At 48.0% G+C, this 144,179-nt stretch overlaps 1 protein-coding gene across 1 annotated transcript; it reads left to right on the forward strand.

Moving 5' to 3' along the window:
* The first annotated feature begins 12,779 nt into the window (after positions 1–12,779).
* AP1S1 (adaptor related protein complex 1 subunit sigma 1) lies at positions 12,780–76,359 on the forward strand. The gene is made up of 5 exons (XM_075343175.1): positions 12,780–12,935; positions 47,822–48,000; positions 56,256–56,364; positions 58,345–58,482; positions 75,747–76,359. Exons 1-5 carry the CDS (start codon positions 12,933–12,935, stop codon positions 75,792–75,794), a joined length of 477 nt encoding a protein of 158 aa, XP_075199290.1. The 5' UTR covers positions 12,780–12,932; the 3' UTR covers positions 75,795–76,359.
* Positions 76,360–144,179: the final 67,820 nt, after the last annotated feature.

Raw genomic sequence — 144,179 nt, forward strand, 5'->3', positions numbered from 1 at the left:
GTGGAAGAATATGAAATGAAGTCCATCAACAAGTCAAAAGGTGACGTCCAGGCAAAATATCGGAGTCAGCAAGTCGGCTCATCACAAGGTCTATCAGTTCTGGCAACAAACCCGGCAGTGGAGGCGGCTCGTCTGCTTCATAATAGTGAGATCACAGACGCTCATGAAGCACCGAGCCACGCGCATTACAGAAGTCTGAAATGGTGGCCCTGTGAAGCCCCGCTAGTATGTGTCGGTGCAGTACCTTCAGGGACTCCACGTGGATGGAACAGTCTGGTCACAGGTAGGGAACCTTCTTTTAGGATTGTCGTGACGCCACTCTCAGTATTGCGGTCAGCGGGGACCGCCACTGCAGATTAAGGGATGCCTGGGGCTGATGGTGGGTGCAGTCAGTATATTAGCCCCCTGAGAGTGAGGCAAGCCCCAGGCCCCGGTGTATGTGTGTGGGACCACAGGTCGCAGAATGACTCAAACACAGTCCAAGAAGTCTTTCAACGTGTTTACTCACTGTTTGGAGGTCACGGTGAGATGCCCGGGCGACACTGTGATAACCAGGTTGAACCAGGAATTCCAGGAGGCCGTTCTGAGGGTAGCTGTCCACTCGCCTTCCTTGCACTCTTTCTGTTTTAGGAGGATCCTTTGCTTGAAGCGTGGTAGGACCCCTCCAGGGAAGCTGTTACCACCCTGCTCCCCTCTCTCTGGCTCGTCTGCCGGCAGCGTGGCCTTGGTGGGATGGCTTCTGGCCCTGTCCCCTTATGGGCCTGGTGATTGCTGCTTGGCTCAAGCTCTGTGTAGTCGTGGTGAGGGCATGAAGTACCCCCCCCACCTGTAGGTTAAGCAGCTCTGGATGATCTGCTGCCTGTACTGGGGATCTAGTTCCCCTTGTGTGCTCGGATACCGGGATCTCCGTACTCAGCCACCCTTCTCTCTCTGGATGGTTTTCAGGCCGACCCACGGTACTCCTTTCTCCCCCGCTTTCAGCTACTGCACTCCTCAGGACCTGTCTCACACTCTAGGGCTCCTCTGCCCTGCTTCCTCACACTTCAACTTCTTCCTCCAGACTCCCCTCTTCCTCTCTCTCTCTGCCCTGCTTCCTAGCAACCAGCCCCTGAACACACCCCCAGCTGGGAATTGAAAGTTAACCTCTTCTGGCTACCCAAGGGTCCCCTCTGGTAATGTGGGAGGCCTGGTCACTATATGTTTGTGTGTGCACCTCATCCTGGCCTTTGGAGATTACCTGGAAGCATTGCTCCCGCATGGGTGCAATACTCTGTGGTGCCTGACCGGGTCAGGGGCGCCACAGCCCAAAAAAAGGTGACGACGTCTCGACTGTAATATTATCATAACAAGCATCTGCTCGAGTCTGCAAAAGGTGCGAAAAGTGGAAGATTGGAATCGAGTGATTTGGAGCGATGACACACATGAAAGTCAATAGACAGCTCTGATCGGGCAAAGATCCAGGAAGGCAAAAGATAAAAAGGGGCTAATGGATCAGAAATTGAAGTAACTGTCCAGTTTGGTGGAGGAAGCCTGATGATTTGGGGTTGTTTCACAGTCAGAGGCATTGGATAATTTACCAGGATCAATGGTCTTAGTGCTGAGGTGTATGTGAGTGCCCTACAAGACAAGTTACTTCATACACTGGAGTACTATGGGTATGAAAAGGTCAACATAGTGTCCAGCAGGAAAACATCCCGAAGCATACGGCGACATTGGAGAAGAAATGGTTCAATGACCATGATATAGAGGAGCTGGATTGTCCCCAGAGTCCCTAGACCTCAACCTAATCCAACACTTGTGGATAGAGGTGAAGAAAAGCTGTATACATCCCGAAGTAAGCGACCAGTATACACAAACATTGGGAATGTGTAGAATAGACCTGACCAGTATACACCAACATTGGGAACATGGAAAAGAGACCTGACCAGTATTCCCCAACACTGGGAACGTGGAGAAGAGACCTGACCAGTATACACCAACATTGGGATCGTGGAGAAGAGACCCGACCAGTATACACGAACACTGGGAACGTGGAGAACAGACCTGAACAGTATACACCAACACTGGAAATATGGAGAAGAGACCTGACCAGAATACACCAACACTGGGAACGTGGAGAAGAGACTTGACCAGTATACACCAACACTGGGAACGTGGAGAAGAGACCTGACCAGTATACACCAACACTGGAAATATGGAGAAGAGACCTGACCAGAATACACCAACACTGGGAACGTGGAGAAGAGACTTGACCAGTATACACCAACACTGGGAACGTGGAGAAGAGACCCGACCAGTAAACACCAACACTGGGAATGTGGAGAAGAGACCTGACCAGTATACACGAACACTGGGAACATGGAGAAGAGACCTGACCAGTATACACTAACATTGGGAACGTAGAGAAGAGACATGACCAGTATACACGAACACTGGTAATGTGGAGAAGAGACCTGACCAGTATACACGAACACTGGGAACGTGGAGAAGAGACCCGACCAGTAAACACCAACACTGGGAATGTGGAGAAGAGAGCTGACCAGTATACACCAACACTGGGAACGGGGAGAAGAGACTTGACCAGTATACACCAACACTGGGAACATGGAGAACAGACCTGACCAGTATACACCAACACTGGGAACGTGGAGAACAGACCTGACCAGAATACACCAACACTGGGAACGTGCAGAAGAGACCTGACCAGTATACATCAACACTGGGAACAAGAAGATGAGACCTGACCCAGTATACACCAACACTGGGAACGTGCAGAAGAGACCTGACCAGTATGCATCAACACTGGGAACGTGGAGAAGAGACCTGACCAGGATACACCAACACTGGGAAAGTGGAGAAGAGACCTGACCAGTATACACCAACACTGGGAACGTGGAGAAGAGACCTGACCAGTATACATCAACACTGGGAATGTGGAGAACAGACCTGACCAGTATACACCAACACTGGAAATATGGAGAAGAGACCTGACCAGTATACACTAACACTGGGAACGTGGAGAAGAGACCTGACCAGTATACACTAACACTGGGAATGTAGAGAAGAGATCTGACCAGTATACACCAACACTGGGAACGTGGAGAAGAGACCTGATCAGTATACACCAACATTGGGATCGTGGAGAAGAGACCCGACCAGTATACACCAACACTGGGAACGTGGAGAACAGACCTGAACAGTATACACCAACACTGGAAATATGGAGAAGAGACCTGACCAGAATACACCAACACTGGGAACGTGGAGAAGAGACCTGACCAGTATACACCAACACTGGGAACGTGGAGAAGAGACCCGACCAGTATACACCAACACTGGGAACGTGGAGAAGAGACCCGACCAGTAAACACCAACACTGGGAATGTGGAGAAGAGACCTGACCAGTATACACCAACACTGGGAACATGGAGAAGAGACCTGACCAGTATACACTAACATTGGGAACGTAGAGAAGAGACCTGACCAGTATAAACGAACACTGGGAACGTAGAGAAGAGACCTGACCAGTATTCACTAAAACTGGGAACGTAGAGAAGAGACCTGACCAGTATACACCAACACTGGGAACGTGGTGAAGAGACCTGACCAGTATACACTAACACTGGGAACGTGGAGAAGAGACCCGACCAGTATACACCAACACTGGGAACGTGGAGAAGAGACCTGACCAGTATACACCAACATTGGGAACGTGGAGAAGAGACCTGACCAGTATACACCAACACTGGGAACATGAGAAGAGACCTGACCAGTGTACACCAACACTAGGAAAGTGTAGAAGAGACCTGACCAGTATACACCAATACTGGGAACGTGGAGAAGAGACCTGACCAGTATACACCAACATTAGGAACGTGGAGAAGAGACCAGACCAGTATACACCAACACTGGGAATGTGGAGAAGAGACCTGATGTTAGGACCAGGAGGACGGGTAGGCCCAGGAGGTGGATCCACTGGACTGAGCACCCCACCGAGGGAAAGGTGCCCGGTAGCCGGAGCACTACGGTTAGCAGGACAGTCCGTTCAGAGGAGTGGAGTGAAGAAGTCCCTGGGACCACAGAGTCTCTGAAGGTAGTCCGGGTGACGGGGCTCAGGTTCGGAGGCCGGGATGATGTCAGGCAGAGTCCGGAACCAGCTGAGCGAGGAGGTCGGTCACCACACGGATCCAGGGATCGGAGAGGGTAGGGACTGACGAGATGGCGGACAGTCACCGTTCGGAGTTCTGGAACCATCAGGACCGGTTGGCGAGACAGGAGCGGCTCTACAAGAGAGATAGGTGAGTACAGAACAAGGCACAGGGGGACCTGACTCCTAGCTTACTAAACACGAAGAACAGGCCCCGCTCACTTGGAAGGGAACCCCCTATATACCCTGTACTTGAGTCTTCAATATCCTGTTGGAGGACGCTGGCCCTTTAAGAGAGGGTCAATGACCGTGTGCGCGCCCTAACGCGCATGCGCGAGGCCCGGGTGCCAGAAGCCAGAGCAGGAAGCGGTGCACAGGAGTCAGGAGTGCCGGGCTGGCTCAGCGTCGCAGACGGGCGCCGGGAGCGGGGACCGGGTCGCCTGGAGGACGCAGATGAAGGAGCATGGAGGCTGTGGAGCGGGGGACCGGGGAGCGGGACACGGGAGCCGGGGAGCGGGACATGGGCACCGGGGAGCGAGGCGCAGGCACCGGGGAGCGAGGCGCGGGCACCGGGAAGCGTGGCACGGGCACCGGGGAGCGAGGCACGGGGAGCGTGGCACGGGCACCGGGGAGCGTGGCACGGGCACCGGGGAGCGTGACAGTACCCCCTCCCCCACGCCCCCCTCCCCGCAACCGGGACAGGAAGGCACGTATCAGGGGAGTACCCACATTCTCCCGGGGTTCCCTGGACCTATCCTCGGGACCATACCCTGCCCAGTCCACCAGGAAGAACTGCCGGCCCCGCATGGTCTTCATTGCCACGATATCCCTTACCGCATAGATGTCATCGTCAGCAATAGGAGGAGGAGCAGAACTGGCATCAGCGGAGAAGGGACCAAGGACAACCGGCTTGAGCAGGGAGACGTGGAAGGAGTTGGGTATCCTCATCGTGGCCGGGAGCTGCAGCTTGTAGGAGACCTCATTGATCTTGCCGATGACTTTAAACGGCCCGATGTAGCGAGGACCCAGCTTGTACGATGGTAGCTTCAATCGGACATATTTGGAAGCAAGCCAGACCAGATCTCCTGGAGAGAAACACGGAGGATCCAGACGCCTCTTGTCCGCGTGTCTCTTCATACGCAGGGAAGCGCGTCCAAGGGACGCCTCGACAGAGTTCCAAATTGTTGAGAAGTCACGGACTACGGTATCAGCAGCAGGGACATCCGAGGTAGAGGATACAGGCAATGGGACGGAAGGCTGAAGTCCGTAAACGACATGGAAGGGAGAGCTGGAGAAGGACTCACTGACGTGATGGTTATGGGAGAATTCAGCCCAAGGAAGGAGTGTGGACCAATCGTTGTGATGGATGTTAACGTAGTGGCGCAAGAAGGAGGTCAGGATCTGATTGACTCGTTCCACTTGGCCATTCGACTGAGGGTGGTAGGCCAAAGAAAAGTCCAGAGTCACTCCCAGATGTTTGCAGAGAGCCCTCCAGAAGCGCGAGGTGAACTGAGTTCCTCTGTCGGACACAATGTGTGAGGAAAAACCATGCAATCGGAAGATGTGCTGTATGTAGGCGTCAGCGAGCTCCTGGGCAGAGGGCAGTCCAGCCATAGGGACGAAATGAGCCATCTTGGAGAAACGATCCACCACGACCCATATGACCGTGTGTCCGGAGGACAAGGGCAAGTCTGTAATAAAGTCCATTGCAATGTGTTGCCACGGAACGGAGGGAATTGGCAGAGGCAGAAGACGACCATATGGCAGGTGTTTGGGCGTCTTGTTCCGGGCACAGGAGGAGCAGGCTGAGACAAAAGACGCGACGTCCGTGCGAAGGGATGGCCACCAATAGTGCCGGACAATCGTACTCCATGTTCTCTTCTGACCAGCATGGCCGGCTATTTTCGAGGCATGGCCCCAGTGCAAGACTTTTTGTCTGTCGGTTTCGGAGACATAGGTCTTCACGGGCGGTATCTGGGCCAGAGTGACAGGAGCCACCGGAATGACTTTACTTGGGTAGATGATGAGCTGGGATGTCTCCTCCTCCTGTTCTATGGGCACGAATGACCTGGACAAGGCATCTGCGCGTACATTCTTATCCGCGGACCGAAAATGGAGTTGAAAATCGAACCTGGCAAAGAACAAGGACCACCTGGCTTGTCGTGGGTTCAGTCGCTGAGCAGACCGCAGGTATTCCAGGTTCTTGTGGTCCGTGTAAATAATCACGGGGTACACTGCTCCCTCCAGAAGGTAGCGCCATTCCTCCAGAGCCAGTATGACTGCTAATAGCTCTCGGTCACGGATGGTGTAGTTGCGTTCAGGCGCCGAGAAGCTCTTGGACAAGAATCCGCAAGTGACCATCTTCCCGGTGGAGGACTTCTGCATGAGCACTGCCCCGGCCCCAGAGGAGGAGGCATCCACCTCCAAGGTAAACTGTCGGTTTAACTCCGGACGGTGGAGCACAGGGGAGGAAGCAAATGCCCGCTTCAGGGAGCCAAACGCGGCGTCGGCCGCAGGTGACCAGTCCTTTGGATTAGCCCCCTTCTTGGTCAAGGCGGAGAGAGGTGCAGTCAGAGCAGAGAAGTGAGGGATGAACTGACGGTAATAGTTCGCAAAGCCAAGGAAACGTTGAATCGCCTTCAGTCCGGAAGGAGGGGGCCAGTTGAGAATGGAAGAGACCTTCTCCGGGTCCATCTGCAGGCCGGTATCGGAGATTACGTAACCCAGGAAGGGAAGAGAAGACTGCTCAAAGACACACTTCTCGTATTTGGCGTACAGGCGATTCTCTCTAAGCCTTTGTAGTCCCTGCTGCACGTTCTCTCTGTGGGTCTGGAGGTCCGGAGAGAAGACCAGGATGTCATCCAAATATACCACCACACAGACGTAGAGAAGGTCCCGGAACACATCGTTCACTAGTTCTTGAAAGACTGCCGGTGCGTTACACAGGCCAAAGGGCATCACACAATACTCGTAGTGCCCATCGCGAGTGTTAAATGCGGTCTTCCATTCGTCCCCAGAGCGGATGCGGACCAGGTTGTAGGCACCACGAAGATCCAACTTGGTAAACACACGAGCTCCTCTAAGCCGATCAAACAATTCGGTGATGAGCGGCAGGGGGTATTTATTCTTTAGTGATTTGGTTCAATCCCCAGTAGTCAATGCAGGGGCGCAGGTCGCCCTCTTTCTTCTTAACGAAGAAGAAGCCTGCTCCAGCAGGAGAGGAGGATCTCCGGATGAATCCCCTTGCCAGGTTCTCAGTGATGTAAGCAGACATGGCCCTTGTTTCAGAAGGGGACAAAGGATATATCCGTCCTCGAGGTGGTGTGGTTCCTGGGAGTAGGTTGATGGCACAGTTGTAAGGACGATGTGGCGGCAGTACCTCTGACTCTTTTTTATCAAAAACGTCCGCGAAGGACCAATAGGCCGAAGGCAGTCCTGGTAGGGACTCCGAGACCGAAGGTCGTCGGATGGGCTGTATGGACTTCAGGCAGTTCTCGTGGCAAGAGGAGCCCCATCGGGTAATTTCACCAGCACGCCAGCTGACCGACGGTTCGTGTGTCCGTAACCAGGGGAGTCCCAGCAGGATTTGATGAGACATGTGCGGGAGGACGTAGAGAGTGATTTTCTCGGTGTGCAGGGCATCGATACGTAGTACTACAGGCTTGGTGATCCACGAGATGGTGTCAGAGAGGGGTCTCCTGTCTACAGAGGCAATCACGAGGGGTTTGTCGAGTGGAGTAACAGGCACCTGGTACTTGTCCACCGTAGCCTGCTGGATGAAATTGCCTGCTGCCCCGGAATCGAGGTACGCCTCTGCCGTGAACCACGTCTCTCCCGCTGTCACTTGAACAGTCCACGTAACCGGGTCTGAGAGAGTCCCAGTACCTAGGGTGGCCTCTCCTACCAACCCTAGGCTTTGGAGTTTCCCGGCCTCTCTGGACAGGAACGTAGCAGGTGTGTGCACTCTCCGCAGTAGAAGCAAAGGCCCTTGGCGAGCCGTTCTGCTCAGCGTTGTTTGGACTGCCGCAAACGGTCAATCTGCATGGGCTCGTGGACAGAGACGCCAGACGACGCCGACTGAGGTACGGCGGGCTTCTACGGAGGAGAGGAATGCCGTATCGGATGTCTCTCGCGGGACACCTCTTTGGATCATTCCTGAAAACGGAGGTCCACGCGGGTGGCTAGTGTGATCAGGGCATCCAGGGTGGAAGGAACATCGCGGCCGGCCAGCTCGTCCTTTATACGACCGGAGAGTCCTTCCCAGAAGGCGGCGGTTAGGGCCTCATTGTTCCACCCTAATTCTGAGGCCAAGGTGCGGAAGCGGATGGCATATTGACCCACCGTCAAGGTCCCCTGACGTAGCCTGAGGAGTGATGAGGCGGACGCGGCGGCACGTCCAGGTTCGTCAAAGGTGGTTCGAAACACCTGCAGGAATTCCTGGATGTTAGTAGTTACAGGGTCCTCCTTCTCCCACAAGGGGTTCATCCAGGCCAGTGCCTCACCCTCTAGATGGGACATCACAAACGCCACCTTGGCTTGGTCGGAGGCAAACAGATGCGGAAGCAGCTTAAAGTGGAGGGAGCACTGATTCAAGAATCCTCTGCAGGTCTTAGGATCTCCGGCATACCGGGGTGGAGAGGCCAAGCGGAGTTTAGAGGCTTCCAAGGAAGCTGCCACAGGAGCTGTGGACGTGGACTGTGATGCCAGGGACGTGGCTGTTGCTTGCAGCGTATTCAGGCGGGTGTCCACTGAGGTTATAAAGGCTAGCATGCGGGATTGGGTCTCACGTTGTCGTCCGAGTTCCTGCTGCAATCCGGCAAGCTGGGACGCTAGTGCTTCGGCGGGATCCATGGCCTGTTCTTGCTGTTAGGACCAGGAGGACGGGTAGGCCCAGGAGGTGGATCCACTTGTCTGAGCACCCCACCGAGGGCAAGGTGCCCGGTAGCCGGAGCACTACAGTTAGCAGGACAGTCCGTTCAGAGGAGTGGAGTGAAGAAGTCCCTGGGACCACGGAGTCTCTGAAGGTAGTCCGGGTGACGGGGCTCAGGTTCGGAGGCCGGGATGATGTCAGGCAGAGTACAGAACCAGCTGAGCGAGGAGGTCGGTCACCACACGGATCCAGGGATCGGAGAGGGTAGGGACTGACGAGATGGCGGACAGTCACCGTTCGGAGTTCTGGAACCGTCAGGACCGGTTGGCGAGACAGGAGCGGCTCTACAAGAGAGATAGGTGAGTACGGGACAAGGCACAGGGGGACCTGACTCCTAGCTTAGCAAACACGAAGAACAGGTCCCGCCCACTTGGAAGGGAACCCCCTATATACCCTGTACTTGAGTCTTCAATATCCTGTTGGAGGACGCTGGCCCTTTAAGAGAGGGTCAATGACCGCGCGCGCCCTAACGCGCATGCGCGAGGCCCGGGTGCCAGAAGCCAGAGCAGGAAGCGGTGCACAGGAGGCAGGAGTGCCGGGCTGGCTCAGCATCGTAGACGGGCGCCGGGAGCGGGGACCGGGTCGCCTGGAGGACGCAGGTGAAGGAGCATGAAGGCTGTGGAGCGGGGGACCGGGGAGTGGGACACGGGAGCCGGGGAGCAGGACACGGGCACCGGGGAGCGAGGCGCGGGCACCGGGGAGCGAGGCGCGGACACCGGGAAGCGTGGCACGGGCACCAGGAAGCGAGGCACGGGCACCGGGGAGAGTGGCACGGGCACCGGGGAGCGAGACACCTGACCAGTATACACCAACACTGGGAAGATGGAGAAGAGACCTGACCAGTATACACCAACACTGGGAACGTGGAGAAGAGACCTGACCAGTATACACCAACACTGGGAACGTGGAGAAGAGACCTGACCAGTATACACCAACACTGGGAACATGGAGAAGAGTCCTGACCAGTATACACCAACACTGGGAGCGTGGAGAAGAGACCTGACCAGTATACAACACTGGGAACATGGAGAAGAGACCTGACCAGTATATACCAACACTGGGAACATGGAGAAGAGACCCGACCAGTATACACCAACACTGGGAACATGAAGAAGTGACCTGACCAGTGATGTACATCAACACTGGGAATATGGAGAAGAGACCCGACCAGTATACACCAACACTGGGAACATGGAGAAGAGACCTGACCAGTATACACCAACACTGGGAACATGGAGAAGAGACCTGACCAATATACACCAACACTGGGAACATGAAGAAGTGACCTGACCAGTGATGTACATCAACACTGGGAATATGGAGAAGAGACCCGACCAGTATACACCAACACTGGGAACATGGAGAAGAGACCTGACCAGTATACACCAACACTGGGAACATGGAGAAGAGACCTGACCAATATACACCAACACTGGGAACATGAAGAAGTGACCTGACCAGTATACATCAACACTGGGAATATGGAGAAGAGACCCGACCAGTATACACCAACACTGGGAACATGGAGAAGAGACCTGACCAGTATACACCAACACTGGGAACATGGAGAAGAGTCCTGACCAGTATACACCAACACTGGGAGCATGGAGAAGAGACCTGACCAGTATACAACACTGGGAACATGGAGAAGAGACCTGACCAGTATACACCAACACTGGGAACATGGAGAAGAGACCTGACCAATATACACCAACACTGGGAACATGAAGAAGTGACCTGACCAGTATACATCAACACTGGGAATATGGAGAAGAGACCCGACCAGTATACACCAACACTGGGAACATGGAGAAGAGACCTGACCAGTATATACCAACACTGGGAACATGGAGAAGAGACCTGACCAATATACACCAACACTGGGAACATGGAGAAGAGACCTGACCAGTATACACCAACACTGGGAACATGGAGAAGAGACCTGACCAATATACACCAACACTGGGAACATGGAGAAGAGACCTGACCAATATACACCAACACTGGGAACATGAAGAAGTGACCTGACCAGTATACACCAACACTGGGAACATGAAGAAGTGACCTGACCAATATACACCAACACTGGGAACATGGAGAAGAGACCTGACCAATATACACCAACACTGGGAACATGGAGAAGAGACCCGACCAGTATACACCAACACTGGGAACGTGTAGAAGAGACCTGGGATCAGATTTTGGTGGAGACATGCTTCAATCCCAGAAGGATTCAGGCAGTGCTGAAAGCCAAACGGGGATTTACAAAACACTATCAAAATAATAATATGTAGATTTTTAGGAGCAAAACGGTAACAATGCAGTGACATGACAGGAATCTGCATAACTAATCACATGCTAAATACAGTAGCTGCAACTCACATTTCTGTATGAGAAGCCAAGATGAGTGTGTATAAAAGGGAGGTTGTCTCACGCTCAAAGCTGCAGTGTATGATGAGATATGGAGCCTGAAAGTCAAAAGCTCAAAACATTGTTACCCTTTTGCTCATCAGTGTACATATACTTACATTTTTACTGGGGCCTTGCACCTGCCATCACTTGTACAATACACTGCAAGACTGAAAAAGGATGGGCTTCATTGGTGTACAGACATGGCAGGGTCCCAGCTGCCGTGACAACCCATTGCCAATCATGTTGAGGAATAGTCAAAAGGGCCCCATTCCACACTTTCAACCTCCTAAATGCAGCGTTCATGATTGGCTGCAGCATCTGAGTGGTTACATTGCTGCGGTTAGAGCTACTTCTGACCATGGCCGGTGCCGGCTGCATAATGTAGCTTATTGTAAGCTCACAGAGTGGCCCCCTAATCACTAAGGACCCTTATTCTTGCCTGGGTTTGCCAGGTGCTGGTGGAAGCCCCCACACATGCATCTAGCAGGACTGTGGAGGTCAGGCACTATTGTCATGGGAACTTTTCTGCCTTTATAAATATGGTCTGAAAAATCTCCGCAATCATGACCGAGAAGTACGGCAAAGCCTGAATCTCAAGGGACAAAATCATACAGCCCAAATTGTCCCCCGTTCTCTAATTTTAGGGCCAATAGATGTGAATGGAGGCGTATATACGAAGAAATGCTGCAAAACACAACGTGAACGAAGCATTAGACCCCAGGCTTTGCCGTACGGCCTGTGACAGAGTCCCAAGTGACCTCCTCCAGAACATAGCACTGAAATACCTGACAAAACTAGTGAAATAATCAACCCCATAGGTAAAGCCTCAAAAAAGGACGGTCTTACAGCAAATCGCAGTGTGTGTGACAATTTTGGGGGGAAGTTTTGGGGAATGCGGCTGAAATAGTCAAATTTTGGCAAAATCTAATAAATGAAGCGCTGATTTCAGCCCTGCGTCCCTGTCACAGGTAGGCCAGGACAGTGTGACCTTCACCGCAATCCGTGACAATTTCTTCTAGATTTCACTGAGGTTTTATCTGAGTCACCGTGGATTATGAGCCAGAGAAAACATCAAGAAAAAGCAACTTTTCCCACCAAGAAAATGGCGCCGCCGGGCTATGACACACTTTCACAAATAACTCCGCCCACAGTGTGTCAGGCGACAGATCCATTGTGTTGCTATAGCAACTAAAGTGTCAGTACAGACTGCGCTGCTAGGCGAGCTCGAACCTCGGGAGCTTCCGTAACTTGTCTGCACATGCGCACTGGCGAATTCTGAAGCCGCGCATGCGCGTTGGTACTTACAGGCTTCCCCTCCCTCCGGGGTGAGGCCGGGGGGAGGAGGCACCGGGTCCGGACACACTGAACCACGACAGGCCGGGGACCGAGGCCTGAGAAGAGGCCTTAGCACGGGGAGAGGCGGTCCACAGAACAGGCAGCAAGATGGTGAGAGCGAGGGGAAGGGGTCGGGCCGGGTGCTGCGCCGCCATTACTCAGGTGTGTGACGGGAGGGGCGCAGGTGACAGGTGTGAGCGGCAGTGCTGAGGTGGCGGCTTCCTGGGAGGAAATGGTCACCTGTGCTGTCATGTACACCGGCATGGGGAGTCACATGACCTCTCCAACATGTGTGCACCATACGGCGGATTATGGAGGGACCCCTGAGCCGAGCGATGACCCCAATAATAATGCGGTCCACGGAGCGGAGCGAGAACCCCGATAATAACGCGGACTCTAGAGCCGAGCCAGGACCCCAATAATAACGCGGACCCCGGAGCCGAGCGAGGACCCCAATAATAATGCCGACCCCGGAGCCGAGCGAGGACCCCAATAATAATGCTGACCCTGGAGCCGAGCGAGGACCCCAATAATAATGCCGACCCCAGAGCCGAGCGAGGACCCCGATAATAATGCGGACCCTGGAGTCGAGCGAGGACCCCAATAATAATGCGGACCCCGGAGCCGAGCGAGGACCCCAATAATAATGCGGACCCCGGACCCCAATAATAATGCGAACCCCGGAGCCGAGCGAGGACCCAATTAATAATGCGGACTCCGGAGCCGAGCGATGACCCCAATAATAATGCGGTCCACGGAGCGGAGCGAGAACCCCGATAATAATGCGGACTCTAGAGCCGAGCCAGGACCCCAATAATAACGCGGACCCCGGAGCCGAGCGAGGACCCAATTAATAATGCGGACCCCGGAGCCGAGCGATGACCCCAATAATAATGCGGTCCACGGAGCGGAGCGAGAACCCCGATAATAATGCGGATTCTAGAGCCGAGCCAGGACCCCAATAATAACGCCGACCCCGGAGCCGAGCGAGGACCCCAATAATAATGCCGACCCCGGAGCCGAGCGAGGACCCCAATAATAATGCCGACCCCGGAGCCGAGCGAGGACCCCAATAATAATGCCGACCCCGGAGCCGAGCGAGGACCCCAATAATAATGCCGACCCCAGAGCCGAGCGAGGACCCCGATAATAATGCGGACCCTGGAGTCGAGCGAGGACCCCAATAATAATGAGGACCCCGGAGCCGAGCGAGGACCCCAATAATAATGCGGACCCCGGACCCCAATAATAATGCGAACCCCGGAGCCGAGCGAGGACCCAATTAATAATGCGGACCCCGGAGCGGAGCGATGACCCCAATAATAATGCGGTCCACGGAGCGGAGCGAGAACCCCAATAATAATGCCGACCCTGGAGCCGAGCGAGGACCCCAATAATAATGCCGACCCCAGAGCCGAGCGAGGACCCCGATAATAATGCGGACCCTGGAGTCGAGCGAGGACCCCAATAATAATGCGGACCCCGGAGCCGAGCGAGGGCCCCAATAATAATGCGGACCCCGGACCCCAATAATAATGCGAACCCCGGAGCCCAGCGAGGACCCAATTAATAATGCGGACCCCGGAGCCGAGTGAGGACCCAATTAATAATGCGGACCCCGGAGCCGAGCGAGGACCCCAATAATAATGCGGACCCCGGAGCCGAGCGAGGACCCCAATAATAATGCCGACCCCGGAGCCGAGCGAGGACCCCAATAATAATGCCGACCCCAGAGCCGAGCGAGGACCCCAATAATAATGCCGACCCTAGAGCCGAGCGAGGACCCCAATAATAATGCCGACCCCGGAGTCGAGCGAGGACCCCAATAATAATGCCGACCCCGGACCCGAATAATAATGCAAACCCCGGACCCGAGCGAGGACCCAATTAATAATGCGGACCCCGGAGCCGAGCGAAGACCCCAATAATAATGCCGACACCGGAGCTGACCAGTTCCTAATGATAACGCAGACCGCAGAACTGAGCCCTAACCCCAATAATAAAGCGGACCCCAAAATAACGCTGACCCTAGGACTGAGCGTGGATTGCAATAATAATACAGACCCCGGAGTTGCGAACGGACCCCAATAATAACAGACCTCAGAGCTGAGCTCGGACCCCAAAATAACGCTGACCCCAGAACTGAGTGCGGACCCCAATAACAACGCTAACCCCAGAACTGAAGTGTGGACCCCCCCTCAATAACAAAGCTTACCGCGGAGCCGAACGTGCATCCCAATAATAATGCTGACCCCAAAGCTGAGCGCAGACTCCAGAACTGAGAGCAGTTTCTAATAATAATGTTGTCCCCAGAGCCGAGCGCGGACCCCCAATAATAATGCGGACCCCGAAGCTGAGCACGGATCCCAATAAAAACTAATAACAGACCTCAGAGCCGAGCTCTGACCCCAATAATAATTCTGGCCCCTGAAATGAGTTGACCCCAGAAACTAAGCCCATAAGCCCTGTAACTCAGCGCGGACCTCCATAATACAGTCTATACCCTGTAACTCAGCACAGACCCCCATAATACAGTCTAGACGCTATAACTCTGCGTGGACCCCCATAATACAGTCTAGACCCTATAATTCAGCACGGACCCCATAATACAGTCTAGACCCTATAACTCTGCGTGGACCCCCATAATACAGTCTAGACCCTATAGCTCAGCACGGACCCCATAATACAGTCTAGACCCTATAACTCTGCGTGGACCCCCATAGTACAGTCTAGACCCTATAACTCTGCGTGGACCCCCATAATACAGTCTAAACCCTATAACTCTGCGTGGACCCCCATAATAGTCTAGACCCTGTAACTCTGCGTGGACCCCATAATACAGTCTAGACCCTATAACTCAGCACGGACCCCAATAATACACTCTAGACCCTGTAACTTGGTGTGGACCCCCATAATACAGTCTAGACCCTGTAACTCTACGTGGACCCCCATAATACAGTCTAGACCCTGTAACTTGGTGTGGACCCGCATAATACAGTCTAGACCCTGTAACTCAGCACAGACCCCAATAATATAGTTCAGACTCTATAACTCAGTGCGGACCCCCATAATACAGTGCAGACCCCATAATGAGGTGCACTCTTTATCCCCCTACACTGTGCACAATTATTAGGCAATGTGCACCTTTGATGAATAATTCTATTGCCTAACCCTATAGGTGTGACCGGACCCTGGATATGTAATGCTGTGGGGTCTGGCTCAGACGCCTGACGCTCTCATATGAGTGGTGTGAGCAGATAACACTTGTGCCTCTGATAGTCTATGGGGGCCACTCGCACTCCGTGATGTTTTGCGGACCGTTTAGTCGTCAGGAAATCATGGAGATGTGTTTGATTTTGATCCTAATGTTGGCGGTGCGATTCTAGGGGTCAGTGAAAAAATTGGACCACGCTCAGGTGACATCCGAGTGCAGTCACATTTCTCGGAATGGTCAGAAACGAGAAGGGACAACCTCCACATACGAGAAAACTGACAGCTCCAGGACCACACTATGATCAAAGTCTGGTCCAAAAAGTTGGCCCTTATTGACGCGTTTTTTGTGAAAAATAGTGATGAGCTGACTGGATTGTAAAGTCCGACCCCTGCGGGTTCAAAGGCACCGGAGTGCTGGGCCCGGGATGGGATTCTCAGGGAATTCTGGGTATTGTTCCGGATCAGGTACTTGAGAAACTAATAATAAAGTAAAAATAATAAAGCGAGCGCACTGTACTTACCTAGTCTCCGGCGTGGCTGTAACTGCTCCCGTTCTTCTTCCGGGGCCGCTCATTAACCTCATGCATATTCACTGCTTCCCCACCGACCGGCGTCTGTGATTGGTTGCAGTCAGACAGCGCCCCCAAACTGTGACAGACTGTCTGAAACTTCCAATCACAGACCCGGTGTGCGGGCATATAGCGTACAGTAAAATAAAACAATGGTTATAGGGTCCCCCCATTTTATGATTCCCAGCACAGATAAAGCATACGGCTACGGGGTGCAGCCCCCAGCTGTGTGCTTATCTCGGCTGTGTATCAAAATAGGAGGCTTTTTTTTTTGTTGTTAAAATTATTATTTAAGTATATAATTGAAAAAAAAAAAGGTGTGTTTCCCACAATATTGATATGCAGCCAAGATAAAGCCCGACAGCTGGGGGTTGCAATTCTCAGGCTGGGGAGACCCATGCTTATTTGGGCACCCCAGCCTAAAAATAGCAGCCTTCAGCCACACAGGATTGCTGCATCCATTAGATGCGACAATCCCAGTACTTTACGCGGCTCTTCCCAATGCCCAGATGTTTTGGCAATTGGGGTAATAAGGGGTTAATGTCAGCCCACAGCTTCCACTAAGCCCTAGATTAGGAATGGGAGGCGTCTATGAGACCCCCCCACATCACTATTAAGTAAGGGAAAAGAAATAAACACCAACACCAAAACAATTCTTTATTTGAAATAAAATACAAAAAGCACCACTTTCATCACTTTAACCCCAAAAACACCCCTACAGGTCCGGCGTAATCCACACGAGGTCCCATGATGATTCCAGCTCTGCTACATCTGAATTCACACAGAGGGGCCCAATAACCATGGGTCTCCCCAGCCTGAGAATACCAGCCCCCAGCTGGCTGGCTTTATCTTGGCTAAGTATCAAAACTTGGGGGGACCACGCTAGGTTTTATTTATGTGAGCTTATTTATTTTTTTATTAATGTTAATGTGCGATATAACACCTTGTACCTCTGTGTCTTGTTCAGTGAAGATCGGCTTCAGCCTCCTACCTCAGCTGTGTATCCTGTGTCTTTTTTAGTGGTAGTCGGGCCCATTCTCCCCACCTCGGCCGTATCTCTGAGCACTTAACGCCTTGTACTACTTTGTCTTGCTCAGTGGTCATCTGGTTCAGCCTGCTCATCTCAGCTGTGTATCCTGTGTCTTGCTCAGTGGTGGTCAGGTTCAGTCTCCCAACCTCAGCAATGTCTTTAATCACTGAACACCTTGTACTTCTGTGTGTTGCTCAGTGGTGGTTGATCTCCAGCTCCTCTACTCAGCCGTGTCTCTTAGCACTGAACACCTTGTACTCCTCTGTCTTGCTCAGTGATAATCAGGTTCAGCCTCCTAACCTTGGTCGTGTATCCTGTATCTTGCTCAGTGGTGTTCGGGTTCAGCCTCGCCACATCGCCTGTGTCTCTGAGCAGTGAACACCTTGTACTTCTGCGTCTTACTCAGTGATGGTCAGGTTTAGGCTAGTTTCACACTTGCGTTGGGTTGAATCCGCTGGGTCCGTTGCTGCGTCGTTTTGACGCATCCGTTATTTTTGTGGTGTCAGCGGGTCCGTTATTTCACAGGAATCCATTAGCTGATTACTGTGAAATAACGGACCGTTGCATCCATTTGGCGTCCGTTAGGTGTCCGTCTAACGGAATCCGTCGGCTCTGTTTTATTTTTTTCATTTTTTTTTCATTCTGGGCATGCTCAGTAGAAATTAGCGGAATCCAGCAGCGGATTCCGTTGTTAAGCACTTAGCAACGTAATCCGCTATCATAGGGAACCATTATAAATTTTAACGGAACCAACGGAATCCGTTGGTTGGCGTCATTTTGACGCCAGCATTTAACGTTAAATTCTGCGTTGCTTCCGCTCGGCGGAAGCAACGGAGCATCGGCCAACGGAAGCAACGCAGGTACTTTTGGTACAATCCGTCATCAATGCAAGTCTATGGGAAACAACGGAATCCGTTAACGGATTCCACTGTTTCCCAAGACAGCGGATTGCGCCAAAAAAAAAACAACGCAAGTGTGAAAGTACCCTTAATCTCCTCACCTTGGCTGTCTGACTACTGAACACCATAAACTTCTGTGTCTTGCTCAGTGGTGGTCAGGCTTAGCCTCCTCAGGTCGGTCATGTCTCTGAGCACTGAACACATTGTACTTGTGTCTTGCTCAGTGGTGGTTGGATTCAGCCTCCTCACCTCGGCCATGTATCCTGTGTATTGCTCAGTGGTGGTCAGGCTTAGCCTCCTTACCTTGGTTCTGTCTCTGAGCACTGAACACCTTGTACTCCAAGGTCTTCCTCAGTGGTCGGATTCAGCCTCCTCACCTCGGCCATGTATCCTGTGTCTTGCTCAGTGGTGGTCGGATTCAACCTCCTCACTTCGGCCATGTATCCTGTGTCTTGCTCAGTGGTGGTCGGATTCAACCTCCTCACTTCGGCCATGTATCCTGTGTCTTGCTCAGTGGTGGTCGGATTCAGCCTCCTCACTTCGGCCATGTATCCTGTGTCTTGCTCAGTGGTGGTCGGATTCAGCCTTCTCACCTCGGCCATGTATCCTGTGTCTTGCTCAGTGGTGGTCGGATTCAGCCTCCTCACCTCGGCCATGTATCCTGTGTCTTGCTCAGTGGTGGTCGGATTCAGCCTTCTCACCTCGGCCATGTATCCTGTGTCTTGCACAGTGGTGGTCGGATTCAGCCTTCTCACCTCGGCCATGTATCCTGTCTTTCTCAGTGGTTACGTTCAGCCTCCTCACCTCAGCCATGTATCCTGTGTCTTGCTCAGTGGTGGTCGGGTTCAGCCTCCTCACCTCGGCCATGTATCCTGTCTTTCTCAGTGGTTAGGTTCAGCCTCCTCACCTCAGCCATGTATCCTGTGTCTTGCTCAGTGGTGGTCGAGTTCAGCCTCCTCACCTCAGCTGTGTCTCTGAGCACTGAACACCTTGTACGTCTGTGTCTTGCTCAGTGGTGGTCGGGTTCAGCCTCCTCACCTCGGCTGTGTCTCTGAGCACTGAACACTGTGTACTTCTGAGGCTTGCTCAGTGGTGGTCGGGTTGATCCTCTTTACCGCTTTTTCCAGCGGTTTCAGAGCGTTGCGTGCACATACACTACAGAGCTGCGGGTTTCCGGCCCTTCCTCGTTGGGTAAGGCAGCCTTGGCTCCTCAGTAGACTATCACAATATCTCAGCACATCTTTCCCTTCAATACGGCTCAGCCCTACTTATGGCATAGATGGGTGCAAGCTATTGTTCTCTGTTGTCAGCTTCTCTTTAGCTTTACTTTAAGTGTACCTTTAACCACTTAGGGATTGTGGCCGACAAACTCATCAAAATGTCCTGCAAAAAATAAAACATTTCTTAAATTAGATTGACCAGCAGGGGACTTTGAATGAGGTATGTGTAGTACTGAGGATCATCCAGCAGAGGGCTATGAATGAGGTGTGTGTAGTACTGAGGATCATCCAGCAGAGGGCAATGAATGAGGTGTGTGCAGTACTGAGGATCATCCAGCAGAGGGCAATGAATGAGGTGTGTGCAGTACTGAGGATCATCCAGCAGGGGGCTATGAATGAGGTGTGTGCAGTACTGAGGATCATCCAGCAGAGGGCTATGAATGAGGTGTGTGTAGTACTGAGGATCATCCAGCAGGGGGCTATGAATGAGGTGTGTGCAGTACTGAGGATCATCCAGCAGGGGGCTATGAATGAGGTGTGTGCAGTACTGAGGATCATCCAGCAGGGGACTATGAATGAGGTGTGTGCAGTACTGAGGATCATCCAGCAGGGGGCTATGAATGAGGTGTGTGCAGTACTGAGGATTATCCAGCAGAGGGCTATGAATGAGGTGTGTGCAGTACTGAAGATCATCCAGCAGAGGGCTATGAATGAGGTGTGTGCAGTACTGAGGATCATCCAGCAGGGGGCTATGAATGAGGTGTGTGCAGTACTGAGGATCATCCAGCAGGGGGCTATGAATGAGGTGTGTGCAGTACTGTGCATCATCCAGCAGAGGGCTATGAATGAGGTGTGTGCAGTACTGAGGATCATCCAGCAGGGGGCTATGAATGAGGTGTGTGCAGTACTGTGCATCATCCAGCAGGGGGCTATGAATGAGGTGTGTGCAGTACTGAGGATCATCCAGCAGGGGACTATGAATGAGGTGTGTGCAGTACTGAGGATCATCCAGCAGGGGGCTATGAATGAGGTGTGTGCAGTACTGAGGATCATCCAGCAGAGGGCTATGAATGAGGTGTGTGCAGTACTGAGGATCATCCAGCAGGGGGCTATGAATGAGGCGTGTGCAGTACTGAGGATCATCCAGCAGGGGGCTATGAATGAGGTGTGTGCAGTACTGAGGATCATCCAGCAGGGGGCTATGAATGAGGTGTGTGCAGTACTGAGGATCATCCAGCAGAGGGCTATGAATGAGGTGTGTGCAGTACTGAGGATCATCCAGCAGGGGGCTATGAATGAGGCGTGTGCAGTACTGAGGATCATCCAGCAGAGAGCTATGAATGAGGTGTGTGCAGTACTGAGGATCATCCAGCAGGGGGCTATGAATGAGGTGTGTGTAGTACTGCGGATCATCCAGCAGGGGGCTATGAATGAGGTGTGTGCAGTACTGAGGATCATCCAGCAGAGGGCTATGAATGAGGTGTGTGCAGTACTGAGGATCATCCAGCAGGGGGCTATGAATGAGGTGTGTGTAGTACTGTGGATCATCCAGCAGAGGGCTATGAATGAGGTGTGTGTAGTACTGTGGATCATCCAGCAGAGGGCTATGAATGAGGTGTGTGTAGTATTGTGGATCATCCAGCAGAGGGCTATGAATGAGGTGTGTGCAGTACTGAGGATCATCCAGCAGGGGGCTATGAATGAGGTGTGTGCAGTACTGAGGATCATCCAGCAGGGGGCTATGAATGAGGTGTGTGCAGTACTGAGGATCATCCAGCAGGGGGCTATGAATGAGGTGTGTGCAGTACTGAAGATCATCCAGCAGGGGGCTATGAATGAGGTGTGTGCAGTACTGAAGATCATCCAGCAGGGGGCTATGAATGAGGTGTGTGCAGTACTGAAGATCATCCAGCAGAGGGCTATGAATGAGGTGTGTGCAGTACTGAGGATCATCCAGCAGAGGGCTATGAATGAGGTGTGTGCAGTACTGAGGATCATCCAGCAGGGGGCTATGAATGAGGTGTTGTGCAGTACTGAGGATCATCCAGCAGAGGGCTATGAATGAGGTGTGTGCAGTACTGAGGATCATCCAGCAGGGGGCTATGAATGAGGTGTGTGCAGTACTGAGGATCATCCAGCAGAGGGCTATGAATGAGGTGTGTGCAGTACTGAGGATCATCCAGCAGGGGGCTATGAATGAGGTATGTGTAGTACTGAGGATCATCCAGCAGAGGGCTATGAATGAGGTGTGTGTAGTACTGAGGATCATCCAGCAGAGGGCAATGAATGAGGTGTGTGCAGTACTGAGGATCATCCAGCAGGGGGCTATGAATGAGGTGTGTGCAGTACTGAGGATCATCCAGCAGAGGGCTATGAATGAGGTGTGTGTAGTACTGAGGATCATCCAGCAGGGGGCTATGAATGAGGTGTGTGCAGTACTGAGGATCATCCAGCAGGGGGCTATGAATGAGGTGTGTGCAGTACTGAGGATCATCCAGCAGGGGACTATGAATGAGGTGTGTGCAGTACTGAGGATCATCCAGCAGGGGGCTATGAATGAGGTGTGTGCAGTACTGAGGATTATCCAGCAGAGGGCTATGAATGAGGTGTGTGCAGTACTGAAGATCATCCAGCAGAGGGCTATGAATGAGGTGTGTGCAGTACTGAGGATCATCCAGCAGAGGGCTATGAATGAGGTGTGTGCAGTACTGAGGATCATCCAGCAGAGGGCTATGAATGAGGTGTGTGCAGTACTGAAGATCATCCAGCAGAGGGCTATGAATGAGGTGTGTGCAGTACTGAGGATCATCCAGCAGGGGGCTATGAATGAGGTGTGTGCAGTACTGAGGATCATCCAGCAGGGGGCTATGAATGAGGTGTGTGTAGTACTGAGGATCATCCAGCAGGGGGCTATGAATGAGGTGTGTGTAGTACTGAGGATCATCCAGCAGGGGGCTATGAATGAGGTGTGTGCAGTACTGAAGATCATCCAGCAGGGGGCTATGAATGAGGTGTGTGCAGTACTGAGGATCATCCAGCAGGGGGTTATGAATGAGGTGTGTGCAGTACTGAGGATCATCCAGCAGAGGACTATGAATGAGGTGTGTGCAGTACTGAGGATCATCCAGCAGAGGGCTATGAATGAGGTGTGTGCAGTACTGAGGATCATCCAGCAGGGGGCTATGAATGAGGTGTGTGCAGTACTGAGGATCATCCAGCAGGGGGCTATGAATGAGGTGTGTGCAGTACTGAGGATCATCCAGCAGGGGGCTATGAATGAGGTGTTGTGCAGTACTGAGGATCATCCAGTAGGGGGCTATGAATGAGGTGTGTGCAGTACTGAGGATCATCCAGCAGAGGGCTATGAATGAGGTGTGTGCAGTACTGAGGATCATCCAGCAGGGGGCTATGAATGAGGTGTGTGTAGTACTGTGGATCATCCAGCAGAGGGCTATGAATGAGGTGTGTGCAGTACTGAGGATCATCCAGCAGGGGGCTATGAATGAGGTGTGTGCAGTACTGAGGATCATCCAGCAGAGGGCTATGAATGAGGTGTGTGCAGTACTGAGGATCATCCAGCAGAGGACTTTGAATGAGGTGTGTGCAGTACTGAGGATCATCCAGCAGGGGTCTATGAATGAGGTGTTGTGCAGTACTGAGGATCATCCAGCAGAGGGCTATGAATGAGGTGTGTGCAGTACTGAAGATCATCCAGCAGGGGGCTATGAATGAGGTGTGTGCAGTACTGAAGATCATCCAGCAGGGGGCTATGAATGAGGTGTGTGCAGTACTGAGAGTCATCCAGCAGGGGGCTATGAATGAGGTGTGTGCAGTACTGAGGATCATCCAGCAGGGGGCTATGAATGAGGTGTGTGCAGTACTGAGGATCATCCAGCAGAGGGCTATGAATGAGGTGTTGTGCAGTACTGAGGATCATCCAGCAGGGGGCTATGAATGAGGTGTGTGCAGTACTGAGGATCATCCAGCAGAGGGCTATGAATGAGGTGTGTGCAGTACTGAGGATCATCCAGCAGGGGGCAATGAATGAGGTGTGTGCAGTACTGAGGATCATCCAGCAGGGGGCTATGAATGAGGTGTGTGCAGTACTGAGGATCATCCAGCAGGGGGCTATGAATGAGGTGTGTGCAGTACTGAGGATCATCCAGCAGGGGGCTATGAATGAGGTGTGTGTAGTACTGAGGATCATCCAGCAGAGGGCTATGAATGAGGTGTGTGCAGTACTGAGGATCATCCAGCAGGGGGCTATGAATGAGGTGTTGTGCAGTACTGAGGATCATCCAGCAGGGGGCTATGAATGAGGTGTTGTGCAGTACTGAGGATCATCCAGCAGAGGGCTATGAATGAGGTGTGTGCAGTACTGAGGATCATCCAGCAGAGGGCTATGAATGAGGTGTGTGCAGTACTGAGGATCATCCAGCAGGGGGCTATGAATGAGGTGTTGTGCAGTACTGAGGATCATCCAGCAGAGGGCTATGAATGAGGTGTGTGCAGTACTGAGGATCATCCAGCAGGGGGCTATGAATGAGGTGTGTGCAGTACTGAGGATCATCCAGCAGGGGGCTATGAATGAGGTGTGTGTAGTACTGAGGATCATCCAGCAGGGGGCTATGAATGAGGTGTTGTGCAGTACTGAGGATCATCCAGCAGGGGGCTATGAATGAGGTGTTGTGCAGTACTGAGGATCATCCAGCAGAGGGCTATGAATGAGGTGTGTGCAGTACTGAGGATCATCCAGCAGAGGGCTATGAATGAGGTGTGTGCAGTACTGAGGATCATCCAGCAGGGGGCTATGAATGAGGTGTGTGCAGTACTGAGGATCATCCAGCAGAGGGCTATGAATGAGGTGTGTGCAGTACTGAGGATCATCCAGCAGAGGGCTATGAATGAGGTGTGTGCAGTACTGAGGATCATCCAGCAGGGGGCTATGAATGAGGTGTGTGCAGTACTGAGGATCATCCAGCAGGGGGCTATGAATGAGGTGTGTGCAGTACTGAGGATCATCCAGCAGAGGGCTATGAATGAGGTGTGTGCAGTACTGAGGATCATCCAGCAGAGGGCTATGAATGAGGTGTGTGCAGTACTGAGGATCATCCAGCAGAGGGCTATGAATGAGGTGTGTGCAGTACTGAAGATCATCCAGCAGGGGGCTATGAATGAGGTGTGTGCAGTACTGAGGATCATCCAGCAGGGGGCTATGAATGAGGTGTGTGCAGTACTGAGGATCATCCAGCAGGGGGCTATGAATGAGGTGTGTGTAGTACTGAGGATCATCCAGCAGGGGGCTATGAATGAGGTGTGTGTAGTACTGAGGATCATCCAGCAGGGGGCTATGAATGAGGTGTGTGCAGTACTGAAGATCATCCAGCAGGGGGCTATGAATGAGGTGTGTGCAGTACTGAGGATCATCCAGCAGGGGGTTATGAATGAGGTGTGTGCAGTACTGAGGATCATCCAGCAGAGGACTATGAATGAGGTGTGTGCAGTACTGAGGATCATCCAGCAGAGGGCTATGAATGAGGTGTGTGCAGTACTGAGGATCATCCAGCAGGGGGCTATGAATGAGGTGTGTGCAGTACTGAGGATCATCCAGCAGAGGGCTATGAATGAGGTGTGTGCAGTACTGAAGATCATCCAGCAGGGGGCTATGAATGAGGTGTGTGCAGTACTGAGGATCATCCAGCAGGGGTCTATGAATGAGGTGTTGTGCAGTACTGAGGATCATCCAGCAGAGGGCTATGAATGAGGTGTGTGCAGTACTGAGGATCATCCAGCAGGGGGCTATGAATGAGGTGTGTGCAGTACTGAAGATCATCCAGCAGAGGGCTATGAATGAGGTGTGTGCAGTACTGAGGATCATCCAGCAGAGGGCTATGAATGAGGTGTGTGCAGTACTGAGGATCATCCAGCAGAAGGCTATGAATGAGGTGTGTGCAGTACTGAGGATCATCCAGCAGGGGGCTATGAATGAGGTGTGTGCAGTACTGAGGATCATCCAGCAGGGGGCTATGAATGAGGTGTGTGCAGTACTGAGGATCATCCAGCAGGGGGCTATGAATGAGGTGTGTGTAGTACTGAGGATCATCCAGCAGGGGGCTATGAATGAGGTGTGTGCAGTACTGAGGATCATCCAGCAGAGGGCTATGAATGAGGTGTGTGCAGTACTGAGGATCATCCAGCAGGGGGCTATGAATGAGGTGTGTGCAGTACTGAGGATCATCCAGCAGGGGGCTATGAATGAGGTGTGTGTAGTACTGAGGATCATCCAGCAGGGGGCTATGAATGAGGTGTGTGCAGTACTGAGGATCATCCAGCAGAGGGCTATGAATGAGGTGTGTGTAGTACTGAGGATCATCCAGCAGGGGGCAATGAATGAGGTGTGTGTAGTACTGAGGATCATCCAGCAGAGGGCAATGAATGAGGTGTGTGCAGTACTGAGGATCATCCAGCAGAGGGCTATGAATGAGGTGTGTGCAGTACTGAGGATCATCCAGCAGAGGACTATGAATGAGGTGTGTGCAGTACTGAGGATCATCCAGCAGAGGGCTATGAATGAGGTGTGTGCAGTACTGAGAATCCTCCAGCAGAGGGTTATGAATGAGGTGTGTGCAGTACTGAGGATCATCCAGCAGGGGGCTATGAATGAGGTGTGTGCAGTACTGAGGATCATCCAGCAGGGGGCAATGAATGAGGTGTGTGTAGTACTGAGGATCATCCAGCAGAGGGCTATGAATGAGGTGTGTGTAGTACTGAGGATCATCCAGCAGAGGGCTATGAATGAGGTGTGTGCAGTACTGAGGATCATCCAGCAGGGGGCTATGAATGAGGTGTGTGCAGTACTGAGGATCATCCAGCAGGGGGCAATGAATGAGGTGTGTGTAGTACTGAGGATCATCCAGCAGAGGGCAATGAATGAGGTGTGTGCAGTACTGAGGATCATCCAGCAGAGGGCTATGAATGAGGTGTGTGCAGTACTGAGGATCATCCAGCAGAGGACTATGAATGAGGTGTGTGCAGTACTGAGGATCATCCAGCAGAGGGCAATGAATGAGGTGTGTGCAGTACTGAGGATCATCCAGCAGAGGGCTATGAATGAGGTGTGTGCAGTACTGAGGATCATCCAGCAGAGGGCTATGAATGAGGTGTGTGCAGTACTGAGAATCCTCCAGCAGAGGGTTATGAATGAGGTGTGTGCAGTACTGAGGATCATCCAGCAGGGGGCTATGAATGAGGTGTGTGCAGTACTGAGGATCATCCAGCAGGGGGCTATGAATGAGGTGTGTGCAGTACTGAGGATCATCCAGCAGGGGGCTATGAATGAGGTGTGTGCAGTACTGAGAATCATCCAGCAGAGGGTTATGAATGAGGTGTGTGCAGTACTGAGGATCATCCAGCAGGGGGCTATGAATGAGGTGTGTGCAGTACTGAGAATCATCCAGCAGAGGGCTATGAATGAGGTGTGTGCAGTACTGAGGATCATCCAGCAGGGGGCTATGAATGAGGTGTGTGCAGTACTGAAGATCATCCAGCAGAGGGCTATGAATGAGGTGTGTGCAGTACTGAGGATCATCCAGCAGGGGGATATGAATGAGGTGTGTGCAGTACTGAGGATCATCCAGCAGGGGGCTATGAATGAGGTGTGTGTAGTACTGAGGATCATCCAGCAGGGGGCTATGAATGAGGTGTTGTGCAGTACTGAGGATCATCCAGCAGGGGGCTATGAATGAGGTGTTGTGCAGTACTGAGGATCATCCAGCAGAGGGCTATGAATGAGGTGTGTGCAGTACTGAGGATCATCCAGCAGAGGGCTATGAATGAGGTGTGTGCAGTACTGAGGATCATCCAGCAGGGGGCTATGAATGAGGTGTGTGCAGTACTGAGGATCATCCAGCAGAGGGCTATGAATGAGGTGTGTGCAGTACTGAGGATCATCCAGCAGAGGGCTATGAATGAGGTGTGTGCAGTACTGAGGATCATCCAGCAGGGGGCTATGAATGAGGTGTGTGCAGTACTGAGGATCATCCAGCAGGGGGCTATGAATGAGGTGTGTGCAGTACTGAGGATCATCCAGCAGAGGGCTATGAATGAGGTGTGTGCAGTACTGAGGATCATCCAGCAGAGGGCTATGAATGAGGTGTGTGCAGTACTGAAGATCATCCAGCAGGGGGCTATGAATGAGGTGTGTGCAGTACTGAGGATCATCCAGCAGGGGGCTATGAATGAGGTGTGTGCAGTACTGAGGATCATCCAGCAGGGGGCTATGAATGAGGTGTGTGTAGTACTGAGGATCATCCAGCAGGGGGCTATGAATGAGGTGTGTGTAGTACTGAGGATCATCCAGCAGGGGGCTATGAATGAGGTGTGTGCAGTACTGAAGATCATCCAGCAGGGGGCTATGAATGAGGTGTGTGCAGTACTGAGGATCATCCAGCAGGGGGTTATGAATGAGGTGTGTGCAGTACTGAGGATCATCCAGCAGAGGACTATGAATGAGGTGTGTGCAGTACTGAGGATCATCCAGCAGAGGGCTATGAATGAGGTGTGTGCAGTACTGAGGATCATCCAGCAGGGGGCTATGAATGAGGTGTGTGCAGTACTGAGGATCATCCAGCAGAGGGCTATGAATGAGGTGTGTGCAGTACTGAAGATCATCCAGCAGAGGACTTTGAATGAGGTGTGTGCAGTACTGAGGATCATCCAGCAGAGGGCTATGAATGAGGTGTGTGCAGTACTGAGGATCATCCAGCAGAGGGCTATGAATGAGGTGTGTGCAGTACTGAGGATCATCCAGCAGGGGGCTATGAATGAGGTGTGTGCAGTACTGAGGATCATCCAGCAGAGGGCTATGAATGAGGTGTGTGCAGTACTGAAGATCATCCAGCAGAGGACTTTGAATGAGGTGTGTGCAGTACTGAGGATCATCCAGCAGGGGTCTATGAATGAGGTGTTGTGCAGTACTGAGGATCATCCAGCAGAGGGCTATGAATGAGGTGTGTGCAGTACTGAGGATCATCCAGCAGGGGGCTATGAATGAGGTGTGTGCAGTACTGAAGATCATCCAGCAGAGGGCTATGAATGAGGTGTGTGCAGTACTGAGAGTCATCCAGCAGAGGGCTATGAATGGAGGTGTGTGCAGTACTGAGGATCATCCAGCAGAGGGCTATGAATGAGGTGTGTGCAGTACTGAGGATCATCCAGCAGAAGGCTATGAATGAGGTGTGTGCAGTACTGAGGATCATCCAGCAGGGGGATATGAATGAGGTGTGTGCAGTACTGAGGATCATCCAGCAGGGGGCTATGAATGAGGTGTGTGCAGTACTGAGGATCATCCAGCAGGGGGCTATGAATGAGGTGTGTGTAGTACTGAGGATCATCCAGCAGGGGGCTATGAATGAGGTGTGTGCAGTACTGAGGATCATCCAGCAGAGGGCTATGAATGAGGTGTGTGCAGTACTGAGGATCATCCAGCAGGGGGCTATGAATGAGGTGTGTGCAGTACTGAGGATCATCCAGCAGGGGGCTATGAATGAGGTGTGTGTAGTACTGAGGATCATCCAGCAGGGGGCTATGAATGAGGTGTGTGCAGTACTGAGGATCATCCAGCAGAGGGCTATGAATGAGGTGTGTGTAGTACTGAGGATCATCCAGCAGGGGGCAATGAATGAGGTGTGTGTAGTACTGAGGATCATCCAGCAGAGGGCAATGAATGAGGTGTGTGCAGTACTGAGGATCATCCAGCAGAGGGCTATGAATGAGGTGTGTGCAGTACTGAGGATCATCCAGCAGAGGACTATGAATGAGGTGTGTGCAGTACTGAGGATCATCCAGCAGGGGGCTATGAATGAGGTGTGTGCAGTACTGAGAATCCTCCAGCAGAGGGTTATGAATGAGGTGTGTGCAGTACTGAGGATCATCCAGCAGGGGGCAATGAATGAGGTGTGTGTAGTACTGAGGATCATCCAGCAGAGGGCTATGAATGAGGTGTGTGTAGTACTGAGGATCATCCAGCAGAGGGCAATGAATGAGGTGTGTGCAGTACTGAGGATCATCCAGCAGAGGGCTATGAATGAGGTGTGTGCAGTACTGAGGATCATCCAGCAGAGGACTATGAATGAGGTGTGTGCAGTACTGAGGATCATCCAGCAGAGGGCTATGAATGAGGTGTGTGCAGTACTGAGAATCCTCCAGCAGAGGGTTATGAATGAGGTGTGTGCAGTACTGAGGATCATCCAGCAGGGGGCAATGAATGAGGTGTGTGTAGTACTGAGGATCATCCAGCAGGGGGCAATGAATGAGGTGTGTGTAGTACTGAGGATCATCCAGCAGAGGGCAATGAATGAGGTGTGTGCAGTACTGAGGATCATCCAGCAGAGGGCTATGAATGAGGTGTGTGCAGTACTGAGGATCATCCAGCAGAGGACTATGAATGAGGTGTGTGCAGTACTGAGGATCATCCAGCAGAGGGCTATGAATGAGGTGTGTGCAGTACTGAGAATCCTCCAGCAGAGGGCTATGAATGAGGTGTGTGCAGTACTGAGAATCCTCCAGCAGAGGGTTATGAATGAGGTGTGTGCAGTACTGAGGATCATCCAGCAGGGGGCTATGAATGAGGTGTGTGCAGTACTGAGGATCATCCAGCAGGGGGCTATGAATGAGGTGTGTGCAGTACTGAGGATCATCCAGCAGGGGGCTATGAATGAGGTGTGTGCAGTACTGAGAATCATCCAGCAGAGGGTTATGAATGAGGTGTGTGCAGTACTGAGGATCATCCAGCAGGGGGCTATGAATGAGGTGTGTGCAGTACTGAGAATCATCCAGCAGAGGGCTATGAATGAGGTGTGTGCAGTACTGAGGATCATCCAGCAGGGGGCTATGAATGAGGTGTGTGCAGTACTGAAGATCATCCAGCAGAGGGCTATGAATGAGGTGTGTGCAGTACTGAGGATCATCCAGCAGGGGGATATGAATGAGGTGTGTGCAGTACTGAGGATCATCCAGCAGGGGGCTATGAATGAGGTGTGTGTAGTACTGAGGATCATCCAGCAGGGGGCTATGAATGAGGTGTGTGCAGTACTGAGGATCATCCAGCAGAGGGCTATGAATGAGGTGTGTGCAGTACTGAGGATCATCCAGCAGGGGGCTATGAATGAGGTGTGTGCAGTACTGAGGATCATCCAGCAGGGGGCTATGAATGAGGTGTGTGCAGTACTGAGGATCATCCAGCAGAGGGCTATGAATGAGGTGTGTGCAGTACTGAGGATCATCCAGCAGAGGGCTATGAATGAGGTGTGTGTAGTACTGAGGATCATCCAGCAGGGGGCTATGAATGAGGTGTGTGCAGTACTGAGGATCATCCAGCAGGGGGCTATGAATGAGGTGTGTGCAGTACTGAGGATCATCCAGCAGGGGGCTATGAATGAGGTGTGTGCAGTACTGAGGATCATCCAGCAGGGGGCTATGAATGAGGTGTGTGTAGTACTGAGGATCATCCAGCAGGGGGCTATGAATGAGGTGTGTGTAGTACTGAGGATCATCCAGCAGAGGGCAATGAATGAGGTGTGTGCAGTACTGAGGATCATCCAGCAGAGGGCTATGAATGAGGTGTGTGTAGTACTGAGGATCATTCAGCAGGGGGCAATGAATGAGGTGTGTGTAGTACTGAGGATCATCCAGCAGAGGGCAATGAATGAGGTGTGTGCAGTACTGAGGATCATCCAGCAGAGGGCTATGAATGAGGTGTGTGCAGTACTGAGGATCATCCAGCAGAGGACTATGAATGAGGTGTGTGCAGTACTGAGGATCCTCCAGCAGAGGGTTATGAATGAGGTGTGTGCAGTACTGAGGATCATCCAGCAGAGGGCTATGAATGAGGTGTGTGCAGTACTGAGAATCCTCCAGCAGAGGGTTATGAATGAGGTGTGTGCAGTACTGAGGATCATCCAGCAGAGGGCTATGAATGAGGTGTGTGCAGTACTGAGAATCCTCCAGCAGAGGGTTATGAATGAGGTGTGTGCAGTACTGAGGATCATCCAGCAGAGGACTATGAATGAGGTGTGTGCAGTACTGAGGATCATCCAGCAGAGGGCTATGAATGAGGTGTGTGCAGTACTGAGAATCCTCCAGCAGAGGGTTATGAATGAGGTGTGTGCAGTACTGAGGATCATCCAGCAGGGGGCTATGAATGAGGTGTGTGCAGTACTGAGGATCATCCAGCAGAGGGCTATGAATGAGGTGTGTGCAGTACTGAGGATCATCCAGCAGGGGGCTATGAATGAGATGTGTGCAGTACTGAGGATCATCCAGCAGAGGGCTATGAATGAGGTGTGTGCAGTACTGAGGATCATCCAGCAGAGGGCTATGAATGAGGTGTGTGCAGTACTGAGGATCATCCAGCAGGGGGCTATGAATGAGGTGTGTGCAGTACTGAGGATCATCCAGCAGAGGGCTATGAATGAGGTGTGTGCAGTACTGAGGATCATCCAGCAGAGGGCTATGAATGAGGTGTGTGCAGTACTGTGCATCATCCAGCAGAGGGCTATGAATGAGGTGTGTGCAGTACTGAGGATCATCCAGCAGAGGGCTATGAATGAGGTGTGTGCAGTACTGAGGATCATCCAGCAGAGGGCTATGAATGAGGTGTGTGCAGTACTGAGGATCATCCAGCAGGGGGCTATGAATGAGGTGTGTGCAGTACTGAGGATCATCCAGCAGGGGGATATGAATGAGGTGTGTGCAGTACTGTGCATCATCCAGCAGAGGGGTATGAATGAGGTGTGTGCAGTACTGAGGATCATCCAGCAGAGGGATATGAATGAGGTGTGTGCAGTACTGAGGATCATCCAGCAGAGGGCTATGAATGAGGTGTGTGCAGTACTGAGGATCATCCAGCAGAGGGCTATGAATGAGGTGTGTGTAGTACTGAGGATCATCCAGCAGGGGGCTATGAATGAGGTGTGTGCAGTACTGAGGATCATCCAGCAGGGGGCTATGAATGAGGTGTGTGTAGTACTGAGGATCATCCAGCAGGGGGCTATGAATGAGGTGTGTGCAGTACTGAGGATCATCCAGCAGAGGGCTATGAATGAGGTGTGTGCAGTACTGAGGATCATCCAGCAGGGGGCTATGAATGAGGTGTGTGCAGTACTGAGGATCATCCAGCAGAGGGCTATGAATGAGGTGTGTGCAGTACTGAGGATCATCCAGCAGGGGGCTATGAATGAGGTGTGTGTAGTACTGAGGATCATCCAGCAGGGGGCTATGAATGAGGTGTGTGCAGTACTGAGGATCATCCAGCAGGGGGATATGAATGAGGTGTGTGCAGTACTGAGGATCATCCAGCAGGGGGTTATGAATGAGGTGTGTGCAGTACTGAGGATCATCCAGCAGGGGGCTATGAATGAGGTGTGTGCAGTACTGAGGATCATCCAGCAGAGGGCTATGAATGAGGTGTGTGCAGTACTGAGGATTATCCAGCAGGGGGCTATGAATGAGGTGTGTGCAGTACTGAGGATCATCCAGCAGGGGGCTATGAATGAGGTGTGTGCAGTACTGAGGATCATCCAGCAGGGGGCTATGAATGAGGTGTGTGCAGTACTGAGGATCATCCAGCAGGGGACTATGAATGAGGTGTGTGCAGTACTGAGAATCATCCAGCAGAGGGCTATGAATGAGGTGTGTGCAGTACTGAGGATCATCCAGCAGAGGGCAATGAATGAGGTGTGTGCAGTACTGAGGATCATCCAGCAGAGGGCTATGAATGAGGTGTGTGTAGTACTGAGGATCATCCAGCAGAGGGCTATGAATGAGGTGTGTGCAGTACTGAGGATCATCCAGCAGGGGGCTATGAATGAGGTGTGTGCAGTACTGAGGATCATCCAGCAGAGGGCTATGAATGAGGTGTGTGCAGTACTGAGGATCATCCAGCAGAGGGCTATGAATGAGGTGTGTGCAGTACTGAGGATCATCCAGCAGGGGGCTATGAATGAGGTGTGTGCAGTACTGAGAATCATCCAGCAGAGGGCTATGAATGAGGTGTGTGCAGTACTGAGGATCATCCAGCAGGGGGCTATGAATGAGGTGTGTGCAGTACTGAGGATCATCCAGCAGGGGACTATGAATGAGGTGTGTGCAGTACTGAGAATCATCCAGCAGAGGGTTATGAATGAGGTGTGTGCAGTACTGAGGATCATCCAGCAGGGGGCTATGAATGAGGTGTGTGTAGTACTGAGGATCATCCAGCAGAGGGCTATGAATGAGGTGTGTGCAGTACTGAGGATCATCCAGCAGAGGGCTATGAATGAGGTGTGTGCAGTACTGAGGATCATCCAGCAGGGGGCTATGAATGAGGTGTGTGCAGTACTGCGGATCATCCAGCAGGGGGCTATGAAAGAGGTGTGTGTAGTACTGAGGATCATCCAGCAGAGGGCTATGAATGAGGTGTGTGTAGTACTGAGGATCATGCAGCAGGGGGCTATGAATGAGGTGTGTGCAGTACTGAGGATCATCCAGCAGGGGGCTATGAATGAGGTGTGTGCAGTACTGCGGATCATCCAGCAGGGGGCTATGAAAGAGGTGTGTGCAGTACTGAGTATCATCCAGCAGAGGGCTATGAATGAGGTGTGTGCAGTACTGAGGATCATCCAGCAGGGGGCTATGAAAGAGGTGTGTGCAGTACTGAGTATCATCCAGCAGGGGGCTATGAATGAGGTGTTGTGCAGTACTGAGGATCATCCAGCAGGGGGCTATGAATGAGGTGTTGTGCAGTACTGAGAATCATCCAGCAGGGGGCTATGAATGAGGTGTGTGCAGTACTGAGGATCATCCAGCAGAGGGCTATGAATGAGGTGTGTGCAGTACTGAGGATCATCCAGCAGAGGGCTATGAATGAGGTGTGTGCAGTACTGAGGATCATCCAGCAGAGGGCTATGAATGAGGTGTGTGCAGTACTGAGGATCATCCAGCAGGGGACTATGAATGAGGTGTGTGCAGTACTGAGAATCATCCAGCAGAGGGCTATGAATGAGGTGTGTGCAGTACTGAGGATCATCCAGCAGAGGGCTATGAATGAGGTGTTGTGCAGTACTGAGGATCATCCAGCAGAGGGCTATGAATGAGGTGTGTGCAGTACTGAGGATCATCCAGCAGAGGGCTATGAATGAGGTGTGTGCAGTACTGAGGATCATCCAGCAGGGGACTATGAATGAGGTGTGTGCAGTACTGAGAATCATCCAGCAGAGGGCTATGAATGAGGTGTGTGCAGTACTGAGGATCATCCAGCAGAGGGCTATGAATGAGGTGTGTGTAGTACTGAGGATCATCCAGCAGGGGGCTATGAATGAGGTGTGTGCAGTACTGAGGATCATCCAGCAGGGGGCTATGAATGAGGTGTGTGCAGTACTGAGGATCATCCACCAGGGGGCTATGAATGAGGTGTGTGCAGTACTGAGGATCATCCAGCAGGGGGCTATGAATGAGGTGTGTGCAGTACTGAGGATCATCCACCAGGGGGCTATGAATGAGGTGTGTGCAGTACTGAGGATCATCCAGCAGGGGGCTATGAATGAGGTGTGTGCAGTACTGAGGATCATCCACCAGGGGGCTATGAATGAGGTGTGTGCAGTACTGAGGATCATCCAGCAGGGGGCTATGAATGAGGTGTGTGCAGTACTGAGGATCATCCAGCTGGAGGCTATGAATGAGGTGTGTGCAGTACTGAGGATCATCCAGCAGGGGGCTATGAATGAGGTGTGTGCAGTACTGAGGGTCATCCAGCAGGGGGCTATGAATGAGGTGTGTGCAGTACTGAGGATCATCCAGCAGAGGGCTATGAATGAGGTGTGTGCAGTACTGAGGATCATCCAGCAGAGGGCTATGAATGAGGTGTGTGCAGTACTGAGGATCATCCAGCAGGGGGCTATGAATGAGGTGTGTGCAGTACTGAGGATCATCCAGCAGAGGGCTATGAATGAGGTGTGTGCAGTACTGTGTATCATCCAGCAGAGGGCTATGAATGAGGTGTGTGCAGTACTGAGGATTATCCAGCAGAGGGCTATGAATGAGGTGTGTGTAGTACTGAGGATCATCCAGCAGAGGGCTATGAATGAGGTGTGTGCAGTACTGAGGATCATCCAGCAGAGGGCTATGAATGAGGTGTGTGCAGTACTGTGCATCATCCAGCAGAGGGCTATGAATGAGGTGTGTGCAGTACTGAGGATCATCCAGCAGAGGGCTATGAATGAGGTGTGTGCAGTACTGAGGATCATCCAGCAGAGGGCTATGAATGAGGTGTGTGCAGTACTGAGGATCATCCAGCAGGGGGCTATGAATGAGGTGTGTGCAGTACTGAGGATCATCCAGCAGGGGGATATGAATGAGGTGTGTGCAGTACTGTGCATCATCCAGCAGAGGGGTATGAATGAGGTGTGTGCAGTACTGAGGATCATCCAGCAGAGGGATATGAATGAGGTGTGTGCAGTACTGAGGATCATCCAGCAGAGGGCTATGAATGAGGTGTGTGCAGTACTGAGGATCATCCAGCAGAGGGCTATGAATGAGGTGTGTGTAGTACTGAGGATCATCCAGCAGGGGGCTATGAATGAGGTGTGTGCAGTACTGAGGATCATCCAGCAGGGGGCTATGAATGAGGTGTGTGTAGTACTGAGGATCATCCAGCAGGGGGCTATGAATGAGGTGTGTGCAGTACTGAGGATCATCCAGCAGAGGGCTATGAATGAGGTGTGTGCAGTACTGAGGATCATCCAGCAGGGGGCTATGAATGAGGTGTGTGCAGTACTGAGGATCATCCAGCAGAGGGCTATGAATGAGGTGTGTGCAGTACTGAGGATCATCCAGCAGGGGGCTATGAATGAGGTGTGTGTAGTACTGAGGATCATCCAGCAGGGGGCTATGAATGAGGTGTGTGCAGTACTGAGGATCATCCAGCAGGGGGATATGAATGAGGTGTGTGCAGTACTGTGCATCATCCAGCAGAGGGGTATGAATGAGGTGTGTGCAGTACTGTGCATCATCCAGCAGAGGGGTATGAATGAGGTGTGTGCAGTACTGAGGATCCTCCAGCAGAGGGCTATGAATGAGGTGTGTGCAGTACTGTGCATCATCCAGCAGGGGGATATGAATGAGGTGTGTGCAGTACTGTGCATCATCCAGCAGGGGGATATGAATGAGGTGTGTGCAGTACTGAGGATCATCCAGCAGAGGGCTATGAATGAGGTGTGTGCAGTACTGAGGATCATCCAGCAGGGGGCTATGAATGAGGTGTGTGCAGTACTGTGCATCATCCAGCAGAGGGGTATGAATGAGGTGTGTGCAGTACTGAGGATCATCCAGCAGAGGGCTATGAATGAGGTGTGTGCAGTACTGAGGATCATCCAGCAGAGGGCTATGAATGAGGTGTGTGTAGTACTGAGGATCATCCAGCAGGGGGCTATGAATGAGGTGTGTGCAGTACTGAGGATCATCCAGCAGGGGGCTATGAATGAGGTGTGTGCAGTACTGAGGATCATCCAGCAGAGGGCTATGAATGAGGTGTGTGTAGTACTGAGGATCATCCAGCAGGGGGCTATGAATGAGGTGTGTGCAGTACTGAGGATCATCCAGCAGGGGGCTATGAATGAGGTGTGTGTAGTACTGAGGATCATCCAGCAGGGGGCTATGAATGAGGTGTGTGCAGTACTGAGGATCATCCAGCAGGGGGATATGAATGAGGTGTGTGCAGTACTGTGCATCATCCAGCAGAGGGGTATGAATGAGGTGTGTGCAGTACTGAGGATCATCCAGCAGAGGGCTATGAATGAGGTGTGTGCAGTACTGAGGATCATCCAGCAGAGGGCTATGAATGAGGTGTGTGCAGTACTGAGGATCATCCAGCAGGGGGCTATGAATGAGGTGTGTGCAGTACTGAGGATCATCCAGCAGGGGGCTATGAATGAGGTGTGTGCAGTACTGAGGATCATCCAGCAGGGGGCTATGAATGAGGTGTGTGCAGTACTGAGGATCATCCAGCAGAGGGCTATGAATGAGGTGTGTGCAGTACTGAGGATTATCCAGCAGGGGGCTATGAATGAGGTGTGTGCAGTACTGAGGATCATCCAGCAGGGGGCTATGAATGAGGTGTGTGCAGTACTGAGGATCATCCAGCAGGGGGCTATGAATGAGGTGTGTGCAGTACTGAGGATCATCCAGCAGAGGGCTATGAATGAGGTGTGTGCAGTACTGTGTATCATCCAGCAGGGGGCTATGAATGAGGTGTGTGCAGTACTGAGGATCATCCAGCAGAGGGCTATGAATGAGGTGTGTGTAGTACTGAGGATCATCCAGCAGGGGGCTATGAATGAGGTGTGTGTAGTACTGAGGATCATCCAGCAGGGGGCTATGAATGAGGTGTGTGCAGTACTGAGGATCATCCAGCAGGGGGCTATGAATGAGGTGTGTGCAGTACTGCGGATCATCCAGCAGGGGGCTATGAAAGAGGTGTGTGCAGTACTGAGTATCATCCAGCAGAGGGCTATGAATGAGGTGTGTGCAGTACTGAGGATCATCCAGCAGGGGACTATGAATGAGGTGTGTGCAGTACTGAGAATCATCCAGCAGAGGGCTATGAATGAGGTGTGTGCAGTACTGAGGATCATCCAGCAGAGGGCAATGAATGAGGTGTGTGCAGTACTGAGGATCATCCAGCAGAGGGCTATGAATGAGGTGTGTGCAGTACTGAGGATCATCCAGCAGAGGGCTATGAATGAGGTGTGTGCAGTACTGAGGATCATCCAGCAGAGGGCTATGAATGAGGTGTGTGCAGTACTGCGGACTGTCCAGCAGAGGGCTATGAATGAGGTGTGTGCAGTACTGAGGATCATCCAGCAGAGGGCTATGAATGAGGTGTGTGCAGTACTGAGGATCATCCAGCAGGGGGCTATGAATGAGGTGTGTGCAGTACTGAGGATCATCCAGCAGAGGGCTATGAATGAGGTGTGTGCAGTACTGAGGATCATCCAGCAGAGGGCTATGAATGAGGTGTGTGCAGTACTGAGGATCATCCAGCAGGGGGATATGAATGAGGTGTGTGCAGTACTGTGCATCATCCAGCAGAGGGGTATGAATGAGGTGTGTGCAGTACTGAGGATCATCCAGCAGGGGGCTATGAATGAGGTGTGTGCAGTACTGAGGATCATCCAGCAGGGGGCTATGAATGAGGTGTGTGCAGTACTGAGGATCATCCACCAGGGGGCTATGAATGAGGTGTGTGCAGTACTGAGGATCATCCAGCAGGGGGCTATGAATGAGGTGTGTGCAGTACTGAGGATCATCCACCAGGGGGCTATGAATGAGGTGTGTGCAGTACTGAGGATCATCCAGCAGGGGGCTATGAATGAGGTGTGTGCAGTACTGAGGATCATCCAGCAGGGGGCTATGAATGAGGTGTGTGCAGTACTGAGGATCATCCAGCTGGAGGCTATGAATGAGGTGTGTGCAGTACTGAGGATCATCCAGCAGGGGGCTATGAATGAGGTGTGTGCAGTACTGAGGATCATCCAGCAGGGGGCTATGAATGAGGTGTGTGCAGTACTGAGGATCATCCAGCAGAGGGCTATGAATGAGGTGTGTGCAGTACTGAGGATCATCCAGCAGAGGGCTATGAATGAGGTGTGTGCAGTACTGTGCATCATCCAGCAGAGGGCTATGAATGAGGTGTGTGCAGTACTGTGCATCATCCAGCAGAGGGCTATGAATGAGGTGTGTGCAGTACTGAGGATCATCCAGCAGAGGGCTATGAATGAGGTGTGTGCAGTACTGAGGATCATCCAGCTGGAGGCTATGAATGAGGTGTGTGCAGTACTGAGGATCATCCAGCAGAGGGCTATGAATGAGGTGTGTGCAGTACTGAGGATCATCCAGCAGGGGGCTATGAATGAGGTGTGTGCAGTACTGAGGATCATCCAGCAGAGGGCTATGAATGAGGTGTGTGCAGTACTGAGGATCATCCAGCAGAGGGCTATGAATGAGGTGTGTGCAGTACTGTGCATCATCCAGCAGAGGGCTATGAATGAGGTGTGTGCAGTACTGAGGATCATCCAGCAGAGGGCTATGAATGAGGTGTGTGCAGTACTGAGGATCATCCAGCAGAGGGCTATGAATGAGGTGTGTGCAGTACTGAGGATCATCCAGCAGGGGGCTATGAATGAGGTGTGTGCAGTACTGAGGATCATCCAGCAGGGGGATATGAATGAGGTGTGTGCAGTACTGTGCATCATCCAGCAGAGGGGTATGAATGAGGTGTGTGCAGTACTGAGGATCATCCAGCAGAGGGATATGAATGAGGTGTGTGCAGTACTGAGGATCATCCAGCAGGGGACTATGAATGAGGTGTGTGCAGTACTGAGGATCATCCAGCAGGGGACTATGAATGAGGTGTGTGCAGTACTGAGGATCATCCAGCAGAGGGCTATGAATGAGGTGTGTACAGTACTGAGGATCATCCAGCAGGGGGCTATGAATGAGGTGTGTGCAGTACTGAGGATCATCCAGCAGAGGGCTATGAATGAGGTGTGTGCAGTACTGAGGATCATCCAGCAGGGGGCTATGAATGAGGTGTGTGTAGTACTGAGGATCATCCAGCAGGGGGCTATGAATGAGGTGTGTGCAGTACTGAGGATCATCCAGCAGGGGGATATGAATGAGGTGTGTGCAGTACTGTGCATCATCCAGCAGAGGGGTATGAATGAGGTGTGTGCAGTACTGTGCATCATCCAGCAGAGGGGTATGAATGAGGTGTGTGCAGTACTGTGCATCATCCAGCAGAGGGGTATGAATGAGGTGTGTGCAGTACTGAGGATCATCCAGCAGAGGGCTATGAATGAGGTGTGTGCAGTACTGTGCATCATCCAGCAGGGGGATATGAATGAGGTGTGTGCAGTACTGTGCATCATCCAGCAGAGGGGTATGAATGAGGTGTGTGCAGTACTGAGGATCATCCAGCAGAGGGCTATGAATGAGGTGTGTGCAGTACTGAGGATCATCCAGCAGAGGGCTATGAATGAGGTGTGTGTAGTACTGAGGATCATCCAGCAGGGGGCTATGAATGAGGTGTGTGCAGTACTGAGGATCATCCAGCAGGGGGCTATGAATGAGGTGTGTGTAGTACTGAGGATCATCCAGCAGGGGGCTATGAATGAGGTGTGTGCAGTACTGAGGATCATCCAGCAGGGGGATATGAATGAGGTGTGTGCAGTACTGTGCATCATCCAGCAGAGGGGTATGAATGAGGTGTGTGCAGTACTGAGGATCATCCAGCAGAGGGCTATGAATGAGGTGTGTGCAGTACTGAGGATCATCCAGCAGGGGGCTATGAATGAGGTGTGTGCAGTACTGAGGATCATCCAGCAGGGGGCTATGAATGAGGTGTGTGCAGTACTGAGGATCATCCAGCAGGGGGCTATGAATGAGGTGTGTGCAGTACTGAGGATCATCCAGCAGGGGGCTATGAATGAGGTGTGTGCAGTACTGAGGATCATCCAGCAGAGGGCTATGAATGAGGTGTGTGCAGTACTGAGGATTATCCAGCAGGGGGCTATGAATGAGGTGTGTGCAGTACTGAGGATCATCCAGCAGGGGGCTATGAATGAGTTGTGTGCAGTACTGAGGATCATCCAGCAGGGGGCTATGAATGAGGTGTGTGCAGTACTGAGGATCATCCAGCAGAGGGCTATGAATGAGGTGTGTGCAGTACTGAGAATCATCCAGCAGAGGGCTATGAATGAGGTGTGTGCAGTACTGAGGATAATCCAGCAGAGGGCTATGAATGAGGTGTGTGCAGTACTGAGGATTATCCAGCAGGGGGCTATGAATGAGGTGTGTGCAGTACTGAGGATCATCCAGCAGGGGGCTATGAATGAGGTGTGTGCAGTACTGAGGATCATCCAGCAGGGGGCTATGAATGAGGTGTGTGCAGTACTGAGGATCATCCAGCCGAGGGCTATGAATGAGGTGTGTGCAGTACTGAGGATAATCCAGCAGAGGGCTATGAATGAGGTGTGTGCAGTACTGAGGGTCATCCAGCAGGGGGCTATGAATGAGGTGTGTGCAGTACTGAGAATCATCCAGCAGAGGGCTATGAATGAGGTGTGTGCAGTACTGAGGATCATCCAGCAGGGGGCTATGAATGAGGTGTGTGCAGTACTGAGAATCATCCAGCAGAGGGATATGAATGAGGTGTGTGCAGTACTGAGGATCATCCAGCAGAGGGCTATGAATGAGGTGTGTGCAGTACTGAGGGTCATCCAGCAGAGGGCTATGAATGAGGTGTGTGCAGTACTGAGGATCATCCAGCAGAGGGCTATGAATGAGGTGTGTGCAGTACTGAGGATCATCCAGCAGGGGGCTATGAATGAGGTGTGTGCAGTACTGAGGATCATCCAGCAGGGGGCTATGAATGAGGTGTGTGCAGTACTGAGAATCATCCAGCAGAGGGCTATGAATGAGGTGTGTGCAGTACTGAGGATCATCCAGCAGAGGGCTATGAATGAGGTGTGTGCAGTACTGAGGATCATCCAGCAGAGGGCTATGAATGAGGTGTGTGCAGTACTGAGGATCATCCAGCAGAGGGCTATGAATGAGGTGTGTGCAGTACTGAGGATCATCCAGCAGAGGGCTATGAATGAGGTGTGTGCAGTACTGAGGATCATCCAGCAGAGGGCTATGAATGAGGTGTGTGCAGTACTGAGAGTCATCCAGCAGGGGGCTATGAATGAGGTGTGTGTAGTACTGAGGATCATCCAGCAGAGGGCTATGAATGAGGTGTGTGCAGTACTGAGGATCATCCAGCAGGGGGCTATGAATGAGGTGTGTGCAGTACTGAGGATCATCCAGCAGGGGGCTATGAATGAGGTGTGTGCAGTACTGAGGATCATCCAGCAGAGGGCTATGAATGAGGTGTGTGCAGTACTGAGGATCATCCAGCAGAGGGCTATGAATGAGGTGTGTGCAGTACTGAGGATCATCCAGCAGGGGGCTATGAATGAGGTGTGTGTAGTACTGAGGATCATCCAGCAGAGGGCTATGAATGAGGTGTGTGCAGTACTGAGGATCATCCAGCAGGGGGCTATGAATGAGGTGTGTGCAGTACTGAGGATCATCCAGCAGAGGGCTATGAATGAGGTGTGTGCAGTACTGAGGATCATCCAGCAGGGGGCTATGAATGAGGTGTGTGCAGTACTGAGGATCATCCAGCAGAGGGCTATGAATGAGGTGTGTGTAGTACTGAGGATCATCCAGCAGAGGGGTATGAATGAGGTGTGTGCAGTACTGTGCATCATCCAGCAGAGGGCAATGAATGAGGTGTGTGTAGTACTGAGGATCATCCAGCAGAGGGCTATGAATGAGGTGTGTGTAGTACTGAGGATCATCCAGCAGGGGGCTATGAATGAGGTGTGTGCAGTACTGAGGATCATCCAGCAGAGGGCTATGAATGAGGTGTGTGCAGTACTGAGGATCATCCAGCAGGGGGCTATGAATGAGGTGTGTGCAGTACTGAGGATCATCCAGCAGAGGGCTATGAATGAGGTGTGTGCAGTACTGAGGATCATCCAGCAGGGGGCTATGAATGAGGTGTGTGCAGTACTGAGGATCATCCAGCAGAGGGCTATGAATGAGGTGTGTGTAGTACTGAGGATCATCCAGCAGAGGGGTATGAATGAGGTGTGTGCAGTACTGTGCATCATCCAGCAGAGGGCAATGAATGAGGTGTGTGTAGTACTGAGGATCATCCAGCAGGGGGCTATGAATGAGGTGTGTGTAGTACTGAGGATCATCCAGCAGAGGGGTATGAATGAGGTGTGTGCAGTACTGTGCATCATCCAGCAGAGGGCAATGAATGAGGTGTGTGTAGTACTGAGGATCATCCAGCAGAGGGCTATGAATGAGGTGTGTGCAGTACTGAGGATCATCCAGCAGAGGGCTATGAATGAGGTGTGTGCAGTACTGAGGATCATCCAGCAGGGGGCTATGAATGAGGTGTGTGTAGTACTGAGGATCATCCAGCAGAGGGGTATGAATGAGGTGTGTGCAGTACTGTGCATCATCCAGCAGAGGGCAATGAATGAGGTGTGTGCAGTACTGAGGATCATCCAGCAGGGGGCTATGAATGAGGTGTGTGCAGTACTGTGGATCATCCAGCAGGGGGATATGAATGAGGTGTGTGCAGTACTGTGGATCATCCAGCAGGGGGATATGAATGAGGTGTGTGCAGTACTGAGGATCATCCAGCAGAGGACTATGAATGAGGTGTGTGCAGTACTGAGGATCATCCAGCAGAGGACTATGAATGAGGTGTGTGCAGTACTGAGGATCATCCAGCAGAGGGCTATGAATGAGGTGTGTGCAGTACTGTGGATCATCCAGCAGGGGGCTATGAATGAGGTGTGTGCAGTACTGAGGATTATCCAGCAGGGGGCTATGAATGAGATGTGTGCAGTACTGAGGATCATCCAGCAGGGGGCTATGAATGAGGTGTGTGCAGTACTGAGGATCATCCAGCAGAGGGCTATGAATGAGGTGTGTGCAGTACTGAGGATCATCCAGCAGAGGGCTATGAATGAGGTGTGTGCAGTACTGAGGATCATCCAGCAGAGGGCTATGAATGAGGTGTGTGCAGTACTGAGGATCATCCAGCAGGGGGCTATGAATGAGGTGTGTGCAGTACTGAGGATCATCCAGCAGAGGGCTATGAATGAGGTGTGTGCAGTACTGAGGATCATCCAGCATAGGGCTATGAATGAGGTGTGTGCAGTACTGAGGATCATCCAGCAGGGGGCTATGAATGAGGTGTGTGTAGTACTGAGGATCATCCAGCAGAGGGCTATGAATGAGGTGTGTGCAGTACTGAGGATCATCCAGCAGGGGGCTATGAATGAGGTGTGTGCAGTACTGAGGATCATCCAGCAGAGGGCTATGAATGAGGTGTGTGCAGTACTGAGGATCATCCAGCAGGGGGCTATGAATGAGGTGTGTGTAGTACTGAGGATCATCCAGCAGAGGGCTATGAATGAGGTGTGTGCAGTACTGAGGATCATCCAGCAGAGGGCTATGAATGAGGTGTGTGCAGTACTGAGGATCATCCAGCAGGGGGCTATGAATGAGGTGTGTGTAGTACTGAGGATCATCCAGCAGAGGGCTATGAATGAGGTGTGTGCAGTACTGTGCATCATCCAGCAGAGGGCAATGAATGAGGTGTGTGCAGTACTGAGGATCATCCAGCAGGGGGCTATGAATGAGGTGTGTGCAGTACTGAGGATCATCCAGCAGAGGACTATGAATGAGGTGTGTGCAGTACTGAGGATCATCCAGCAGAGGGCTATGAATGAGGTGTGTGCAGTACTGTGGATCATCCAGCAGGGGGCTATGAATGAGGTGTGTGCAGTACTGAGGATTATCCAGCAGGGGGCTATGAATGAGATGTGTGCAGTACTGAGGATCATCCAGCAGGGGGCTATGAATGAGGTGTGTGCAGTACTGAGGATCATCCAGCAGAGGGCTATGAATGAGGTGTGTGCAGTACTGAGGATCATCCAGCAGGGGGCTATGAATGAGGTGTGTGCAGTACTGAGGATCATCCAGCAGGGGGCTATGAATGAGGTGTGTGCAGTACTGAGGATCATCCAGCAGGGGGCTATGAATGAGGTGTGTGCAGTACTGAGGATCATCCAGCAGAGGGCTATGAATGAGGTGTGTGCAGTACTGAGGATCATCCAGCAGGGGGCTATGAATGAGGTGTGTGCAGTACTGAGGATCATCCAGCAGAGGGCTATGAATGAGGTGTGTGCAGTACTGTGGATCATCCAGCAGGGGGCTATGAATGAGGTGTGTGTAGTACTGAGAGTCATCCAGCAGGGGGCTATGAATGAGGTGTGTGTAGTACTGAGGATCATCCAGCAGAGGGCTATGAATGAGGTGTGTGCAGTACTGAGGATCATCCAGCAGGGGGCTATGAATGAGGTGTGTGCAGTACTGAGGATCATCCAGCAGAGGGCTATGAATGAGGTGTGTGCAGTACTGAAGATCATCCAGCAGGGGGCTATGAATGAGGTGTGTGTAGTACTGAGGATCATCCAGCAGAGGGGTATGAATGAGGTGTGTGCAGTACTGTGCATCATCCAGCAGAGGGCAATGAATGAGGTGTGTGCAGTACTGAGGATCATCCAGCAGGGGGCTATGAATGAGGTGTGTGCAGTACTGAGGATCATCCAGCAGAGGGCTATGAATGAGGTGTGTGCAGTTCTGAGGATCATCCAGCAGAGGGCTATGAATGAGGTGTGTGCAGTACTGTGGATCATCCAGCAGGGGGCTATGAATGAGGTGTGTGCAGTACTGAGAGTCATCCAGCAGAGGGCTATGAATGAGGTGTGTGTAGTACTGAGGATCATCCAGCAGAGGGCTATGAATGAGGTGTGTGTAGTACTGAGGATCATCCAGCAGAGGGCTATGAATGAGGTGTGTGCAGTACTGAGGATCATCCAGCAGAGGGCTATGAATGAGGCGTGTGCAGTACTGAGGATCATCCAGCAGAGGGCTATGAATGAGGTGTGTGCAGTACTGAGGATCATCCAGCAGGGGGCTATGAATGAGGTGTGTGCAGTACTGAGGATCATCCAGCAGAGGACTATGAATGAGGTGTGTGCAGTACTGAGGATCATCCAGCAGAGGGCTATGAATGAGGTGTGTGCAGTACTGAGGATCATCCAGCAGAGGGCTATGAATGAGGTGTGTGCAGTACTGTGGATCATCCAGCAGAGGGCTATGAATGAGGTGTGTGCAGTACTGAGGATCATCCAGCAGAGGACTATGAATGAGGTGTGTGCAGTACTGAGGATCATCCAGCAGAGGGCTATGAATGAGGTGTGTGCAGTACTGAGGATCATCCAGCAGGGGGCTATGAATGAGGTGTGTGCAGTACTGAGGGTCATCCAGCAGGGGGCTATGAATGAGGTGTGTGCAGTACTGAGGGTCATCCAGCAGAGGGCTATGAATGAGGTGTGTGCAGTACTGAGGGTCATCCAGCAGGGGGCTATGAATGAGGTGTGTGCAGTACTGAGGATCACCCAGCAGAGGGCTATGAATGAGGTGTGTGCAGTACTGAGGATCATCCAGCAGAGGGCTATGAATGAGGTGTGTGCAGTACTGAGGATCATCCAGCAGGGGGCTATGAATGAGGTGTGTGCAGTACTGAGGATCATCCAGCAGGGGGCTATGAATGAGGTGTGTGTAGTACTGAGGATCATCCAGCAGGGGGCTATGAATGAGGTGTGTGCAGTACTGAGGATCATCCAGCAGAGGGCTATGAATGAGGTGTGTGCAGTACTGAGGATCATCCAGCAGGGGGCTATGAATGAGGTGTGTGCAGTACTGAGGATCATCCAGCAGGGGGCTATGAATGAGGTGTGTGCAGTACTGAGGATCATCCAGCAGAGGGCTATGAATGAGGTGTGTGCAGTACTGAGGATCATCCAGCAGGGGGCTATGAATGAGGTGTGTGCAGTACTGAGGATCATCCAGCAGGGGGCTATGAATGAGGTGTGTGCAGTACTGAGGATCATCCAGCAGAGGGCTATGAATGAGGTGTGTGTAGTACTGAGGATCATCCAGCAGGGGGCTATGAATGAGGTGTGTGCAGTACTGAGGATCATCCAGCAGGGGGCTATGAATGAGGTGTGTGCAGTACTGAGGATCATCCAGCAGGGGGCTATGAATGAGGTGTGTGCAGTACTGAGGATCATCCAGCAGAGGGCTATGAATGAGGTGTGTGCAGTATTGCGGACTGTCCAGCAGGGGGCTATGAATGAGGTGTGTGCAGTACTGAGGATCATCCAGCAGGGGGCTATGAATGAGGTGTGTGCAGTACTGCGGACTGTCCAGCAGGGGGCTATGAATGAGGTGTGTGCAGTACTGCGGACTGTCCAGCAGGGGGCTATGAATGAGGTGTGTGCAGTACTGCGGACTGTCCAGCAGGGTGCGCAGCTGTCACACTCTTCTCTCCCCGCAGATGCGGTTCATGCTGCTGTTCAGCCGGCAGGGGAAGCTGCGCTTACAGAAGTGGTACGTGGCCACCTCCGAGAGGGAGAAGAAGAAGCTGGTGCGGGACCTGATGCAGACGGTGCTCAGCCGCAAGCCCAAGATGTGCAGCTTCCTGGAGTGGAAGGATCTGAAGGTTGTGTATAAGAGGTGAGGGTGCGGCCTGTCGTACCGGCCGGGACAAACCACCTCACACGGGGTTTGGTGCTCCGCTTTATTCATCCGACGTTTCTCTGTCACTGATGAACATTTCATAAGTAGTGATCTCAGACCCGGGCTGTAAAAGTCCGGATCCGTGCAGAGTCAACCGTACCCGAGGGATAATGATCCGGATCCGTGCGGAGTCAACCGTACCCGAGGGATAATGATCCGGATCCGTGCGGAGTCAACCGTACCCGAGGGATAATGATCCGGATCCGGCACTCGGGAAATAAAAAAAATAATAAAATAATAATAAAAAGAATAAGAAAAATCAATAAAACTGGTGCGTGGTCCCCCCATATTTTGTCACCCAGTACAGATAAAGCATAGGGCTACAGACTGCAGCCCCCAGCCGTGCACTTATCTTGGTGGTGTATCAAAATAAGAGAAACTGTATGCTATTTTTTTTTTAAAAAATGGCATGCTATTCCCCCCCCTCCCCCATTCTCCGAATTTTGATAGCCAGCAATGATAAAGCCCGACAGCTGGGGGCTGGTATTCTCAGGCTGAGCAGTGCCATGTTTACTGGGGCCTCCCCAGCCTAAAATAGCAGCCTGCAGCCGCCCAGGATTGTCGGTTGCGTCCATTAGATGTGACAATCCTGACACTTTACCTGTCTCATCCCGATTGCCTTGGCGCGGTGACGATCAGGGTAATTAGGGGTTAATAACGGCCCACAGCGGCCACTAAGCCCTAGATTAGTATTGGGAGGCGTCTGAGACCCCCCCCCCCCCATCACTAATCTGTAAGTGAAAATAAACGCCTAAAAAATTCTTTATTTGAAATAAAGCAAAAAATATTCTTTTTCACCACATCATTATCCCAAAAGCACCGAAGTAATCCACAAGAGGTCCCACGACGATTCCAGCTCTGCTACATCTGAATTCACAGGGAGCCCCATAGAACATAACTGGCCGCTGTGAGCTTCAGGCACAGACTGAGTGAGCCGTGCGATCAGCGGTGACTGCAGGTAACCTGACCTCGGGACCTTAGTAAAGCCAGTGACAACCTCAGGTGGGGTCACTGGGTTTAATTGAGTACCCTGAGGTCAGGATACCTGCGGACAGCACTGATCGCACGGCTCACTCAGTCTTTGCCTGAAGCTCACAGCGGGCAGTCATGTTCTATGGACCTCGCTGAGAATTCGGATGTAGCAGAGCTGGAATCGTCGTGGGACCTCGAGTGGATTACGTTGGACCTGCAGGAGTGTTTTTAGGGTTAATAAATTGGAGAAAGGTTGTTTTTTGTTTGTTTTTTTTTTTAATTTCAAATAAAGAATTTTTCGGTGTTTGGGTTTATTTACTTTCACTTACAGATTAGTGATGGGGGGTCTCAGAGACCTCCCATTACTAATCTAGGGCTTAGTGACTTCTTTCAGCTGTCATTAACCCCTGATATTATCCTGATTACCACCACACCAGGGCAATCTGGAAGAACAGGGTAAAGTTTCGGGAGTGTCGCATCTAATGCATGCAGCAATCTGGCAGCTGTGATTGGAAGCTGTCAGCTGCCACGCTGCTACTCAGGGTGGGGGCGCGTGTGACTGCCATCAATCACAAAAACTGAGCATGGTAATGCCCGCTCATCACTAGTTACGAGCACCCGAGCATGGTAGTGCCCGCTTATCACTAGTTACGAGTACTGAGCACCCAAGCATGTTAGTGCCCGCTCATCACTAGTTACTAGTACTGAGCACCTGAGCATGGTAGTGCCCGCTCATAACTAGTTACTAGTACCGAGCACCTGAGCATGGTAGTGCCCGCTCATAACTAGTTACGAGTACTGAGCACCCAAGCATGTTAGTGCCCGCTCATCACTAGTTACTAGTACTGAGCACCTGAGCATGGTAGTGCCCACTCATCACTAGTTACTAGTACTGAGCATGGTAGTGCCCGCTCATCACTAGTTACCAGTACTGAGCACCCGAGCATGGTAGTGCCCGCTCATCACTAGTTACCAGTACTGAGCACCTGAGCATGGTAGTGCCCGCTCATCACTAGTTACTAGTACTGAGCACCCGAGCATGGTAGTGCTCGCTCATCACTAGTTACTAGTACTGAGCACCCAAGCATGGTAGTGCCCGCTCATCACTAGTTACGAGTACTGAACACCCGAGCATGGTAGTGCTCACTCATCACTAGTTACTAGTACTGAGCACCTGAGCATGGTAGTGCCCGCTCATCACTAGTTACCAGTACTGAGCACCTGAGCATGGTAGTGCCCGCTTATCACTAGTTACCAGTACTGAGCACCCGAGCATGGTAGTGCCCGCTCATCACTAGTTACCAGTACTGAACACCCGAGCATGGTAGTGCCCGCTCATCACTAGTTACCAGTACTGAGCACCCGAGCATGGTAGTGCCCGCTCATCACTAGTTACCAGTACTGAGCACCTGAGCATGGTAGTGCCCGCTCATCACTAGTTACCAGTACTGAGCACCTGAGCATGGTAGTGCCCGCTCATCACTAGTTACCAGTACTGAGCACCCGAGCATGGTAGTGCCCGCTCATCACTAGTTACCAGTACTGAGCACCCGAGCATGGTAGTGCTCGCTCATCACTAGTTACCAGTACTGAGCACCTGAGCATGGTAGTGCCCGTTCATCACTAGTTACGAGTACTGAGCACCCGAGCATGGTAGTGCCCGCTCATCACTAGTTACTAGTACTGAGCACCTGAGCATGGTAGTGCCCGCTCATCACTAGTTACCAGTACTGAGCACCTGAGCATGGTAGTGCCCGTTCATCACTAGTTACGAGTACTGAGCACCCGAGCATGGTAGTGCCCGCTCATCACTAGTTACTAGTACTGAGCACCTGAGCATGGTAGTGCCCGCTTATCACTAGTTACCAGTACTGAGCACCCGAGCATGGTAGTGCCCGCTCATCACTAGTTACTAGTACTGAGCACCCGAGCATGGTAGTGCCCACTCATCACTAGCTACCAGTACTGAGCACCTGAGCATGGTAGTGCTCACTCATCACTAGTTACCAGTACAGAGCACCCGAGCATGGTAGTGCCTGCTCATCACTAGTTACGAGTACTGAGCACCTGAGCATGGTAGTGCCCGCTCATCACTAGTTACCAGTACTGAGCACCTGAGCATGGTAGTGCTCACTCATCACTAGTTACTAGTACTGAGCACCCGAGCATGGTAGTGCCCACTCATCACTAGTTACCAGTACTGAGCACCCGAGCATGGTAGTGCCCGCTCATCACTAGTTACCAGTACTGATCACCCGAGCATGGTAGTGCCCGCTCATCACTAGTTACCAGTACTGAGCACCCGAGCATGGTAGTGCCCGCTCATCACTAGCTACCAGTACTGAGCACCCGAGCATGGTAGTGCCCGCTCATCACTAGTTACCAGTACTGAGCACCCGAGCATGGTAGTGCCCGCTCATCACTAGCTACCAGTACTGAGTACCTGAGCATGGTAGTGCCCGCTTATCACTAGTTACCAGTACTGAGCACCCGAGCATGGTAGTGCCCGCTCATCACTAGTTACCAGTACTGAACACCCGAGCATGGTAGTGCCCGCTCATCACTAGTTACCAGTACTGAGCACCTGAGCATGATAGTGCCCGCTCATCACTAGTTACCAGTACTGAGCACCTGAGCTTGGTAGTGCCCGCTTATCACTAGTTACCAGTACTGAGCACCCGAGCATGGTAGTGCCCGCTCATCACTAGTTACCAGTACTGAACACCCGAGCATGGTAGTGCCCGCTCATCACTAGTTACCAGTACTGAGCACCTGAGCATGGTAGTGCCCGCTCATCACTAGTTACCTGTACTGAGCACCTGAGCATGGTAGTGCCCGCTCATCACTAGTTACCAGTACTGAGCACCTGAGCATGGTAGTGCCCGCTCATCACTAGTTACCAGTACTGAGCACCTGAGCATGGTAGTGCCCGTTCATCACTAGTTACGAGTACTGAGCACCCGAGCATGGTAGTGCCCGCTCATCACTAGTTACCAGTACTGAGCACCCGAGCATGGTAGTGCCCGTTCATCACTAGTTACGAGTACTGAGCACCCGAGCATGGTAGTGCCCGCTCATCACTAGTTACCAGTACTGAGCACCCGAGCATGGTAGTGTCCGCTCATCACTAGTTACCAGTACTGAGCACCCGAGCATGGTAGTGCCCGCTCATCACTAGTTACCAGTACTGAGCACCTGAGCATGGTAGTGTCCGCTCATCACTAGTTACCAGTACTGAGCACCCGAGCATGGTAGTGCCTGCTCATCACTAGTTACCAGTACTGAGCACCCGAGCATGGTAGTGCCCGCTCATCACTAGTTACCAGTACTGAGCACCTGAGCATGGTAGTGCCCGCTCATCACTAGCTACCAGTACTGAGCACCGGAGCATGGTAGTGCCCGCTCATCACTAGTTACCAGTACAGAGCACCCGAGCATGGTAGTGCCCGCTCATCACTAGTTACCAGTACTGAGCACCCGAGCATGGTAATGCCCGCTCATCACTAGTTACCAGTACTGAGCACCTGAGCATGGTAGTGCCCGTTCATCACTAGTTACGAGTACTGAGCACCCGAGCATGGTAGTGCCCGCTCATCACTAGTTACTAGTACTGAGCACCTGAGCATGGTAGTGCTCACTCATCACTAGTTACCAGTACAGAGCACCTGAGCATGGTAGTGCTCACTCATCACTAGTTACCAGTACAGAGCACCCGAGCATGGTAGTGCCTGCTCATCACTAGTTACGAGTACTGAGCACCTGAGCATGGTAGTGCCCGCTCATCACTAGTTACCAGTACTGAGCACCTGAGCATGGTAGTGCTCACTCATCACTAGTTACTAGTACTGAGCACCCGAGCATGGTAGTGCCCACTCATCACTAGTTACCAGTACTGAGCACCCGAGCATGGTAGTGCCCGCTCATCACTAGTTACCAGTACTGATCACCCGAGCATGGTAGTGCCCGCTCATCACTAGTTACCAGTACTGAGCACCCGAGCATGGTAGTGCCCGCTCATCACTAGCTACCAGTACTGAGCACCCGAGCATGGTAGTGCCCGCTCATCACTAGTTACCAGTACTGAGCACCCGAGCATGGTAGTGCCCGCTCATCACTAGCTACCAGTACTGAGTACCTGAGCATGGTAGTGCCCGCTTATCACTAGTTACCAGTACTGAGCACCCGAGCATGGTAGTGCCCGCTCATCACTAGTTACCAGTACTGAACACCCGAGCATGGTAGTGCCCGCTCATCACTAGTTACCAGTACTGAGCACCTGAGCATGATAGTGCCCGCTCATCACTAGTTACCAGTACTGAGCACCTGAGCTTGGTAGTGCCCGCTTATCACTAGTTACCAGTACTGAGCACCCGAGCATGGTAGTGCCCGCTCATCACTAGTTACCAGTACTGAACACCCGAGCATGGTAGTGCCCGCTCATCACTAGTTACCAGTACTGAGCACCTGAGCATGGTAGTGCCCGCTCATCACTAGTTACCTGTACTGAGCACCTGAGCATGGTAGTGCCCGCTCATCACTAGTTACCAGTACTGAGCACCTGAGCATGGTAGTGCCCGCTCATCACTAGTTACCAGTACTGAGCACCTGAGCATGGTAGTGCCCGTTCATCACTAGTTACGAGTACTGAGCACCCGAGCATGGTAGTGCCCGCTCATCACTAGTTACCAGTACTGAGCACCCGAGCATGGTAGTGTCCGCTCATCACTAGTTACCAGTACTGAGCACCCGAGCATGGTAGTGCCCGCTCATCACTAGTTACCAGTACTGAGCACCTGAGCATGGTAGTGTCCGCTCATCACTAGTTACCAGTACTGAGCACCCGAGCATGGTAGTGCCTGCTCATCACTAGTTACCAGTACTGAGCACCCGAGCATGGTAGTGCCCGCTCATCACTAGTTACCAGTACTGAGCACCTGAGCATGGTAGTGCCCGCTCATCACTAGCTACCAGTACTGAGCACCGGAGCATGGTAGTGCCCGCTCATCACTAGTTACCAGTACAGAGCACCCGAGCATGGTAGTGCCCGCTCATCACTAGTTACCAGTACTGAGCACCCGAGCATGGTAATGCCCGCTCATCACTAGTTACCAGTACTGAGCACCTGAGCATGGTAGTGCCCGTTCATCACTAGTTACGAGTACTGAGCACCCGAGCATGGTAGTGCCCGCTCATCACTAGTTACTAGTACTGAGCACCTGAGCATGGTAGTGCCCGCTCATCACTAGTTACCAGTACAGAGCACCCGAGCATGGTAGTGCCCGCTCATCACTAGTTACCAGTACTGAGCACCTGAGCATGGTAGTGCCCGTTCATCACTAGTTACGAGTACTGAGCACCCGAGCATGGTAGTGCCCGCTCATCACTAGTTACTAGTACTGAGCACCTGAGCATGGTAGTGCCCGCTTATCACTAGTTACCAGTACTGAGCACCCGAGCATGGTAGTGCCCGCTCATCACTAGTTACCAGTACTGAACACCCGAGCATGGTAGTGCCCGCTCATCACTAGTTACCAGTACTGAGCACCTGAGCATGGTAGTGCCCGCTCACCACTAGTTACCAGTACTGAGCACCCGAGCATGGTAGTGTCCGCTCATCACTAGTTACCAGTACTGAGCACCCGAGCATGGTAGTGCCCGCTCATCACTAGTTACCAGTACTGAGCACCCGAGCATGGTAGTGCCCGCTCATCACTAGTTACCAGTACTGAGCACCTGAGCATGGTAGTGCCCGCTCATCACTAGTTACCAGTACTGAGCACCCGAGCATGGTAGTGTCCGCTCATCACTAGTTACCAGTACTGAGCACCCGAGCATGGTAGTGCCCACTCATCACTAGTTACCAGTACTGAGCACCCGAGCATGGTAGTGTCCGCTCATCACTAGTTACCAGTACTGAGCACCTGAGCATGGTAGTGTCCGCTCATCACTAGTTACCAGTACTGAGCACCCGAGCATAGTAGTGCCCGCTCATCACTAGTTACCAGTACTGAGCACCCGAGCATGGTAGTGCCTGCTCATCACTAGTTACCAGTACTGAGCACCCGAGCATGGTAGTGCCCGTTCATCACTAGTTACCAGTACTGAGCACCTGAGCATGGTAGTGCCCGCTCATCACTAGTTACCAGTACTGAGCACCCGAGCATGGTAGTGTCCGCTCATCACTAGTTACCAGTACTGAGCACCCGAGCATGGTAGTGCCTGCTCATCACTAGTTACCAGTACTGAGCACCCGAGCATGGTAGTGTCCGCTCATCACTAGTTACCAGTACTGAGCACCTGAGCATGGTAGTGCCCGTTCATCACTAGTTACCAGTACTGAGCACCTGAGCATGGTAGTGCCCGTTCATCACTAGTTACGAGTACTGAGCACCCGAGCATGGTAGTGCCCGCTCATCACTAGTTACTAGTACTGAGCACCCGAGCATGGTAGTGTCCGCTCATCACTAGTTACCAGTACTGAGCACCCGAGCATGGTAGTGCCCGCTCATCACTAGTTACCAGTACTGAGCACCCGAGCATGGTAGTGCCCGCTCATCACTAGTTACCAGTACTGAGCACCGGAGCATGGTAGTGCCCGCTCATCACTAGTTACGAGTACTGAGCACCCGAGCATGGTAGTGCCCGCTCATCACTAGTTATCAGTACTGAGCACCTGAGCATGGTAGTGCCCGCTCATCACTAGTTACCAGTACTGAGTACCTGAGCATGGTAGTGCCCGCTCATCACTAGTTACCAGTACTGAGTACCTGAGCATGGTAGTGCCCGCTCATTACTAGTTACCAGTACTGAGCACCCGAGCATGGTAGTGCCCGCTCATCACTAGTTACCAGTACTGAGTACCTGAGCATGGTAGTGCCCACTCATCACTAGTAAGTAATAAAACGTCTCCCCCATACGACGTAGTGCAGCCCCATGAGACATTGAATCTCTACTCTCCAGCCATGAGGCGGCCATCTATCGTGCCTGGCATCCTCCTCTCCGGCTGGCACAGTCTCGTCCCCGTGGCTAGATGTGAGTGTGGTGATGCCGAGTGGCCTCACGTCTCAGGAAGGGCTCAGGGTGCATAGAGAATACCGGACTTAACCCCTTCCTCTGATTTTTGAGTTGCCCCCTCCTAGTGACAGACCCCCCCTGTTTGCCAGCTCCGTGCCCTCTTGGTACATCGCAGTAACGGGCAGCACCTCCCTTATCTCTCCTAGATATGCCAGCCTGTATTTCTGCTGTGCGGTGGAAGATCAGGATAACGAGCTGCTGACCCTGGAGCTGATTCACCGATACGTGGAGCTACTGGACAAGTATTTCGGCAGCGTAAGTTTCTGTGCCAGACACGCTCAGCCAGAGGGGGCTTAGTAATAACAGGTTGGAGGTGGACAGACCACCCTCCCCCCATATTTACCTTCCATCAACCCCCTCCTGCTCAAAGGAATTAGCCCACACTCCTCACAAGACCTAATCACCAATCACAAGCTGCCTATGTAATCCTGACAGTCAGGAGCGTACACATATATCACTGCCATATCCTGCTCCGCTGTACATCGCTATACACTGAGCACTTACTGCTGTACTGCCTGTATGCACTACACTATGAGGTAGGGAGTGTCAGTATAGTATAATACTGCTCCCTATGTACAAGAATATAACTACTATAATACTGCCCCTATGTACAAGAATATAACTACTATAATACTGCCCCCTATGTACAAGAATAGAACTACTATAATACTGCCCCTATATACAAGAATATAACTACTATAATACTGCCCCTATGTACAAGAATATAACTACTATAATACTGCCCCTATGTACAAGAATATAACTACTATAATACTGCCCCTATGTACAAGAATATAACTACTATAATACTGCCCCTATGTACAAGAATATAACTACTATAATACTGCTCCTATGTACAAGAATATAACTACTATAATACTGCCCCTATGTACAAGAATATAACTACTATAATACTGCCCCCTATGTACAAGAATATAACTACTATAATACTGCCCCCTATGTACAAGAATATAACTACTATAATACTGCCCCTATGTACAAGAATATAACTACTATAATACTGCCCCTATGTACAAGAATATAACTACTATAATACTGCCCCTATGTACAAGAATATAACTACTATAATACTGCTCCTATGTACAAGAATATAACTACTATAATACTGCTCCTATGTACAAGAATACAACTGCTATAATACTGCCCCCTTTGTACAAGAATATAACTACTATAATACTGCCCCTATGTACAAGAATATAACTACTATAAGACTGCTCCTATGTCCAAGAATATAACTGCTATAATACTGCCTCTATGTCCCCTTTTCTCTTCGCTCTTTGCTTTTGGTCCTGTGTCTCGCACTATTGATGATTTTTGTCACATTTGCAGCAGTTTCTTACTTTTTGTGGCTTCTTCAATAAAATAGAAATAAATCCTAGCTGCAGAAGTCGTGTTTCTTCAGCAGCCCTTGTTGTTGGTATCAGTTGCTGCTGGTTTATGGCTCTGTGTAACAATCCTCTGTGATTGCTTCTTGTGTGCGTCTCGCTTCTTGTGTGCGTCTCGCTGCTTGTGTGCGTCTCGCTTCTTGTGTGCGTCTCGCTGGTTGTGTGCGTCTCGCTGGTTGTGTGCGTCTCGCTGGTTGTGTGCGTCTCGCTGGTTGTGTGCGTCTCGCTGGTTGTGTGCGTCTCGCTGGTTGTGTGCGTCTCGCTGGTTGTGTGCGTCTCGCTGGTTGTGTGCGTCTCGCTGGTTGTGTGCGTCTCGCTGGTTGTGTGCGTCTCGCTGGTTGTGTGCGTCTCGCTGGTTGTGTGCGTCTCGCTGGTTGTGTGCGTCTCGCTGGTTGTGTGCGTCTCGCTGGTTGTGTGCGTCTCGCTGGTTGTGTGCGTCTCGCTGGTTGTGTGCGTCTCGCTGGTTGTGTGCGTCTCGCTGGTTGTGTGCGTCTCGCTGCTTGTGTGCGTCTCGCTGCTTGTGTGCGTCTCGCTGCTTGTGTGCGTCTCGCTGCTTGTGTGCGTCTCGCTGGTTGTGTGCGTCTCGCTGGTTGTGTGCGTCTCGCTGGTTGTGTGCGTCTCGCTGGTTGTGTGCGTCTCGCTGGTTGTGTGCGTTTTGCTGGTTGTGTGCGTTTCGCTGGTTGTGTGCGTCTCGCTGCTTGTGTGCGTCTCGCTGCTTGTGTGCGTCTCGCTGCTTGTGTGCGTTTCTCTTGTTTATGTATAGACAGTGTGAGAGTGATGTAGTGATTACACCCGTGCGCTGACCGCCGCTCTGTGTCTCCCCCTACAGGTGTGTGAGCTGGACATCATATTTAACTTTGAAAAGGCGTATTTTATCCTTGATGAATTTCTTATGGGGGGTGAAATCCAGGACACGTCCAAGAAGAGCGTCCTGAAGGCGATAGAACAATCAGACATGCTGCAGGAGGTGAGTGCCCTTCCCCGCCGGCCTCTCAGGACACTCACCACTTTCATGCACCCCTACTTTTCTTGTCCGTCCCCCTACTCTCTGTTTGTGAATTTACCCCTCCTCCTTGCTTCTCCTTTGTGCATTGCCACCTCTCGCGTTGCCAGGCGTGCCTCTCGCGTTGCCAGGCGTGCCTCTCGCGTTGCCAGGCGTGCCTCTCGCGTTGCCAGGCGTGCCTCTCGCGTTGCCAGGCGTGCCTCTCGCGTTGCCAGGCGTGCCTCTCGCGTTGCCAGGCGTGCCTCTCTCTTGTTGTCTTGCCCCCTGCCCCATCGCCTTACCCCCCTTCTCTTTCATTGCCTTTTTTTCACAGCCTTCTGTCTCTCTCCGCCTGCCTCTTTTTACACTGGCCTCTTTGATCTCTTTTCTTCCTTTGTCTCCCTCGCTCGCTCTCTCCTCTCCCCTGTCTCTCTGTCCTCTCTCTCTGGTGAGTCTCTCGCTCGCTATCTCCTCTCTGTCTCGGTCTGTCTCGCTCTCTCTTTTCTTCCTTTGTGTCTCCCTCGCTCGCTCTCTCCTCTCTCTGGTGAGTGTCTCGCTCTCTCCTCTCTGTCTCGCTCTCTCTTTTCTTCCTTTGTGTCTCCCTCGCTCGCTCTCTCCTCTCTCTGGTGAGTGTCTCGCTCTCTCCTCTCTGTCTCGCTCTCTCTTTTCTTCCTTTGTGTCTCCCTCGCTCGCTCTCTCCTCTCTCTGGTGAGTGTCTCGCTCTCTCCTCTCTGTCTCGCTCTCTCCTCTCTTCCTTTGTGTCTCCCTCGCTCGCTCTCTCCTCTCCCCTGTCTCTCTGTCCTCTCTCTCTGGTGAGTCTCTCGCTCGCTATCTCCTCTCTGTCTCGGTCTGTCTCGCTCTCTCTTTTCTTCCTTTGTGTCTCCCTCGCTCGCTCTCTCCTCTCTCTGGTGAGTGTCTCGCTCTCTCCTCTGTCTCGCTCTCTCTTTTCTTCCTTTGTGTCTCCCTCGCTCGCTCTCTCCTCTCTCTGGTGAGTGTCTCGCTCTCTCCTCTCTGTCTCGCTCTCTCTTTTCTTCCTTTGTGTCTCCCTCGCTCGCTCTCTCCTCTCTCTGGTGAGTGTCTCGCTCTCTCCTCTCTGTCTCGCTCTCTCCTCTCTTCCTTTGTGTCTCCCTCGCTCGCTCTCTCCTCTCTGGTGAGTGTCTCGCTCTCTCCTCTCTGTCTCGCTCTCTCTTTTCTTCCTTTGTGTCTCCCTCGCTCGCTCTCTCCTCTCTGGTGAGTCTCTCGCTCTCTCCTCTCTGTCTCGCTCTCTCTTTTCTTCCTTTGTGTCTCCCTCGCTCGCTCTCTCCTCTCTCTGGTGAGTGTCTCGCTCTCTGCTCTCTGTCTCGCTCTCTCTTTTCTTCCTTTGTGTCTCCCTCGCTCGCTCTCTCCTCTCTGGTGAGTGTCTCGCTCTCTGCTCTCTGTCTCGCTCTCTCTTTTCTTCCTTTGTGTCTCCCTCGCTCGCTCTCTCCTCTCTCTGGTGAGTCTCTCGCTCTCTCCTCTGTCTCGGTCTGTCTCGCTCTCTTTTCTTCCTTTGTTGCTCGCTCTCTCCTCTCCCCTGTCGCTCTCTCCTCTCTCTGGTGAGTCTCTCGCTCTCTCCTCTCTGTCTCGCTCTCTCTTTTCTTCCTTTGTGTCTCCCTCGCTCGCTCTCTCCTCTCTGGTGAGTCTCTCGCTCTCTCCTCTCTGTCTCGCTCTCTCTTTTCTTCCTTTGTGTCTCCCTCGCTCGCTCTCTCCTCTCTGGTGAGTCTCTCGCTCTCTCCTCTCTGTCTCGCTCTCTCTTTTCTTCCTTTGTGTCTCCCTCGCTCGCTCTCTCCTCTCTCTGGTGAGTGTCTCGCTCTCTCCTCTCTGTCTCGCTCTCTCTTTTCTTCCTTTGTGTCTCCCTCGCTCGCTCTCTCCTCTCTGGTGAGTCTCTCGCTCTCTCCTCTCTGTCTCGCTCTCTCTTTTCTTCCTTTGTGTCTCCCTCGCTCGCTCTCTCCTCTCTCTGGTGAGTGTCTCGCTCTCTCCTCTCTGTCTCGCTCTCTCTTTTCTTCCTTTGTGTCTCCCTCGCTCGCTCTCTCCTCTCTGGTGAGTCTCTCGCTCTCTCCTCTCTGTCTCGCTCTCTCTTTTCTTCCTTTGTGTCTCCCTCGCTCGCTCTCTCCTCTCTCTGGTGAGTCTCTCGCTCTCTCCTCTCTGTCTCGCTCTCTCTTTTCTTCCTTTGTGTCTCCCTCGCTCGCTCTCTCCTCTCTCTGGTGAGTGTCTCGCTCTCTCCTCTCTGTCTCGCTCTCTCTTTTCTTCCTTTGTGTCTCCCTCGCTCGCTCTCTCCTCTCTCTGGTGAGTGTCTCGCTCTCTCCTCTCTGTCTCGCTCTCTCTTTTCTTCCTTTGTGTCTCCCTCGCTCGCTCTCTCCTCTCTCTGGTGAGTGTCTCGCTCTCTCCTCTCTGTCTCGCTCTCTCTTTTCTTCCTTTGTGTCTCCCTCGCTCGCTCTCTCCTCTCTGGTGAGTATCTCGCTCTCTCCTCTCTGTCTCGCTCTCTCTTTTCTTCCTTTGTGTCTCCCTCGCTCGCTCTCTCCTCTCTCTGGTGAGTGTCTCGCTCTCTCCTCTCTGTCTCGCTCTCTCTTTTCTTCCTTTGTGTCTCCCTCGCTCGCTCTCTCCTCTCTCTGGTGAGTGTCTCGCTCTCTCCTCTCTGTCTCGCTCTCTCTTTTCTTCCTTTGTGTCTCCCTCGCTCGCGCTCCCCCCGCCCCTTTCTCTGCAGTGGATGAATCACCCATCTCTTGTCCTGTCACAGCTCACTGACTCCCACCCACTCACTTTCATGGCAAGAAATTTCCACACTGGAGATAGAGTGGGAGGGAGGGAGATAAAGAGTGTGTGTGGTGGGGAGATTACGAGCGCGGAGCAGGTGGGGGGGATTATAGGGTGGGGGTGCAGAGCCTCGGTAGTGGGGACAAGCGGCGGATCAGGTGTGTGCGCCATTCACAGCTTGTATGAGATGATGAATGGAAAGCAAAAGCATTAATGATCCGCGATAGGGAGGGGGCGCCACAGACTGGTAGGACGGGGGGATGGAGGCAGCGGTGATGATGATGATATATGGGCCGAGGAGAGGGGCCGTCACTGATGAATGGTGAAACCGGGGGTTATTAATGATTATGGGGACGGCAGGAACCAGGCGCTGATACCAAAGCCGGAGTGACAGGAGACTGCATGGACCCCCGCCCTTCTGTCTAGATGTCAGCCGGACCCCAGTAATCAGACATTGTGTCGCTATACAGCGTCTGTAGCCCCCGACCGTCATAGGAGACCCCACACCCCAATAAGCAGGCGCATTATTCTTCACATTCTTTATTATCCTGCAGACCTTCACTATACCTCATCTGCTGCAGAACCTCAACTGCTGCTCAACCTCAGTAATATCACTACTTCAGCTGCTGCAGAACCTCAATACTTCATCTGCAGCAGAACATTATTGCGTACGGTAACTCAACTGCTGCAGAACCTTATTGCACACAGTAACTCAGCTGCTGCAGAACCTCAGTACAATACTTCAGCTGCTGCATTGCATACAGTAACTCAGCTGCTGCAGAACCTCAGTACAATACTTCAGCTGCTGCAGAACCTTATTGCACACAGTAACTCAGCTGCTGCAGAACCTCAGTACAATACTTCAGCTGCTGCATTGCATACAGTAACTCAGCTGCTGCAGAACCTCAGTACAATACTTCAGCTGCTGCATTGCATACAGTAACTCAGCTGCTGCAGAACCTCAGTACAATACTTCAGCTGCTGCATTGCATACAGTAACTCAGCTGCTGCAGAACCTCAGTACAATACTTCAGCTGCTGCATTGCACACAGTAACTCAGCTGCTGCAGAACCTTAGTACAATACTTCAGCTGCTGCATTGCATACAGTAACTCAGCTGCTGCAGAACCTCAGTACAATACTTCAGCTGCTGCATTGCACACAGTAACTCAGCTGCTGCAGAACCTCAGTACAATACTTCAGCTGCTGCATTGCACACAGTAACTCAGCTGCTGCAGAACCTCAGTACAATACTTCAGCTGCTGCATTGCATACAGTAACTCAGCTGCTGCAGAACCTCAGTACAATACTTCAACTGCTGCAGAACCTTATTGCACACAGTAACTCAGCTGCTGCAGAACCTCAGTACAATACTTCAGCTGCTGCATTGCATACAGTAACGCAGCTGCTGCAGAACCTCAGTACAATACTTCAGCTGCTGCATTGCACACAGTAACTCAGCTGCTGCAGAACCTCAGTACAATACTTCAGCTGCTGCATTGCATACAGTAACTCAGCTGCTGCAGAACCTTAGTACAATACTTCAGCTGCTGCATTGCATACAGTAACTCAGCTGCTGCAGAACCTCAGTACAATACTTCAGCTGCTGCATTGCACACAGTAACTCAGCTGCTGCAGAACCTCAGTACAATACTTCAGCTGCTGCATTGCATACAGTAACTCAGCTGCTGCAGAACCTCAGTACAATACTTCAGCTGCTGCATTGCACACAGTAACTCAGCTGCTGCAGAACCTCAGTACAATACTTCAGCTGCTGCATTGCATACAGTAACTCAGCTGCTGCAGAACCTTAGTACAATACTTCAGCTGCTGCATTGCACACAGTAACTCAGCTGCTGCAGAACCTTAGTACAATACTTCAGCTGCTGCATTGCATACAGTAACTCAGCTGCTGCAGAACCTCAGTACAATACTTCAGCTGCTGCATTGCATACAGTAACTCAGCTGCTGCAGAACCTCAGTACAATACTTCAGCTTCTGCATTGCACACAGTAACTCAGCTGCTGCAGAACCTCAGTACAATACTTCAGCTGCTGCATTGCACACAGTAACTCAGCTGCTGCAGAACCTCAGTACAATACTTCAGCTGCTGCATTGCATACAGTAACTCAGCTGCTGCAGAACCTTATTGCACACAGTAACTCAGCTGCTGCAGAACCTCATTGTATACAGTACTTCACCTTCTGCAGAACCTCAATTTGTGATGTGATTTGCACAAACTGGGACAAAAAGTCATCTAACATTTTCCTCACACCAGAAGATAAAGACCGAGCCATAAACCCTGAATAACCCTGACACACAGTGTGTGCCCGGACAGCCGGGAGTGACGGTCCCCTCCGCCCACCGAGCCGCACACCGGGAGGACACCTCCACACTACCGGGCTCGGTGCTGTCAGCATTGCGACAGGGGTGGGGGGGATCCCCCTGTCAGTGCTCAGACCATACACCGCACACTGCATCACATTGCTCTGCATGGATGTCGTCCCAGAAGGAAGCCTCTTCTAAAGATAATGCAGAAGAAAGCCACAAACATTTTGATGAAGGCAAACAAACTAAAGACATGAACCGTAATGTGGTCTCATGAGAGAAAGATAAATTTATTTGGTTGTCAAGCATGAGTGGTAGGAACCAGGTGAGGAGTACAAAGACAAGTGTGTCCTACCAACAGTCAGGCATGGTGGTGGAGGGTCATTTTTTGGGGCTGCATGAGTGCTGTAAGGACATACAGTTCCTTGAAGGAACCATGAATGCCAACATGTACTGAAGCAGAGCATGATTTCCCCCCTTCATTTTCCAACATAACGACCCCAAACACCGCCAAGACCACCACTGCCTCGCTACAGACACTGAGGGTAGAGGTGTTGGATAAGCCGAGCGTCTCCAGACCTAAACCCTATGGAGAATCTGTGAGGCCTCCTCAAACAGAAGATGGAAGAGCACAAGGTCTGTAACATCCACCAGCTCCGTGGTGTCATCATGGAGGATGGAAGAGGATCCAGCGGCTCCTGTGAGTCTCCAGTGACCTCCATTAGCAAGAGACTTACAGCTATGCTGGAAAATAATGGCTGCCGCACAAAGTATTGACGCTTTGAGCGAAATATGGCCATTTTCACTTAGGGGTCTACTCACTTTTGTTGTCAGCAGTTTACACATTAATGGCTGTGTGCGGAGTTATTTACACTGTTACGCAAGCTGCGCACTGACACTGTACACAGGGTCAGATCTGCAGCGCTGTCCCATGTAAAGGTATAAGATACTTACAATAATGTGAGGGGGTGTACTCACTTTGGTAACATACTGTACATTACATTTCTTATTTTGTACTGATCCTGAGTTGCATCCTGTATTATACTCCGGAGCTGCACTCCCAATTCTGCATGTTCTGGCCACTCTTCCATAATGGCCATCTCTATGGAGTGTACGACTTATTGTGGTCGTATGGACAGATCCTCCAGTCTTTGGGAACTCTGCAGCTCCTTCAGGGTCACCTCTTGGTCTCCGTGCTGACCGGGGCTGAGAGTTATCGTGGGCGGCCCCTCTTGGTAGGTTTGTTGTGGTACCATCTTCTTTCCGTTTGATGATACTGGTGTCGCGGGCGGAGGAGGGGACGCTGCGCTCTCCCACTGCTCGGGTCCGGCCGCTGCTGCTGCTGCGGCTGCCGCTGCTCGGTGGTGGCTCGAGCGGTGGACCGGATCCCGGGGACTCGAGCGGCACTCCTCGCCCGTGAGTGAAAAGAGTGGATTTGATTGTGGGGATTTATTGTCCGTGACGCCACCCACGGTTGTGGTGATTTTGGTGACGCCACCGCTGCTCTGTATGGGGATCCCGGGAGCGGTGACAGGGAGCAGCTGAGTTGTTAGTTCTCCCCTCCGTGGGTAGGGGTTAGTTGTCCCGGGGCCCAGTGATGGGGTAAGGATGGGTGATGGCAGGTGGGTTGCGGGGCCTGGTGAGGTGCGGGGGCAGCGCTGTGCCTCACGGCACGGTGGTACTCACTCAGCCTGAGACGATGACACAGTTCACGGTAAAACACACGGCTGGAAAGACGGTTCCCACGGACGGCTGCTGTTGCTTTTCCCCGGAAGGCTAACGGTGACTGTCCTTTCCCTGCACCTAGTCCTGCTGTTGGTTCCAATGGGTTCCCACCGGTAACCCGCTCCCCGGCTTGGATGTGGGCCGGAGGAGCCCCTCTTTGCCCGCAGGCGCTGACCCTGAGAAACTGGTGCCTTGGCGGCGGCAGTGTCTCTCTCATACGGTTGGACTGTTGCCTTCAATTGGGACTTAGTTGTTTGGAAACCCAGGAGGTCCCCTTCACTGACGGATTCGGCAAATTCACGGCGACTCCAAGCCTTGCCGGGGTCCGAAAAGCCCCTGCCAATGGTGCTGGCTTCTCCTTGTGTACCGGTCCGGTACCGCCGGGCCACCGCCCGTCCACGGTCCTTATGGCAACTCCGATAGGCCACTCCTGCAGACGGTCACCGCCGTCTGCCAACCTTGCTGTCTCGCCCGGGGCACACACCCGGACGCTATCAGTCAGTTGCTGTACTGCCACTCCACTTTACTCCTTCCACTTTCACTTCCCTAGCTTAACTGCTTGCTTTTCCCGCCTCCAGGACTGTGAACTCCTCGGTGGGCGGGACCAACCGCCTGGCTCCACCCCCTGGTGTGGACATCAGCCCCTGGAGGAAGGCAACAAGGGTTTTGTGTCTGGCTCAGATGTACCTATCCGGGGTGTAGGGTGTGGTGGTGTAATTACCTGTGACCCCTGGCTTGTCCAGGGCGTCACACTAGATTTGATGCTGCTCCAGAGGATCTTCAGAGATTGGGATACTTTTTTAGAACCCAACCCCCCAACCCTTGCACTTCTCACCACTTTGTCTCTGACTTGTTTCTAGATCTTCTTGGTCTTCATTATGTTGTTTGGAGATCTCCTTGATCTTACTGGTGTTGTTTGGAGATTTCCTTGATCTTTATGGTGGTGTTTGGAGATCTCAATAAATCTTCATTGTGTTGTTTGGAGATCTCCTTGGTCTTCATGGTGTTGTTTGGAGATCTCCTTGATCTTCATTATGTTGTTTGAAGATCTCCTTGATCTTTATGGTGTTGTTTGGAGATCTCAATAAATCTTCATTGTGTTGTTTGGACATCTCATTGGTCTTCATGGTGTTGTTTGGACATCTCATTGGTCTTCATGGTGTTGTTTGGAGATCTCCTAACATGGTGGTTTTTGGTTAGTGGTGCCTCTTAAGGCCCAGTCACACTAAACAACTTACCAGCGATCCCAACAACGATACAACCTGATAGGGATCGCTGGTAAGTTGCTAGGAGGTCGCTGGTGAGATGTCACACAGGCAGATCTCACCTGTGACCAGCCCCCAGCGCCGCGTGGAAGCGATGCTGCGCTTGGTAACTAAGGTAAATATCAGGTAACCAACCCGATATTTACCTTGGTTACCAGCGCGCACTGCTTAGCGCTGGCTCCCTGCACACCTAGCCACAGTACACATCGGGTTAATTACCCGATGTGTACTCTGCTATGTGTGCAGGCAGCAGGAGCCGGCTTCTGCGGACGCTGGTAACCAAGGTAAACATTGGGTAACCAAGAACCCTTCCCTTGGTTACCCGATATTTACCTTCGTTTACCTTCGTTACCAGTGTCCCCGCTCTCAGCTGCCAGTGCCAGCTCCCTGCTCTCTGCACTCCTAGCCACAGTTCACATGGGGTTAATTACCCGATGTGTAGTCTGGCTATGTGTGCAGGGAGCAGGAGCCAGCACTGACGTGAGAGCGGCGGACGCTGGTAACGAAGGTAAATATCGGGTAACCAAGGGAAGGGCTTCTTGGTTACCCAATGTTTACCTTGGTTACCAGTGTCCGCAGAAGCCGGCTCCTGCTGCCTGCACATTTAGTTGTTGCTGTCTCGCTGTCACACACAGCGATCTGTGCTTCACAGCGGGGGAGCAACAACTAAATAATGGCCCAGGACATTCAGCAACAACCAACGACCTCACAGCAGGGGCTGGGTTGTTGCTGGATGTCACACACAGCAACATCGCTAGCAAGTTGTGCCTCAGCAGCGATGTTGCTAGCGATGTTTCTGTGTGTGACGGTACCTTTACTTGATGGTGTTGCAGCCTATGTTGTCTTTCAGAGAAGGTGAGTGCATACTGCCGGCCCCCGGGACACTTAGACTGCACACAGGTGGGCTTCCTCTCACTAAGCATAGGACTTAAGGTGGCTTTACACACTGCAACATCGCAAACGACATCGCTGTAACGTCACCTGTTTTGTGACGTAATAGCGACCTCCCCAGCGACATTGCAGTGCGTGAAACACATCAGCGACCTGGACCCTGCTGTGAAGTTGCTGATCGCTACAAATCGTTCAGGACCATTCTTTGGTCCTTTGTTTCCCGCTGTGCAGCAAAGTCTCAGTGTGTAAAGGGGACTTTACAGCGACTTCGTTAGTGACTTCCCTTTCAAAAAGCTGCTTTACAACGTCCCCAATGACTAGCGAGGTCGCTCTGCAGGTCCGGATCGCTGTTGCGTCGTTGGCCAGGTCTGCCTGTTTGACAGCTCACCAGAGACTTTGTAGAGATCCCGGCCAGGTTGGGATCGCTGGTGGGATCGCTAGAAAGTCTGTGTGTAAAGGGGCCTTTAAGAGGGTAAAATTGCTCACACCAAAAAGAGGGTTTATGGCAGAATGGATGACTACATATGCACATGGCAATCTTTATTTATTTTATCCCATAAATTAAAATTTTGCCTATATTTTTCTCACGTCACTTCTCCAAATTAGACTATTTTACTGCTGATACATCACACACAAATCTGATGGTTTATAATGTAACAAAATACCAATGCCAAGGTAGTGAATACTTTTGCAAGGTACTGTATGTTAAATTACTGATCCTGCACTGATCCTGTTACCTCCTGTATTATATTCCAGAGCTGCACTCACTATTCTGCTGGTGCAGTCACTGTGTACATACATTACATTACTGATCCTGTACTGATCCTGAGTTACCTCCTGTATTATACTCCAGAGCTGCACTCACTATTCTGCTGGTGCAGTCACTGTATACATACATTACATTACTGATCCTGAGTTACCTCCTGTATTATACTCCAGAGCGGCACTCACTATTCTGCTGCTGCAGTCACTGTGTACATACATTACATTACTGATCCTGAGTTACCTCCTGTATTATACTCCAGAGCTGCACTCACTATTCTGCTGGTGCAGTCACTGTGTACATACATTACATTACTGATCCTGAGTTACCTCCTGTATTATACTCCAGAGCTGCACTCACTATTCTGCTGCTGCAGTCACTGTGTACATACATTACATTACTGATCCTGAGTTACCTACTGTATTATACTCCAGAGCTGCACTCACTATTCTGTTGCTGCAGTCACTGTGTACATACATTACATTACTGATCCTGAGTTACCTCCTGCATTATACTCCAGAGCTGCACTCACTATTCTGCTGCTGCAGTCACTGTGTACATACATTACATTACTGATCCTGAGTTACCTCCTGTATTATACTCCAGAGCTGCACTCACTATTCTGCTGGTTTAGTCACTGTGTACATACATTACATTACTGATCCTGTTACCTCCTGTATTATACTCCAGAGCTGCACTCACTATTCTGCTGGTTTAGTCACTGTGTACATACATTACTGATCCTGTATTAGGCTATGTGCGCACTAGAGCTTTTTACCTGCGGATTTACCCGCGGATTTGCCATGGAAATTTCTTGAGAAATGTCTGCAATCTTTGTGCAGACATTTCCCATGAAATTCAATGAGAAAAAAAAATAGCTGTGCGCACTGTGCGGATTTTTCTCAAGAAACTTTCTTGAGAAAATGTGCATGTCCATTAATTTCCGCAGGTACCTGCGGTATTCCGGGGGTATTCCGCAGGTAGCAATGATGTGCGGTATACCACCGGAATAGCCGCAAATTACCTGCGGGAATGCTCATCGCTGCCTGCGGTTTTGCAGGAGGCGATGTCATTATGCCAGGAAGAGGAAGCGGAGCAGAGTAAACACACGTCACACTCCCTGGACGCCGCACAGAAGCACTTCCGTGCGACCTCCAGGTGCCCGTGCAGTCTGTGTCCTGCTCCGGCCTCGCGGCTGCCTGCACTGCAGGGTGTCAGTGTCTGCCCGCAGTGTCAGCAGCCTGTCACGCGGCAGCGCAGGCAGACACTGACATCCTGCAGTGCTGGGACCCGCGGGGATGACGATCGCTGCTGTCAGGAGGTGAGATCATTACCTGCTGTGACGATCTCCTGCCTCCTGACGTCACCGCGGTCACTGCTGTCTATGCCCGTCTCGCGAGCGGCCCGAGACTGTCACTAGCGGTGACGTCACGGGCTCTCGCGATACTTCTGACAACGCGGCGGGCATAGAAGTCAGTGACAGCGCTGACGTCAGCAGTACAGGAGATGATCACAGAAGGTAATGATCTCATCTATGCTCCTGATGGCAGCGCTCGTCATCCCCTGCAGTGACCTGAGCTGACCTATTGATGTTAGCTCAGGTCACTGCATTGCTCTCCCAGCCAATGGGGAACATTCTGTTCTTCATTGACTGGGACAGTGACTATGGTATGGATCGCCGTGGGACCCCCCCCCCCTATTGGATTACGCCGGACGTGGATTGATTGTTCTTTTCAATAAATTGGTTAAAGAGGCTATGTGGGGAGTGTTTTTTCAAATAAAACTTTTTTTGTTGTCTATTTTTTAATTATTACTGACTGGGTTGGTGATGTCGGGTATCTGATAGACGCCTGACCTCACCAACCCCAGGGCTTGATGCCAGGTGACATTACACATCTGGCATCAACCCCATATATTACCCCGTTTGCCAACGCACCAGGGCGCGGGATGAGCTGGGGCAAAGCGCCAGGATTGGCACGTCTAATGGATGCGCCACTTCTGGGGCGGCTGCGGCCTGCTATTTTTAGGCTGGGGAGTGTCCAATAACAGTGGACCTCCCTAGTCTGAGAATATCAGACCCCAGCTGTCCGCTTTACCTTGGCTGGTGATCCAATATGGGGGGACCACACGTTTTTTGTTTTAAATTATTTATATAATTTAAAATAACAGCGTGGGGTGCCCACTGTTTTGGATTATCAGCCAAGGTGAAGCTGCCAGCGGTGGTCTGCAGGCTGCAGCCGTCTGCTTTACCCAAGCTGGCTACAAAATATGGGGGGACCTCACGTCGTTTTTTTTTAATTATTTATTTATTTTATGGCTAAATACAAGGCTAAGCACCCTTTAGTGCCACATGAAAGTCACTAAAGGGTGCCAGCTTAGAAAATGCAGGAGAGTGGGACATTATATAGGTTTTTCTCATCTATCTCTCTATCTATCTATCCCTCTATCTATCTATCCCTCTATCTATCTATCCATCTATCCCTCTATCTATCTATCCCTCTATCTATCTATCTATCCCTCTATCTATCTATCTATCCCTCTATCTATCTATCTATCCCTCTATCTATCTATCTATCCCTCTATCTATCTATCCATCTATCCCTCTATCTATCTATCCCTCTATCTATCTATCTATCCCTCTATCTATCTATCCCTCTATCTATCTATCCCTCTATCTATCTATCTATCCCTCTATCTATCTATCCCTCTATCTATCCATCTATCCCTCTATCTATCTATCCCTCTATCTATCTATCTATCCCTCTATCTATCTATCTATCCCTCTATCTATCTATCTATCCCTCTATCTATCTATCTATCCCTCTATCTATCTATCCCTCTATCTATCTATCCATCTATCCCTCTATCTATCTATCCCTCTATCTATCTATCTATCCCTCTATCTATCTATCCCTCTATCTATCTATCTATCCCTCTATCTATCCCTCTATCTATCTATCTATCCCTCTATCTATCTATCCCTCTATCTATCCCTCTATCTATCTATCCCTCTATCTATCCCTCTATCTATCTATCCATCTATCTATCTATCCCTCTATCTATCTATTCATCTATTCATCTATCTATCCCTCTATCTATCTATCTATTCATCTATCCATCTTTCCCTCTATCCATTATCTGTCTATCGATTATCTTTATTATTTATTGCAGGGACAAACCTGCGGCAAATCCGCGGCAAAACCGCATGCGGATTTGGTGCGGATTTTTTCCGCAGGTCCGGAAATCTTTCACTGGCAGAAGTTTCTCAAGAAATTTTTTTGAGAAACTTCACATTTCTAGTGCGCACATAGCCTAATACTCCAGATCTGCACTCACTATTCTGCTGGTGCAGTCACTGTGTACATACATTACTGATCCTGAGTTACCTCCTGTATTATACTCCAGAGCTGCACTCACTATTCTGCTGGTTTAGTCACTGTGTACATATATTACTGATCCTGTATTATACTCCAGATCTGCACTCACTATTCTGCTGCTGCAGTCACTGTGTACATACATTACATTACTGATCCTGAGTTACCTCCTGTATTATACTCCGGAGCTGCACTCACTATTCTGCTGGTGCAGTCACTGTGTACATACATTACTGATCCTGAGTTACCTCCTGTATTATACTCCGGAGCTGCACTCACTATTCTGCTGGTTTAGTCACTGTGTACATACATTACTGATCCTGTATTATACTCCAGATCTGCACTCACTATTCTGCTGCTGCAGTCACTGTGTACATACATTACATTACTGATCCTGAGTTACCTCCTGTATTATACTCCGGAGCTGCACTCACTATTCTGCTGGTGCAGTCACTGTGTACATACATTACTGATCCTGAGTTACCTCCTGTATTATACTCCAGAGCTGCACTCACTATTCTGCTGGTTTAGTCACTGTGTACATACATTACTGATCCTGTATTATACTCCAGATCTGCACTCACTATTCTGCTGCTGCAGTCACTGTGTACATACATTACATTACTGATCCTGAGTTACCTCCTGTATTATACTCCAGAGCTGCACTCACTATTCTGCTGGTTTAGTCACTGTGTACATATATTACTGATCCTGTATTATACTCCAGATCTGCACTCACTATTCTGCTGCTGCAGTCACTGTGTACATACATTACATTACTGATCCTGAGTTACCTCCTGTATTATACTCCGGAGCTGCACTCACTATTCTGCTGGTGCAGTCACTGTGTACATACATTACTGATCCTGAGTTACCTCCTGTATTATACTCCGGAGCTGCACTCACTATTCTGCTGGTTTAGTCACTGTGTACATACATTACTGATCCTGTATTATACTCCAGATCTGCACTCACTATTCTGCTGCTGCAGTCACTGTGTACATACATTACATTACTGATCCTGAGTTACCTCCTGTATTATACTCCGGAGCTGCACTCACTATTCTGCTGGTGCAGTCACTGTGTACATACATTACTGATCCTGAGTTACCTCCTGTATTATACTCCAGAGCTGCACTCACTATTCTGCTGGTTTAGTCACTGTGTACATACATTACTGATCCTGTATTATACTCCAGATCTGCACTCACTATTCTGCTGCTGCAGTCACTGTGTACATACATTACATTACTGATCCTGAGTTACCTCCTGTATTATACTCCGGAGCTGCACTCACTATTCTGCTGGTGCAGTCACTGTGTACATACATTACATTACTGATCCTGAGTTACCTCCTGTATTATACTCCGGAGCTGCACTCACTATTCTGCTGGTGCAGTCACTGTGTACATACATTACTGATCCTGAGTTACCTCCTGTATTATACTCCAGAGCTGCACTCACTATTCTGCTGGTGCAGTCACTGTGTACATACATTACTGATCCTGTATTATACTCCAGATCTGCACTCACTATTCTGCTGCTGTAGTCACTGTGTACATACATTACTGATCCTGAGTTACCTCCTGTATTATACTCCAGAGCTGCGCTCACTATTCTGCTGGTGCAGTCACTGTGTACATACATTACTGATCCTGTATTATACTCCAGATCTGCACTCACTATTCTGCTGCTGCAGTCACTGTGTACATACATTACATTACTGATCCTGAGTTACCTCCTGTATTATACTCCGGAGCTGCACTCACTATTCTGCTGGTGCAGTCACTGTGTACATACATTACTGATCCTGAGTTACCTCCTGTATTATACTCCAGAGCTGCACTCACTATTCTGCTGGTGCAGTCACTGTGTACATACATTACTGATCCTGTATTATACTCCAGATCTGCACTCACTATTCTGCTGCTGTAGTCACTGTGTACATACATTACTGATCCTGAGTTACCTCCTGTATTATACTCCGGAGCTGCACTCACTATTCTGCTGGTGCAGTCACTGTGTACATACATTACTGATCCTGAGTTACCTCCTGTATTATACTCCAGAGCTGCACTCACTATTCTGCTGGTTTAGTCACTGTGTACATACATTACTGATCCTGTATTATACTCCAGATCTGCACTCACTATTCTGCTGCTGCAGTCACTGTGTACATACATTACATTACTGATCCTGAGTTACCTCCTGTATTATACTCCGGAGCTGCACTCACTATTCTGCTGGTGCAGTCACTGTGTACATACATTACATTACTGATCCTGAGTTACCTCCTGTATTATACTCCGGAGCTGCACTCACTATTCTGCTGGTGCAGTCACTGTGTACATACATTACTGATCCTGAGTTACCTCCTGTATTATACTCCAGAGCTGCACTCACTATTCTGCTGGTGCAGTCACTGTGTACATACATTACTGATCCTGTATTATACTCCAGATCTGCACTCACTATTCTGCTGGTGTAGTCACTGTGTACATACATTACTGATCCTGAGTTACCTCCTGTATTATACTCCAGAGCTGCACTCACTATTCTGCTGGTGCAGTCACTGTGTACATACATTACTGATCCTGAGTTACCTCCTGTATTATACTCCAGAGCTGCACTCACTATTCTGCTGGTGCAGTCACTGTGTACATACATTACTGATCCTGTATTATACTCCAGATCTGCACTCACTATTCTGCTGCTGTAGTCACTGTGTACATACATTACTGATCCTGAGTTACCTCCTGTATTATACTCCAGAGCTGCACTCACTATTCTGCTGGTGCAGTCACTGTGTACATACATTACTGATCCTGTATTATACTCCAGATCTGCACTCACTATTCTGCTGCTGTAGTCACTGTGTACATACATTACTGATCCTGAGTTACCTCCTGTATTATACTCCGGAGCTGCACTCACTATTCTGCTGGTGCAGTCACTGTGTACATACATTACTGATCCTGTATTATACTCCAGAGCTGCACTCACTATTCTGCTGGTGCAGTCACTGTGTACATACATTACTGATCCTGTATTATACTCCAGAGCTGCACTCACTATTCTGCTGGTGCAGTCACTGTGTACATACATTACTGATCCTGTATTATACTCCAGAGCTGCACTCACTATTCTGCTGGTGCAGTCACTGTGTACATACATTACTGATCCTGTATTATACTCCAGATCTGCACTCACTATTCTGCTGCTGCAGTCACTGTGTACATACATTACTGATCCTGTATTATACTCCAGATCTGCACTCACTATTCTGCTGCTGCAGTCACTGTGTACATACATTACTGATCCTGTATTATACTCCAGAGCTGCACTCACTATTCTGCTGCTGTAGTCACTGTGTACATACATTACTGATCCTGAGTTACCTCCTGTATTATACTCCGGAGCTGCACTCACTATTCTGCTGGTGCAGTCACTGTGTACATACATTACTGATCCTGTATTATACTCCAGAGCTGCACTCACTATTCTGCTGGTGCAGTCACTGTGTACATACATTACTGATCCTGTATTATACTCCAGAGCTGCACTCACTATTCTGCTGGTGCAGTCACTGTGTACATACATTACTGATCCTGTATTATACTCCAGAGCTGCACTCACTATTCTGCTGGTGCAGTCACTGTGTACATACATTACTGATCCTGTATTATACTCCAGATCTGCACTCACTATTCTGCTGCTGCAGTCACTGTGTACATACATTACTGATCCTGTATTATACTCCAGATCTGCACTCACTATTCTGCTGCTGCAGTCACTGTGTACATACATTACTGATCCTGTATTATACTCCAGAGCTGCACTCACTATTCTGCTGCTGTAGTCACTGTGTACATACATTACTGATCCTGAGTTACCTCCTGTATTATACTCCGGAGCTGCACTCACTATTCTGCTGGTGCAGTCACTGTGTACATACATTACTGATCCTGTATTATACTCCAGAGCTGCACTCACTATTCTGCTGGTGCAGTCACTGTGTACATACATTACATTACTGATCCTGTATTATACTCCGGAGCTGCACTCACTCTTCTGCTGTATAATGGAGTTGGCCGGTGCTTGTATCTGACCCCTGTTCTCTGTTTCTCGGCAGGAGGATGAGTCGCCGCGCAGCGTTCTAGAAGAGATGGGACTGGCTTGATACAGAGGAAACCTCCTGCCCCTTTTTTTTGACCAAATATTTTACATTTCCTTATCCCAAAATTCCCCGACATCCCCCCACCACTTCATCTTTACACTCACTACAGGACCTTGGTTGTCTCCGGGCCCGGCACGTGCGCACACACACCGCCATAGTCCTGTGTCTGTCTGTGCGTAGCTGCTTGTTGTTTTTTTTGTATTTTTTTTTATATACAATTTCCAAGCAAAGATGAAAAAAGGGACCAATTGCACTTTTCAATCAGCTCCTCCCGACCTCTGCCCTGCGAAACGCGTTGACACAATGTGACCCTTTTTTTTTTTGTACACGGTTGCGGCACGCAATATTGATATATTTTATTATTTTTTAAATATATTTTTGGTGATGGGTTCTTCTGTTTCCGCTCCGAATCTCTCACTCGCGGACTTATCCGAAAAACCATTCTGGACGGCAGGAGGGTTGGTCGCCACCTCCGTGGATCACTTCTCCCCTATCAGACATACTCCACACTCCCCATTCATCCCCAACACATGAACTTCTGGAATAAAACATGAGTGCTGCTAACTGACCTCTGCTTCATGTTACTTCATCCAGACTTGTACAGGTTTGGGGGTGTTATAAGTGGGGGGGGGGGGGGCAGGGTCTTCTGAGATCCGTAGCGGGTGATTGGGGAACATTTTACTGCCTTGCTATATTTTAATTTATTTTTTTTTATTTTGTTTTTTTATTTATTTTTTTTTTATTATATTATTTCTTTTATTTTTATTTTATTTTTTATTTTTTTTCATTTTTTTAGATTGTTTTTTATATTTTGTTAGATTCTTTTTTTATTTTTATTTTAATTTTTTTAGATTTTAAATTTTTTTTAAATTTTTTTTTTATTTTATTTTTTTAGATTATTTTTTTATTTTTTTTGTTTTTTAGATTACTTTTTATTCATTTTTTATTTATTTTTGATTATTTTTTTTATTTTTTTAGTTTATTTTTTTAGAGGATTCTTTTTATTTTATTTTATTTATTTTTACTTAGTTTTTTAGATTATTGTTTTTATTTTTATTTTATTTTATTTTTTTAGATTATTTTTTAGATTATTTTTTATTTTTTTTTTAATTTTGGAAAAAAAATTGTCGGTAACTGGAAACCGTCAGCAAGCTGAGTCCTTAGTACAAAGGAGAATTGAGACACCTATAAGAGTGTCAACGCACGCATAGGTTTCCCAACTCCAAGTGCAATCAACAAATGTGGGTGATGTGAAATGTATAGATCTGTCAACAACAGCTTGCTGACAGTTTCCAGATGCAAACGTATATATTTTTTTTGTCTCTTTAACTGCACAAGATGAGTCTTACCGTAATTGAAATGCAGATAAAACTCCTACTAAGAATAGAAAAATGAACAGCACCTGCTTGTTGATGGTTTCCAGGTAGAAATTTATAGATTGTATTCCTAAACTGCACAAGATAAAATTCTTTTATTTTTTTTATTATATATATATATATATATATATATATATATATATATATATATATATATATATATAAATATGTGAAATGGTTCACTTTGTAGGATTCTAATTAGGTTGGCAAAATCAACAGCAACTACTTGCTGACTGTTTCCAGGTAGAAGTTTTATACAGGGTTTTTTTTATCAATAAAATGCACAAAACGAGCTTAAAACCAGATATAACAATTGCACAAAAATGTGGACGATTCACTTTAGAGATTCCTTTTTAACAGTAGTAAAGTGAACAGCAGCTGCTTGTTGATGGTTTCCAGGAAGAAATGTTTTTTTTTGTATTTTTTTATTTTTAAACTTCACAAGTTGAGCTCAAAGGAAGATAAATTGATGGTATGATATAATATTACCAACTTACAGAGCCAAAAAAATGTGTAAAGTTATACTGCCTACCATACATTATATAAAGTATAGATACAGTCCACAATCTATCAAATAAATACATTAAGTCAGAATTATATATATTAAATTGATTGTAATTTAATTGTAGTTTACTCAAATTGATCACCATATATCCGATCCCAGAAGTGTGAAGTGTGTTTCGCACATTAGCTTTTTCAGGGGGCACCTGATTATTCTCTACTCTAAGACGGATAGAGGAAGAGTGGGTTCATAAAAAGTAAGATTAGACCTAATGGTGACAAATATGAAATATGGAACATGAAGATTATAAATAAAAGTGGATAGCTGTGCAAATTTTTTATGCCTAGTAGCCCCCAATAAAAACTATAGATATAGTCTACAATAAATCTATTAGGACATAATATATTAAATATATTGTAATGTCATTGCAGTTGATGAAGTTACCCAAATAAGTCGCCATATATCCAAGCCCCGAAGTGTTTCGCACATTAGTTTCCTCAGGGGGCACCTGATTATTCTCTACCCCAAGACGAATAGAGGGAGAATGGGTTCATAAAAAGTAAGATTAGATCTAATGGTAACACATTTAAATCATGGAGCATGCAGATTATAAGTAAAAGTGGATAGCTGTGCAAATTTTTTATGCTTAGTAGTGCACACTAAAAAATACAGATATAGTCCACAATATAGCAAATAAATGCTTTGGGTCAGATTATCATATTAAATAGATTGTAATATCATTGTAGTTGATGTAATTACCCAAATCAATCATCAAATATACAAGCTCCGAAGTGTGGTGAGTTTCGCACATTAGCTTCCTCAGGGGACATATGATTAGTAACCCCTTAGAGACAGAGGAAGAGTGGGTTCATAAGAAGTAAGATTAGACCTAATGGTAACAAATATAAATCATAGAACATGCAGATTAGAAAAAAAAAAATTGCAAGTGGATAGCTGTGCCAATTTTTTATGCTTAGTAGTCTCCAATCAAATAAATGCATTTAGTCAGAATAATATCATATTAAATATATTGTAATATCATTGAGGTTGATGAATAATTAACCAAATCAATCACCAAGTATACAAGTTCCGAAGTGTGGTGAGATTCGCACATTAGCTTCCTCAGGGGGCACCTTATTAGTCTCCCCTTTAAGACTGATAGAGGAAGAGTGGGTTCATAAAAGTAATAAACCTAATGATAGCAAATATAAATCATAGAACATATAAATGTTAAAAAAAAAATTAAATTGCCAGTGGATAGCTCTGCCAATATTTTAAGCTTATATATATAATTAATTATTAATTAATAATTATATAGTCCACAATAAATCAAATAAATGCATTAGGTCATATAGTATAATGTTAAATATATTGTAATGTCATTGCAGTTGATGACGTTACCCAAATCACCATATATCCAAACCTCAAAGTGTTTCGCACATTAGCTTCTTCAGGGACACCTGATTAGTCTCCACCACGGATAGAGGGAGAGTGGGTTCATAAAAAGTAATAGACCTAATGATAGCAAATATAAATCATAGAGCATGCAGATTATAAAAAAAAAAAATTGCAAGTGGACAGCTGTGCTAATTTTTTATGCTTAGTAGTCCCTAATAAAAATTATAGGTATGGTCCACAATAAATCAAATGCATTGTCAGAATAATATCTTATTAAATATATTGTAATATCATTGAGGTTGATGAATAATTACCCAAATCAAGTCACCAAATATACAAGCTCTGAAGTGTGGTGAGTTTTCCACATTAGCTTCTTCAGGGGGCACTTGATTATTCTCCAACCTGAGACGGAATAGAGGGAGAGTGGGTTCATAAAAACTAACATTAGACCTGATGATAACAAATATAAATCATGGAACATGTGAATTATCAATTAAACTTAAAGTGGATAGCTGTGCCAAATTGTATGCTTAGTAGTACATAATAAAAAAATATAGATATGCTCCACAATATATGAAATGAATGCATTGTCACATTAATATCATACTAAATATATTGTAATATTGTAGTTGATTAATAATTACCCAAATCAATCATCATATAACGGAGCCCTGCATTGTGTTTCGCACATTAGGTTCCTCAGGGGGCACCTGATTATTCTCCGCCCTGAGACTGGATAAAGGGAGGGTGGGTTCATAAAAAGTAATAATAGACCTAATCAATATAAATCATAAAACATGCAGATAAAAGTAAATAGCTGTAATTATTTTTTAGTAATGCACACTAAAAAATATAGATCTAGTCCACAATATATCAAATAAATGCATTGTCACAATAATATCATATTAAATATATTGTAATATTTTAGTTGATTAATAATTACCCAAATCAATCACCATATATCCGAGCCCTGAAGTGTGTTTCGCACAATAGCTTCTTCAGGGGCACCTGATTATTTTTTCCCCCTTAGATGGATAGTGGGAGAGTGGGTTCATAAAAAGTAATATTAGACCTAATGGTAACAAATATAAATCATGGAACATGTGAATTATAAAGAAAACTTCAAGTGGATAGCTGTGCCAATATTTTAGTAGTACACAATAAAAAAATATAGTCCCCAATATATCAAATTAATGCATTAGGACAAAATAATATCATATTAAATATATATCATTGAAGTTTATGAATAATTACCCAAAGCAATTGCCATATATCCGATCCCCGAAATGTTTCACACATTAGCTTCCTCAGGGGGCACCTGATTATTCTCCCCCTGAGACAGATAGGAGAGTGGGTCCATGAAAAATAACAATAAACCTAATAATGATAACAAATATAAATCATGGAACAAGCGGATTATAAATAGAAGTAAATAGCTGTGGAATTTTGTATGGTTAGCAGGGCACACGAAAAAATATAAATATAATCCACAATATATCAAAAGAATGCATTAGGGCAGAATAATCTCATATTAAATGGATTGTAATTTTGTTGTAGATGATGAATAATTATCCACATCAATAACCATATATTCGAGCCCCGAAGTGTGAAATGTTTCGCACATTAGCTTCCTCAGGAGGCACCTGATTATTCTCACCACTGAGATGGATAGAGCGAAAGTGAGTTCATAAGAATTCATAGTAGACCTAATGATCACAAATATAAATCATGTAATGTGGATTTTAGATAAAATTGCAGGTGGATAGCTTTGCCAATTTATTATGCATAGTAGTACACACTAAAAATTACAGATATAGTCCACAATAAAGCAAATAAATGCATTTGGGCATAATATCATATTAAATATATTGTAATATTGCAGTTTATGAATAATTACCCACAGCAATCGCCATATAACCCATCCTCGAAATGTTTCGCACATTAGCTTCCTCAGGGGGCACCTGATTATTTTTCCCCCTTTGATTGATAGAGGTAGAGTGGTTCATAAAAAGTAATATTAGACCTAATGATAACAAATGTGGATAGCTGTGCCAATATTTTATGCTTAGTAGTACACAATAAAAAATATAGATATAGTCCCCAATATATCAAATGAATGCATTAGGACAAAATATCATATTAAATATATTGTAATATCATTGCAGTTTATGAATAATTACCCAAAGCAATCGCCATATATCCGATCCCCGAAATGTTTCGCACATTGGCTTCCTGAGGGGGCACCTGATTATTCTCCCCCCTAAGACATACAAAAGAGATGGGTAAAAAAAAACTAATAGACCTAATGATAAAAATAAATCATGGAACATGCAAATTATAAATAAATGTGGATAGCTGTGCCAATTTTTTATGCCTAGTAGTACACACTAAAAAGATCCACATTAATTCAAATAAATAAATTTCATATTAAATAGATTGAAGTATAAGTTTAGTTGAATAATTACCAAAATCAATCACCATATATCCGATTCTCCAAGTGTTCCGCAAATTAGCTTTCTCAGGGGGGCACCTAAATTCCCCCCCTGAAGAAGCTAATGTGCGAAACTCGCATCGGGTATTTAGAGATTGTCTAGCCCATGGGAGCCATGATTGGATTCTACTGTCACACAGAACTGACCGCCTACCCTATATCAATGCGAACATCTTGGAGACCCTTATTTGTAGCAGTTGGTGAGGGTCTTGTTCCCCCTATAAGTTAAGAGGAAATCAGTTTGGCCCACCGTTTGTCTTATAGATGGGACAGATATGATGGCTGTCCTAGAAACCACAACTTTTGCCCGACCTCTGTAGGTCCTCCCGGTCTGAATCTTTTTGACTGACCGTGATTTACACCGTTACCGGAGAAGCCGGTCGTCTCCTCCGACACGCGGTGGAGTGAAAATGACGATCCTCTTACTGGTAATCACTACTCCGCCTGATAGAGGATATGATGTTACAAAACGGCATCTCTGCAGCTCTAAATGCCCCCGAGGGAGACGTCCAAAGAGGAGAGAGTCAGTTAAAGGGATCATCTCCTCTTATTAAATGGGTAGAATACTGAAGTGCTTGGAAAAATGAGCAACTTAACGATTTATCCTCCTATTCTCAAGAACAGAGGGACTGTAAATTCCAGCGCACAGGCGGGACGCCGGGGAATGGGTGCACTTGTGAATGGGTGCACTTCCCCTTTAAGGAAGACTCCAAAGAAAGCTTAAAAAAAAAAATATATATATATATATATAGTATATATTTTTGCAAACTCCTTCCATTACATGTTTTGCACCAATTGCCTTCTAGAGCCTCTGTGATGACGAGGTGACTGAGGATCGGTTAGTGAGCTCTTGGCTTCCTCTTTCTGAGCTCCTCTTTGCTGATTTATGACCGCAGAGTTCTGTTCATTTTTCATGTGGTCATAAATCAGCCGAGAGGAGCCGAAAAGGATTAATGTTGACTCTTTAAAGGGATAGTTCATAAGATGGGGGGTAATTTTTGGACCACTGGGGGTCTGATCACTGGGAACCTCACTGATCCCGAGACCTGGCCTCGTGTGAATAGAGCGCTGGTCAATCATACGCACTGCCATTCCATTCATTGTTAGTGGGACCGCCAGAGACGGCCGACCACAGTTATCAGCTGGTGTCTCATTAAGAATGAATGGATGTGAATATGATACCAAATATCAGAGCCCAAAAGTGTTTTGCACATTAGCTTCCTGAGAGGGCACCTGATTAGTCTGCCCCCCCCCCCCCCGAAGAAGCTAATGTGCGAAACGCGCGTCAGGTTTTTGGTGAAGCGCGCGTCAGGTTTTTGGTGAAGCGCGCGTCAGGTTTTTGGTGAAGCGCGCGTCAGGTTTTTGGTGAAGCGCGCGTCAGGTTTTTGGTGAAGCGCGCGTCAGGTTTTTGGTGAAGCGCGCGTCAGGTTTTTGGTGAAGCGCGCGTCAGGTTTTTGGTGAAGCGCGCGTCAGGTTTTTGGTGAAGAGCGCGTCAGTCAGGTTTTTGGTGAAGAGCGCGTCGGTGAGGTTTTTGGTGCAGCGCGCGTCAGGTTTTTGGTGAAGCGCGCGTCAGGTTTTTGGTGCAGCGCGCGTCAGGTTTTTGGTGCTTGGCTAGCCCATGGGAGCCATTAGTGACCTGTATACTGTTGTCACAGGACTGTGACCGCCTCCCTCTTGTCAATGTGGACATCTCAGAGACCCTTATTTGTATCAGTCAGTGAGGGTCTGCTTCTCTCACGCAAGGCTCTTCACATGCTTGGTTCTCAGGATCGGTGGAGTCACAGCAGTTGGTACTATCCTTTAGATTGGAAATAATTCCCTCATTTTGGACTTCCCCTTTAAGTCAGAATGAGCAATGATGGAACCTCATTTAACTTATTCTTAAAGGGAACCTGTCACTTGGAAAATTGATATTAACCTGCAGATATGGGGTTAATTAATCTGCATAGCATAGCATTCTGAATCACATTAAATCCCGCTGCCAGGAGGAAATGAGCTTTAATGCTCCCGGCAGCATTCTGGTTTCAGTCATGGGGGCGGCGCCGGCGGGATTTCAGTCACCGTTTTCTGTATGCGGTAATCACACGACCCACACTGACTGACAGCCTCCTCTAATAGAGTGGCTGTCAGTCACTGAGGGGGGCGGTTACAGCTGCCGCTCTTCATACCATACACAGAGCGGTGACTGAACTCGCAGCGGCGCTGCCTCTATGACTGAAACACAAGCGCTGCCGGGAGGAATAAAGTAATTTCTTCCTGCAGGTTCAGAATGCTATATTAACCTGCAGATTAACCTCATATTGGCACTAATGGACACAGAAATCTGCCTATATCCTTTTAAGGGGAATCTGTCAGCAGGTTTTTGCTGTGTAATATGAGAGGAGACGGATTCTGGTAGGTAATATATATCCGCTGGCTGTAATTTTGATGCAATCACTGTTTTTTCTGCTTCGGATTAGTAATGACCCAGCACATAGTGCTCAGTACCGGGAAGGAGGAGATGGATCCATGGCAAGCGGAGATAGTGAAAATGGCGATTCGGTGTTACGCAAAGTCCCGTGAAGCTCTGATAGCAGGAGCAGGGACTGTCCCTTTAAGACTTTGCATGGCGGACGTCATTCGCATGGCAGATGGCTGACTTGTGGTTCAGATCGTGCGGCATGAGATGCAGAAATAGATGGAATCATCCTTTAAATGAGCATCGCGGCGTCCTTGTGTGGAAATGTTCTATATGGACAGTGTTTGTCTGTTTCCGCTCCTGCTTCTCCGCAAAAGCAAATTGAGGTCATAATTTAGATGTTTCAATTACTTCTAAGAAAAGTACAAGGTTTACGGGAAAAATGTGCAGCCGCGTAAGTGACATACTAATCCGCAGAGCGGGGTCAGCACCACCACCAATCACAAGTAACCTTGTACACATATACAAGAGAGGCGAAGAGAAGAACCACCACCGGACTAGTGACCAACATCATCCATAATCTAGCTATACACAGCAGTATTATAGCAGTTATATTCTTGTACTTAGGAGCAGTATTATAGTAGCTATATTCTTGTACATAGGGGCAGTATTATAGTAGTTATATTCTTGTACATAGGGGCAGTATTATAGTAGTTATATTCTTGTACATAGGGGGCAGTATTATAGTAGTTATATTCTTGTACATATGGGCAGTATTATAGTAGTTATATTCTTGTACATAGGGGCAGTATTATAGTAGTTATATTCTTGTACATATGGGCAGTATTATAGTAGTTATATTCTTGTACATAGGGGGCAGTATTATAGTAGTTATATTCTTGTACATAGGGGGCAGTATTATAGCAGTTATATTCTTGTACTTAGGAGCAGTATTATAGTAGCTATATTCTTGTACATAGGGGCAGTATTATAGTAGTTATATTCTTGTACATAGGGGCAGTATTATAGTAGTTATATTCTTGTACATATGGGCAGTATTATAGTAGTTATATTCTTGTACATAGGGGCAGTATTATAGTAGTTATATTCTTGTACATATGGGCAGTATTATAGTAGTTATTCTTGTACATAGGGGGCAGTATTATAGTAGTTATATTCTTGTACATAGGGGCAGTATTATAGTAGTTATTCTTGTACATAGGGGGCAGTATTATAGTAGTTATTCTTGTACATAGGGGGCAGTATTATAGTAGTTATATTCTTGTACATAGGGGCAGTAGTATAGTAGTTATTCTTGTACATAGGGGGCAGTATTATAGTAGTTATATTCTTGTACATAGGGGCAGTATTATAGTAGTTATATTCTTGTACATATGGGCAGTATTATAGTAGTTATATTCTTGTACATAGGGGCAGTATTATTGTAGTTATATTCTTGTACATATGGGCAGTATTATAGTAGTTATATTCTTGTACGTAGAGGCAGTATTATAGTAGTTATATTCTTGTATATAGGGGCGGTATTATAGTAGTTATATTCTTGTACATAGGGGCAGTAGTATAGTAGTTATATTCTTGTACATAGGAGCAGTATTATAGTAGTTATATTCTTGTACATAGGGGGCAGTATTATAGTAGTTATATTCTTGTACATAGGAGCAGTATTATAGTAGTTATATTCTTGTACATAGGGGGCAGTATTATAGTAGTTATATTCTTGTACATAGGGGCAGTATTATAGTAGGTATATTCTTGTATATAGGAGCAGTATTATAGTAGTTACTTTCTTGTACATAGGGGGCAGTATTATAGTAGTTATATTCTTGTACATAGGGGCAGTATTATAGTAGTTATATTCTTGTACATAGGGGGCAGTATTATAGTAGTTATATTCTTGTACATAGGGGCAGTTTTATAGTAGGTATATTCTTGTATATAGGAGCAGTATTATAGTAGTTATATTCTTGTACATAGGGGCAGTATTATAGTAGTTATATTCTTGTACATAGGGGCAGTATTACAGTAGTTATATTCTTGTACATAGGGGCAGTAGTATAGTAGTTATTCTTGTACATAGGGGGCAGTATTATAGTAGTTATATTCTTGTACATAGGGGCAGTATTATAGTAGTTATATTCTTGTACATATGGGCAGTATTATAGTAGTTATATTCTTGTATGTAGAGGCAGTATTATAGTAGTTATATTCTTGTACATAGGGGCAGTAGTATAGTAGTTATATTCTTGTACATAGGGGGCAGTATTATAGTAGTTATATTCTTGTACATAGGGGGCAGTATTATAGTAGGTATATTCTTGTATATAGGAGCAGTATTATAGTAGTTATATTCTTGTACATAGGAGCAGTATTATAGTAGTTATATTCTTGTACATAGGGGGCAGTATTATAGTAGTTATATTCTTGTACATAGGGGCAGTATTATAGTAGGTATATTCTTGTATATAGGAGCAGTATTATAGTAGTTATATTCTTGTACATAGGGGGCAGTATTATAGTAGTTATATTCTTGTACATAGGGGCAGTATTATAGTAGTTATATTCTTGTACATAGGGGGCAGTATTATAGTAGTTATATTCTTGTACATAGGGGCAGTATTATAGTAGGTATATTCTTGTATATAGGAGCAGTATTATAGTAGTTATATTCTTGTACAAAGGGTGCAGTATTATAGTAGGTATATTCTTGTACATAGGAGCAGTATTATAGTAGTTATATTCTTGTACATAGGGGCAGTATTATAGTAGTTATATTCTTGTACATAGGGGCAGTATTATAGTAGTTATATTCTTGTACATAGGGGACAGTATTATAGTAGTTATATTCTTCTACATAGGGGCAGTATTATAGTAGTTATATTCTTGTGCTTAGAGGCAGTATTATAGTAGTTATATTCTTGTACATAGGGGCAGTATTATAGTAGTTATATTCTTGTACATAGGAGCAGTATTATAGTAGTTATATTCTTGTACATAGGGGCAGTATTATAGTAGTTATATTCTTGTACATAGGGGCAGTATTATAGTAGTTATATTCTTGTACATAGGGGGCAGTATTATAGCAGTTATATTCTTGTACATAGGGGGCAGTATTATAGTAGTTATATTCTTCTACATAGGGGCAGTATTATAGTAGGTATATTCTTGTACATAGGGGCAGTATTATAGTAGGTATATTCTTGTACATAGGGGCAGTATTATAGTAGTTATATTCTTGTACATAGGGGATAGTATTATAGTAGTTATATTCTTCTACATAGGGGCAGTATTATAGTAGTTATATTCTTGTGCTTAGAGGCAGTATTATAGTAGTTATATTCTTGTACATAGGAGCAGTATTATAGTAGTTATATTCTTGTACAAAGGGTGCAGTATTATAGTAGGTATATCCTTGTACATAGGAGCAGTATTATAGTAGTTATATTCTTGTACATAGGGGCAGTATTATAGTAGTTATTTTCTTGTACAAAGGGTGCAGTATTATAGTAGGTATATTCTTGTACATAGGGGCAGTATTATAGTAGTTATATTCTTGTACATAGGGGCAGTATTATAGTAGTTATATTCTTGTACAAAGGGTGCAGTATTATAGTAGGTATATTCCTGTACATAGGAGCAGTATTATAGTAGTTATATTCTTGTACATAGGGGCAGTATTATAGTAATTATATTCTTGTACAAAGGGTGCAGTATTATAGTAGGTATATTCTTGTACATAGGAGCAGTATTATAGTAGTTATATTCTTGTACATAGGGGCTGTATTATAGTAGTTATATTCTTGTACATAGGGGCAGTATTATAGTAGTTATATTCTTGTACATAGGAGCAGTATTATAGTAGTTATATTCCTGTACATAGGGGACAGTATTATAGTAGTTTTATTCTTGTACATAGGGGCAGTATTATAGTAGTTATATTCTTGTACATAGGAGCAGTATTATAGTAGTTATATTCCTGTACATAGGGGACAGTATTATAGTAGTTATATTCTTGTACGTAGGAGCAGTATTATAGTAGTTATATTCTTGTACATAGGGGCAGTATTATAGTAGTTATATTCTTGTACATAGGGGCAGTATTATAGTACTTATATTCTTGTACATAGGAGCAGTATTATAGTAGTTATATTCTTGTACATAGGGGCAGTATTATAGTAGTTATATTCTTGTACATAGGAGCAGTATTATAGTAGTTATATTCTTGTACATATGAGCAGTATTATAGTAGTTATATTCTTGTACATAGGGGCAGTATTATAGTAGTTATATTCTTGTACATAGGAGCAGTATTATAGTAGTTATATTCTTTTACATAGAGGGCAGTATTATAGTAGTTATATTCTTGTACATAGGAGCAGTATTATAGTAGTTATATTCTTTTACATAGAGGGCAGTATTATAGTAGTTATATTCTTGTACATAGGAGCAGTATTATAGTAGTTATATTCTTGTACATATGAGCAGTATTATAGTAGTTATATTCTTGTACATAGGAGCAGTATTATAGTAGTTATATTCTTGTACATAGGGGCAGTATTATAGTAGTTATATTCTTGTACATAGGGGCAGTATTATAGTAGTTATATTCTTGTACATAGGGGGCAGTATTATAGTAGTTATATTCTTGTACATAGGGGCAGTATTATAGTAGGTATATTCTTGTACATAGGGGACAGTATTATAGTAGTTATATTCTTCTACATAGGGGCAGTATTATAGTAGTTATATTCTTGTGCTTAGAGGCAGTATTATAGTAGTTATATTCTTGTGCTTAGAGGCAGTATTATAGTAGTTATATTCTTGTACATAGGGTGCAGTATTATAGTAGGTATATTCTTGTACATAGGAGCAGTATTATAGTAGTTATATTCCTGTACATAGGGGACAGTATTATAGTAGTTATATTCTTGGATATAGGGACAGTATTATAGTAGTTATATTCTTGTACATAGGGGCAGTATTATAGTAGTTATATTCTTGTACATAGGAGCAGTATTATAGTAGTTATATTCTTGTACATAGGAGCAGTATTATAGTAGTTATATTCTTGTACATAGGGGCAGTATTATAGTAGTTATATTCTTGTACATAGGGGCAGTATTATAGTAGTTATATTCTTGTACATAGGGGGCAGTATTATAGTAGTTATATTCTTGTATATAGGGACAGTATTATAGTAGTTATATTCTTGTACATAGGGGGCAGTATTATAGTAGTTATATTCTTGTACATAGGGGCAGTATTATAGTAGGTATATTCTTGTATATAGGGGTAGTATTATAGTAGTTATATTCTTCTATATAGGGGCAGTACTATAGTAGTTATATTCTTGTATATTGGGGGCAGTATTATAGCAGTTATATTCTTGTACATAGGGGCAGTATTATAGTAGTTATATTCTTGTATATAGGGGGCAGTATTATAGCAGTTATATTCTTGTACATAGGAGCAGTATTATAGTAGTTATATTCTTGTACATAAGGGCAGTATTATAGCAGTTATATTCTTGTACATGAGGGCAGTATTATAGCAGTTATATTCTTGTACATAGGGGACAGTATTATAGTAGTTATATTCTTGTATATAGGGGCAGTATTATAGTAGTTATATTCTTGTACATAGGGGACAGTATTATAGTAGTTATATTCTTGTATATAGGGGCAGTATTATAGTAGTTATATTCTTGTACATAGGATCAGTATTATAGTAGTTATATTGTTGTACATAGGGGGCAGTATTATAGTAGTTATATTGTACATAGGGGCAGTATTATAGTAGTTATATTCTTGTACATAGGGGCAGTATTATAGTAGTTATATTCTTGTACATAGGGGCAGTATTATAGTAGTTATATTCTTGTACATAGGGGCAGTATTATAGTAGTTATATTCTTGTACATAGGGGACAGTATTATAGTAGTTATATTCTTGTACATAGGGGGCAGTATTATAGTAGTTATATTCTTGTACATAGGGGACAGTATTATAGTAGTTATATTCTTGTACATAGGAGCAGAATTATAGTAGTTATATTCTTGTACATAGGGGCAGTATTATAGTAGTTATATTCTTGTACATAGGGGACAGTATTATAGTAGTTATATTCTTGTACATAGGGGACAGTATTATAGTAGTTATATTCTTGTACATAGGAGCAGAATTATAGTAGTTATATTCTTGTACATAGGGGACAGTATTATAGTAGTTATATTCTTGTACATAGGAGCAGAATTATAGTAGTTATATTCTTGTACATAGGGGCAGTATTATAGTAGTTATATTCTTGTACATAGGGGCGGTATTATAGTAGTTATATTCTTGAACATAGGGGCACTATTATAGTAGTTATATTCTTGTACATAGGAGCAGTATTACAGTAGTTATATTCTTGTACATAGGGGCAGTATTATAGTAGTTATATTCTTGTACATAGGAGCAGTATTATAGTAGTTATATTCTTGTACATAGGGGGCAGTATTATAGTAGTTATATTCTTGTACATAGGGGCAGTATTATAGTAGTTATATTCTTGTACATAGGGGCGGTATTATAGTAGTTATATTCTTGTACATAGGGGCAGTATTATAGTAGTTATATTCTTATACATAGGGGCACTATTATAGTAGTTATATTCTTGTACATAGGAGCAGTATTACAGTAGTTATATTCTTGTACATAGGGGGCAGTATTATAGTAGTTATATTCTTGTACATAGGAGCAGTATTATAGTAGTTATATTCTTGTACATAGGGGGCAGTATTATAGTAGTTATATTCTTGTACATAGGGGCAGTATTATAGTAGTTATATTCTTGTACATAGGGGCGGTATTATAGTAGTTATATTCTTGTACATAGGGGCACTATTATAGTAGTTATATTCTTGTACATAGGAGCAGTATTACAGTAGTTATATTCTTGTACATAGGAGCAGTATTATAGTAGTTATATTCTTGTACATAGGGGGCAGTATTATAGTAGTTATATTCTTGTACATAGGGGCAGTATTATAGTAGTTATATTCTTGTACATAGGAGCAGTATTATAGTAGTTATATTCTTGTACATAGGAGCAGTATTATAGTAGTTATATTCTTGTACATAGGGGACAGTATTATAGTAGTTATATTCTTGTACATAGGAGCAGTATTATAGTAGTTATATTCTTGTACATAGGGGCAGTATTATAGTAGTTATATTCTTGTACATAGGGGCAGTATTATAGTAGTTATATTCTTGTACATAGGAGCAGTATTATAGTAGTTATATTCTTGTACATAGGAGCAGTATTATAGTAGTTATATTCTTGTACATAGGAGCAGTATTATAGTAGTTATATTCTTGTACATAGGGGACAGTATTATAGTAGTTATATTCTTGTACATAGGAGCAGTATTATAGTAGTTATATTCTTGTACATAGGGGACAGTATTATAGTAGTTATATTCTTGTACATAGGAGCAGTATTATAGTAGTTATATTCTTGTACATAGGAGCAGTATTATAGTAGTTATATTCTTGTACATAGGGGGCAGTATTATAGTAGGTATATTCTTGTACATAGGGGCAGTATTATAGTAGTTATATTCTTGTACATAGGAGCAGTATTATAGTAGTTATATTCTTGTACATAGGGGACAGTATTATAGTAGTTATATTCTTGTACATAGGGGACAGTATTATAGTAGTTATATTCTTGTACATAGGGGACAGTATTATAGTAGTTATATTCTTGTACATAGGGGACAGTATTATAGTAGTTATATTCTTGTACATAGGGGACAGTATTATAGTAGTTATATTCTTGTACATAGGGGACAGTATTATAGTAGTTATATTCTTGTACATAGGGGACAGTATTATAGTAGTTATATTCTTGTACATAGGGGACAGTATTATAGTAGTTATATTCTTGTACATAGAGGGCAGTATTATAGTAGTTATATTCTTGTACATAGGGGACAGTATTATAGTAGTTATATTCTTGTACATAGGGGACAGTATTATAGTAGTTATATTCTTGTACATAGGAGCAGTATTATAGTAGTTATATACTTGTACATAGGGGCAGTATTATAGTAGTTATATTCTTGTACATAGGAGCAGTATTATAGTAGTTATATTCTTGTACATAGGGGACAGTATTATAGTAGTTATATTCTTGTACATAGGGGACAGTATTATAGTAGTTATATTCTTGTACATAGGGGGCAGTATTATAGTAGTTATATTCTTGTACATAGGGGCGGTATTATAGTAGTTATATTCTTGTACATAGGGGCGGTATTATAGTAGTTATATTCTTGTACATAGGAGCGGTATTATAGTAGTTATATTCTTGTACATAGGGGGCGGTATTATAGTAGTTATATTCTTGTACATAGGAGCGGTATTATAGTAGTTATATTCTTGTACATAGGAGCGGTATTATAGTAGTTATATTCTTGTACATAGGAGCAGTATTATAGTAGTTATATTCTTGTACATAGGAGCAGTATTATAGTAGTTATATTCTTGTATATAGGAGCAGTATTATAGTAGTTATATTCTTGTACATAGGAGCAGTATTATAGTAGTTATATTCTTGTATATAGGAGCAGTATTATAGTAGTTATATTCTTGTACATAGGGGCAGTATTATAGTAGTTATATTCTTGTACATAGGGGGCAGTATTATAGTAGTTATATTCTTGTACATAGGGGCAGTATTATAGTAGTTATATTCTTGTACATAGGGGCAGTATTATAGTAGTTATATTCTTGTACATAGGGGCGGTATTATAGTAGTTATATTCTTGTACATAGGAGCAGTATTATAGTAGTTATATTCTTGTACATAGGAGCAGTATTATAGTAGTTATATTCTTGTACATAGGGGCAGTATTATAGTAGTTATATTCTTAAACAGTGAAAGGCCATTACTTAGGGCGTCACAATGCCGCCATCTCCTCAGTGACTAGTAAATGACATCTGTTTTCTATCCTGATCGAGGTATAATTAGAATTTTAAAAACTGTATTTAGCTAATCCATTATATAAGGCGTGTTATGAGCATTCATGAATATAACATTTGTAACTGAAAATGCCCTTTAGAAATAGATACAGAGAAATAGTGGTGAAATCTTCCTGGTGTTAATGAGTGTCCCTCCCTATTCCTCCTGAGTGAGGATTACTTGCCCTGTGGGTGTATATTAGCGGTATCTGGACATCTGTGTGCCTGCAGTGTGTCTACGTACGGTATAAGTCACTATATCCTCAGAGATTAATTGTGTCTAGCTAAAGGGAATAGATTTACCTTGCATAGGATTTACCTTATCCCTTTTTACAGGCTCCGAGCAAAGCTTCCACATTTCAACGCTTTTCTTAATTTAGCCAGGATAATGCCGCCAAACCTGTGCGTACATGTTAATTCATTTAAAGGGAAACGAGGGGATGGCATTTTTTTTTCTATGTGAATTCTCTCCTATTAATGATTTCTGATGCTTATTTACTTGTAGGATTGTGAATAGTAAAATAAGAAAGTGCCGCCACTCGCTGCGTCATGACGTCGCCAGATATATAAGTGCACCTTCCCACCTGCTTGTTTTCCCTCTATCTGCAAACCCAAGCCACTTTTCCTCCATACAGAATAATGTACCCCACATAGTCCTCCATACAGAATAATGGGCCCCACATAGCCCTCCATACAGAATAATGGGCCCCACATAGCCCTCCATACAGAATAATGGGCCCCACATAGCCCTCCATACAGAATAATGGCCCCACATAGTCCTCCATACAGAATAATGGGGTCCACATAGCCCTCCATACAGAATAATGGGCCCCACATAGCCCTCCATACAGAATAATGGCCCCACATAGCCCTCCATACAGAATAATGGCCCCACATAGCCCTCCATACAGAATAATGGGCCCCACATAGCCCTCCATACAGAATAATGGGCCCCACATAGCCCTCCATACAGAATAATGGGCCCCACATAGCCCTCCATACAGAATAATGGGCCCCACATAGCCCTCCATACAGAATAATGGGCCCCACATAGCCCTCCATACAGAATAATGGGCCCCACATAGCCCTCCATACAGAATAATGGGCCCCACATAGCTCTCCATACAGAATAATGGGCCCCACATAGCCCTCCATACAGAATAATGGGCCCCACATAGCCCTCCATACAGAATAATGGGCCCCACATAGCTCTCCATACAGAATAATGGGCCCCACATAGCTCTCCATACAGAATAATGGGCCCCACATAGCCCTCCATACAGAATAATGAGCTCCACATAGTCCTCCATACAGAATAATGGACCCCACATAGTCCTCCATACAGAATAATGGCCCCACATAGCCCTCCATACAGAATAATGGGCCCCACATAGCCCTCCATACAGAATAATGGGCCCCACATAGTCCTCCATACAGAATAATGGACCCCACATAGCCCTCCATACAGAATAATGGACCCCACATAGCCCTCCATACAGAATAATGGACCCCACATAGCCCTCCATACAGAATAATGGACCCCACATAGCCCTCCATACAGAATAATGGACCCCACATAGCCCTCCATACAGAATAATGGACTCCATTTACAGTTAGGTCCAGAAATCTTTGGCCAGTGACACAATTTTGGCGAGTTGGGCTCTGCATGCCACCACATTGGATTTGAAATGAAACCTCTACAACAGAATTCAAGTGCAGATTGTAACGTTTAATTTGAAGGTTTGAACAAAAATATCTGATAGAAATTGTAGGAATTGTCACATTTCTTTACAAACACTCCACATTTTAGGAGGTCGAAAGTAATTGGACAAATAAACCAAACCCAAACAAAATATTTTTATTTTCAATATTTTGTAGCGAATCCTTTGGAGGCAATCACTGCCTTAAGTCTGGAACCCATGGACATCACCAAACGCTCGGTTTCCTCCTTCTTAATGCTTTGCCAGGCCTTTACAGCCGCAGCCTTCAGGTCTTGCTTGTTTGTGGGTCTTTCCGTCTTAAGTCTGGATTTGAGCAAGTGAAATGCATGCTCAATTGGGTTAAGATCTGGTGATTGACTTGGCCATTGCAGAATGTTCCACTTTTTTGCACTCATGAACTCCTGGGTAGCTTTGGCTGTATGCTTGGGGTCATTGTCCATCTGTACTATGAAGCGCCGTCCGATCAACTTTGCGGCATTTGGCTGAATCTGGGCTGAAAGTATATCCCGGTACACTTCAGAATTCATCCGGCTACTCTTGTCTGCTGTTATGTCATCAATAAACACAAGTGACCCAGTGCCATTGAAAGCCATGCATGCCCATGCCATCACGTTGCCTCCACCATGTTTTACAGAGGATGTGGTGTGCCTTGGATCATGTGCCGTTCCCTTTCTTCTCCAAACTTTTTTCTTCCCATCATTCTGGTACAGGTTGATCTTTGTCTCATCTGTCCATAGAATACTTTTCCAGAACTGAGCTGGCTTCATGAGGTGTTTTTCAGCAAATTTAACTCTGGCCTGTCTATTTTTGGAATTGATGAATGGTTTGCATCTAGATGTGAACCCTTTGTATTTACTTTCATGGAGTCTTCTCTTTACTGTTGACTTAGAGACAGATACACCTACTTCACTGAGAGTGTTCTGGACTTCAGTTGATGTTGTGAACGGGTTCTTCTTCACCAAAGAAAGTATGCGGCGATCATCCACCACTGTTGTCATCCGTGGACGCCCAGGCCTTTTTGAGTTCCCAAGCTCACCAGTCAATTCCTTGTTTCTCAGAATGTACCCGACTGTTCATTTTGCTACTCCAAGCATGTCTGCTATCTCGCTGATGGATTTTTTCTTTTTTTTCAGCCTCAGGATGTTCTGCTTCACCTCAATTGAGAGTTCCTTAGACCGCATGTTGTCTGGTCACAACAACAGCTTCCAAATGCAAAACCACACACCTGTAATCAACCCCAGACCTTTTAACTACTTCATTAATTACAGGTTAACGAGGGAGACTCCTTCAGAGTTAATTGCAGCCCTTAGAGTCCCTTGTCCAATTACTTTTGGTCCCTTGAAAAAGAGGAGGCTATGCATTACAGAGCTATGATTCCTAAACCCTTTCTCCGATTTGGATGTGAAAACTCTCATATTGCAGCTGGGAGTGTGCACTTTCAGCCCATATTATATATAGAATTGTATTTCTGAACATGTTTTTGTAAACAGCTAAAATAATACTTGTGTCACTGTCCAAATATTTCTGGACCTAACTGTAGCTCTCCATACAGAATAATGTGCCCCACATAGCCCTCCATACAGAATAATGGGCCCCCACATAGCCCTCCATACAGAATAATGGGCCCCCACATAGCCCTCCATACAGTATAATGGACCCACATAGCACTCCATACAGAATAATGGGCCCCACATAGCCCTCCATACATAATAATGGCCCCACATAGCCCTCCATACAGAATAATGGGCCCCACATAGCCCTCCATACAGAATAATGGGCCCCACATAGCCCTCCATACAGAATAATGGGCCCTACATAGCCCTCCATACAGAATAATGGGCCCTACATAGCCCTCCATACAGAATAATGGGCCCCACATAGCCCTCCATACAGAATAATGGGCCCCACATACCCCTCCATACAGAATAATGGGCCCCACATATCCCTCCATACAGAATAATGGGCCCCACATAGCCCTCCATACAGAATAATGGCCCCACATAGCCCTCCATACAGAATAATGTGCCCCACATAGCCCTCCATACAGAATAATGTGCCCCACATATCCCTCCATACAGAATAATGGGCCCCACATAGCCCTCCATACAGAATAATGGGCCCCACATAGCCCTCCATACAGAATAATGGGCCCCACATATCCCTCCATACAGAATAATGGCCCCACATAGCCCTCCATACAGAATAATGTGCCCCACATAGCCCTCCATACAGAATAATGGACTCCACATAGCCCTCCATACAGAATAATGGGCCCCACATAGCCCTCCATACAGAATAATGGACCCCACATAGCCCTCCATACAGAATAATGTGCCCCACATAGCCCTCCATACAGAATAATGTGCCCCACATAGCCCTCCATACAGAATAATGGACTCCACATAGCCCTCCATACAGAATAATGGGCCCCACATAGCCCTCCATACAGAATAATGGGCCCCGCATAGCCCTCCATACAGAATAATGGGCCCCACATAGCTCTCCATACAGAATAATGGGCCCCACATAGCCCTCCATACAGAATAATGGGCCCCACATAGCCCTCCATACAGAATAATGGACTCCATTTACAGTTAGGTCCAGAAATCTTTGACCAGTGACACAATTTTCGCGAGTTGGGCTCTGCATGCCACCACATTGGATTTGAAATGAAACCTCTACAACAGAATTCAAGTGCAGATTGTAACGTTTAATTTGAAGGTTTGAACAAAAATATCTGATAGAAATTGTAGGAATTGTCACATTTCTTTACAAACACTCCACATTTTAGGAGGTCGAAAGTAATTGGACAAATAAACCAAACCCAAACAAAATATTTTTATTTTCAATATTTTGTTGCGAATCCTTTGGAGGCAATCACTGCCTTAATTCTGGAACCCATGGACATCACCAAACGCTGGGTTTCCTCCTTCTTAATGCTTTGCCAGGCCTTTACAGCCGCAGCCTTCAGGTCTTGCTTGTTTGTGGGTCTTTCCGTCTTAAGTCTGGATTTGAGCAAGTGAAATGCATGCTCAATTGGGTTAAGATCTGGTGATTGACTTGGCCATTGCAGAATGTTCCACTTTTTTGCACTCATGAACTCCTGGGTAGCTTTGGCTGTATGCTTGGGGTCATTGTCCATCTGTACTATGAAGCGCCGTCCGATCAACTTTGCGGCATTTGGCTGAATCTGGGCTGAAAGTATATCCCGGTACACTTCAGAATTCATCCGGCTACTCTTGTCTGCTGTTATGTCATCAATAAACACAAGTGACCCAGTGCCATTGAAAGCCATGCATGCCCATGCCATCACGTTGCCTCCACCATGTTTTACAGAGGATGTGGTGTGCCTTGGATCATGTGCCGTTCCCTTTCTTCTCCAAACTTTTTTCTTCCCATCATTCTGGTACAGGTTGATCTTTGTCTCATCTGTCCATAGAATACTTTTCCAGAACTGAGCTGGCTTCATGAGGTGTTTTTCAGCAAATGTAACTCTGGCCTGTCTATTTTTGGAATTGATGAATGGTTTGCATCTAGATGTGAACCCTTTGTATTTACTTTCATGGAGTCTTCTCTTTACTGTTGACTTAGAGACAGATACACCTACTTCACTGAGAGTGTTCTGGACTTCAGTTGATGTTGTGAACGGGTTCTTCTTCACCAAAGAAAGTATGCGGCGATCATCCACCACTGTTGTCATCCGTGGACGCCCAGGCCTTTTTGAGTTCCCAAGCTCACCAGTCAATTCCTTGTTTCTCAGAATGTACCCGACTGTTCATTTTGCTACTCCAAGCATGTCTGCTATCTCTCTGATGGATTTTTTCTTTTTTTTCAGCCTCAGGATGTTCTGCTTCACCTCAATTGAGAGTTCCTTAGACCGCATGTTGTCTGGTCACAACAACCGCTTCCAAATGCAAAACCACACACCTGTAATCAACCCCAGACCTTTTAACTACTTCATTAATTACAGGTTAACGAGGGAGACGCCTTCAGAGTTAATTGCAGCCCTTAGAGTCCCTTGTCCAATTACTTTTGGTCCCTTGAAAAAGAGGAGGCTATGCATTACAGAGCTATGATTCCTAAACCCTTTCTCCGATTTGGATGTGAAAACTCTCATATTGCAGCTGGGAGTGTGCACTTTCAGCCCATATTATATATAGAATTTGTATTTCTGAACATGTTTTTGTAAACAGCTAAAATAATACTTGTGTCACTGTCCAAATATTTCTGGACCTAACTGTAGCTCTCCATACAGAATAATGTGCCCCACATAGCCCTCCATACAGAATAATGGGCCCCCACATAGCCCTCCATACAGAATAATGGGCCCCCACATAGCCCTCCATACAGTATAATGGACCCACATAGCCCTCCATACAGAATAATGGGCCCCACATAGCCCTCCATACATAATAATGGCCCCACATAGCCCTCCATACAGAATAATGGGCCCCACATAGCCCTCCATACAGAATAATGGGCCCCACATAGCCCTCCATACAGAATAATGGGCCCTACATAGCCCTCCATACAGAATAATGGGCCCTACATAGCCCTCCATACAGAATAATGGGCCCCACATAGCCCTCCATACAGAATAATGGGCCCCACATACCCCTCCATACAGAATAATGGGCCCCACATATCCCTCCATACAGAATAATGGGCCCCACATAGCCCTCCATACAGAATAATGGCCCCACATAGCCCTCCATACAGAATAATGTGCCCCACATAGCCCTCCATACAGAATAATGTGCCCCACATATCCCTCCATACAGAATAATGGCCCCACATAGCCCTCCATACAGAATAATGGACCCCACATAGCCCTCCATACAGAATAATGGCCCCACATAGCCCTCCATACAGAATAATGGCCCCACATAGCCCTCCATACAGAATAATGTGCCCCACATAGCCCTCCATACAGAATAATGGCCCCACATAGCCCACACCTATTCTGAGAAATGGCTGGCTTACTCAGCTGTCATGTGCCTCTAACAGCAGTGAGTGGATCAGAGTGCCGCCTGCTGCTGTTAACCTTTTAATTGCCGCTGTCAGTATTATTCCACCTGCCCGTAACGTGATTGCCGACACCGTTGAGTTGCCATGACAGCTGGTGGTCTGCTGAAGACCCATGTACTTGTAATGAGGATTCTCTTATGTATAGCATAAGTGATCTCCTGCGATCAGTAGATCGCAGCTTCAAATCCACTCAGGGGACTATTATACATAGCAAAGGGATCTTATTGTTGAACATTATCAGTCAGGAGGTGGGTTCAAAAAATAATCCAGGGCGTTGGATATAACATGGATCACTGTAAAAAATATAATCTAAAAGTGGCTGTAAGTTGACACAATGGATATATTACGTAGAACTGTATGCCCTTCAAAAAATTGATGAAAAGACAAGAAGAAAAGTGGTCCAGGAGGCTGACAAGAGGCCTACAGTAACATTAAAGGAGCTGCAGGAATTTTTGCTAAGCACTGGTTGTGTCCAGCATGAGACCGCAATCTACAATGGTGTTCATACGTTTGTTGGGGGTAAGGTGCTAGCCTTTTTGTACAAAGAAAAACATCCAAGCCCGGCTGTTTTGCCTAAACCTACATGAAATCTGCCAAAAACTGTGTAAAAATGTGTTATGGCCCTAATTCCAAAAGGTATGTTTAGCGCAAAGTCAACATAAAAGATAACCATTCCCACAGTGAGGCAGGGTGGAGGTAGCATGGTTTTTAGGCTGTTTCTCGGCAGCTGAAACTGGGGATTTTGTCAAGTTGGAGGGAATTATGATCAGTTCCAAATATTAGTCAATTTTTACAACAAATCCTTCAGGCTTCCACTCAAAAGCTGGTGATGAAGAGGAATTTTACCAACAACACTAAATGGCCTCTAAATTAACATAAGTATGGCTTCACTAGAAGAAGATCAAAGTTATGGTGTGGCTTAGCCAGAGCCCAGACGTTAGTGAAATAGAAAATCTGTGGGTGACCTGAAGAGGGCGCTGTACACCGGAGAGGCCCCCACAATCTGCCATGTGGAACTACTGCAACAACGAGCAGGAAGCATGTAATCTCCATTGACCATGCTCCGGTTTCCTGTAAAGGGTGCACCATGCCACTAGAGCAGGGTTTTACAGAAGATCCAAAGTTTATAATATAAAACCTTTATTTTGCCCAAAACGTAATGATGATAATTAGAGACCAGCAGTGACTGTAGAGAGATGATCAGTAAATGTTCTGCAGGTAACAACAGTCACAATCAGTAGGACGTGCACCGGCCGTCGCTGTGAATGACTGCCGCACATCTGCGGCCACAGGACATCACTGATCTCTCACACTGCTCTGGTGGGATTTTGACCCACTCTTCTTCCAGTCTCTTCCACAGGACATCACTAGTCCCTCACACTGCTCTGGTGGGATTTTGGCCCACTCTTCTTCCAGTCTCTCCACAGTTCTTTGACTGTTGTGGGTTTCTTGGCCATAACTTTGTCACCAAGGATTTTCCAGAGGTTTTCTATTGGGTTTAGATCAGGACTGTGTGTGGCGTTTTCATTATTTCAATGTTTTCTTTTTCAAGGAACTGCTTTTTCCATTTTGCTGTGTGACAGGGGGCATTGTCCAGCGTGAAAATTGCTGGTTGATTGAGTGATGGACCCTAGTAAGGAGCCGCGTTTTGTGAAGAAGGTTCTGATCCACACTTGTATTCCCTCTGCCATGTAGCTGTATGAGAGGTCCAACTCCTGCTGCAGAAAACATTCCCCAAACCATGACCCTTCCTCCACCGCCTTTCACTGACTTAACACACTTTGGGTTCAGTCTTTCCCCAGTTTGTCATAATGAACATAATGTTTCCCATCAGACCCAAATAAATTAATCTTGCTTTCATCACTAAAATGAACTGTGGACCCTTCTCCTCTGTCCACACAACATGCTCCTCACCAAACCTGAGTCTAGCCTTGTGATTCTGCTAATGAGAGGATTGGTCACTGCAGAGTGGGCTTTCAGTCCAAATGCTCTTACGCGTCATGACATTGTATGACGAGACAGATCCTTACCCTGTTCAGTGTGGAACTGGCGGCAATTCCAGCTGCAGTGTGGAAATGATTACCCATGGAGATTCTCCGCATTATCCTGTCCTCTCTTGCATTGATCTTTCGATGGCGACCAGCCTTCTTTGGGTATTTGGAAGAGATTGTGATGTTGTAATGATGTAATATTCTCAATCACAGACTTGAAACAACCAACCTCTCTTGCTATGGCTGATAGGGTCACCCCTTTGGCCTTCATCAGGACAACCTGCTGCCGGAGGGTTTCAGTCACTTTGGAACGGCAAATTCAGTGCAAACTGGAAAGTTAGGCTGCCAGTTAGTCATGTAGGATCCTTTCCGTGGTGAAAATAACCCCTTCACAACACCCATCAAAGTGAAGAACACTCTCCAGGAAGTTGGTGTTTTAGTATCTAGGTCTACCATAAAGATAAGAGATTATCAGAGCAAATTCAGAGGGTTCACCACAAGGTCCAAACCATTAATCCGCCTGAAAAATAGAAAGGACAGATTTGACTTTGCAAAAGCATCTAAAGAAGCCGCCAAGTTCTGGAAAAGCGGCAGAGAACAGATAAGACTAAGATCAATCTAAACCAGAATGATGGGAAGAAGAAAATCTGGAGAATGTTTGGAAGGTCTCTTGAGCCAGAGCACAGCACATCCTCTGCAACATGGTGGAAGCGGTGTGACGGCCGGGCATGCAGGGCTTCCATTTTACTTGGGGCAGTAGTAGTTATTGATGATGCGTGCTTAGCCCTACTGCCTAGGGACAATGCCCTTAGCTCTACTAAGCAGGAATAGCACTCTAATAGCCCTACTACCCACGGATAGCTGTTGTATACCCCCACTACCCAGATACAGCTATGGTACAGTACCGCTACCTAGCGACAGCTCTTGTATAGCTCTACTGCCCAGTGACAGCTGTTGTATATCCCTTCTATACAGAGACAACTCTCCTATACCCCTACTACTCAGGGTCAGCTCTTGTATCGCCCTACTACCACCCAGGGACAGTTCTCGTATAGCCCTACTACCACCCAGGGACAGCTCTTGTATAGCCCTACTACCCAGTGACAGCTGTTGTATAGCCCTATTACCCAGGGACAGCTCTCGCATAGCCCTACTACCACCCAGGGACAGCTCTCGTATAGCCCTACCACCCAGAGACAGCTCTTGAACAATCCTACTGCCCATGGACAGCTCTTGTATAGCCCTACTGCCCAGGGACAGCTGTCGTATAGCCCCACTACCCAGGAACAGCTCTCGTATAGCCCTACAACCCATAGACAGCTCTCATAAAGCCTTTCTACCCAGGGACCGCTCTCGTATAGCCCTACTACCCAGGGACAGCTCTCGTATAGCCCTACTACTCAGAGACAGCTCTCGTATAGCCCTACTACCCAGAGACAGCTCTCAAATATCCCTACAACTCATAGACAGCTCTCATAAAGCCTTTATACCCAGGGACAGCTCTCGTACAGCCCTACTACCTAGGGACCGCTCTTGTATAGCTCTACTATCCAGGGACAGCTCTCGTATAGCCTTACTAGCCAGGGATAGCTCTCGTATAGCCCTACTACCCAGGGACAGCTCTCGTATAGCCCTACTACCCAGGGACAGCTGTCGTATAGCCCTACTACCCAGGGACAGCTCTCGTATAGCCCTACTAACAAGGGATAGTTCTCGTATAGCCCTACTACCCAGGGACAGCTCTCGTATAGCCCTACTACCCAGGGGCAGCTCTCGCATAGCCCTATTGCCCAGGGACATATCTCGCATAGCCCTACTGCCCAGGGACAGCTCTCGTATAGCCCTACTACCCAGGGACAGCTCTCGCATAGCCCTATTGCCCAGGGACAGCTCTCGTATAGCCCTACTACCCAGGGGCAGCTCTCGCATAGCCCTACTGCCCAGGGACAGCTCTCATATAGCCCTACTACCCAGCGACTGCTCTCATATAGCCTTACTAGCCAGAGACAGCTTTCGTATAGCCCTACTACCCAGGGACAGTTCTTGTATAGCCCTACTACTCAGGAACAGCTCTTGTATACCCCTGCTACCCAGGGTGAGCTCCTGTATAGCCTTTCTTTCCAGGTGCAGCTCTCATATAGCCTACTATCCTGCTGGGACAGCTCTCACATAGCCCTACTACCAAGGGACAGCTCTCGTATAGCCCTACTACCCAGGGACAGCTCTCGTATAGCCCTACTACCCAGGGACAGCTCTATTATAGCCCTACTACCCAGGGACAACTCTCGTATAGCCCTACTAACAAGGGATAGTTCTCGTACAGCCCTACTACCCAGGGACAGCTCTCGTATAGCCCTACTACCCAGGGGCAGCTCTCGCATAGCCCTATTGCCCAGGGACATATCTCGCATAGCCCTACTGCCCAGGGACAGCTCTCGTATAGCCCTACTACCCAGGGACAGCTCTCGTATAGCCCTACTACCCAGGGGCAGCTCTTGCATAGCCCTATTGCCCAGGGACATATCTCGCATAGCCCTACTACCCAGCGACTGCTCTCATATAGCCTTACTAGCCAGAGACAGCTTTCATATAGCCCTACTACCCAGGGACAGTTCTCGTATAGCCCTACTACTCAGGAACAGCTCTTGTATACCCCTGCTACCCAGGGTGAGCTCCTGTATAGCCCTTCTTTCCAGGTGCAGCTCTCATATAGCCTACTATCCTGCTGGGGCAGCTCTCGCATAGCCCTACTACCAAGGGACAGCTCTCGTATAGCCCTACTACCCAGGGGCTGCTCTCATACAACCTTACTAGCCAGATACAGCTCTTGCATTTCCCTACTACCCAGAGACAGCTGTCGTACAGCCCTATTACTCAGGAACAGCTGTTGTATATCCCTTCTATTCAGTAACAGCTCTCCTATAGCCCTACTACCCAGGGACAGCTCTCGTATAGCCCTGCTACCCAGATACAGCTCTCGTATAGCCCTACTACTCAGGGACAGCTCTCAAATATCCCTACAACTCATAGACAGCTCTCATAAAGCCTTTCTACCCAGAGATAGCTCTTATGTAGCCCTACTGCCCAAGGACAGCTCTCGTATAATCCTACTACCCGGGGACAGCTCTTGTATAGCCTTACTACCCAGGGACAGCTTTCTTATAGCTCTACTACCCAGGGACAGCTCCAGGGACAGCTCTCGTATAGCTCTACTATCCAGGGACAGCTCTCGTATAGCCCTACAACCCATAGACAGCTCTCATAAAGCCTTTCTACCCAGGGACAGCTCTCGTATAGCCCTACTACCAAGGGACAGCTCTCGTATAGCCCTACTACCCAGGGACAGCTCTCGTATAGCCCTACTAACAAGGGATAGTTCTCGTATAGCCCTACTACCCAGGGACAGCTCTCGTATAGCCCTACTACCCAGGGATAGCTCTCGTATAGCCCTACTACCCAGGGGCAGCTCTCACATAGCCCTATTGCCCAGGGACAGCTCTTGCACAGTCCTACTGCCCAGGGACAGCTCTCGTATAGCCCTACTACCCAGCGACTGCTCTCATATAGCCTTACTAGCCAGATACAGCTCTCGCATTGCCCTACTATCTAGAGACAGTTGTCGTACAGCCATATTACTCAGGAACAGCTGTTGTATATCCCTTCTATTCAGGAACAGCTCTCCTATAGCCCTACTACCCAGGGACAGCTCTCGTATAGCCCTGCTACCCAGATACAGCTCTCGTATAGCCCTACTACTCAGGGACAGCTCTCGTATAGCCCTACTACCCAGGGACAGCTCTCGTATAGCCCTACTACCCAGGGACTGCTCTCGTATAGCCCTACTACCCAGGGACAGCTCTCGTATAGCCCTACTACAAAGGGACAGCTCTCGAATATCCCTACAACCCATACAGCTCTCATAAAGCCTTTCTACCTAGAGATAGCTCTCATGTAGCCCTACTGCCCAAGGACAGCTCTTGTATAATCCTATTACCCGGGGACAGCTCTCGTATAGCCTTACTACCCAGGGACAGCTTTCTTATAGCTCTACTACCCAGGGACAGCTCCAGGGACAGCTCTCGTATAGCTCTACTATCCAGGGACAGCTCTTGTATAGCCTTACAACCCATAGACAGCTCTCATAAAGCCTTTCTACCCAGGGACCGCTCTCGTACAGCCCTACTACCCAGGGACCGCTCTCGTATAGCTCTGCTACTCAGGGACAGCTCTCGTATAGCCCTACTACCCAGGGACCGCTCTCGTATAGCTCTACTACTCAGGGACGGCTCTCTTACAGCCCTACTACTCAGGGACAGCTCTCGTATAGCCCTACTACCCAGGGACAGCTGTCGTATAGCCCTACTACCCAGAGACAGCTCTTATACAGCCCTACTACCCAGATACAGCTCTTATACAGCCCTACTACCCAGATACAGCTCTCATATAGCCCTACTACCCAGATACAGCTCTTGTATAGCCCTACTACCCGGGGACAGCTCTCCTATTGCCCTGCTACCCAGGGACAGCTCTTGTATAGCCCTACTACCCGGAGACAGCTCTCGTACACCCTCGATATAAACACATCTTTATATATATTTCACCATGTTCTATTCGATGAAAAAGGGAGTTCACCAAACGCAGCTAGATAAGGTAAGCGTCCCTTTAAGAAAAATCTGCAGTTAGAAAAGTGTTAGTATGACTGAACTGGTGAGTGACGAGTCTGAAATTACTCAGAGCGGCTGGTCACATACCCGGAGAACGCTATTATCTCTCTGTCAGGGAATTGTGAGGGGAGCAGAGGGTTAGTCATAAATGTCTCCAGAGAGTGATTAGGAAAGTAATAGTCTGAAAATTATTGTTAAGGTAGAAGAAAAAGAATCCATTCAGATTAAACTAATGCTGCACTTCTAAGCTTTCTTCTGCTCCGCGTTCACAGTCTGCTTCCGGGACTTGTGAGGATGGAGATTTCTTTCATCTATGTCGCTGTGTTTAGAGAATGAAGGTCATTCTTATAAGCTCTGCATAATTAAACCCATTTGACATTTCCAGTTTATATAGTCTAGAACAGTTGCTTAGTCTCTATTATGTCGGGGATATAATCCCTTAGTCCTTCCCTTGACGCATCATTTTTGCTTGTTTTTGTGGATTTTTATTATCGATTTGCTGAAAAAAGTTCCCAGATTGGTCCAATGTGGGCATACTTCAAGAGATATGGACATCATCCCTCTTTGGCTAATAATGGTCACCATGAAGTCCTACATAGGTACAATAACGGAGCTGGGTATGCTCTTCCCCCAAAAAAAGTCAATGTCTTAATAGCTTGTCATGTGGCCTTGAGCATTAATTACAGTTGACCAATGACGACTCCTGCTGGTCACCAGTGCAGTTCTTGTCTCAGGAGGCCGGCATCCCACTCTTCTTGAATGGCAGCCCTTAGGTCATTGAGGTTCTGGGGTACAGAGTTATGGTCTCTACACGACGACTCAGCTGATTCCATAGGTTTTCTATGGGACTCAGGTCTGGAGAAACTGCAGCTGCTCCACCTGAGATACCCCATTCTCCAACAACCATTCCCTAATGATTTGACCTCGATGAGCTGGAGCATTGTCGTCCATGAGGATGAGATTAGGCCGGTGTTGTTCATACAAGAGGCACAATGACTGGATTAATGACATTATTCCAGCAGTAGGGGCTGTCATTGTACCAGTCACACAGTATAGGGCCGTTCTGTACCGGCCCACACTGTAACATCACCACTACCAAAGGCTCATCTGGCGACAGCAATAGCTGATGCATCGCACTCTCCTTTCATTTTTCCTCAGCGTGAATTGACTCATTAGTGACCAGCACTGAGGCCCACTTGTCCCCCCGTCTACCATAGATGACACCTGTGCCTGGTGGTGTTGTCAAGTACCTTGTAGGTAGTCTAGCACACAGACAACGCTGATATAAACGGTCAAACATGACACTTGGGTTCCTCTTACCTCCCTTATATGTGCATGGTGTTGTGTGGCCTTCATCATCCGGTTCTGAATGTAATTGTTCAGCCGTCATCTGTGTGGGATGTGGCCAAAGGATGTCCACTCCTCTACCTTTCTGTGACTCTTCCAGTCTCTCTGTATCCCTGTACCTGCTGGTGATACTCCGTGATGCTCTAAGCTCAGTGGCCACTTCTCTGCCTTTGTGTGACTCTACCAGTCTATCTGTGTCTCTGTACAACCTGTTGATGACCCTCTTTGACACTCTAATCTCAGTGGCTACTTCTCTGCCTTTGTGTGACTCTACCAGTCTCTCTGGGTATCTGCACAAGTTGCTGGTGACACTCAGTGGCCACTTCCATCGGAGAACATCCTGCTTGAAGCCTTGCAATCCATCCTGCCGTACTGCTGATCAACTGTTAGGTGTCGTCTTGGTCTCATGTTGGCAAAATGCAGCCCCGAAATGTATTGGGTCATTCATGGATCAAATGCCTGTTGTGAATTTTGCCATTAAGCTCCTTGTTGGAGAGCAGCAAGCTAAAAGTTCTTAAACATTGAACAGTTGGACATGTACATCCAAAAGATTAGAGAAGGTCACATTAAGGTCAGATGAAAAGTTTAGAGGGCATATAGGGTAATCCTGAAATTTCATTCGAAAGACAAATATTCCTAACTTTTTGTGAGTAGTGTATGTGCAATCCATTGTGAAGAGTGTGAGGCCAAAATGTACTGAGACCCAATTTTTATAGCGTGACATTAGATGTAGGGATTCGAGATCAGCAGACCTGTGGAATTTGGGTTAGCTAAACTTTTTAAAGTTTGGTTTTGCACCCGCACTTGACCTGCTCCCCAATGGAAGTCAGTGATTGGCAGTTCGGGTCTCCACCCACATGCAGCCAGCCATAAAAATATCCCTTCCTGGGGTGTGTAGGCTGGGTTATTCAATTTTTTTTGTTTGGTGCACACTACATCCGATCACCCCATTCAAACACTGTAAGCGACTCGCACTCTGTCGAGCACCAAGCGTACCCGAGCACAGAGATGCTCGCGTGAGTGGTTTGCATTTGTAAAGCACCCAAACTCCAAATCTAAACTTTGTTTTCTTGGAAAAGTCTGAGTTCGTACCAAACATCGAACTTCAGGTTCGCTCATCTCTATTAAGGATTCATAATCAGCCATTTAATCTCATGGGATTAGTTTCACGGTCACCCGGTCATGCAAATAATCTTCTACTGATCAAGGGCATTTAACTCACCTCCTGTGAGCATGAAGTAACCTGTGGTGGCTTCTGGGGCCTACTAGGTGAGGCCTGTACTGCTGGGATATCGAGATTCCTTGAACCATGAGGCTTGGTGCCATCTTGCCCTGGATCCCCCCACCCCACTTCTCCATCTATTGTAACCAGGAGACTGTACCTGGATCCGGAGACCACAAAGATGCCACCGCCAGGAAGCAGAAGACTCGCACTCACCATCCGCATATTCGGAAAGTCTGCGGTGAGTTCCTGTAGGAGGTAGGTGAAGGAGGTGCCGTGTAAGGACTGCATGTGCTAGAGTCATCTTTGTCTTTGGTCTTCTTGAAGAAGAACTCCAATTTGCACTGGTTCTTCCACTCTCTCTTTCCCCGCGTCATCATGCCCATAGATTAATGTACAGGGGAAGCTGTTTCCGAGGTTTGGGTGCTGGGTGAAGTGACTCTACCCAGGCTGTGGTGTAACAGAGCTTTCAAATTAAGAAGCCATTCCTCTCGGTGCTTCAGCAAAGAATTTTGTGCTCTAGTTTCTCTCTCTCTTGGCTTCCTCTCGAAATCTGGCCTTCATACTTCATTAAATCTATGACTATGGATAAAAGTGACCGGCGACTCCTTGGTCCATCACGGATTAGTCATTTAATGTAGTCACCAGTGAATAAGGAAGTAGCTAACTTCACCACCTACTTGGATTTTGATGAGAAAAAAAACTCATGACGAGAAACATGGCGCTTCGGAAGTTTAAAAATGGAGTGTTGCTTTAAGTCTCGATTTGCCATGAGTTTGCGGTGTGAATTCTGCTCTGCATATACAATAGACCTGGATGGGGGGGGACTCTACAGTAATGGACGCTTTCTACAGATTTTCAAAACCACAACATGCTCATTATGTTTTGGAAAAGATGCCTATGTTTCATGGAAGTGCAGATTGTTTTGCAGGTTCTTTAGCGGAAATTATCCATCACATTTGGACCTGACCTAACAATGCACGAAGAAGTGAACAAGCAATATTAGCGAGTCATGAGGCACAATGCTCCTCACGTTCCTCCATTATCACTCAATCTGAGCAAATTAATAGGCTAAATAGATGCTGTGCCCACCAAATCACCGCGTGGGCGGCAGGTACACTCTAAAACCTAAGAGGCTCAGTCGGCTGCAAAAATTCCTTTCTTTTAATTCAAAAAGGAAGAAAAAAAAATGAATGAAATAGATGTCAGCACATTAGTCGCATGATTTGGAATAGCGATACAAATCGTTATTGAAGTTATGACTCACGGCTGTGGGCAGGATGAGGGATTTTTTTTTCTCTTTCGCTCAGAAGCAGACAGAAAATGTATTAAGTCACAGCAAATAAAGAAACACTCAGAAAGCAATGTCCTCGCACAAGCCCCGGGCTGCAGGAAAAGCCGTCTTTTTCATCTTTCATTCCTGGATGTTTTTTTTTTTTAATGTCACCTTATTGTATCGCGCTGAACCAGCTTTTGTCGAAACAATTATCAAGCCACAGTTCCCGGAGCCGTCTGTAACTCGCGTTCTACCGGATTATCTCTTAGTAGTGCCGATCATAGTGACCGCGTGCCAAAATAAACATCGCAACGGCACATGATATTGCCGGAAATCAGATCAAAAGTGGACCCAACACCTAAGACCTAGTCTTCTCCCCAAAACATAGTTATTGATGTAATTTATTACCTCTGTTTTGAAAAGGTAGTAGTGAACCCCGAAAGTTAAGATGCCCTGTACACATTAGATGAAAGTCGGCTGAACCCACCAATTTCAACTGCCGGTGCCGAATCGTTGGATGTGTATCTGGCCAATTCTTCCCTGACAGATGATGTTGCGGGGGACCATCCATTGGTTTCACGGGAGATGATCTCCTGCCAGATGAGCCTTGGAGCATCTTTCTCCACTTTTCCCTTTGAAAACACGTGCATGGAAGAGCTTCACCTTTACCGGAAGTCCGCTCCCTCGGAATAACCCTGTCACATCTCCACCGGAGTCGGCTTCTGCTTCAATCACCAGACGCCGCCGCATCACCACTGTTGGCGGCGCTAGGGACGAGGGAGCAGTCAGTGGTTCTGCTGGGCGCAGGCTCCGCTCATCTATTAGGCTGGGTTTCACTAGGACCTGCAGTACCACTGGTTGACTGTGGTGGTGTGTGCCTTCCGGCTGGAGTAGCTACCTTTCAGCTGGGGTCAATGGGAAGGCACCACACCCCTCTTATGCTTTCTCCCTTCTGCTAACAGGGGCCAGATATAGTTCTGTAATTCCCTGCTAGACTCTGGTTCCTTGCTGTTTGTTTGTATTCCCGTATATTGACCTTAGCTGGACTACCTGACCACTCTTCTGCCTGCTGTTTCTGTACTTTCCTGCTAGCTCCGGTTTTGACCCTTAGCTTGTTATCTGACCACTCTCCCACCTGACTATTTTTGTCCCTGATTTACCTACTGGATTTGACCCTGCCTGGTTACTGCTATTCTCAGGACCGCAGTCTTCCGCGGGAAGCGACCACCTGGGCCCTGTCGTAATTCCAAATCCCTGTATAAGGGTTAAAGTTTTTCGGGGTCCAGGTTCCTGCTTTGTGGGTGGTTGCATCCATTCACCTGTTTCACCGATTCTGAGTCCATGGCTCCAGGCAGGCTTCACAAACCCTCGACTTTGCCTTGTCCTTCAAACTGCACATCCAATCTTTCACCAGCTTCTGCCACCTCCATCTCAAAAGTATTTCTTAAAATCCACCCTTCCCTTAACTCTGAATCTACTGTAATGGTAGTGCATACCATCATCTTCTGCCTCAACTACTGCAACATACTCCACTGCGGCCTCCCTGCTAATACTCTCGCACTTCTCCAGTTCGTCCTTAACTCTGCTGCCTGACTAATCCACCTCTCTCGTTGTTACTCTTCCACGACTCCTTCTGAAAACTCCTTCATTGGCTTCCAATTCCCCAACGTATCCAACTCAAACTACTAACATTGATCTACAAAGCCGTCCATAAACTGGCCCCTCTGTATATCTATGAACTTATCTCCAGATATCCTCTCACATGTAATGTCCAGTCTCCCCAATACCTCCTTCGCACCTCCACACTTATTCGTTCCTCACCAAATCGTCTCCAAGACTTCTTCAGTATTCCCCATCTTCTGGAATTCTGTGCACCATCATGTCTGACTAGCCACACATTAAGAACTTTCAAATGGAACGTGAAACCCATCTCTTCAGGAAAGCTACAGCCTGCAATGACCTCTTTGCCACCTCGACACTGACGCTTTCGCAAACGCCCCAATCTACTGTCTCCTTCCCCATTATCCTGTAGCCCATGAGCCCACAATGGCAGGGCCAACTCTTTACCTGCCTGTCATTGTTAGCTCTTTCCACTAGTATGAGAGGTGTTTAGTAGAGTACAAGCCATCTACACCACCTACCCTATGTGGCCAAAAGCATGGACACTGCTTAAAATTATGGTGCTAAGGCATTTCAGCCATTCCAAATGAATGGATAAGATCAAGCATGTAATCTTCATAGCCAATCAGTGGTGGTATGTGCTCTGCTGAAGACCTTGGTTACTTGGTACTGAAGTCAGTTTGTGAAATTTCTGAGCTGGATAATCCCAAGCCATCTCCACGCTGTTGTACTTACAGAAAGGGCTACCAAGTGGTGATGATCCTGGTATATAAAATTCACTTATTGTTCTCACAGGACCCAGCTCCACTGATGACCTTTCAATTTTTCTCCTCCGATGGTTGTCTTCCTCCGCTCCTCCATGTGTCAGCCCACCTAGGACTTATAGGCTTGATCAGGCCTCCAATGACAGTCTTTCCTTTTTCCTCCTCTGGTGGTTGGCCTCCTCATCTCCTATGTACATCAGTCCCACATCTCTAAGGTCACACACCTAGGACTTATAGGCTTGATCAGGCCTCCAATGACGGTCTTTCCTTTTTCCTCATCTGGTGGTTGGCCTCCTCATCTCCTATGTACATCAGTCCCACATCTATAAGGTCAAGGTCACACACCTAGGACTTATAGGCTTGATCAGGACTCCAGTGACGGTCTTTCCTTTTTCCTCCTCTGGTGGCTGGCCTCTTCATCTCCTATGTACATCAGTCCCACATCTCTAAGGTCATACACCTAGGACTTATAGGCTTTCTTAGGCCTCCAGTGATGGTCTTTCCTTTTTCCTCCTCTGGTGGTTGGCCTCCTTTTCTCTCACATGTGTCAGCCACATCTCTAACGTTACACACCCAGGGCTTATAGGCTTGCTCAGGCCTCCAGTGATGGTCTTTCCATTTTTCTCCTCTTAATGGCTTGCCTCCTCAACTTTTACGTGCGTCAGACACATTTCTAAGGTCACATACCCAGGGATTATCGGCTTGCACAGGCCTCCAGTGATGGTCTTTCCTTTTTACTCCTCCGGTGGGTGGTCTCTTTATCTCCCACATGCGTCAGCCATATCTCTAAGATCACACACCTAGGACTTATAGGCTTGCTCAGGCCTCCAGAGATGGCCTTTATTTTTCCTCCTCTGGTGGCTGGCCTCCTCATCTCCTAAGTACATCAGTCCCACATCTCTAAGATCACACACCTAGGACTTATAGGCTTGCTCTGGTGTCCAGAGATGGCCTTTATTTTTCCTCCATCGGTGGTTGGCCTCCTCATCTCCTAAGTACATCAGTCCCACATCTCTAAGGTCACACACCTAGGGCTTATTGGCTTGCTTAGGCCTACAGTGATAGCCTTTCCATTTTCCTCCTCTGGTGGTGGTTGTCTTCCTCCACTCGGCTCACATCTCTAAGGTCACACATCTATGACTTGTAGGCTTGCTCAGGCGATGGCATTACCCCATCTGTTTACATATTACCACTATTAGCACCAGTTTGGACTCTGGCATATTAAAATTTTGCCTCCTAATAACCCCAGTCCTGCTACGATACTTGGCTCTGCTACATCCTCACAAGGTTACCTCATTATATAACCAGATCTGCTGGACTCTTCTACATTTCAACCTATGTGTCACCTAATATACCAGCTGTGCTGCTCCGCTAGGTCCTGCTTTACTGTGCATCCGTTCCTGCAGCTGCCTTTCTTACCACTTCAGCCTATAATTCTCCTGCCGCCATTCAGCCTATGTAACTCATCTCGCTGCATCAACGCCTCCTGTCTGTGCTCCAACACTTATCATCTTGTATCATTTACTGCCCAGATGCGAACTATCATTGGAAGTGACATCAGCACAAGAAATCTATGGCAGAAGCTTCATAAAATGGGTTTCCATGGTTGATCAACTTTCCACAAGCCTAAGCTCTGGCTGGAGCGGTGTGGAGCGGTGTGGAGCGGTGTGGAGCGCTGGCTGGAGCGGTGTGGAGCGATGTGGAGCGCTGGCTGGAGCGGTGTGGAGCGGTGTGGTGCTGTCATCACCGGACTCTGGAGCAAAAGAAATGCTCTTTGAAGCAGGAATAAATGTTTTACTACATCACAGTCCGATAGACCTGCACCGAGCAACAATAGAAACTCAACACTTTTGTTTTTGCTCCTGTTTTTCATGAGCTGAACTCAAGGATCTAAGACTTTCTATTTACAGAAATGGCCTTTTTGTCTGAAATATTGATCACAAATATGTCCTAAATCTGTGTTAGTGAGCACTTGTTTTTTTGCCAAGATAATCCATCCACCTCACAGGTGTGGCATATCAAGATGCTGATTAGAAAGCATGATTATTGCACAGGTGTGCCTTAGGTAGCATGATAATTGCACAGGTGCACCTTAGGCAGCATGATTACACAGGTGTGCCTTAGGCAGCATGATTATTGCACAGGTGTGCCTTATACAGCATGCTTATTGCACAGGTGTGCCTTATACAGCAATAATTTTTCCACAAGTGTGCCTTAGTATGATTATTACACAGGTACACCTTAGGCAGCATGATTATTGCACAGGTGTGCCTTAGGCAGCATGATTATTGCACATTTTTGCTTTAGGCAGCATGATTGCACAGGTGTGCCTTATACAGAAATAATTATTCCACAAGTGTGCCTTAGTATGATTATTACACAGGTGCTCCTTAGGCAGCATGATTATTGCACAGGTGTTCCTTAGGCAGCATGGTAATTGCACAGGTGTGCCTTAGACAACAATAATTATTGCACAGGTGTGCCTTAGCATGATTGTTACACAGGTGTGTCTTAGACAGCATGATTATTGCACAGGTGTGCCTTAGGCAGCATGATTGCACAGGTGTGCTTTAGCAGGATTATTAGACAGGTGTGCCTTAGGCGACATGATTATTACACAGGCGTGCATTAGGCATCATGATTATTGCACAGGTGTGCTTTAGCATTATTACACAGGTGTGCCTTAGCATGATTATTACAGAGGTATGCTTTAGACAACATGATTATTGCACAGGTGTGCCATAGGCAACATGATTATTAGACCAGTATGCCTTAGGCAGCATGAGTATTACACAGGTGTGCCTTAGTCTGGCCATAATAAAAGGCCACTCTAAAATGTGCAGTTTTATTACACAGCACAATTCCACAGATATCAAGTTTGGAGGGAGCACGTTAGAGAGGTGTTTTCTTCACAGATGAATCCCTGTCCCTTGCTGTCCTACAGCTACACCTTGACATTGAGTTATTTTTTTCAAATGAAATAGAAAATTGTCCAATGTTAAACTTCAGGGCGAAGAGAAATACTTCTCACCTTTTTTGGACTTAGGATTGAAGGTCATCCACCATATTGTTGGTGTAATAAAAATGTATAAGAAAAAAAACAAACTTTTGGGTATTATTATTTTTTAGCATGTGATATGAATTTTACTGATGCCTTCTAGAATTTTTGATAAGATTTAAGGGAAGGAGTGCCTTCCCCCCCCCCTTTTTTTTTTTTTGTTTCTCCTCTTCTTCTCCTCTTCTCTCATCTTCTTCCCCCTTTCTCTCTCTTTCCCCATCTCCCCCCTGCTCTGCCTTATTCCTTTCCCCTTCCACTCTTCCTCTACATCCCCCCCCCCTTTCTTTTCTCCCAACTTGTGTGAACTCTCCCCTGTTGAGAGATGTCTGAGTGATCTTTAGGCACTTTTGCCTCCTTTTTGGTACTTTTCTATCTTGCCTATGATAAAAATTTGAAAAAGAACGGACCCGTTCGACAATTTGCGGGTGTCGGCTCAGATGCTAATGATTTTGTACTGAGATGTATTCTACCAAACTCTGTTCAACTGTTTCTGTCTATTTTGTCAACTGACTGCTTTATGGCTTGTAAGGGTCTGTTGTATAAATAAAGAATTTTAAAAAAAAGATTTATGGGGAGGGCATGAGACGTCATGGATCGCTAAGGCCGCTTTCACACATCCGGCTTTTCTTCACTTTGTCGCATCCGGCGCGCTCCCGTACAGTGTATACAGTACAATGGCCGCGTTGTATCTTCCTGGTCACATGACAACATGTGACCGGAGCTTGTCGTGCGGTCATTGTACTGTATACACTGTACGGGAGCGCGCCGGACAAAGTGAAGAAAAGCCGGATGTGTGAAAGCGGCCTAAACGAGCATCTCCATAGATCAAAAACATTGCTCATCAAAGGAGACAACATATGGACGAATTCAATGACTTCCAAGAAGTCTCACTAGTGACCTTGTAAGATCTAAAAACAACATCACCCATGAAGCATCACCCAGGCAAGCTTAGCAGGGACCGCTGGTCCGATATCTGTCTTTTGTTGGACCACTCAGTCTAATTGCAAACTTTTTCTGGAACCAAGGTTACCCCAAGGATCTTACGTGGAAGTTTATAGAATGGGCTGTCATGGGGATTGATTTAATCTTTTTGGATTATACAGCACCTCCTGTTGTACATCCTGTGATTATTTTTTTTTTTAACTCCTGAAGAAGGAGCATCTTGCTCCGAAACGCATAGAATAAGTCACTTCTTGTCTTCAATGAATCTCTGACGTTCCTCTGCGCGGCAGGGCGGGGTTTTTCAACATGGATTATAGAGTAATGAGTCACCCTTCATCATCACACACCCTGAAGATTGACCGTTGGTTGGTGGACCTCCTGCCTAAACATGAAGAGCCAACAAAAACGTTGGTCATATCGTTGGAAAAATCATTCTCTTTTCCTTTGTTTGGTCCTCTTGACACAACTAAAGTGATATCGCAATAATACAAAATTTTAATTTTTCAGAAAGCCCCTTCCTTTACAGCATGACATGATATAGGAGCAGGTGGAGAACGTTCACAATGAAGAGGAAACCAAGGTCATTAACAATATTATTAGTTCTATAGTACATTACCGAGTAATACATAATTGACCCGTTACAGGAGAAATGAGGGTCCTGATCACAAGCTTACAAACTATGAGTAAGCAGGAGGGACACAATAGGTAGAACATACTCATCATCTATGGTCCAGCCATCAACAAATGAACAGGAGGGAAAGATTTTGAGGAAACTTACGAAGTGGTAACAGGGACGAGTTAGATTTATGAAGTGAGGTGATAGGCTTGCCTTAAGAGATGTGTTTCTAAAGCACACTTCAAAATGGGGAGATTCGGTAGTAATCAGATTGTCCAGGGTGGTGCATTCCAAAAAACTGGCGCAGCACGAGAGAAGTCTTGGAGACAGGTGCGAGGTTCAGATTGTGTAAGATGTTAAGGCCACGTTACATGCTACGATATATCTAATGAGATGTCGTCGGGGTCACGTCGTAAGTGACGCACATCCGGCATCGTTTGACATATCGTAGCGTGTGACAGCTATGAACGAGCAGAAATACTCACCTTCTCATTCATTGTTGACACGTCGTTCATTTTCTCAATCTCGGTCAATTCCTGGATGCAGGTTGTTCGTCGTCCCTGAGGCAGCACACATCGCTCCGTGTGACACCCCGGGGACGACAAACACAGCTTACCTGCGTCCCGCCGGCAATGCGGAAGCAAGGAGGTGGGCGGGATGTTACATCCCGCTCATTTCCGCCCCTCCGCTTCTATTGGGCGACCGCTGTGTGACGTTGCTGTGACGCCGAACGTCCCTCCCCCTCCAGGAAGAGGATGTTCGCCGCCCACAGCGAGGTCGCTTGGAAGGTAAGTACGTGTGACGGGGGTTACCGACTTTGTGCGACACAGGCAACAAATTGCCCGTGCCGCACAAACGATGGGGGCGGGTGCAATCGCACGACACATCGACACGTTTAAAGCAGCCTTTAGTCTTAGATCATTACAAACTGGACAGTATGAGTAAGGGAAGAGATTTAGGGCAGTGCAGAACTGTGGAGGACTTTGTGGGTGAAAATGATATGTTTTTATTGTATTGTGTAGCGAATGGGTAACTAGTGCAATGACTGGCACAAGGTGGAGGCATCGGTGTAGCGGCTGGACAGATATATGATCCTGGCTGCTGCATTCAGGTTTGTAGGTGAGAGCAGGGGTCGCCATCGCGACCGGGCCCGGGAGGTTTGTGGCCCACGGTCACCCGGCAGATCAGCAGCCAGCTCCTGTCAGTGAGAGAGAAGCTGCGCTGATCTGTCACAGTGCACGCACCCACTATATGACCCGCTGCCGCCCCCGACACCAGGCCCCCGTCACCGCGCACAGTAATAATGAAGCATAGAGCAGCCGGCGCCGCTCTGCATCATCATTCTCCCCCTGTGCCTGTGCGGTGACGTCACTCCTGTGCGACTGCTGTGCTGAGTGCACAGAGCGCAGGGAGGGAGGACGCCGACCGGAGCACCGGGAGAGCGAGGAGAGGGGAGGACGAGCAGCAGTGGAAGGAGGAGAGCGGTGAGTACTTGTTGTTTTTTTTTTTTTATATATATATATATATATATATATATATGGGTACATGAAGGAAAAAAGTCTTTAATTTTTGCACATTAATAAACCATCGCCAGAAGCCAAATTCATGCCAAATAAAACTTTTTTTATTATAAAGTATTGCTTCAAGGCAGTCAATTATATACAGCAAAAAAATCAAAAGAGAGGGTATGATGCAGAGGGAAAAAGGGTAAGACCCCACATGCCCCTGGATATGTGTTCAGGACAGGTTAAGGGGGAGTACGTCATGGACACATATCCAGGGGCATGTGGGGTCTTACCCTTTTTCCCTCTGCATCATACCCTCTCTTTTGATTTTTTTGCTGTATATAATTGACTGCCTTGAAGCAATACTTTATAATAAAAAAAGTTTTATTTGGCATGAATTTGGCTTCTGGCGATGGTTTATTAATGTGCAAAAATGAAAGACTTTTTTCCTTCATGTACCCGCATATTCTTCATAAGTTGTTGCACATCAATATAATGATAATTGCCTTGGGTCCCTGTATCATTGTTGTTTATATATATATATATATATATATATATATATATATATATATATATGAGTACAAGGTGATCAGAGGCCTGGGGTGGGGAGGCTGCATGATACTGTACATGGAGGCCTGGGGTGGGGAGGCTGCATGATACTGTACATGGAGGCCTGGGGTGGGGAGGCTGCATGATACTGTACATGGAGGCCTGGGGTGGGGAGGCTGCATGATACTGTACATGGAGCGCTGGGGTGGGGAGGCTGCATGATACTGTACATGGAGGCCTGGGGTGGGGAGGCTGCATGATACTGTACATGGAGCGCTGGGGTGGGGAGGCTGCATGATACTGTACATGGAGGCCTGGGGTGGGGAGGCTGCATGATACTGTACATGGAGGCCTGGGGTGGGGAGGCTGCATGATACTGTACATGGAGGCCTGGGGTGGGGAGGCTGCATGATACTGTACATGGAGGCCTGGGGTGGGGAGGCTGCATGATACTGTACATGGAGGCCTTGGGGGGGGAGGCTGCATGATACTGTACATGGAGGCCTGGGGTGGGGAGGCTGCATGATACTGTACATGGAGGCCTGGGGTGGGGAGGCTGCATGATACTGTACATGGAGGCCTGGGGTGGGGAGGCTGCATGATACTATACATGGAGGCCTTGGGGGGGAAGCTGCATGATACTGTACATGGAGGCCTGGGGTGAGGAGGCTGCATGATACTGTACATGGAGGCCTGGGGAGGCTGAATTATACTGTACATGGAGGCCTGGGAGGCTGCATGATACTGTACATGGAGGCCTTGGGGGGGGGGGGAGGCTGCATGATACTGTACATGGAGGCCTGGGGTGGGGAGGCTGCATTATACTGTACATGGAGACCTGGGGAGGCTGAATTATACTGTACATGGAGGCCTGGGAGGCTGCATGATACTGTACATGGAGGCCTTGGGGGGGAGGCTGCATGATACTGTACATGGAGGCCTGGGGTGAGGAGGCTGCATGATACTGTACATAGAGGCCTGGGGAGGCTGAATTATACTGTACATGGAGGCCTGGGAGGCTGCATGATACTGTACATGGAGGCCTTGGGGGGGGGGAGGCTGCATGATACTGTACATGGAGGCCTGGGGTGGGGAGACTGCATGATACTATACATGGAGGCCTGGGGTGGGGAGGCTGCATGATACTGTACATGGAGGCCTGGGGTGGGGAGGCTGCATGATACTATACATGGAGGCCTGGGGTGGGGAGGCTGCATTATACTGTACATGGAGACCTGGGGAGGCTGAATTATACTGCACATGGAGGCCTGGGAGGCTGCATGATACTGTACATGGAGGCCTGGGAGGCTGCATGATACTGTACATGGAGGCCTGGGAGGCTGCATGATACTGTACATGGAGGCCTGGGAGGCTGCATGATACTGTACATGGAGGCCTTGGGGGGGGGGAGGCTGCATGATACTGTACATGGAGGCCTTGGGGGGGGGGGGGGAGGCTGCATGATACTGTAAATGAAGGCCTGGGGTGAGGAGGCTGCATGATACTCTACATGGAGGCCTGGGGTGGGGAGACTGCATGATACTATACATGGAGGCCTGGGGTGGGGAGGCTGCATGATACTGTACATGGAGGCCTGGAGTGGGGAGGCTGCATGATACTATACATGGAGGCCTGGGGTGGGGAGGCTGCATTATTCTGTACATGGAGACCTGGGGAGGCTGAATTATACTGTACATGGAGGCCTGGGAGGCTGCATGATACTGTACATGGAGGCCTGGGAGGCTGCATTATACTGTACATGGAGGCCTGGGGAGGCTGTCTGCATTATTATACACGGAGGCCTGGGGAGGCTGGCAGCATTATTATAGATGGAGGTCTGGGGAGGCTGACTGCATTTTTATACATGGAGGCCTGGGGAGGCTGTCTGCATTATTATACATGGAGGCCTGGGGAGGCTGTCTGCATTATTATACATGGAGGCCTGGGGAGGCTGTCTGCATTATTATACATGGAGGCCTGGGGAGGCTGTCTGCATTATTATACATGGAGGCCTGGGGAGGCTGTCTGCATTATTATATATGGAGGCCTGGGGAGGCTGTCTGCATTATTATACATGGAGGCCTGGGGAGGCTGTCTGCATTATTATACATGGAGGCCTGGGGAGGCTGTCTGCATTATTATACATGGAGGCCTGGGGAGGCTGGCAGCATTATTATAGATGGAGGCCTGGATAGGCTGGCTGCATTATTTTACATGGAGGCATGGGGAGGGTGCTTTATACTGGACATGGAGGCCTGGGGAGGCTGTCCGCATTATTATACATGGAGGCCTCGCGAGGCTGGCAGCATTATTATAGATGGAGGCCTGGAGAGGCTGGCTGCATTATTATAGATGGAGGCCTGGTGAGGCTGGCTGCATTATTATACATGGAGGCCTGGGGAGGCTGGCAGCATTATTATAGATGGAGGCCTGGAGAGGCTGGCTGCATTATTATAGATGGAGGCCTGGGGAGGCTGGCTGCATTATTATACATGGAGGCCTGGGGAGGCTGGATGCATTATTATACATGAAGGTCTGGGGGGACTGCATAATAAACATGAAGGACACCTTATACATGGACAAGGGCTGCATTATACATGGAAGTCTAGGGGGCTGGAAGGACACCTTATACATGGACTATAGGGGTGCATTATATTTGGAGGAGTATGGGGCTGCAAAATGCAATATGAAGTTTTGTAGGGTTGCGTTATAATACAGATAGGACTATGGGGGCTACCTTATACATGGACTATGGGGGTACATTATAAAACATGGAGGACTGTGGTGCAGTATAATATATGGAGAACTATGGGCTGAATTATAATATATGGAGAACTATGGGAAATGCATTATAATACATGGAGGACTATGGATGTGCATGCTAATATGTGAAGGATTATGTGGGACCCTTTATACTATATGGAAGGCTATGTGGGGGCCATTATAGTATTTGGAGAACTATATACGAGGGGGGACTAAGATACAAGCAGGGGATGGGAATGTTTTGTGCTGAGGGAAAGAGGCTCTTCTCTCAGCACCCAGCTTTCCCATGCTCTGATATGGGAAAGCTGGGTGCTGAGGGAAAGATGTATAGCAGAGCATGGGAAAGCTAGGTGCAGAGGACAAGATGGATATCAGAACATAGGAACGCTGGGTACTGATAGAGGGATTTCATATCACGGGAAACCTGGTTGCTTATTATCCCGTACCCCGTCATTATCCCGTATCCCAAGTGTCAGTGTACGTGGAGGAAGGGGGGCCCAGCTCTGAACTTTGCACCGGGGCCCATCAAACTCTAGTTACGCCACTGGGTGAGAGTGATAAGTTTACATTGAATTCTATAGCGGATGGGTAACCATTGTAATAACTGGCAAGAAGTGGAGGCATTGGTGCAGCGGCTGGACAGAAATATGTTCCTTCCTGCCGCATTCAGGATGGATTTAAGAGGAGATGTTTTTGGTAGCAAGGAGACCAATCAGTAAAGAGTTGCAGTAGTCCAAACAAGAATAAATAAGAGGCACAGTAAAAGTTTTTGCAGCTTCAAAGGTGCAGGTGATATGAGTAAGTGATTGTAAATAGGAAATACAGGAAAGTTCTGTGTTAAATACGACCCCAAGACAGCGGGTATGCTACTTATGAGATATGGTTACAACCTCAAAGGAAATTTCTATATCGGATATAGGTAGGATAGTAGAGGGGGGAAACACAAGGAGTTCACTTTTGGTGAGATTCAATATCAGATAGAGGGAGGACATGATGTTAAAGACATTGAACAGTCAAACCCTGGTATTTTGTATTAAGGTAATAATGATGTCACGTGACGAGGTGTATAATTGGGTGTCATCAGCATAGAGACGATACTGGAAACCAAATCTGATGATGGTTGCTCCAACAGGGCTTCTGTATAGAGAAGAGGAGATGGCCTAGGACTGAATCCTGAGGAACGCCCTACAGTAAGAGGAGGGGGCCTAGGACTGAACCCTGAGGAACCCAAACAGTAAGATGAGGGGACCTAGCATTGAACCCTGAGGAACTCCAACAGTAAGATGAGGGGACCTAGCATTGAACCCTGAGGAACCCCAACAGTAAGATGAGGGGACCTAGCATTGAACCCTGAGGAACCCCAACAGTAAGATGAGGGGACCTAGCATTGAACTCTGAGGAACCCCAACAGTAAGATGAGGGGACCTAGCATTGAACCCTGAGGAACCCCAACAGTAAGATGAGAGGGCCTAGGATTGAACCCTGAGGAACCCTGACAGTAAGGGGAAGAGAAGAGAAAGAGGAGAAAGCAAAAGATACAGTGAAGGAGGATCAGAGAGGTAGGGGGGGAACCAGCAGTGAGCGGTGTCCTTAAGCAAGACAGAGAGGACCATAGTGAGGAGGAGACGGTGATTAAAAATGTCAGATAATGCAGAGAGATCCAGGAGAAGCAGCAGGGAACAGGGACCATTAGATTTAGCTGTTGGTAGATCATTAGAGGCTTAAGGGCAGTTTCAGAGCAGAAACCAGATTATAAAGGGTCAAAAAGATAGTTATACGAGAACGGATTAAAGGAGAGTGGACCAAGTGTTCCAGGAGTTTCGAGATAAAGGGAAGATTAGAGACAGGTCTGTAGTTAGCGGCACAGTTCTAGTCAAGGGATGGGTTTTTAGTAAAATGTTTGAAGGAGGAGGGAAATATTCCGAAAGAAAGAGAAAGGTTAAATATTTTAGGTAGTGACTGCTGGGAGAGAGACTGAGGAAGATGTGAGGGAATAGGGTCATTGGTGTGAGGTTGTCGGGTGAGAAGAAGCGAGAAGCCTGGTGACTTCTTCTGTGACAGGTTGAAAAGTGTGAGGGAAGGGTTCCAGGCTCTGAGGGGATTGAGTGAAAGTATCCTGACCGATTGTAACGCCTGCCTGGATCAACAGACTCAGGTGGGATGTAATGGACAGACTAGAGGGAAGCCACTCACCAAGCAGGACCCCCAGAACCCTGAACCCTGAAACCCTTTAACCTCTATACAGGGATTTGGACTTACACAGGGCCCTGAAGATCACTACCTGTGGAAGGCTGCAGTCCGATGAGAGTATTCGTCGGGCAGGGTCAAACCAGGAATAGCAGAACAGGGACAGAATCGGCAGACAAGGACGTAATCAGAGAACGTAGCAGAGGTCAAATCTGGATCGGGCAGCGAGGTACAAAAACAGAAAGCAGAAGGGTGGTCAGGAAACACGCAGAAGTCAGCACACAGGAATCACAAAACAGAATAGGGCGGACCAGGAGCCAGGAAATCAGAACTATCTCTGAGGTCATCAGACAGGAGGGGGAATAAGAAGGGTGTGGTGTCTTCCCATTGGCTGTAGCTGAACGCTGGCAACTTCAACTGGAAGACACACGCCACCCACAGTCAGCCAGTGGTACTGCAAATCCCAAGATAGCCCAGCCCAGTGGATGATCGGAGCCTGCGCCCACCGGTGCCGCTGGCATCGACTCCTCTCCCATCACCAGCACTATCCACGGCAGGAACACGGCGTCGCCTGGTGATCGGAGAAGAAGTCACTGGAGCAGACTCCGGTGGCGACGTAACACCGATGTGGTTGGTTTTTTTGGCCAGATCATCGGTGCTGAGGTTGGGGATAAGGCTTTTACTTTGAAGGAGCACAACATTTTCAAAGAGTCATCTTGGATTGAGCGGTGAGATGAGGGTGGTGGAGCTGCTTGTTTGGCCAGATGGAGAGCAGAGTTATAATTTTTGAGCATGAACCTATAGTGGGAGGTATTTATTTTTTTTATTTCCATTGTCCTAAATCATACAAATCCTGTGTTTTACTCTTCCAGGAAAGCTTACACGACGTGTGCTCAAAGTGGTTGTGTTATCGGGTGATATTTACCTACTAATTTCACTAATCTTTGGCTCCATTAAGGCCCTGCTATGCTTTATGACTCAAGCTTCGCTGCATTGTGTGGTTTACAGTTCCCCCTCAGGGGACAAAAGACCATATATTATACAGCTGGAAGAACATGGATTTATTCACCAGGTAAAGAAATGAATTATAGAAAAGCTCGACGGCAAAAAAACACAATATCAACAGGTGCGAATAGGTTGTTTGGAATTCTCTCACTATGTATAAAGTGCGATCGCAGAAATATGATAAAAAAGTAATTGTGATGATGTGGTGAGCTCTTTTCAAATCTGTGACTATGCCGATCCTTGTTGGAGTAAGTGGCCCCCCACTCGGTTAGTGAAAGGAATACAGACAAGACACTGGCAAATGGAGTTTATTGTTTACAGAGTCTTTTTAGAAGCTTGAAAGGAGGCATACATTAACTAGCTTACCCTGACGACACTTTGCTCTTAATTACGATGGACCGCTTGCAAACACCTCAGCAGCACTTCCTTCATACAAAAACCTAATCTCTATCTCCTTCACAGTATAACACATCCACAATACAGGTCATGGCCCGTTCTCATGTCACCTCTCTCACTCAGTTACCGCATTACTGTGATGTATACACAGACACATTTGGCTGACTCTGATTTGGTAAGCCTCTTCACAATCAGGTGTCAGCACTCAGGCAATACTCACAGTCAGGAATAAGCCTCTATTCTTCGGTTTGCTGGGTCTCTCCTGCTTTGCCTTTTTAACGATGTGGGGTATTAGCTCTGGTAAGCAATGGCAGGTATGCAGTATAGAGGCACACACAGGTTTGCAATACAAACTCAGTGTTTTATTCACACTGGTATAAAAATGAAAAAACACAGCCTTACATCAGACGGGAATAAATGGAAAAGTCCTCCAGAATTTTATCAGCCACTATGAGATCGACCATGGCAGTGGTTGACAGTACCTCAGTTTGCAACCACTTTTCTATCAGGGACCTCACTGGCTTGGAAGGGTTAAAGTCTAACTGATGTACACACTAGGTCTGAACTAAGACATTTACGCCAAGTCGTGCCAGGATCTTAATCTTTACGATTCCGTACTTCGCCGCTTGTTCAGCCAGTAAGTCGAAATACGCCTTCTGGGGTCCTGATGTCAGAAACGGAGCAAAAACGTCTGCCCATTGATTCCGGAGTAGACTCTCGCCCTCGGCCACTCTCTCAAAAATGACCAGGTAGGTTTCAACATCATCCAATGCTATATTTTGTGGGGATTGCCACACGGACAGTGATCGGGGACCACCTGAGGAGTTCCTGCCGTCTGTAGAGCCGTCATGTGCTGTATCGGCAGCTGGTTGGTCTCCTGCTGTTGCTACCGTGAGCACTTTAACCGCAGCCTCCATCTCGACAGATATCTTCTTCTGGGTTTGCGATAATTCCTTCACCTAGGACATATATTGTCACCCAGCGTAAACCATTAGCGCCTCTCTCACTGCGTTTGCCTGCATTCTCCACCAGTTGTGGGGTATTAGCTCGCATAGGCAATGACAGGTACAAAGTAAACAGGCACGCACAGGTTTCCAGTACAACCTCAGTGTTTTATTCACATTGGTATCAAAATGAAAAAAGACACAGTCCTATATTTGGCAGGAATGTGGAGCAAAAGTATAGCTTATCAAACAGCATTGATTAGGGCCCGGATGTGCGAGTCCGCTCCGGACTGATGTTCTCATAAAACATGCTTCAGATTTTCCAGCCAAAACACTACCACACATCTAGGGTTGCCTTGTTATACTGTCCTAACTTCTTCAACTGTGCAATCCGGGTGTTGCCCCCAAAACCCAGACAAATAGAGAAGGTCCAGGCCAGGGCTTGACTTCTTCCTGTCATGATTCATGCATGGCTCTGACATGTCTGAGTCAGTACATGTGTGATGCCCCTGGACTATCGGGTCGTCAAATGGTATTGCACAATCTGCCCTCCCGTGCTGTATGCACCTCATTCTTGGTTTAGGGTCCCTAACTACATGGTGTTGCCTACATCAGCTAATCAAATCCTAGATACACCCTGCACCACACCCACCAAACACACCAGTGGACAGCTTGAGTAGAATACAGTCGCCCACCTGGGGGGTTGGAGAGGGGAGGTCAGGAGTGTCAAGAGGAGAGAGTTGAGTTTGAGAAGTGAAAGTGAGAGGAGGTCAGGAGCAGGGCTCCTGGGAAGCAACCTAGGTGGCAGACGGTTGTCTGGGCCTAGAGGAGCTGGACCCCCAGTCGCAGGCGATCGTGGCAAGGGGCACGGATCTGTCGAGGAGGACAGCCGGCGGCCTTGCACCATCACCGGGCTTGGACCAAGGCACGACGGGGTACATGGACCCTAGGTCGGGGAGTAGCTTCAGGCAACCCGATAATTTACCCGACGAGAACGGAGCCTTCAAGATCCGTTCCCACCCACTCCAAAATCAGGGCATTAGCGCAACGAGGGGGATAGGACTTTCCAATTCAAAACGGTCCCGAAAATCCCAAGCTTGAGCTCTGAGAGCAAGCACCCACACTTAGCTAAAGTGGGGAGCGGGACCCGGCAAGTTTCATACTACCGGGACCATCAAAGAAGTAAACTTAGTGCCAGGAGGCAGGTCACGGATCACCAGGCAGCACCATTGGGGACGGGACCCGAACTAAGCTCCCCTCAGCGGCAGCGGTGTCCAGAGACTTGTTTGACCAGTTGTCGGTGTCAGCTTAATGGACTGAGTGAGTACCACAGTGACCCCCTTGCAACCAACGGTACTTCCCTTCAATCACCGAGTCCCGTGGTATCCCCTACCCGTGGAGGGTCACAACACCTGGCTCCCCATTTCATCATCCCCGGGTACTCCCAATTTCAGCGGTGGTAGTCCTAATTACCACATACCATGGGTGGCATCACAAACTCTATAATTCCCCTTGTACATAATCCCCCTTCATTTGAGTGGCCGCATGACCCCCGGGTCCGGAGACCCTCGAGCCACTGTGAATCCGGATCTGAGCAGCTCGGCTGCTGGCACGACGGTGGCACACATGTATCCTGCCTCTGGGGTTTAGGTCTCTTGGGAGGGGCCTGTTCGTTCTGGCCTCGTTCCGGGGTCATGCTGCCATATCTTGGTGCTGCCTTCAGTGATATTCCCGACTCCGTACTCCTGTGAGAAGTTCTCTTTTTCATGTCCTGCTATCTGGTACTGTTTGTCCTGACTTCTGTCCCTCTTGCCCGACCTGACTTGTCCTTCGTCCCCCTGACCTGACCTGACCTCCGTGACTTATCCTCCGTCCCCCTGACCTGACCTGACCTCCGTTTCCTCGACCTATCCTGATCTCCGTTCCTCCTGCCCATCCGTTTCTCCGTCTCTCCTACCCGACCTTTCCTCCCTGTTCTCCATTCTCCTCTCCTGTCCCACGTTCCCCACATCCTCCCCTGTGCTTACTTGCTCTCCCGGTATCCGACCTCAGCTCTGTTCTTTGACTAAAGGCCGCTTTAAACGCTAACGCGATGTCATTGGGGGTCACGGAATTCGTGACGCACATCCGGCCTCGTTAGTGACGTCGTTGCCTGTGACACGTACGAGCGACTGCTAACGAGCAAAAATACTCACCTTATCGTTGCTCATTGACACGCTGTCCAGTTCCCAAATATCGTTGCTGCTACAGGTACGATGTTGTTCATTGTTCCTGCGGCAGCACACATCGCTATGTGTGACACCGCAGGAACGAGGAACCTCACCTTACCTGCGGCCACCGGCAATGAGGAACGAAGGAGGTGGGCGGGATGTTACGTCCCGCTCATCTCCGCCACTCTGCTTCTATTGGGCAGCCGCTTAGTGACGTCGCTGTGACGCCGAACGAACCGCCCTCTTAGAAAGGAGGCGGTTCACCGGTCACAGAGACGTCACTAGGCAGGTAAGTAGTGTGACGGGTCCGAGCGATGTTGTGCACCACGGGCAGCGATTTGCCCGTGACACACAACCGATGGGGGCGGGTACGCATGCTAGCAATCTCGCTAGCGAGATCGCAGCGTGTAAAGAGGCCTTTAGGCTTGTTTGCTCCTCTGTACCGACATGACATCCCAGCATAGACCCTGACTGATCGACTATCCCTTCTCTTGTGTTAGCGACCTCTAGTGGGCTTCTGTCTAATCACACTCAGGAGTTATTTTTATACCTGACTCCCTGTGCCCCCTAGTGGTAGCTTGACACTTCCCTGCTTCTCACCAGTGCGAGAGGCACTTGTTGGGAGAAATATATCTTCCATCTAGCCCTCACTGCATCACAACAGACACACTTTATACACAACAAGCCTCCATGCTCCTCTGGTAGCAGTCCTCATCCTCTCGCTGTAATGGTGTCTCTCATCCAGAAGGACTTATCTCTTCCCACTAGAAAAAGTACATAAATTGCCATATGAGATGAAGCTTCTTACATGGTCCCCGTTGGCCCTATCCATCCATATGTGTGTCACATCAGCTGGCAATCGTTACTTAGCTTTGAGATCTTTTTATCTTGCAGACCTCATTGTACTGGACCCCTCACCATTCCTGTTCCTGCCTGCCATCTCTTCTGCCTCTCTAGAAAGTTCCACAGGAGACTTTAGCTCTGGTGCAATGAAGAAGCATGGCAATGCTAACCCCAGACTCCCGGTGACTCCGTATATGACAGCAGCTCAGTGTGTTAACTCTTTATGCTCTGCATTCATCATTTCAAACTTCTTCTACTCAGTGGCAAGCTGTCTGAACAAGATAAACCGCGGGCAGTTCTCCCACGCAATGTATTGATGCACACAATACCAATCCCTCACATCGCACTCGTGACACCTCACTGAATCTGTCACACATCTAGCATAATGATTGCACTACATATAACACCATATATTTACACAGTCCTGGACAGTTCAGCAAGCAGCATTGGGGGTTATTATTTACAGGGCGATGAACCCATTTTCTACCCTTTAGCAGGCATAAATGGTTGAGTAAATGTGATTGTGTAATTTCTTCTCTCCTTTTTTTCTTCACTTTTTTTTTCTTTTTCTTTCCCCTCCTACTCGTTGCTTTTTTCACACCCCTATTCACCTTTTAGTCTTTCTTTTTGCCCTTCGCCTAGTTTTACTTTTTATCCTGTTTCTCCTCAATGTTCACTTCGTTTCACCTCTACATTTATTATTTTTTGTTGTCTCCTTTATATTCTTCCTATCATTCCATTCTCTTCTCTTACGTCTTGTCCATTTCCTCATCTTTCTTTTCTGTTTCTCCTGTTTCCTTCTTTTCCTTCCTGTTTTGGTCTTTCTTTTTCATATCCTTCTATTTCCTTCTTGTACTACCTTCTCGGTCCCATTCTCCATTCACTTTCATCTTCTGTTCGTTCTTCTTTCCATTTCTTTCCTTCTCTTTTTCTTCTTATTCCCCTTTTTCCTTCTCTCTTCTTCCCTCCTTTACTTCACTTTTTCTAAATTTTTCACTTTTATTTTTATCCTTTCTATTTTTATTTTCCTATCTTTTTTTTCTTGCCCCTTTTTATCCTTTTCTTCCTCTGCTTTTTTTTGTCCCCATTTCATTTTTTTAATTTTCCTTTTTCTCCAGGATCTCATCCTTCAGCTTTTTATCTTTTTTTTATCTTTTTATTTCCCTCTTTTGTCTTACCTTTTTTTATCTTTTTCTCCCCCACTGTTTTTATTTTGTCCCCCATTTTTTTTATTTTCCTCTTTCTCCAGCATCTCATCCTTCTGCTTTTTATTTTTACCCCCTTTTGTATTTCTTATAATTCTACTTCTATATTTCACTTTTTTACTCTTTTTTTTTTTTAATTTTTTACTGGATTTCTTAACAGAGAAATGTTATTTTCTTTTATATTACAACGTTACATATTATTTTATTTACACTTTTATCCCAGATAATGAGAAAGAGGTTCCCCCAGCGTGTTCCTCTGGAGTTTTATATAGACACAATGAATAAGAATCATACTATGAATTTCTTTGTATTTCAAAAATGCTTTGTCCAAAAAAAAATAGAAAGATGAAGGTCAGGAACTCAATCTGACAACTACAACCCGATCAGCTGGAAATTGACTGGAGGCCTTGATAAAAGACAACAGATCATAGTGAACAATAGGTGTTATGGCCTTGTCAATCGAATCTATGCCCTTTTTTTGAAGAATTAAATAAGAATAGTAGTGACGTCAGACATTTTTGTAAAGATTTTAGCACTGCTCTGTTAAGGTCTTTTGGTCCTGCTTTGTGATGAGCAGGCACTACCATGCCCGGGTGCTCAGTACTCGTAACTAGTGATGAGCGGGCACTACCATGCTCAGGTGCTCAGTACTGGTAACTAGTGATGAGCGGGCACTACCATGCTCAGGTGCTCAGTACTGGTAACTAGTGATGAGCGGGCACTACCATGCTCAGGTGCTCGGTACTTGTAACTAGTGATGAGCGGGCACTACCATGCTCAGGTGCTCAGTACTGGTAACTAGTGATGAGCGGGCACTACCATGCTCGGGTGCTCAGTACTGGTAACTAGTGATGAGCGGGCACTACCATGCTCAGGTGCTCGGTACTTGTAACTAGTGATGAGCGGGCACTACCATGCTCAGGTGCTCAGTACTGGTAACTAGTGATGAGCGGGCACTACCATGCTCAGGTGCTCGGTACTTGTAACTAGTGATGAGCGGGCACTACCATGCTCAGGTGCTCAGTACTGGTAACTAGTGATGAGCGGGCACTACCATGCTCAGGTGCTCAGTACTGGTAACTAGTGATGAGCGGGCACTACCATGCTCAGGTGCTCGGTACTTGTAACTAGTGATGAGCGGGCACTACCATGCTCAGGTGCTCAGTACTGGTAACTAGTGATGAGCGGGCACTACCATGCTCAGGTGCTCGGTACTTGTAACTAGTGATGAGCGGGCACTACCATGCTCAGGTGCTCGGTACTTGTAACTAGTGATGAGCGGGCACTACCATGCTCGGGTGCTCGGTACTGGTAACTAGTGATGAGCGGGCACTACCATGCTCAGGTGCTCAGTACTGGTAACTAGTGATGAGCGGGCACTACCATGCTCAGGTGCTCAGTACTGGTAACTAGTGATGAGCGGGCACTACCATGCTCAGGTGCTCAGTACTGGTAACTAGTGATGAGCGGGCACTACCATGCTCAGGTGCTCGGTACTTGTAACTAGTGATGAGCGGGCACTACCATGCTCGGGTGCTCGGTACTCAAGATGAGCAGTCTGACACTGAGATTGACACTGTGGCGCCCCTGACCTGGTCAGGCACCACTGAGTACTGCACCCATGCTGGGGACAGTACAACACAGGTAATCCAGAAGGCTGACCGGGGTGTGGAACACAGGCGCATAGTGATCAGGTCTCACACATGTACCCATGAGAGGACCCCTGGGGATCCCAGGAGGGGGCAAGCCTTCACCTTCACTGGAATAGTGGAGGGGGTAGAGCCTCCATCTCCTCTCAAGGGGTGTGGTGGAGAGTCTGGTTGCTAGGTGGCGTAGGCAAGAACAGGAGAGGAGGGGCAGTGAGCCAGTTCAGTGTAGAGTCCAGGGAGCTCAAGTGAGGAGCAGATCCCTGGAGCTGTGCAATCTGACAGCGTCCGCGCAGTGGCTACAGACGGGGGAGAACGGTCAACTAGGAGTGCTACCTGAAAGCCAGCTTCAGCTAGGGAGTGCAACGGAGTGGGAAGTAAGGAGACTGCTAGAGAGCACCAGGCCCAACCGGGCGGCAGATCCCGAAGCGAGGATAGATCCACCTTTCCCTGCTAAACCTGCCGGCGTGGGGCTCTCAAAGCCCACACCACAACACCACAAAAGCCGCAGCCACGTAACCACAGTGAGGGCCCATAGGTCACAGGAGGCAAGCAGCTGGAGTGGCCTGGTCCGGGGAACAAGCATACGGCGAACGAAGGGGAGAGAGAGGCTGCAGCATCTTCCCTGGGTGACCCCCATAGGGACTAAAAGTCGGGGTCACCCCAAACCACCAAGGGCTAAGGAAGGCGAGTCAGTAGTCACCCTCATAAAGTCAGCCTGAAGGATACCTGGTTCCCACCTGGTTCACCCCAGTTACGCCCGGGTTACTCACCCTGCCATCTAATGTGAGTAAAAACCCTAAAAGACATCCTGCCTGTGTGGTCATTCTGCGACTTGTGGTACTACGCACCTATACAGGGCCCTGGGGCTTGCCTCACTCTCAGGAGGCTACTACATCCGACTGCACCCACCATCAGCCCCAGGCGTCCCCTAACCTGCAGTGGCGGTCCCCACTGACCGCAATACTGAGAGTGGCGTCACGATCAAAACAGAAGATTTCCTACCAGTGACGGAGATCCAGCAACGTGGAGTCCCTGAAGGTAACGCACCGACACCGACACAACACCTGCGGGGCTTCACATCTGGCGTCACGAACAGGATAAGGACTAGACCTGTTCAGACAGGTGACCATGTGCCTGGGCGGTCCGTTTGGAAAATTGGAAGCGCCGCCATATTGCCACCATGAAAAGCGCGCTGAAAAACAACAGCAGCCCGCGCTGGAAGAAGTTACCGCCCACGAAGAGGTGTGGCTACCCAGAGATCCCCTGCAGGGTCCTGACCTCGCTGATGAAGAAAGCGGAAGCGTCCGGAGACGGCGGAGCAGAGAAGAAGCCAGTAGCGTGCTAGAGGAAATGGAGTCCAGACGTGGATACCCAGAGCCAGGCTCTGCTGCCTGGTGGTGCCGGGAGCTTGCCATCTTCTGCGACCAGCTGGAGGCCAGGATTGTGCGACAGCTCAGGGAAGAACGCACGGAGCTCCTGGAGATGGCTGCGGCGGTGCGGACCTACGAGGAGGGAGCCGCGCGACGCATGCCAGACCGAGCGGCGACGACGCGGACCCCGATGCTGCCACAGATGGGTGAGTCGAGTGATGCCCCGGCCAGCGCAAGTGCCCCGACCCCTGCTGCCACGCCCGCGGTCCCAGAAGAGGCGCCCGGCGCGGCGCCACCGAACCAGGCCGCAGCCACGCTAGATGCGGCCCGCCAAATCCAGGCCGCCGCAGCCATGCCCCGCCTGGCCCGCAAAGGTCCGACTACCACTGCGATACTGATCCGTGCCGCAGGTGTGACACTGACCCAGGCTGCCACCCTGCTGAGCCCAGTCCGCCAAGACCCCACCGCAGCAGCGACGCTCGTCCGCGCCGCAAGTGAGATGCTGAACCAGGCCGCAACCCCGCCAGGTGCGGCCCGCCAAGCTCCGATCGCTGCAGCGACGTCCAGCCCAGCCTGCACAGAGCCCCCTGCAACAGCGACACTGATCCAGGCCGCCGCCATGCCAGGCGCGGCCCGCCAAGACCAGGCCGCCGCCATGCCAGGCGCGGCCCGCCAAGACCAGGCCGCCGCCATACAGGGCGCGGCCCGCCAAGACCAGGCCGCCGCCATGCCAGGCGCGGCCCGCCAAGACCAGGCCGCCGCCATACAGGGCGCGGCCCGCCAAGAGATTGCATCACTATTTTTCCCGGCCTGCAAGGCCAGAGCAGACACCGCTCCCCAGTCCAAAGAGGTCCCTGCTAGGAAGACCCTGATAGGAGAGGACCCCGAATACTGGAAGCTGAAGGCTGACCTAGAGGCCCAGTTCCCACAAGAGATGGTGGATCGGTATCTGCTCCCTCCGTATACCCCCAAGGAGATTCAGGCAACCCCTGCAGCTGCGCCGGAGAGTCCACCACCTGGGCCAGCTGAAGAACACTCATCCCCAGCGCTGCCACAACCAGAGTACAGCGAAGAACTAAGGGGGAGGGGAGGCCAGGAAGCTGAGGGGCTGACTCCGACTCCAGTGCCACCAGCAGTGGACCCATACCCAGAGCCAGAGATGCTGCCCTATTCTCGCTGGGATGAGGAAGATCTGACCCCGTCTGCTGACGAAGATCAGCCCAAAGACCTCACCTGGGAGCCCGCAGGCATGAACCCAGCCCGCAAGACACGGCGCAGCAGAACAAAGTATCCTCCAACACCACAGTCTCCAGAGCAGAGAGAAGTCACAGCCAGAGACCTGCAAGAAAAACGAGCCCTGAGAAGATCCAAAGCTCAGGTCAGAGGACCCCTTTGTAGAGGAGTTGTGGAGGACTTCAATTTGAAAAGCGGATACGGCTTTATTGTAGCAAGAGGAATAAAAGAGGGCATATTTGTGAATCGGAGAGATGTTCAAGCCCACCTGCCCAGAGGACATTCAGGCAGAAATTTGAAAATTGGAGACGCAGTACAGTTCACCTTGCATCAAGGAGAAAGGGGCTACTATGCCTTAGACGTAGCACCATGTCCCAAAGAAGAAAGAAAAGACAGAGATAAAGAAACAGATGCAGAAAAGGGAACAGATGAAGATCAAGAAAGAAAAGACAAAGAGCCTACAGATGAAACTACCTCAGAGGATGACAAGGAGCAAGAAAACAGCAGGTGCCGTAGCCCAATAGGCCAAAGCCCTGGTACCGAGGAGTAAAGTAAAGAAAGAAGTACCGAAAGTTTGACCAGTTTGACAAGTTGAAAAGTTTGCAACGTTATTGTTTAAGCATGTGCCCACAAAAACTATTGTGAGAAATAAACTTTAAGGCTATGAACTTGCTATAGCCACAAACTCTCGCAGTGTAAATAGTTACACCAGTGGCACCGCTACCAGAGCCAGCCTGTTTAGGGGCTTGGCTCGTCTGCAACCAGGAGGAGTCCGTCCGTATATAGGGCCTTGGCTCACTTGCGACCAGAGAGCACGCCTGTTTATGGGGCCTTGGCTCACCACCACAAAGAGGGTACCTGGTCAGCACCAACTGTGGAGGCCGCCTCTACATCCTGCCAGAAGAGGCTGACGGCGCGGATCCACCAGGCCAGGTATACCCTGAAACCACCAGCCCATGAAAGCCGCCTCTACATCCTGCCAGAAGTGGCTGAAGTCGCGGCCAACGGGAGAGGAAGATTGGAGGAAAGGTCTGGGGAAACGGATGGCCCAGACCTGGTTACCAACAGGACCGGTGACCTGCCTCCTGAGAGGGTTTTGGGTGGGTTAACGGACTTGTGGGTGGAGGGTGGTGATGTCTGATACCTGGTGGTTTTAAAAATGTTTTACATGTTTTAATGTTTTATGCATTTTAAAATGTTGTCTTGCAGCCCGAGGACGTGCTGGTGATAACTAAGGGGGAATGTGGCGCCCCTGACCTGGTCAGGCACCACTGAGTACTGCACCCATGCTGGGGACAGTACAACACAGGTAATCCAGAAGGCTGACCGGGGTGTGGAACACAGGCGCATAGTGATCAGGTCTCACACATGTACCCATGAGAGGACCCCTGGGGATCCCAGGAGGGGGCAAGCCTTCACCTTCACTGGAATAGTGGAGGGGGTAGAGCCTCCATCTCCTCTCAAGGGGTGTGGTGGAGAGTCTGGTTGCTAGGTGGCGTAGGCAAGAACAGGAGAGGAGGGGCAGTGAGCCAGTTCAGTGTAGAGTCCAGGGAGCTCAAGTGAGGAGCAGATCCCTGGAGCTGTGCAATCTGACAGCGTCCGCGCAGTGGCTACAGACGGGGGAGAACGGTCAACTAGGAGTGCTACCTGAAAGCCAGCTTCAGCTAGGGAGTGCAACGGAGTGGGAAGTAAGGAGACTGCTAGAGAGCACCAGGCCCAACCGGGCGGCAGATCCCGAAGCGAGGATAGATCCACCTTTCCCTGCTAAACCTGCCGGCGTGGGGCTCTCAAAGCCCACACCACAACACCACAAAAGCCGCAGCCACGTAACCACAGTGAGGGCCCATAGGTCACAGGAGGCAAGCAGCTGGAGTGGCCTGGTCCGGGGAACAAGCATACGGCGAACGAAGGGGAGAGAGAGGCTGCAGCATCTTCCCTGGGTGACCCCCATAGGGACTAAAAGTCGGGGTCACCCCAAACCACCAAGGGCTAAGGAAGGCGAGTCAGTAGTCACCCTCATAAAGTCAGCCTGAAGGATATCTGGTTCCCACCTGGTTCATCCCAGCTACGCCCGGGCTACTCACCCTGCCATCAAATGTGAGTAAAAACCCTAAAAGACATCCTGCTTGTGTGGAGTTATTCTGCGCCTTGTGGTTCTACACGCCTATACAGGGCCCTGGGGCTTGCCTCACTCTCAGGAGGCTACTACATCCGACTGCACCCACCATCAGCCCCAGGCGTCCCCTAACCTGCAGTGGCGGTCCCCACTGACCGCAATACTGAGAGTGGCGTCACGATCAAAACAGAAGATTTCCTACCAGTGACGGAGATCCAGCAACGTGGAGTCCCTGAAGGTAACGCACCGACACAACACCTGTGGGGCTTCACAACACGACTCGTGTACCCGAGCATAATGTTTTGTCCACATACCCTCCTGGGTGGTCCTGTGTCTCGGGCTCTGGATCGGTGATAGCGCAGGGCTGTGCGGGGGAGATTGTTGTGAGAGGTGATTTTTATAAACTTTCAATCATTGAACTCAGTAAAAATCTTTAAATAAAGTCCCATCACGTCCAGTTTTTTTCACAAACACTGACTCCATAGGCTTTTTCTTGCAACATACTTTAACCCCTTAGTGGATGATTGTGGTGTCATGAGATTGGTTAGAAATTGATAGATGCGGTGCTACGATTGGCTGCTGTGGGAAGAGAAGATTTTCTTAACCCAGAGAGTGTGGTGGTGTCCATAGCATCCAATCAGAGCACTGCTTTCATTTTACCTCAGCAGCATAAGAAATGAAAGCTGATTGGTTGCTATGGAGAGCAAAGGCAGATTTTCTTTTAGACAGATGGTGGTGTCCATAGTATCCAATCACAGCACAGCTTTCATTTTACCTCAGCAGTATAAGAACTGAAAGCTGTACATTGATTGGTTGCTATGGGGAGCAAAGGCAGATTTTCTTTCAGTCAGATGGTGGTGTCCATAGTATCCAATCACAGCACAGCTTTCATTTTACCTCAGCAGTATAAGAACTGAAAGCCACACTGTGATTGGTTGCTATGGGAAGCAAAGGCAGATTTTCTTTCAGTCAGATGGTGGTGTCCATAGTATCCAATCACAGCACAGCTTTCATTTTACCTCAGCAGTATAAGAACTGAAAGCCACACTGTGATTGGTTGCTATGGGGAGCAAAGGCAGATTTTCTTTCAGTCAGATGGTGGTGTCCATAGAATCCAATCACAGCACAGCTTTCATTTTACCTCAGCAGTATAAGGCTCTGCGCACTGGACCGTTTTACCCGCGGATTTACCCGCGGATTTGCCGCGGAAATTTCTTGAGAAATGTCTGCAATCTTTGTGCAGACATTTCCCAGCAAAATCTATGAAAAAAAAAAATAGCTGTGCGCACTGTGCGGATTTTTCTTAAGAAATTTCCTTGAGAAGAATTTCTCGAGAAAATTTCTTGAGAAAATGAGCATGTCCATTATTTCCGCAGGTACCCTGCGGATTTCGGCAGTACAGCCTGCAAAATCCGCAGGGAACCACCCGCGGCAAAATCGCGGCTGTTCCGCGGCTAATCCACGGCAAATCCGCATGCGGATTTGGTGCAGATTTTTTCCGGAGGTCCGGAAATCTTTCACTCCCAGAAGTTTCTCAAGAAATTTTCTTGAGAAACTTCACATTTCTAGTGCGCACATAGCCTAAGAACTGAAAGCTGCAGAAAGAAGACAGGACAGAGAGAGGTAAAGAAAGAGAAAGAGAAAAGGGGGGAGGAGAAGAGAAACACAAAAAAAGGAAACTCAGGACAATCTTAAAATGGGGGTTTGCAGATAATACAAGTTTCACCACATACAAAAAATACCAAGGGGCTAGTCCCGAATTATTTTAGAATATTTCAGTAGGAGGAGAGGAGAGGAGAAGAAGGCCTCCCATTGTGCTACTCCTTTCTTCTTGGGGGAACTATTGACTTGGCAGCCTGATGTCGATGCAGTAGGAGGGATTTTTTGTAAGCAGATTTGGACATAGGGAACATGTAAAGCAATAGCGATTCCCGAAAGACCCTGTGCACACGCTGCTGTTTTTGCCGCAGTTTTTGATGCAAATTTTTTAAAATACAGTTAGGTCCAGAATTATTTGGACAGTGACACAATTTTCGCGAGTTGGGCTCTGCATGCCACCACATTGGATTTGAAATGAAACCTCTACAACAGAATTCAAGTGCAGATTGTAACGTTTAATTTGAAGGTTTGAACAAAAATATCTGATAGAAATTGTAGGAATTGTCACATTTCTTTACAAACACTCCACATTTTAGGAGGTCAAAAGTAATTGGACAAATAAACCAAACCCAAACAAAATATTTTTATTTTCAATATTTTGTTGCGAATCCTTTGGAGGCAATCACTGCCTTAAGTCTGGAACCCATGGACATCACCAAACGCTGGGTTTCCTCCTTCTTAATGCTTTGCCAGGCCTTTACAGCCGCAGCCTTCAGGTCTTGCTTGTTTGTGGGTCTTTCCGTCTTAAGTCTGGATTTGAGCAAGTGAAATGCATGCTCAATTGGGTTAAGATCTGGTGATTGACTTGGCCATTGCAGAATGTTCCACTTTTTTGCACTCATGAACTCCTGGGTAGCTTTGGCTGTATGCTTGGGGTCATTGTCCATCTGTACTATGAAGCGCCATCCGATCAACTTTGCAGCATTTGGCTGAATCTGGGCTGAAAGTATATCCCGGTACACTTCAGAATTCATCCGGCTACTCTTGTCTGCTGTTATGTCATCAATAAACACAAGTGACCCAGTGCCATTGAAAGCCATGCATGCCCATGCCATCACGTTGCCTCCACCATGTTTTACAGAGGATGTGGTGTGCCTTGGATCATGTGCCGTTCCGTTTCTTCTCCAAACTTTTTTCTTCCCATCATTCTGGTACAGGTTGATCTTTGTCTCATCTGTCCATAGAATACTTTTCCAGAACTGAGCTGGCTTCATGAGGTGTTTTTCAGCAAATTTAACTCTGGCCTGTCTATTTTTGGAATTGATGAATGGTTTGCATCTAGATGTGAACCCTTTGTATTTACTTTCATGGAGTCTTCTCTTTACTGTTGACTTAGAGACAGATACACCTACTTCACTGAGAGTGTTCTGGACTTCATTTGATGTTCTGAACGGGTTCTTCTTCACCAAAGAAAGTATGCGGCGATCATCCACCACTGTTGTCATCCGTGGATGCCCAGGCCTTTTTGAGTTCCCAAGCTCACCAGTCAATTCCTTTTTTCTCAGAATGTACCCGACTGTTGATTTTGCTACTCCAAGCATGTCTGCTATCTCTCTGATGGATTTTTTCTTTTTTTTCAGCCTCAGGATGTTCTGCTTCACCTCAATTGAGAGTTCCTTAGACCGCATGTTGTGTGGTCACAGCAACAGCTTCCAAATGCAAAACCACACACCTGTAATCAACCCCAGACCTTTTAACTACTTCATTGATTACAGGTTAATGAGGGAGACGCCTTCAGAGTTAATTGCAGCCCTTAGAGTCCCTTGTCCAATTACTTTTGGTCCCTTGAAAAAGAGGAGGCTATGCATTACAGAGCTATGATTCCTAAACCCTTTCTCCGATTTGGATGTGAAAACTCTCATATTGCAGCTGGGAGTGTGCACTTTCAGCCCATATTATATATATAATTGTATTTCTGAACATGTTTTTGTAAACAGCTAAAATAACAAAACTTGTGTCACTGTCCAAATATTTCTGGACCTAACTGTAAGCATCAAAATCTGCATGGCTCTCCTGAAGGAAGCAAACTCTATGGGATTGTAGATTTGTGTGCACACGGTGAGTTTTTTTTGTCCACGCAGTTTTTTGCAGATTTTGATGCAGCATGTCAATTATTGGTCGGGTTTAACAGCTTTTTTTTCACCAATCGACTTCAATTCATTGGCTTTCTTGATGGCCCAAAAAACGCACCAAAACCGCATCAAAACCACATCAAAACTGCATCTGGTTTTGATGCGTTTTTTTTTTTGCCACAGCGTGCAGATCTGGTGCTGAAAATTTCTGCACCAAATCAGTAGTGTGTGCACATAGCGAAAAATGGGGGATTGTCACACCTGTAACCTTTTGATAACTTTGATCACCCCTTCCAAAAAGCTCCTGGAATCGGACATGACATGACCACCAGATATGTGTCGCTGTTTCTCCTTCTACTCTACAATTCCAGCATAAATTGGACACTCTCGGATACCATCTATGTAAGGCCTCTTTCACATGTACGTGCCTCCGGTACGTGTTTGGCAGTTGTCTCATGTACCGGAGACACGTACAAACGTAGACCTAGGTATTCCTATAATTTTGGACACACGTAAGTATTTGCGCACAGAACGTGTGTCCGTTCCGTACTTACGTGTGTCCGTGTGTTCCACACGCTGACATGACCGTTTTCTCTACGGCATCACGGGTGTCACACGGAACGCAAACGTGGCACACGTAATGCAAACGGACCACACGGATGTGTTCCATGTGACACGCACCGGAGAGAAGACATGTGTCTGTGAGAAAAAAAACCCAAAACATTACTCACGTTCTCCAGCCCTGCTGTCTCTGCCGCTGCTGTCACTTGCTGCCGACTGCTGTTCATTATGCTAATTGAATATTCACTTCACTGCGGCCGGAAGCAGCAGCAGCGGGGAGTCGGCAGGATCAGAGACCGAAGATCAGCACCATGGACAGCGATGCCAGGGACAGGTGAGCAGAAAGTTCACGTTCACACGTAGCCCATAAACACGGGTCACGGAGGGCAAAACGCACCTCTGACATGTCCGTGAAAAACATGCGTGGTTTTTCACAAACGTGTGAAGAGGCCTAAGGCAGAGGTATCCCGATACCACATAGAGACGATTGTAAATCTGGTCTCTTGAGATTTAGTTGCAATTACCTATTTTATGGGACAAAAAGAAACATTTATCCCACTTGTGTGAAAGTTTTATGAAGTTCACTTTCCCACTTTCCCAGGCCTTACAGAAGGAAGAGAGAAGCTCCAGTGCGAGCATGATCGGGTCATCCATTGAGGGAGGAGTAGAAATGTTGGAGTTGAACATATTCAAATTGATGGTGAGTCAGTAGTGTCTGATTCTTTAGGATAGTAGAAAGGAGTAGGAGCTTACCTTCTGGGTCTACCTGGTGCATGCGTATAGTCGATTGCCTAGAAACACTCAGGAAAGAATGTATAGAGGAGTCTGGTAAAAACCCTTGATCGTTACTGGTAGCAAGGGTCCATTTGGGTCAACTAAAATGCATTTTGAGGACGGAATATCCATTGTTTATGATGTTTGTTTAACACTGTAGGATATGGAGATATTATTCCGTGGTAGGGTATACTAGGTCCAGGGCAAGGTGAAAACCGATAGTGGACATATATCTTGTGCAATACAAACCCACAATATTGATATATGACAGTGTAGTAGATTGAGTATTCTTGCGTGTGAGTCAGCTAAGTATTGACAACGACAATAAGGGAGACCTACGCTACACACTTCTTTAAGTTGGGTCAATATATTACTTCTAAGTCTTGGACGCCTTGCCGACCATACAAACTGCCCAAACTTGTGTTGAATTTGATCCAAAAGGAGGAAGATATGTATACTGGGATTGTTTGTAGAAAGTTATAATAGCCAAAGTAGGACTGTCATTTTGAGGATATTGATTGTGCCAAACCAGGAGAGCTCTCCCTGATCCCAGGAGCTAAGAGGTTCTGTGCCGCCCCCGTGCCAGCAGCCGGGCTGCTCAGATCCGGATTCGCGGTGGCTCGAGGGGTTTCCGTATCCGGGGGTCGTGCAGCCACTCACATGAAGGGGGTATTTACAGGGGATTGTATTAGAGTTCGTGACACCACCTGTGGTATGTGGTAATTAGGAGTGTCACCGCTGCAGTTGGGAGTACCCGGGGATGATGGAACTGGGCAGCCAGGTGTTGTGACCCTCCACGGGTAGGAGGGAATACCCCGGGGACTCGTGATGGTGTCGAGGAGTGCCGTTGGTTGCGAAGGGGTCACTTGCATACTCACTCATTCCATTAAGCTGACACCGACAACTGGATAAACCAAAGTTCTGGATACCGCTGCCGCTGAGGGGAGCTAGTTCGGGTCCCGTCCCCAATGGTGCTGCCTGGTGATCTGTGACCTGCCTCCTGGCACTAAGTTTACTTCTCTGTTGGTCCCGGTAGTATGGAACTTGCCGGGTCCTGCTCCCCACTATGGCTAAGTGTGGGAGCTTGCTCTCAGGGTTCACGCTTGGGATATTCTGGACCGTTTTGAGTAGAAAGTCTTATCCCACTCGTTGCGCTAATACCCCAATTTTGGAGCGAGTGGAGAGCGGATCCCTAAGGCTCCGTTCTCGTCGGGTAAATTGTCAGGTTGCCTGAAGCTACTCCCTGACCTAGGGTCCACGTACCCCGTCATGCCCTGGTCCCAGCCCGATGATGGTGCAAGGCCTCCGGCTGTCCTCCTCGACAGTTCCATGCCCTTGCCTCGATCCCCTGTGATCAGGGGTCCAGCTCCTCTAGGCCCAGATCACCGTCTGCCACCTAGATAGCTTCCTAGGAGCCCTGCTCCTGACCTCCTCTCTCCTTCACTTCCAACACAACACTCTCATCTCTTAACACCCCTGACCTCCTCTATCCAACCCCCCAGGTGGGCGACCCTATTCCACTCAGGCCGTCCACTGGTGTGTTTGGTGGGTGTGGTGCAGAGTGTACATAGGATTTTGATCAGCTGATGTAGGCAACACCAAGTAGTTGGAGACCTATAACCAAGAAGGTGGATATTGCACGGGAGGGCAGATTGTGCAATACCCTGTGACGACCTGATAGTCCAGGGACGTCACAGTTCCTCAAGTTTGGATAAAAATTGATGAATATTAAGTTAGAACAGTCTTCAGAAGTCGCAGGGTATGTGAATGCCTAAGTAATTGATAACATGCTTGGTACTGGTAACTATTGATGAGCGAGCACTATCATGCTCAGGACTCGTAAATAGTGATGAGCGAGCACTACCATGCTCAGGTGCTCAGTACTTGTAACTAGTGATGAGTGAACA

The sequence above is a fragment of the Anomaloglossus baeobatrachus genome, chromosome 4 (assembly GCF_048569485.1).
Source record: "Anomaloglossus baeobatrachus isolate aAnoBae1 chromosome 4, aAnoBae1.hap1, whole genome shotgun sequence".
NCBI lineage: Eukaryota > Metazoa > Chordata > Amphibia > Anura > Aromobatidae > Anomaloglossus > Anomaloglossus baeobatrachus.

Bases quoted from the DNA above. Each gene is read 5' to 3' on its own strand.
- AP1S1 (XM_075343175.1), top strand. The intron at 48,001-56,255 runs GTGAGGGTGCGG...TATCTCTCCTAG, and splicing joins CTGAAGGTTGTGTATAAGAG to ATATGCCAGCCTGTATTTCT. The intron at 58,483-75,746 runs GTGAGTGCCCTT...GTTTCTCGGCAG, and splicing joins AATCAGACATGCTGCAGGAG to GAGGATGAGTCGCCGCGCAG.